This window comes from Manis pentadactyla, chromosome 1 (genome assembly GCF_030020395.1).
Source record: "Manis pentadactyla isolate mManPen7 chromosome 1, mManPen7.hap1, whole genome shotgun sequence".
In the NCBI taxonomy this organism is placed as follows: Eukaryota; Metazoa; Chordata; class Mammalia; order Pholidota; family Manidae; genus Manis; species Manis pentadactyla.
In genome coordinates this window covers 186,820,225-186,942,120 of record NC_080019.1, presented here as the reverse complement: position 1 = coordinate 186,942,120, position 121,896 = coordinate 186,820,225, and the positions used below count along the sequence as shown (strand labels likewise).

The 121,896-nt window shown below is 45.2% G+C and overlaps 3 protein-coding genes across 9 annotated transcripts; 1 reads left to right on the top strand and 2 right to left on the bottom strand.

Annotated features, from left to right (window-relative positions):
* The first annotated feature begins 2,112 nt into the window (after window positions 1-2,112).
* C1H21orf140 (chromosome 1 C21orf140 homolog) lies at window positions 2,113-4,443 on the top strand. Its single transcript, XM_036880250.2, has one exon. The coding sequence runs from the start codon at window positions 2,269-2,271 to the stop codon at window positions 3,049-3,051; it is 783 nt and encodes a 260-aa protein (XP_036736145.2). The 5' UTR covers window positions 2,113-2,268; the 3' UTR covers window positions 3,052-4,443.
* Window positions 4,444-9,904: 5,461 nt separating this feature from the next.
* Window positions 9,905-20,237, bottom strand: SMIM11 (small integral membrane protein 11). Of its 5 annotated transcripts, none has more exons than XM_036880271.2 (5): window positions 20,158-20,237; window positions 18,684-18,743; window positions 16,621-16,725; window positions 12,023-12,200; window positions 9,905-10,083 (listed from the first exon to the last, which is right to left on the bottom strand). In XM_036880271.2, the coding sequence occupies exons 3-4, from the start codon at window positions 16,630-16,632 to the stop codon at window positions 12,036-12,038; spliced, it is 177 nt and encodes a 58-aa protein (XP_036736166.2). In that variant the 5' UTR covers window positions 16,633-16,725; window positions 18,684-18,743; window positions 20,158-20,237; the 3' UTR covers window positions 9,905-10,083; window positions 12,023-12,035. The 5 variants fall into 5 exon arrangements, with proteins under 5 accessions (XP_036736166.2, XP_036736170.2, XP_036736173.2 ...); XM_036880275.2 differs by having other exon boundaries at window positions 16,621-16,728; window positions 20,158-20,230; XM_057504293.1 differs by lacking the exons at window positions 9,905-10,083; window positions 12,023-12,200; window positions 20,158-20,237 and adding exons at window positions 12,207-12,681; window positions 17,371-17,411; window positions 19,043-19,271 and having other exon boundaries at window positions 16,644-16,728.
* Window positions 20,238-21,967: 1,730 nt separating this feature from the next.
* Window positions 21,968-66,195, bottom strand: KCNE2 (potassium voltage-gated channel subfamily E regulatory subunit 2). 3 transcript variants are annotated; one of them, XM_057504284.1, is made up of 2 exons: window positions 66,067-66,195; window positions 21,968-23,057 (listed from the first exon to the last, which is right to left on the bottom strand). In XM_057504284.1, exons 1-2 carry the CDS (start codon window positions 66,094-66,096, stop codon window positions 22,671-22,673), a joined length of 417 nt encoding a protein of 138 aa, XP_057360267.1. In that variant the 5' UTR covers window positions 66,097-66,195; the 3' UTR covers window positions 21,968-22,670. The 3 variants fall into 3 exon arrangements, with proteins under 3 accessions (XP_057360267.1, XP_057360258.1, XP_036736142.1); XM_057504275.1 differs by lacking the exon at window positions 66,067-66,195 and adding an exon at window positions 47,515-47,618; XM_036880247.2 differs by lacking the exon at window positions 66,067-66,195 and adding an exon at window positions 28,569-28,631 and having other exon boundaries at window positions 21,973-23,057.
* Window positions 66,196-121,896: the final 55,701 nt, after the last annotated feature.

Here is a 121,896-nt window from a genome sequence, read left to right as displayed (position 1 = left end):
GCAAACAGGAAGTGTACAGTGTGTAAACAGGGGGCGCCCCGGTGACCTGGCTCTCAGAATCCCCCACATGGCCGCTGGTCCCTCCTCTCTTCCCCCGCTTTGCTGTCACACATTTGTGTCTCTGTTCCCCACTCATCCCCCTCAGCAGAGCAACCTCGGGAGCAGCCAGCCTCAGACCCCTCTGAAACCTCCTTTGGCTGCACATTCGCTGGGATCTGTGCAGCTCACCCCTTGCTCAGGGCTCATCTGTTGTTTTATTCCGCACACCAAGCCTTGAGTAGGGAGGCTGGGACCCCTTGAAATACAAGCTGCTCCCCTCTGCCACCCTACCCCCGGGTTTTCACACAGGGCCCACCCTGTGTCCCTCTCGGAGGGTCTTCCCTCCCTTGTGGCTGTGCTCCTAGAACCTCCCTGCCCCCTGGGCCTTCTTATCCTGAGACTGTTGACTCTGTGCTCTCATAAGATAATGCCTTCCTTGGCTGGAGGCATTCAAGATTTGTTGATGCAGTTGAAAGAAAAAAGAGAAACAGAGGAAGGAGGGAGGGAAGATGGGAGGGAATATTTTCCACTGTAACTGTGGGGAAATGGACGACATTCATTTCAACATTGTCCTAGGTCTTCTTTTTTCTCTCTTTTTCTCCTTTACTCCTTCTTTGCGCCTCCCTCCCATAGCCTTTTGCGTTCTCCCCAGTCACTGCCAAACTCTCTTAGGGTTGGTCTTCCCAGCCAGTCTCTCAACAGTAACAGCAGCCACTTATTAAGCTCCGTGCCAGTGGATTATGTACACTGCCTCATTAATCCCCATCTCAGTTCTTTGACATGAGTATTCTCCCCATTTCACAGAGAGAGAAGTTGAGTCTGGTGAGGGTGGAGCTAAGATTTGACCCTGAGTTGATCCATACCAGAGCCTCTGCCCAGCCCCCAGCGCTCAGATCACCTTTACTCCACTACACTGCCCGCTGGGCACATTCATACCTCCCACCTTGGCCTCACATCTGCTCAGACTCACCTTCCTGGCATTGAATTGGATGCACACAAGGAAAGCCAACATAGGCATTTGATTCTTTTATTTATTAACTGGCAAAATAATGCAATCATGCCCTCTAAGAGGTTCTCCAAAAGCAACTTGTGAGTTTTTCGAGTATTTCTTAATTGTGTGTGTGTTTTTTAGTATCATTCTGAACTCAAAGATTTTAAACATTCATTCGGCATAAATTCATTTACAGCATTATTAATTCATGTATCAGTAAAATATAAATGAAATTAAAGAGGATGTACAGTTTAAAGGAAACTGTTAGTTTGAGAATGTAAAATAGAAAGTGCTTTCCAGATGGAGTGAATTAGCTCAAGAATTGGCAGCCCCAGTGAAAGACAGATGTGCAGGCTGACTTTCTTTTGCTATTTGTCATATCCTCTTTGGCCACCCAGAAAAACCACTCTCGGTTGTGAAAGTGGGCAGGCACTTGGCACGACCTCCATGCATATAGACACAAACCACACACTGGCCTGGGCCTCACTGGGCATGCCATGGCTGTACCCCTGGGGCCTGGCACAATGCCTGGTGCTTAGCGGGTGCTCAATAAATATATTTGGAATGGATGAGTGAATGTAAATATTCCTTTCCAGCCTAATGAGCCAAATGGAAAGGGGTCAGAAACTTGGCTCATCACTGTTAAAATATTGTACGTATGGATGGGATTGTGTCCCCCCAAAATCATATGTTGAAGCCCTAGCCTCCAGTACCTTGGAATGTACTGTATTTGGAGAAAGGTTCTTCAAAGAGGTAATCAAAGTAAGGTGAAGTCTTACGAGTGGACCTTGGTCCAACAGCACTGGTGTCCTTAGAAGAGGAAATTAGGACAGACAGACATGCACAGAGGAACAGCCACGTGGGGATACAGGGAGAAGGCGGCTATCTGCCAGACGAGAGGGGCTTCAGAGAAACGCAGACCTGCCAATACCTTGGGCTTTCTGGCCCCCAGAACTGCAAGAAACATTAAGTTTCTGTTGTCTAAACCAGCCAGTCTGCAGTATCTTGTTATGACAGCCCTAGCAAACTAATACAATTGCCAGACCTACTGCAGAGCAATGTCAAAGAAACATTTTATATGGATAGCGTTTCCCATTCCCGTATCATAGAGGCCAGAGGTGACTGTTCTGAGCACGTTTCCCATGATGCTCTGAAATACAAGTGTGTCTATGGAACTGGCCTATCTGTAAGAAAGCCCTTTATGAGGTCATCATCTCACTCTCACCAGGTCTCCACAGATGGAGACATGCAAGCTCTTAAAAACACGAGCCATCATGCCTCGCTTTGCAAGCCCTCTTTTAAGAAACATCATTACCAGAAATCCATTTGATAATATCAAGAGGAAGCAATGCCTCCAATATTTGAAAACCCTGAGAAAACTGCAGTATGATGGATTTAAGACTGTATATTTTGGGGAAACCAATATCCCTGAAAGTCTGGTAACTGGGGAAGATTTTAGCAATGGATATTTTATGCAAACTCCAACTTGGTGTATTGTGCATGCTGGCGGTATTCAAGGATGGGTGCCCTGGGAGTACCGGATGTTCCTAAGAGATGAGTTATGCGTCAAACAAGATGGCCTCTTCTTTGAGTTCTGTGATGTGTTGAAGAAGGCCTATGGGAAGTGTGCCATTGTGGTCAAAGAGAGAAGGCTGCAGGAGATGAGGCCAAAGGAGTCCAAGGTTCAGGTCCAGACCCCATCAGTCCTTAACTTAACAAGCATCGTGTGTTGCCCGCAGGTGGCCAAGTCCTGTGGACATGAACTACTCTCTCTGCCTTCCCTTTACAATCACCTGAACCCTTTAGACATAGCCTGGTCATCTCTGAAGTGGTTCATCATCAATAACAGAAAGAAGGTTTGCTTGCAGTACATTGACAGTGTCTATTCTTACCAATATATACTTTTCAACGATTTAATTAGCAAAGGGGTTGAAAGGATAAACCCAAGCAAATGGAAAATACTAGTTAGCCAAGTGTGGCAATGGGAAAACTACTACCTCAGTAAATTTCCTGAAGGATGAGTCCTCGCACAAGTGGTGGGCCCATGCTACAGCATGATCTTTGCCCATGCTCCTGGGCCCAATTCTGGACCACTGCAGCCAAAGAGACTCCTACAGTGACCCCACAAGGACAGTGTGTGGACTGAGGAGCCTCGGGGTGTTGGTGAAGTGCTTCAAGTTTACTGGAGGTTTTATTAAATCTTGTTGTTAAATTAGCGCTCTTGACTCCCATCTTGTTTAGGCTGCTTTGAGGACTATGTTAATGGAGGATTAGAGCTAATCTGGCCCAAAGGAGCTTGGTTGTGAGCAAGGGTGAGCAGACCTAAAGGTGAGGTGGTCAAAATTTAGGTCTGAGAGATAAAAACCAAGTATGCAATCACAAAACTGTTGGAATTAAGTAGTGTGCCAACTGTTTCAGCCACCAAAACAACCCATGGGAAGCCAGCTTGCCATCAGCTGGAGATGGGATCCAAACGGTGGCTAACCAGACTCTTGCCTTCCCACTGCTTGAGGGCAAGCTGGCAGAGGGTGGACGAGACATCCCAGAAGTTGAAACCCCATCCAGATGCTCCCAGGCAGGTTGCGGGTCCCAGCGAGGAGCCTGGAAAGCTGTCGCTGTGATTGGATCAGGTGGGACTTGGCAGATATACAGGTGAACAGGGCAAGGGGTTTGGGACTCACTTACCCAACCCACATCCCAGCCCAACTCCAAGAATCCCAGCAGGTCGCAGGACTTGCCATGGCGTGACTTCTGGGGCCCTGCGAGCTGAGCCTCTTGCAGCTGATTCAACGGCACCCTGTTCAGGCTTAGGGGGGCTGCTGGTGTGGCTGCAAGGGCTTGTGGTGGTACTTCTCACTTTTATAGAAAGAGGCCTGCCTCCCATTAAATATACCATGAACTTCACTCCTCTTTATATATGTTCAGGCAGTAATCTTACAATAGAAGTAACTATTCCAGAGTGTATCGAAACAATTTGTGAGAGTTTCTAAACAAGTGCTAACAGACTTCCTCACCTGTATGATGATGAAGCTGGGTTCCTGACAGCCGACTCCAGAAAGCATCAGAGTCTCTGCTTGCCTTCCTGCCCTATCCCTCCCGAAGGTCCCTGGATTATTCATAAATACTTTGTCGGATGAAAACAGGGGTTCAGTGCTTTCAGCACCTAAGTGGCAGGCTGCTGAAGCATTTTGTTACTGTGCATTTTATCTGGGGATGAACTGCTCCCACAGCCTCCAGCCTCTGGGCATCAGGTAGTTTCGGTTGGTACATTTCCCACCTTACAGCCGTGGTGCCCCATTAGCTTCCTGTGGCTGCTGTTACAAAGCACCTCAGACTTGGCCTAAAACAACAGAAACTTACTCTCTCCCAGTTCTCTAAGCCAGATGTCCACAATCAGTTCTGCTGAGCCAAAATCAGGGTTGGCATGCACCCCGCTCTGGGAGGGCATTCCCAGCCTCTCCTAGCTCCCGCTGACTGTGGGCACTCCTCGACTTGGATGGCTCCAATCTCTGCTTCTGTGGCCACATTCTCCTCTTCTGGGTCAAATCTGGCCTCCCACTTGTAAGGACACTAGTGTTTGGCTTTAGAGCCTCCTGGGATAATCAAGGATCATCTCAAAATCCTTAACATGTTTACTCACATCTGCAAAGATTCTTTTTCCACATAAGGTGACAATCATAGGTTCCAGGGATTAGGAACTGGAAACCTTCGGGGACCACTATCTGGCCACAGGTGCTGAAGAAAGTCATCTTCTGACACCTGAAACACTGCCTGTCCCATCAGCAATATCCTTACTCTTATTGTGTGATACATTTGTGTGCCCATTTTCACTACCTGTTTCACGTATGTTTAGAATTTAAGTTCCTTGAGAGCAAGTAACAGGACTCAAACCACTTTGGCGACCTTAATGCATTGGCACTGTGCTGGCCCAAGTGTAGGTGGCCTGGGTTTGGGGATAGGAGTGCATTTTGTCCCTACATCACACTGATTACACACCGACCAGAGTTGTGTAGTAATAAGCACTAACAGCTACACATGCTTAATATATTTAATCCTCACAGCCGTCTGCAGTGGAGGAACTACTACTATTATCCCATTTCTAAGATGGGGTAAACTGATGCACAGAGTGATTATGTAACTTGCTCTAGTACACACAGAGGAGCTAAGTTTCAGATCCAGAGTTCACATGTAGAGCCATTGTTCACCCTGCATCTCTACTAATGAACAGTCCGTTCATCCTCAGGGCAACCTTAACAGGTAGGTTCTATTATTTCTCCCATATTACAGATAAGAAAACTGAGGCATTGAGTGGTCACTCAGGCCAGACTCTAAATCCCACGTGCCTAACCACCATGCCTGCCTAAGTCACACAGGCCCAGCTCTTTCTCTCCCTCTCCCACAGTTCGCTTGGTGTACGGCTCGCCTCTGACATCACAGCAGACGTCGGCTGGCAGAGTGTCCAACCCACTGGATACCACGGCAAAAATGTATTTCAATACAAAATTGAGCAAGAGGTAGAATCACTTTTAAAGACACATTATTTTGCAGTAAGAAAAATATGGTAGGTTTTTCAGATTATCAGATGAACAAAATAAACCAACAGGAGCTATTTTTATTTGAAAACAAAAACATTCTAATAAAAACAGTTTAGGTTTCTATTCCCTTGTTTAATCATTAGGAAAGCAAGTAGAGGAAAGAGAACGTCGTATGAACCCAGAGAGATCAAGAGGACCACCTTTACTGTGCAGTTTAGTTATGCAATATTCCATTCATAATTAAGCAACACTGCTTACACCAAGCACAGAAACTTCCAACAGAAAGTAACAAAGTGCATTGGACTTTGGGAATCTGAAGGGCCAGGCTGGAATCTTAAGTTTCCAGCTTACTAACCATGAGATCTTGGACAAGTTACTTCACTTGCGTGAGGCTCTAGGGTGGAGGGTGAGTTTAAACACACAGCACACGCCAAGTCACTGCACTGTGTCTGGCACCTTCTGAATAAACCGAAGCTCCTGTCATGATGGCCCAGGCCAAGCAGCCAGCAAGTGTGTCCTTCATTAGACCTGATGTCACTGACCTCATTTCCTTTTCCCTCTTTGAGGGAAATTCTTGCTTCTTTATCACCAGGCATAATACAAGTAGACGCATCTTAAGGTACTTTGATCAAAGCAAACTTTGTTCTCTGGCATTTGTTTCAAGACCGTCTGTGACAGGTTGGGAATTAATGATGGTAAGGACTTTGTTCCGGTAGGACGGACAGGGAGGATGGTGAGTACAGCCCAGCACCTCTGTGGGAGCAGCCGCGTGTTGCGCTTGTAGGAAATAAATAGTGGGTGACAATGCACAGCACCCCCATCCAAGGGCCGAGTCCTGTGGAGGGTCTGCACGATGGCGGCGGCGCCACCGTCCTGGTTAAAGCCTGCCTGCCACTTTTCAAGCCGGCCGCAGGCAGTCGCAAGGCTCTGCCCAGCGGGGCTCACAGACCCAATGCTGCCCTCCCTGTGCCAGACGGGAAGCAGGGCCCTGCAGCCTCTGGAGGGTCACTTCTGTCTCCTCCATCTGGGGCCCGGGGCGGAGACCTCTTGATGGTGGTGGGGAACCCCAAGGACACCTTTCCCCACTCGGACTCAGGGCCCAGGGCCTCTCTCCTCCTAGTCCTTCCTCCTCACTGCCCACCCCCACCCTGGGGTCCATACACTGCGGGAGCCTTTGGTTCAGTGAGATGGCCTGACCCCTGACCCCAGCAGGGGCCCATCCACAGGGAAAATGGAGCAGGGCTAGCGAGCACTTCCTCTGGCTTAGACTCTTGCCAGTGCCATCTTGTGCCCTCCTACAGGTGATTAGAGGCTTAACATTTTCATTCTGGCACCTGGCACCTGAGCTCTCTCCCAGCTCGGCTCAACTGCTGGTGCCCACACGGACCCAGAAGCAGGGAGACTCGGCAGAGGCCGCAGGGACAGGTGGGGGAGGGGACTGCAGCGCCCAGCTCCCCACGGCTCTGCCCACTGCACCCACACAGAAGCCACCGCCTCGAGCCAAGGGGAAACAGGGCCTTTGGGGCCCAGCCCCCACGTGCCCCCCACAGGCTCCCTCGCCCTCCCTACTGCTGTCAGAGCCCCTGCATTTACTTCCGCCTTTGGTTATTCAAGCTCCCTCCTCTGGGAAAGCCCTGCCTTCCCCTAGGGTTACTGATGTCTCCCCCTCCCGCGAGGTCAGCAGCAAGCCGCAGAGTAGGGAAACACAGGAAAACTAAGTTTTCAGATAGTCACTTTGCTGTTTTCAGGTGAAGTAGCTCCAAATTTAACTCAATGCGGCTGGGAATCTGAGAAAAGTACAATCAATACATTACTGAGTCCAAAACATCTGAAGGATAGAGTAGTGAGCCAATTATCTGGAAACTAACCAGTTATGTGTAACTTAAATGTTCATAAGTAAGTCTGGTTCCTGACTTTGCAGAACCACACTCGGGCGCACGCACGGACACAAGGAAAAACGCCGACAGCGCTGTCTCTGTTCCCTCACATCCGCACATGTGCGCACACTTGAGGGCCAATCCTTCAGTCTCTTCCCCTCGCCGGACTCCCCCGATCCTCCCCTGGCTTCACTCCGACACGGAGGCGAGCGGCAGGGAAGAGCCCGTCTCAGCAAGCATGTGTGTCACCACGCTGCGTGGGACCCAGTGCTGCAGGCCTGGCGTCTGGAAACAGTGAGGAACGGGTCGCTCAGACTCGGGGCCACCCCAAAGATGGGAACTCAGAGATGGACTACGGAGAGGCAACCCTTTTTAAAGCCCTTGAGATTTTTTGTTTGAACTATTCAGTTCCTGACATGCACATGTACATCTCTGCCTCATTAAGCAGAGTATTTGAACACAGTTGAACCTTTATAAGGTCTCATCACGAACGTAACATCATCATGTGTGGCGTCCCAGGTATGGGCTGCACGCCACTGATGTCTGGCAGAGTTCCCAGGCCTGGTCTGCTTTATTAAGACCATCTCTCTTGTTCTAAGGTGTTTGTGCTGCCAACAGCCTTCCTTCGCCCCTGCTTCTAATATGTGGTGAGCCTGAACACCAAAAAATGGTGTTAGGAACATGTCTCATAAGATAAAAAAGGATCTGCGTGAAGGACCCCGGGCCGCTCCTATGGCAGCTTGTGCTGACACCTCTTCAGCTCCGACGGGCAGTCCTCTCCTTGCGGATTCCTTATCCGCTGCAGTCCAGAGAGCGGCTGGAGGGCTGCAGCCCCGGCGGGGTCCTGGCTGTGGGCTTTACTGACCTCCACCTACATCCACGCATGCATGTATCCACCTAACTATTTAAAATCAAACTACAAGTCTGCTGACTTGAGGTCTATGAGTGGAATGGTATCAAGAACTCCAACTGGTGATCTGTCATCTACCTTAGTGGCAGAAGGGTGCATAGACAGGTAACCAAAAATCCCCAGTTTACACGGTCAGTGGTTCAGATGGATCCTTGTCATCTGCTACCCAGTTTTCCAAGATGGCCAGATGCTCCACAAATTCCAAAACTGTTAAGTCCCAAAGTCTATAAAAACACTTAAAATAAAGATGAACACCTACTAGTCAGGCATATTTAGATTCTCCATGAAAAGCCAACAGACCCCCGCTGATTCCTGAGGCACACAGTGGCAGCACATGTGGGAGGTGTCCTGAGGCGGTGGGTGTGGAGCCAGGTGCCTGGAGCCGGGGATGCCCTCGTGCTGCCATGGGAAGGAAGCAGAGGCAGGGTCACCAGCCAGGGTGGGTGGGCCATCTGCCGGGCTGTAGAGGGCACCCTGACAAAAGCAGGAGGGTAAGCCATGACCCAGGGTCAGTTCTGGGCCCCCCAAGTGGGTCAGGGGAGCATGGGGGCCAGATCACGGAAGTCCAACGGCTTCCCTCTGCTGGGCCATCTGTCCCTACTCCACGGGACCCAGGCCACAGCAGGGCTTGCAGACAAAAGCAAGAGCAGCCTCTGCAGGGACAGCCAGGTGCGAGCACGAGGCAAAGTCCCCTTTCGACCACTTTGGGTTGGTAGCTTACAGGGTCTATTTTGAGCTTAGAACTTTGATCCTATGCAAACTCTGCTTTCTAAATTGTGATTATGAGCACCCAGCAATTACAGTAAAATGTAGGAAAGGTAATTTCCTTTAATCCTCCCGTTTGAAAGTCTTGGAAGTCATGGTTCTGTGAATGTGGGGCGGGGTGGGTGGTCGCTAGTAACACACTCGTGCAAATTTTCCACGTGCCCACCAGCACTGACACCACACATTCCACCGCATGTACGGCTCTGGCTACCGCTTCCTTGCTCCGGCCACTCTCGTACGGAAACCCTTAGCAGAGATCTCGACGTGTTAGGTGCTGAGTAAAAAAATCTTACCCATCCCACTCTGAATTCTGGATGTCTCCTGGTACATCCCACCCTGCCTCTTTTATCAGCAAACTTGAGGGGAGGACAAAGCACACCCGGCTCTTGCCACCCCGTCCCAAGGGGTCTGGTGAAGTGAGCAGACAGGGCACCCACTGCGGCTGACAGGGCTCTCCTTGCAATCCTCCCGAGGACCCTCACAGCGCACCCCGGGTGTGCACACAGCCACCCTCCACCCGACGGGGGTAACTAAAACAAGAGGGAGGAGAAAAGGAATGCACCGTGCGGGGAAGGCAGTGAGGCAGAGGCACCCACCCCACCCTGAGCAGACACCACTTCTGCAGCCCCATTCTCTGTGCACCCATGATTTGGCACCCAAAGGGGGAAAATGCCAGCAGACATGGCGGTTTGCAAAGCTCTCTCCTCGCACAACACAGCGGGGTGGGAGTGGGGTGTCTGTGAGACAGACAGACTCTGGCTTATTCCAGAGACCAGGGGACACCCTCTTCACAAAGGTATTTTAGTAACAAAATAGTGATTCTTTTAAAGCATATAAAAAGTCACATAATTTTAAGTTACACCCATGGATTGCAAAGTTATCCTCTGCACAGCAATCAATGATTAAGTCTCTCTTCTCTTTCTTCTCAGTTGGAATCCACTCCAGCTGACATTTAAATTGCAAAACCTAGAAAAGAAGACCAAAGGGATAGGTGTGAAATGTCTGATTAATGGCTAACGTTGACGCACTCAGCATTAACCCTTATGTTCGCCATTAAACAGGAACCACTGGAGCTTACCCATTAATAGGTATATTTTCCTTCCACCTAAAGTCCCTTTTGTTTAAACAAAGCTTCAGTCTTGGATAAGCTGCCATCAGAGGGAGAACGAGCCCCGGTCAGTTCAAGCCCAGCTGCGTACCACCCACCCTACTGCACAGGCAGGTCTGTGCGGGGCGGGGGAGAAGCGTTGATGATCCCACACCTACTCTTTTGTTCCTCTTCTCAGCTTAACGCACGGAATGGTGACCCTGCCCAGAACAGAACAGAAAATCTGCAGTAGAACTGCCACCCTCACTCTTTTTACTTTCAAAGTGCTCCCTCTCGCCTCACCCTGGTCTCTACTCCTGAGTCATTAAAACATCTTTTATTTTTTTAAAGGTGGAGTTCCGAGACAGCAAAAGCATGCAGCTCACCAAGGATCGCTGACTGGTGGCCTGAGTGACAGAGACGCAGGGTGCCTCACACTCAGGAAGGCAATGCAGCTGGAGTTGAGGCCCTGTGAGTGAATGCCGGGCCCACGCCCATTTCTGATCTGTTCTTCACCATGTACAGTATGAGCCATTTTTCCTCTGAATGGACCTCACAGAGTTGTCATGATGAATAATAGCACCACCGTATAAGAAAAGCTTAGCAAAGTGCCAGCACGGAATAATCATTTAGTAAGTGGTGCTATTATTCCTACAAGGATGCCTTTAACCTTGACAAGGCTAGAACTACTAGGCAGGGAATTATAGAAGCATAGAATCTCAGGGTTTTGGAGATCACTGGCCCAGGGGTTCCTAGAGCGACCTGTCACCGAGAGGACTACGTAAGAGTCACTAACGGGTTGTCAGAAGAACAGATGTCCAGACCCAACAATAGACATAAATGACTCTCTGTGAGGCTGAAACCTGGGAATCCCCATTTTAAACAAGCAATCCAGACAATTCTGATCATTAGTCAAATATGGGAACCACTGATCTAGAATCCTCTGCCATTATTTGAATCCTCTTATTTTTAGAGATGCACAAAACTCAACCTGATGAAGAAACCAGATCAGTACCCCAGAACTAAGGCAACAAGGAACTGACACTGTCACGTGTTCACTTGGCAAAGGGGGTTTAATGACTTCCTGGTGCCTTAACCCACTGAACCCATTCTGGGCACCTCCCATGTGTGCTGAGACAGGCACAGGGCTACAATGATGAGTAAGACTTTGTGCCTGGAGAGGAGGTTGTCAAGGAAGGACCCTCTGTGCCAGGGGACTAAGAAGCAAAGGCCAAGGGGCATTAAAGTCTATCGTGGCCAAGGAATGCGCTGCTGGAGCATGGGCAGTAGAGGGGACCAGTGTGACCAGGGCTTAGGACACATTGGGAAAGGATTTATATGCCATTCCCAGGAGCCAGGCTTTATCCTGAAGATATAACAGGGCTTCTTAATCTTAGGTATAGGCAAGGGTTTCAAATGACTTGACCTCATCTCCTCCCCACGCCTGTCTGAAATTCATGTACAATCTTATGTGTTTCTAGTATGCACACTTCTCCAGAAGGGCCACAGCTTCCATGTAATTCTCAAGGGAGTCCTGTGCTGCCCATTCCTGTTAAGCACCACTGCTCCCAAGGAGGGAGAACAACCGCAGGCACAGAGCAGAGGTGTGGATGAATCCTGTGTGCACCCTGGCTCCGCAGCAGCCAGGATGCAAGTATCAGGACCTGAGCACCTCGCCTTACACAGAGCCACTCTGCATTACATGAGGCCTCCGCCCTCACACCCCTTCAGGGGCGCATGTAATTCTCTGAACCATCGCGTCTGTGGCCTGGCCCACCCTGACCCACTGCGTATTTCCCATTTGCAAAGTCCCAGTACCTTTGATTTCCCTTTAGTTATCTTTCTTCTCTGCTTGATCCTTCTTTTCAGCTTCTAGTCTTGGCTCTTTTGCTTCCAGTCTTTTCCTTTGGTATATTTTGACTCCAGCAAATGCCAGGCAAAGAATTAGTGTTTTTGCTGCCAAGATATACAGCAACAGGGGCACATGTTCAAGGACCTTAAAGAGAAAGCAACTATTCTATTTGTTCTATAATCAATAATGTTTCTTTTATGTTCTTTCATTTAACAAACATTTACTGTGCACCTGTATGTGTCATAGGCTAGGTGCTGGGACTACCCTGGGGACCAAGACAGCCACAGTCTAGTGTTGGCTCGGCCCCTCCAGCTCACTGCTGCTGGCTACCCGGCAGAGCCGCCAGTGGTCTGCAGATAGTACTCTGGCCTCCCACAGCCCGACCGTGCACTCTGCAGATCACCCAGATCCTCTGCTTCCGAGGCAGCGCCGTGGGCCAGTGAGAGGCGCCGGAGCCGGGGCTGGTTCACCGCTGTGCTCTGTCATGGACTGGGACCCAGGTCAGTCACTTAAATTTCTGAACTTCTGCCTCTTCAAGGGAAGCTGACCACAACTTCTTTCTGGATTTTACAACTTTAGGACACTGCAATTTCCTCTTGGTTCCGGCTACTCATTAGCCCTGGCACTTGAAAGTAGAATAAATATAAAAATAAAAATATAATAAAACTCAAAACATTAAAGCTGAGCTACTTATTAACTATTCTTGCAATTTCCTGTTGGAGGCAAGTTTTAACCCATTAGCTAAAATGAAGTCTAAGGAATAACTCTGAATTTGAATTACTCTTTGCACTAGCAAGTTTTATTAAGCTATTCTCTACAGCACAGTGGTGCTGTATACTATTTCAAGGAAAATACTATACTTTTTCATAAAGATGACTAGTATGACCTGAATGATAATTATGAGATTTTTGTATGATTAAAATCCCTTTCCAAATAAAGGCATGCTTCTGTTGAGTAATCACTGTTCTAGAGCACCAAGGATTTATTCCAAGGAAATCATTACGTTAAACTGCCCAAGGTAAATCCAGTGTAATGACATTTCACTGTGGGCGTACATTTGTCCCTCCGTCTAATAGTTTAACTAAAGTTGATCCAAAACTAGTGAAAACTTCAGCTGCGAACAATATGCTCACAGACCTGGAAGGCTGGGAAGGACTTTAAAGATGACTTAGACTATCACTTTGTTTTACAAATAAGGAAAGCAAAGCTCTAGGGGCCTGGGAGGCCCATCCGTGCCGCACAGCTCATTCATGATGAGGCCAGAGTTAGGATGGAACATTCTAACCCTGATGCCAGTCTTCTTTCCAAGGATTCCTGGTTCTCAATGAAACAGAATTAATGAAGTCACAAACTACATACTTACATGTTTTTTTTTTTAATTCAGATTCTTTATGGTTCACACCTAGATGTGGATTTCATGTTTAGAAGTCACAGCATCAGTTAGATCTCCTGGGAGCTCACTGAGTACCTCACACAGATTTTTCCCTTTAATTTTCACAGTATCTGCATCCTAATTTCATGGCTGAGAAAATGGACAGTCCAGAAAGGCTGGTGCCTGACCAAGCTCTGACTGCTCTGAAGCCAGACCTCTTCATCACCACACTGTCCTGTAATAAATAGGATGCCCTCCTGACCCTCACCAATTTTACAATTTAATTATGCAAAGAAACGATGGCTTGGCTCCTGAACTTACCAAAAGCAGCTGCAGTCACTACCTCTTACATTACTTAGTTTGAGGAAGGCTGCAGTGGTGATGCATAAAGAATATGATAGCAAAGGGAGGAATTCAAATGTTTAAGTTGTTTTAGCTAAAAGAGCAAAATACAAGTATACTCTGAGTAATCAGATAATAGTTTTCAACCACAAAATCACTTTGAAGTAAAGAATAAACACAACATAGACACGTCAAAAAGATCACTGTGGCAACAGGATAAAAAAGGCACAAAAGTGAGACTTTTTATCCTGACAAATCTAAGCAGCTTTACATACCGGTTGATTTCCAGGATCTTCCTCCCTCAGACCTATGGGTCTCCCCCATAATAATCCTCTAATTCATCTCCATGTTTATACACTAGCTACAAAAGAAAAGGATGCTAAATGTTATTTTGTTCTACCTCCTTAGAGGTAAAAATCAACAGTTTGGAGTGTTCACTAGATTGTTCTGGCTAACAAAACTCTAATTCACACTGGGAAAAGTTACCCTCCTCCCATTCTCTCAATCTCTATGGATGAGCCCCTGGAGTCCTGTTATGCTGGAGTCCACACCACGGTTCGTGGTTCCCTGTGATCTAAACACGACACTTGGCTTCAGCAGTTACAGGAACAATGTGTATCTCACCCAGAGGTTAGAAAACCCATTGGAATGAAGTACCTCAACAAATGGACACAGGTAAGTGGTTTCAGTACTTACTTTCTTTTTAAAGGTCAAGGAGAGGAGGGGGCAGGAGGAAGAAGTTTCAGGACTGAGGGGGCAGAGCGGCAGCAGAGGTCAAGGACATGACAAGGCTAAAGCTAAGGGTTTCAGGGTCCCTGTTCTGCCCCTCTCAGGTCCTAAGCTTCAGGTGTGTTTAATCACTTCCTTTGCTTTCTTTCTAACAAATCTCCCATATTAACTCTCAAAACATACAAATCTTCAAAGAGATAGATGACATATGGTTGGAGTGGACTGGATCTATACTAATTCTGAAAAATAAACCCCAATACCATATAATGAGAACGGCTGACTTTTCAAATAAGGCCACACCTTGCTAATGCCCAGATAGTGTTGACTACCACTGATGGCCACAGGCCCACCAAGCCAGAAAGGGAAGGCCACCAGATGTGCTGGAGGCTACATACTCCTTCAGCTTCTGGAGCTCTGTGTAGTCAGGGCATGCGGAGAGGCCACTCCTTTCTGACACTGGAGGGAAGGGCCCCCTTTGTAAACATGAGGTTGCTCCCTGGCAGCCATGGAACTGCATGTCTGCCTGAAATTGCGAAGATTTGGGCAGATTTTGTTCCCAACACAAGAAAGGACTCCTTTGCCATGGGCAGGATTGGCCTGGGTGGACACGTGGGCCTGAGGCCAGTGTGCACAGGCACTGCCTGGGAGCACATTAAACTGGGACCTAAACAAGCAGAAGCCCTGGGGAGGGGCCCACATCCATATCTTAACTAGTCCTCAGGGTAGTTCTGATGCCCGTGCAAGTGGGAGAGCCCCACCTCAGAGCACCAAGCATGACACTCTGACCCGTGTTGACTCGTACCTATCATCCTACTGAAGGATGAAGGTCAAAGCACTGCTCAAGGTCAAAGTCTTCCCTAAATGTCCCACACCGCTTTTGTTTCTTCCCCTTAAATCCTTTCACTGCCTCATCTTTCCTTCCCAGCCTGCCCACTGTGAGTTCTGGAATCCCAGGACATGCTAAACAAATGCTCCTTCTCCTTCAACTCCTTCTCAGAATCCTCACACTGCCCCCTTAACTTCAACCAGGCTCTTCCTGGAGAACAGGTCACAGGCCCCAGGGAGCTGGGGAGGAGGGGCTCCAAACTCTCCCAGCTCCCTGATCCAGCTCTCTGACCTTTCCAGTTCTCCTTGAGTCTGGAAAGCTAGTGGATGTTTTGAACAAGGAAATGCTTACAGTAATTGAAAAATTGCACACAATGAAATCCTAAGTTTGAAAATATACACACTACACTTACATATGTGGAAAAAAACACTAGAAGAAAATACACCAAAATTGTTCATGGATGCCATCTCTGGATGGTAAGACAATGCATAATTTCTATTAGATTTTATACTTTTCAAAAGATCTGTAATGAAATGTATTTTAGTGGCTGCTCCTCCTCACCCCACCCATTTCAGGGATATAACATGACTCTCCCCTCTGCCTCTGCAGGACCTGCTGACTGTGGCCCAAGGCCCACTGAATGCTTGCAGCTTGCAGGCTACTCTTTGATGGCTCTTGAACTTCTGCTTCTCCCAGCTGACTAATATTTTACACGGGTCAGTTGTGTTTATTCCCCAACCAGTTTAAGTTGTACTTGATGTTATAATAGATAATTTATATAAACACAACCTTATGAAATATGACTACATAAAGAAAAAGTTGTTTCCATGAAAACTAACTTGATTGCTTGAAAATACATTTCAAGTTAGAATTGGAACTTATTAGAATAGTGCTGTTGGCTTAATTAGAATTAGAATAGTGCTGTTGGCAACACAAATGTAAAAGTTTAGGGAAGGAAAGCATAAAAATCTGCAATGTTTTGTATGTAGATTGCTTCATAATATCTTAATCTACTTTAAAGAGAGCAAAATGTGAAACTGTAGATAAAACTTTAAAGGCATGGTTTTTGCAGGAAAACTGAGGGAGATCTGAAGTCACTGGAGGCCTCTCAAAGAAAATGGCTTGCCTTCCTCTAAGTCTAGTGAATAAATTTATACTTACATATTTTAACTTAAAATAAAATATTAAATATTATTAGGACCCTGATTTAACCTACTTTTTAATCAACCTACCCCTACTGAACTGTATTCAGTAGAAGAAAAACCCAAACCATAAATGTTCAGGACTATTCTCACCTTCCAGTTCATGTTAGACCCACCGTGAATTCGCTCCTGGTCAGTGTGGGGCCCACTCAGACAAGCACATGAGGAGAGGGGACAGGAGGATTGGGTCTCACTGGTCTGCTGGGGAAGAGAAGAAAGAGGTCACTCTGGGTTGTCTGCAGCAGACCACCTTACGAAGACTTCTCTTTGATGGAGAGAGGGCACATGAGCAAAGAGCGCGAGCTCTGCAGAGTGGAGGGCTAGGTGTCCCCAGCAAGGTGACCCAAGCCTGGTGGGAAGCAAATGGCCTGGATGAGGGCTGAGACAAGCCTGATGCGCTCAGCAGAAAGATCTCCTCAGCTGCTCTTTGCGGGAAGCAGTGCAAGCAGAGGTGGCAGTGCTGCCCCAAAGGGGACATGTGTCCCATGCCATTCATTGTGGACATAAGAGCTCAGCTTCAAAATCTGTCCCTCCACCCACCTCTTGTCCTGGACAAGAGCAGGTTTATGGATGAGCACCTGTTTCTCAGGTCCTCTGAGTGTTAATTAAACCAAGCTTGGTTTTTTAGAAGTATGTGGAGGGAAGGGAGTAAATAACAGGGAAAAGGAATTGTCCTAAGAAAGATATTCATGTCTAGAATTCTAAAATGTGAAGGAGGCCTAGAGGAAGGTGAGGCAGGAGTGACAAGGGACACAGTCAGAGCACAGGATTTGCTCTGAGGCCTTGCAGGTCACTCTTTTTAGAATACGACACATACCCCAGAGCCCTGGAGGAAGAACCTACACACTCTGGTAAGTGACTTCCTCTCAGGGCCTCGGTCCCACCTGTAAAGGAAGAAGGGGGTTGTCAACTAGATGGGCTCTAGGGACCCTATTTTTCTGAAATTCAGCTACTTAACAGCATGATCGTAGCTTCACCTTGCTGTGCCCGATCGTGCTAATGTGCACTAGATGCATTAACCCATTAATCTTTGCACCAGCTCTAGACAGTCTAGTTTGCAGTCTCCACTGCTGAGACGAGAAAACAAAGTTTACATAACACACCCAGGGTCACACAGTGGGAAGGGCAGCTTGAACCCCTCCAGTCTGGCTCCAGAATCTTATCCTGATGCGTGAAGAAAGCTTTGCATTCAAAAATCACAGGATGCTTTTCTTTAAATATACTTACAATTAGAATTTAAAAAATCAGCAGAAAAATGCACAGGCCTTTAGAATGGGAACAATAAGATGAACTTGAGGGAAGGTATTTTATAAAAACTTTTACTTACAAAAGCACTGAAATATAAAAAGTTCACATTCATCTATTCAAGGTCACAGTTTCCTGGAAACAAGCTGGCAGCTGGCACAGGATAGCCAAGTTTCCCCCATGACTTTCAAAAAGGCAGATAAGCTAATGATAGGAATGTACACCATCCATCTGTTTCACTGTGATTGCAAGTGTTCATTATTTTAATGCATCCATGGCCTGTTTATCTTTAGGTAGCAGCAGAGTCTATCCTGCCCTGCAGAAATATATTCCTAACATGTAATAACCTATTGCTAGCATTTTTACTTTGAATGATCCCTGATCATCTCCAGGATTAGCCATGTTGTAACTTAAAGTAAAATATTTAGCATTGTGTAAATGTTATTTTTGCAACTCCAGCTTTAACTGAATTGTGTACACACACAGTAGGCAATTTTGGCTGTTCCCCACTAATCTTCTAAGGCCATATTATATACCTAACAAGAAACTGATTCCCAGGGTCAAGGACAAGAAAGAGGTCCAAAAAGTTTACAGGAAATAAAAAGAGTACCCAGGGATCTGGCCCTCTGCAAACATGTACTACGTTTACTAGTAAAATGACCTTGGACAAGTCACTTGGCCTTTCTAAGCCTCAGCTCTGTCATCTGTAAATTCTCCATCACAGATTGGATTGTAAACATTAAGCACCATGCTCAGCATGCAGAAACCATTAAATAAATATCAACCATTGTTACCATAAATATCTTTCTTTCCACTAATGGACATGCCAAGCTGCAAAACCACAATGAAGTGGCATCCTGAGCAAAATGCATTCACTGCAAGACATTAGAGCACAAGATAAAGACACTAACCTGAAGACAAGGAGGACTGGAGATCTGGACTCTTCATGGCACAAGGGCGGGTCATATGACCTGGAGCAAACGGGGGACATTAACTTCTAAATCAAGTACTCATTTTGAAAATCAGAACCCAAAGAATAATTCTGCAACTCTGGAATTCAGTCCCCATTCCCTCTGATATCACAGAAACTGACTGCAAAAATATACTGGCAGCTGCCTCAACTTTATACCTAGAGTGATAAAATTCAAGCTTTTTAGGAAGGAAACATATTTCAAGCTAACCTTGCAAAGTAGTGGGAGAGGTGTGGTAAGGGTGGGAGATGGAAAGACAGATTCCCACCCACAGCCTCCAAATTATTACTTTTTCCCACCTGTCTTAAATTGCATGCTCCAGATTAGCCATTTCTGTAGCACCCTGCAGGACTTCAGCAAATGAGAGCAACTGAGAAAGCTAAAAATATCAGCAGGCTATTTGTTCTGTACACCTGACGCAATATGAGAAACAGAAGGCAGCAGGTGTCTGACAGCTGAACTGCAAAAGCCAACAAGATGGGGAAAATATTGAGAGGTATAAAATCATTGAAGGGCAAGAAGTTTCAAACTTACCCTGGAACTATCCCCAGTCTTAGCTTAAAACTCAAAAATAACAATGGCTTGCATAGAAATAGCTCTATTCCTTTTAATTCAAAAAATATCCTGACTTTTCCTTTGCCAGACTTCTCCTTAAAAAAAAAAAACAAAAAACAGCTATTCACTTATTTTGGTTAGGCCAATGAAAGCCATTTGAACGATGTACTGTCCACAATTTACATTTTCTTCTGGACACACCTAACAAACGCGAGTCGTTCTATCTCTTGGTGTGTCCAAGCTCATTGCTGCGTCCTTAGTCTGTTCGTGTTCCTAGTCTACTCTTTCCACCCCAACCATATAGGAGGAGGGCAGGGGGGGGAAGAGGTTCCAGGTGAGCCTTGGGCCCCACTCCCGGGTCAGCAGGATTCACAGGGCCACGGGGCTGGGCCTCAGCTCCTCCCTAACGGGGGCGCCGGGCTAGGGTCCTCTCCACCCCGACACCTGGGGAGCCACAAACACCAAACCCGCTCAGACCCGAGGATGAGGACCAAGGATGGCCACTGCTTCCCCCATCCCTCTACGGAGCAGGGCGTCCAGAATATTTGCTCGTTTACCAAAGCCCTCTGCCCATAACCAACTCTGGGCCCGGCCCGGCCCGCGTTTCGGCCTAAACACGCGGGCACCGCGGATTCCTGGACAACCTAGCCAGGCAGGGGCGCTCTAGGGGCGGGGGCCGTGGCGCCAGTCACCCTCTGGTCCCCGCCCGGGGAGCTGGAGCAGCGTGGCCGGAGGCCCGCTGGCGGGCATCCTGGAGACAAAAGTACAAGCTCGGGGTAGGCCGCCGGACTCCCCAGCTCCCCAAAGAACTGTCGGGCTTCGGGTGAGTATCCCGCTGACCCGGATGTCACCCACTTACAGCTCCAGGCCTCGGAGACTCTACCGCCCGGCCGGCGAAAACCACGATTCCCGCAGAGCAACAGGGAAACTACACGTCCCAAAAGGCACTGCTCCGCGCTGGCGCAGTGGGTCCGGGCAGCTCCTGGGTTACCACTCCGCGCGCCTGCGCAGTAGGCCTAGGACTGTGTCGGGCTGCGACCGGCATCACAGGTCGCTATTTGCCCGGCCAGGGGTGAGACGCCCGGGCGTAGGCTGGATCGGGTAGTCCAGCCCCGGGGCCTGTTCTCCTTCGGAACTTACCCGAGCTGGGGAGGGCGGCGGCCAGAAGGTGGGGCGTGGCGGCCCCCGCTGCCCTCAGTGTCCCGCGTTCCCTGATCCTCCTCGCAATTGTCTGCGCCAGAGGACTCTTGGATCGCCCAAAGTTTCCGACAGTAGCGTTCATCTCTCCTGACAAAATGCACGCACTTTCCTTTGGGAAAAACATAGGTTCTAGGTTCCAGATTCCTCCATTCAACAAGCGCTTAGTACACGCGTGCAGTTTGGGCACACTCAGTCCCAGCCCCACGGGAGAGCGCCAACTGGACTCGCAAAGACAAGGGTAACTAACGAGAGGGCATGACAGAGTTCTGACTACGTGCTCGGCTCACTCTGAGACCAGGAGCGATTAAGTGGCTGGCGCAAGAAGATGCGCGAATTGCTGGGGCAGAATCTAGATTTGAACCCAGACCCACTGCCTCAAAATCCCGTTATGACATTGTGTGGTGATAAAGTAACGCTCAAGAAGAGAATCCAGAGGAACATGACTGATTTTGTTACCCGGTAGAAATCACAAATCCCCGTCTAGTTCTAGACTCAAGGCTGGGATTTTTGTAGCCTGGATTTCTGGGCACACTGGATGAACATTCTGTGTAATAGCATCTTTGGGTTTCTCATCTGGGGAAGGAGGCCATTCCTGCTACATCTGCCCTTGGAATACTAATGGCTTTCCCTTACACTGTATTTATACTTCCGTTAGCATTCGTGCACATTTGTTATTAGAAAACAGACACCTTGAACGTATATCCCTCTGAAGAAATAAGCTGTGTGGTCTATGTAAGACATCCTACAAGCATGCCTTGCAGAAGGGCTCCTTTTTTAAATTTTGTCGTAATGCCCTGAGACTTTAGGCCCTGCTCACAATTGTTGTGCCCTTGACTGAGCATATGGGAAGATGGGAGCAGAGGAAGGGGTAAGCAAGGAGGTGTGAAGCTATAGCCCATACCTGTTTGCCTTTGACTTCCTTACTCTCACCTACTTTGAAAGAGTAGCCGTCACCCCAGATGGGCCTGCCCTCCTGTCTGCCCTGCACACTTCCCTTTGATCTTCATTATAATCTTGTACCACTCTTTCATCATGATGTCTACATATCAGACTCCCTGTCTACTGAGTGGGTCCCTCTGCTCCCAGAGTCTCATTCATGTCTATACTTCAGGGATCTAAGCCAGTGACCCAAGTAGATGTTGAATGTTGATTGAATGAATTAAGAATGAAGCCAACTAATCTGTGGACTGCAGATTCCTCATCTATACATGAAATGGTCTGACAAGAATATGGTGATTTCCACAGTGCCTTCCAACCCTGACAATTCTTCTACTGGCAATGCCAGGCACAGAATTTTAAGCAACTACTGTGTAGCTTTCCAAAAGGCACCAGCAATTCAGACACATTCTGTACCTTTAGTCTCTTGAAGCATAAGTGAAAATTAGGAATTATAAATAGAAGAAAATAAATTGAGTGAAAAGAATAAGTTGTTTATGAAGCAATGTGATGACTTATTTTTTCTACAACAGTAAGAAGTTTTAAAAGTTAGTTTTCTGTGAAACTTTAAATGTTCATTTATGAATGTTTCTTTTGCAGGATGGTTCTTAAAGATTCTACTTCTCTGGTTTTACAATTGCCCTTGTAAAACACTTGTTTTGTCTTCATACTTCCAAATAAGCAAAATGCCAGGAAAACAGTGCACATAAAGTAACCCCCTGATTATGTTCATTCATCCCTTCAGATACTACATTCATGAATTAAATAAGTACTCCTTTGTTAATCCAATGAGCAAGTGATAGATTTTTGAACCTCAAATTCTGGATACCACATCCAGGTTATTTATAAATTGAACGAGTCACATATAAAATAAGGTTTGATGAGAAAGAACATTCAATGACTTGTTAATCTCTCCTTTATTTCCTCACTGCCACTGCTCAGGCACTTGACTTCAAATCTGGCCTTTATTTTCACTATTGTCATCGATTAAAATGACATTTACATTGCATAGAAAGTAAAAGAAGACTTTAGCATGAATCGGCTCCAATGAGAAGCATGGATCACTGAGATTGAAACCTCATCTGTCTTAGTTGACCAAGCCCATGAACTCCATGAAAATTCTCAGCAGAAAGTGAGGAACTTATTGTCTTCATAGCAATGACAATTTGAGTTTGCTCCATGGCACTGGCATCTCTTTACATCTGGATGTCAGAGTTGGCATTACGCCTTCCTCACTTATGAGGGAGATATTTTGATCCCTGTTGCACCAGTGTTCTCGTGGATGGTGGCCCTTGGCTCTTCGAGATTCAAAATTTGGCTCTTGTACTTCAATTGCCAGTCGTCAACAATGTACTGGTGGTAAGGATCGTTGGAATGTTCTTGTCTCTTGGATTTCACCGTGCTCACCAGGATGGCTACAATAATGAAGGAGAACATTCCGATCATCACCAGAAGGTACAAGATGACATAGTAGAAATTCTCAGCATCAACTTTGGCTTGCAGGGCCTCTTCCTCAGCAGTAGTGTTCCTTCGCCAATTGTCCATATAAGTAATAAAAATCCTTTTGAAGACATCTTCCAGTGTCTGTGTCAGATTGGATAGAGTACGCATAGTTCCCTCCTCCTGCAATTTAAATGAAAACATAGGTGAACAAGTTTAAGAAAATGGATTCTTTCTGTACTTGGCTACTTTAAGATATGGCGAAGGGGCCATGCAAGGGTGGAAGTAGTGTTATTTCTTCTAAACCTGGCTGGTGATTGATTGTGTGCATATTTTGTTATTCTTTAAACTTTTTATATGCATTTTATATCTTTTTTACTTGCCTATATCTTATAATAAATTTAATGGAGGACATAAAACTATGTATGATATGATCCCGACTTACATATGTAAATAAATGTATACATGCAGGTGAAAATGGGAAAAAAGATGGAAATAAATAGCTCAAAATGTTAATAGTAGGTGGAAAACTTAAATAAAATTTTTTTCTTCTTTTTACTTTTCTTGTGTTTAGAATTTTCATCACCAATCTTGAATTATCTCTTTTTAAATAGATCAGTTGCCTCACAACAGCTAGCACAATGCCTTATCCATAAATAGGCATTCGACAAGCATCAGTTGAATGACTGAGACAGTGACTCACATATGTTCTGTGTTTTTAGAGAATTATGGGGCAGAAGATTACAAGGGGCACTGACAGATTTGTTCCATCTTCCATGTCTAGGCAGTGCTTTACCCAAGTATCCCAAAGAGATGAGCATGTACATCTGCATTTGGAAGACATATTTTAGTTAAGTGATGCAATGAAACAAGCTGAGAGATCATTCGTATTTCTCAAGTCCAGTTCTCCTCTCCATGCTCACTATCACTGTTCAGCACCAGCTCTCACTGGGTGACACAATGCACACTAATACAACCCCCCAAAACCACCTCCACGGGGTTGCATCTGTCCCTCTCTGCTCTGCACAGCGCTCAATGTGCTCTTTTTAAGAGGGAAATGGGATCATATCATTCCCTTGCTTTTAAAATGATGCAATACCTTTCTATTGTTCTTGAAATAAAATCCTAGTTCCTCAAAGGGGTTTGTTTGCCTGGTGTGGACTGAGCCGGCCCCTGACCACCTCTGCAATCACTCTAGTCTTACTGGTCTGCCTTCCTCCAAGTCAATCAACGTTCTTCTGCTTCAGGACATTTGCATGTTCTATTCTCTCCACCTGGAATACTTTTGCCTGCCTCTTCCCTCTCCTACCTCCTCTCCCTTTTGGTCCCAGCTCAACTGTCATTCCTGAGACAACTCCCTGGCCCTGCTCTCAATCAGCTCACCCAGTGCCACAACCACTTTTCTGCAATAGCATGTGATTTTTCTTAAAAGTGCTTTTCTTGATATGTGGTGATTATTTGTCTATATTGCTGGTGTGATTGTGTGTGTCTGGGTTTGTGTGTCTGTCGGTGTGTGCACATCACTGTGTGTGATGGTGTATGGTTGGTCCTGCCTTTCCCACAGCTGTCATCACTATGAGGGCACGGCTCTGTAGCCTTTGTCTTCCTTGGTACAGTCATTGTCGGCACAGAGCCTGACACTCTGCAGGCATGCAATGGAGGTTTGATGAATAAATTAATGTGCCAGGCACATGCTAGGCATGGAAATGCAGAGAGGATGAACACAAGAATTCTATCTGTGGATGCTCAGTGTAGTGAGAGAGATGCAAACAAGTGACAAAGTGACGTGCAAAAAATCTAACAGGTACAGACACAATGATAGGGAAGCTCAGAGAATGGAGCTGCACATGGTTCACAGATGGGGCGAGTTAGTGTGAGCAGGGCTGGAGGGAATGTAGGCAGGAAGTAAACCCCTGGTTAGCAGGGACCTGCGGGTCCACCCAGTCAGAAACAACCCAAACGACTGCCCAGTGGCTCTGCCTAATACCTTCTAAAAGCCACGTCCCCCTCTTTAATGTGTCTTTCCTTTCCTCCTATGAAAAGAGATTTCAGATCTCTCCACCTGGGAAGGGAGCACAAATAAACTTCCAGGTCCTTCTCCCATAGAACATGCCTTCCCAACATTTCGCTCACTGAGAATTATCGTAACTAAGATAGTAATTTTTTTCAATATGACATTTTAGATTCCATTATTCAAAGAGCTCTCAGGTCTTCCTCTCCCTCTTCCCTCCATGTAAAGCCTAGTGGGTCGGAAAGAGACTTAACAAATAGACAAGACTGCCCCAAAGTACTTGCCAAGCACGTTTTCCAAGCAATGTAACAGAAGTGTTTTTAAAAAAAATACAGGCCAATGTCAAAAAGAGTAGCTAAACTGGCTTTAATCCTACCCAAGACAGGACTTCACCACCGGCTCCTCAACCCTTGGAAAGACGAGATCTACTCCTCTGGGGGCAATTCATCAACCAAAGACCCTCTTCTCCCACCCCCACCCCAAGCTATACAGGGACTAGTCTTACACGTGAGGAGGCAGGGTGACTTCACCTGCGAGTGTTCTCACCCTCTGTTTCTGCCACCCCTTCAAATCTTTGTCTCATAAGAAAAACTGATTTTGCCATATTTATATTCCCCCTGCTGCACCCTCCAGAGAGAATTCAGTTTCCTTTTGTGAAGCCAAAGTGAAAAAGGTGGGACCTAGGGACAACTAAGAACGGACCAGGGGGGCTAAGTGTAACAAATAAAGGGCTGGTGGTGGGGTGCACAAAACTTACAGGGACGGATCGTGAGGTAGGTGTGGGGTGGTCAAGGGTCCTGAGCACTTGGGGAGTCAGAGAAAACTGGGATGAGGTGGAGGGGGAACCTCTTCTGAGCAGAGAGTTAGATCCCCATAGGGTTCTTCCTGAGCTGCTGTCAAGACTGGAATAATTCTAGTTATGCTTGCTTGTTGGACAGCACTTCTTTGAAGCACCTCCAGTAGACACTAGGCCCCGCGGGCCCTGCCTTGTACTTGGGTTCCCGCAGAGAGGCGTTGGCACTGTAGGTTCCTAAGGGCTTTGAGCGTCTCTGCCCACCCACCTCCTGTCTTATCTCCTCCAAGGGCTGTGCCACCGAGCTTGGGACTCTACCAGTCACCCCTCTGAGCAGAGGAAGTGAAGGTTCCCACATTACATGGGGAGGGCAGTCGAATAGGCTACGCTCACTGCCAACCTTGTTCTGCAAATGTTTTTGACAAAGCAACTCCACCCTCTGTGAAAAATCCAGGCTGGTGCCCAACACAGAAGCTGTGCTTGGTTGTTACCCTCCTGTCCTTTCAGGGCTCTGAGGGAATAGAGACATAGGAGAAGTATGTTTTGATCTTAGCAAGGCCACCCAGGGAAGCCTCAGGTTCCACAGCTGAAATAGGTTCCATAGCTGGCACCTTAAGTTAAGTGCTGAGCGAGAGGGGAAATGGAACCCAAAGCTGGGAGAAGAGACCCTCGTCTTCAAAATGGGCTTCCCCAAGTTGCCGTGCAGGAGGAGGAAGAAATACAGTTCCACATGACAGAGGAGCCTAGCATCCCCAGACTCACACGCAGACATGGTGGAGGGCTCTTGCTGCTCATGGTCCTGACCCCCATCTGGGTTGGCCATCTCTGTCTGTGCTTTTGCGTATTGCCAAGTTCGCTCGCTTGAATCACCCATTCACTGTGTGCTCATGCATGTGAGTCTCAAACCACCCTAGGCATCAAGATTATTACCTCTGTTTTACAAACAAGAAAACATGTTCAGAGAGTTTAAGTGACTGAATCATAATTACACGAGAGCCTGAGCTGCCGGAGGACAGGGTGGTTTCATTCATTCCTCTCTGAATCCCAGGGCCCCACGCTGTGGCGGGCGCAGAACAGGTCTTGGCTAAATGTTTGGTGAATGGACATTCCTCTTTGTTTTAACCTCTTCACTCTTTTACTTTCGTCTTTACTAAATGTTTGGTTAATAGACATTCCTGTCCTGTGTACTGTGGAATTTCACTGGAAACTACCAGAACTGTGACTCAGCTTATTTGCGGGGGAGAGTAGGGGATTTCACAGATCCCTTGAAAAAGGAAGTTAAAGAATTTGATTTGATTTTCCCCTTGAAAAAGGAAATTAAACAATTTGATTAGATTTTTCCCCGGAAACGTGTACATATGCACATACAGAGCTCTACATTCAATTTCGGGGGACTCCTGGGCCCCTACTGCCCAACCAAGAATCTCTGCAAGGAAGTATCTTGGAGATGAGGGGTTCCAGTGCCAGATTCCACTGGAGTTGGGGGGGTTTGTTTCCAGGTGTGGGCATGGCTGAGTTCACCAACCTGTTAGATCTAATACTGATTATTTGTTCAGCCCTTGTAACTTGGATAAGGGCCTGCAGCAAAGCAGATCAGGAAATGCTTTTTGATGAAACTTACTCATAAACTGAAAGGGGCCTATGGAGGTTAAGTACCTAAGTGCTGACCCTGGCCAGGCTGAAGAAGTCAAGTCTACAAGGGATTCACTTGTTGAACACTGCTGCATGAGACATGGCTGAGCAGTCCACTGTCTGTTCCATAACCACAGGAAAAAGCAAATCACAGTGTGTGAAAGCAATTTCACTGATGGACATTAGGCTAAAACATATTCATAGATTTCAATTTATGATTCCCAGGATAGTGGCTAACTGATAGAAATTGACCATATTTGGTACACATGCTTTTCCCTCCCCTAAGTAGAATATGATAATAGGTACTTACTTTAGTAATGAGGGCTATATTTTTATGTTCTCTTGATCCATATTTAATTGCCATTTATATAGGTTAAGATGGCCAAATAGTGGCAGTTTCATATGGTTCAACCCAATATATGTGGACCTACACTTTCTGGCATTTTCAATAAATAGTCCTTGCTCAAAAAACAGGATGGGCCCCTAGAGATTATTTAGGCTGGTTTTTCATGTGGCAGGTGGAGACCACAGAGCTTAAATCACCTGCCCAAGGTCACAGAACTTGTACGTTGGCCACGGTGCTGGGACTAGAAACCCAAGGGCCTCCGGCTGGCGCCCAACACCCCTCTGTCCTAGCAGAGGTCACACATGCCAATAACTCCCCGCTCCCATCACCTGTGGCTGGTCAGCTCAGGCAAAAGAAATAAGCAAGGAGGCTTGAGCTCCCACACATTGATCAGTTGTGCCCTATCTTCAGGACACAGAATGATCCCCTAATTCCAGCCGTGCCTGTCGCAGTGTGTGTAATTTACGACAAAGACAATCTGGACAAGATTAGGAAAGTAATGCCCTCTTGATCCCCAAGCCCAAAGTTCTCTTTTCTCGCACCACCTGGTCTTACAAAAGACAGCAAAGTGTTTCAGGTCTATATCAAGAATAGAAGAATGTATGATTATCTACTGTGAAGTTTCTATAAGAAATTTTCCAAATTTTCATCCAAAAGCAATTATGGAAGAAATGAGTAATCAAAACACTACACTACAGAAGGAAAAGAGGAAGGAGAAAGGGAGGAGAAGGAGAAGAAAGAGGGAGAGGAAAGGAAGGAGGGAAGAAAAAAGGAAGGAAGGAGGAAAAGAGGAAGGGAGGAAAGTCTGTTTTATACCAGGAAAATCATTCTTTCATCATTTTCTGGAAAAGGAAAATAGACGGTTTCTTACTTAATTCCTCAAAAAACAAACAATTTGCAATGGAAGCTTACCTAGGCAGTGTGTGAGCAGTATTAAATTCCTTGCTACAAAGCCAGGCTGTTTGGAAGCTTCTTGGGAGTTGACCGGCTCTTCAGGATTGTGCATAAATCTCAGCCCGCTGGGCACCCCAGCTTCCAGCCAGCCAAGCCCTTGCTAGCTGCAGTCTGCGATCTGAGGCTTTTATGAAGGCGCATGTATAATCTAATCTTCTGTGGGAAGTTAAATACTGACTGGCAGTTGGGAATTAACCTTGGTGCTGGTGGGGTGTGCCTGCTTGGAGTCTGGCACTGGGGAGAGGTGGTACAAATTCCCTCTTCAGGCCCCATGATGCCAACTCCAGCCAGAACAGTGCCTGGGCACAGTGAGCTCCCCTCCCTAGGAGGAGTCCCAGTGGGCAGCTCTGTTCCCCACAGAACTTGTGCAGCGGGAAAGCGTCCCAGAGGGATGAGATGAACATGGCCATCTGGTTGGTGCGGGTTGTGGAGGAGACCAATATGGTTCCAGGCAAGCGCCCCTGCTCTGACCACCTCCTCCTAAGTGTAATTCTGTTTAAATACCCCTCTCTGGGACAATTTCCAAACATCATCGTCTTGTAAAACACAAACTGGCCACAGAAATGGTACTACAGGCAGGAGTTGAAGCAAGTCCCGCAAAGTATGTAGAGACCTCAGAAGAGCTAAACAACCTCTTCACCAGAGATGCTTTTCTGCCAGAATGGAAGTCCTTAGACTCAGACAGAGTGGAGCTTAATAAAAGCTAACATCTAGGAGCATTTCCATGCGCCAGGTCCTTCTTAAATGCTTTTTTTGTATTAGCCTCACGCAATTGTTATCACAACCAAGTGAGGAGGTGTGAGCTTCACAGCTGAGGAGTTCAGGCACAGAGAGGGCAAGAGGTCAGGGTGACATAGAGGTAGAGGCAGGACTTGAATCCAGTCCTGAACAACAGCTAAAGTTACACTCCAACCGAATTGCCTGAGGGCATAGGGCTGGCCATTATTCTGTAATGTAGTTAACATAGTAGGGGGTGATCTAAAGAAATACAAGGATCTCTGTAACTCCACACCAGCTTCTTATGACACCATCTGTCCTCCTAGATTGTCTTCACAGACGGTGTAAGGCAGACCCCACCAGGAGAGAATTTCATGGCCAATTGGGCTGAAAGCACCTCCACAGAAACAGAATAAAGATGTTCAGAGGGCTACCTGGGAAATTCCACTGTGACGGCTGCACCACCTGCTGGTGGAAACAGGGAACAGAGACCTACTACGTTAACTGCTGTAATTTGAAATAATTTTATATCTTAGCCATCTTCCTCCTGCCGCCCGGTGTACTTCAAACCACATTGCTCAGGGCACCATTTAATGAGAAAAATCCAGTTGTAAAACAGTTTACCTTACGTTACACCACCACATTACAGAATCATTGCCTTCAAGGGGCTTGGGTGGGGTGTAACTTCTGCAGCTGCCATTCAGGATTGGATTCAAATCTTGACTCTACCTCTAAGTCATCCTAAAGCTACCCAGGCTCTTTAACTTCAAGTCTTGAATTCTGCTAGTGCAGAGGGGAGGAGAATCCAAACGGTGCACGTCTACGCTGTGGTAATTAGAGGCTGAATTGGAGGAAATACATCGCAGAGGCTAAGTGCTTAGCTCTGGAGGCTGACAAACCAGGTGAGCTGATCACTTAGTGGGATCTTTGGATTCTTCCTCTGTAGGATGGAGAGAATACGAGTTCTTACCTCATTGGGTCTCCATAAAAATTAACTGAGATAATGGATATAAAGCACTTATTACAAAACCCAACACACAGTCAGATAGTAAGTGCCCTATACATATTAGCTTCTGCTACTCTTTTTAAGAGAAATAAGCAAGAGGACCTGGAAGTGAGGAGCAGAGCTTGACCAGACCTCACCTGGGAAAAGAACGTGTCACCACTGCCTGAAGAGATAACGCAATTCAGAAAATCAGGATGAGAAGGACCTGAGGCAATGGGTGCAGAAGCAGAGCATAAAAATGACCCAAGTATCAGAGGCTGGAGAAGAAAATGGAAGGGGGCAGAGAGGTTTCACGTATCCCTCTGACAGGCGTCAGCCCCCTTGACCTTTGCAAAAGGCTCTCAATAGATTCACTCTGCATCATCTCAACAGGAGAGTGAGCAAAATGGTATTTTCCCAGAAAGCAAGGTAAGGAGAAGCAAATGTTCTCACGGAAAAATCAAACCACAGCCCACATCTTTACAGAGCTCCTCTGCCTACATATGGCATGTGTTTTTAAGACCCAGGGAATTGAGTCTGCTTTTGGATTTAAAATTGGATGTTATTCCGTCTGACATCCAGCTCTAAGAAAACCAAAATTCCTTCAAAAGAGAAAAGCAGTGGGGGACTGTTTAGAATTGGGTCTGCCCTTCAAGCTACCAGCACCATTCTCAGGCCCACTATGGATACAAACCAGCAGGCTAACAGCGCTCCTTAAGTAGAATGGAACTGCTAACAACCAATAATGGGGAACGCAGAAAGATGGTAATTATGTTTGGAGAATTTCAAATCAGTTAGTGCCTCTCTGCCTCAAGCCAATCCTGCTGAGAGATATCCTGCATAGGCTCTACCTACTGACCTCCTGTTACGGCCCAGAGCTCTTCTGCCACATCCTCTCCCCTGCCCCACACCCTCCCAGTATAGTTACATCACACTTTAGGGTTAAATTCAACCTCAGAGTTTGCATTTCTCTGATGATCAAAATATTGTCCTTTGATGACCCAAGGAGTGAGCGGTAGTTACATTTTTCCTATACAAGTTTCTGGCTCTCATGGAGTTAATAATCATTTCATTTTTTTCACTTTTGCTTAGCTATCTTTGAATCTCTTTCTTTACCCTTCATTGAATCAACATCATTAGTCTTTAGGGAAAAGAACTTACAGCCATAAATAAGATACCAGTGCATACCTACTAGAATGGCTAAATTTAAAAAACTGACAACACCAAGTGTGAGTGAGAATGTGGAGTAATTGCAACTTTCATACATTGCTGGTGGGAAGAAGGCAAAATGGTACAACCACTTGGAAACAGTTTGGCAGTTTCTTAGAAAGTTATGTTGCCCCCAAAATCCCACTTCTATGTATTTACCTAAGATAAAGAAAAAAGTATGTCCACACACAGACTTACACATGAATGTTCATGGCATCTTTATTCATAATAGCTAAATACTGGAAATAATCCAAACAACGTTCAAGGGATAAATGAATAAACAAATTGTGGTGTATCTATACAATGGAATGTTGCTCAAGAATAAAAAGGAGCAAACCAATGACACATGCAACAACATGGATGAATCTCAAAAGCATTATCTGAGCAAAAGAAGTCAGACACAAAAGAGGTTGTACCCTATGATCCATTTCTAGAAATTCCAGAAAAGGCTAAAGTAATCCTTAAATGAAAGAAAGAAGATCTGTTGTTTCCTGGGACCAGATAAGATTCTCGAGTGGCTGAATTGTTCTACATCTTGATTATTGTGGTGGTTGCCTGGGTGTATACACCTGTCAAGACTCATCAAACAGTGCACTTATAATGGGCACATGTAATTTATGCAACTTCATGTAAAATATACCACAATAAAGTTGCTTTATTAAAAATGCATGTTTATGCAGGTGACTTGTCAGCCTACATCTCCAGCCCAGTCCTCTCATGTACAGACTCAAATGTGCAAATGCTTATCTGACATTTCTACTTGGATGTCCAATGGGCAAATCAACTTCAAAGGTCCAAACAGAACTCTTAACTCTCCCACTAGATCTGCTCCTCCCTATGCTCCATCACAGCAAAGTAGCCCCCCTAGCCTCTCAGTTCCTCCAGCCAAAAGCCTAACAATTACCACTGATTCTTTCTTTTACTCACCTTCCACGTCTCATCCATTAGCAAATAATGTCAACTGCCTCCCATCAAAGAAAATCTGTCTGAACTTGAGCATGGGTATATGACTTTGGCGGACACTGAACCTACCAGAACATTAGCAACCATCCCAACTTCTTTCAAATCTGTGCCTGAGCTTTTGTGCTGTAAATTAGAATACAGCCAATTGCAAAGAAGAGTTACAATCCATCTCATGAGCCAACCAGACACCTGTCCTAAGTAGCATGCCTTTTTTTGTTGTTGTGCTTCTCACTGTTGTCCTAAACCTGGTTTTTTCCATTTCTGCACAGGCAGGCCCTTTGAACTTCTCTGCTTTGCCTGGAAAGCAGTACATTCAGCTTTATTTTTACAGCTCTAGTGGTTTTATGTTTTGATTTGACACCTCAAAACACATCCCAGCTCAGCCTATTGTCTTCAAACCACCCTCAACTCAAGGCTAGACTGTGACATGACTTGTTCACTGCCTTCAGCTTTACACTTTTGTCCCCATTCATCCACTTCTAAGAGCAACCAGTATGATCTTTTAGAACATAAACCAGAATGTGTTATTCCCCTGTATAAACTCTCCACTCGTTTCCCAACACCTTCAGAATTAAATCCAGAATCCTTGTGCAGCCTGTAGAGGAGGCCACAGACTGGGCCATAGACCAGGCCATAGACCAGGCCACAGACAGGGCCATAGACCAGGCCAGAGAGCGCCCCGCCACTGCTGCCCTCCCTGACCTCATCCTCCCCTTATAGCCTGATCCTGCCTTCTCATTTCTGCGAAGCATCTATATTCATTTCCTGTTGTTGTTGTAACAAAGTGCCACAAAACTGGGGGGTTAAAACAACATAAATTTATTAGCTTAGTCTTCTGGAGGTCAGAAGTCCATAGACAGGGCCAAGACGGGGTGTCTTAGACAAAGTGGGTGTCCCTGGGCTAATTTCAGATGTCAGCAGGCCTGGTTCCTTCAGAGATGGGCGAGAACCTGCTGCCTTACCTACCCCAGCCTCTAGAGGCCGACCCACTCCAGGGCTCACTGCCTCTTCCTCGCAGCCCCCGGCCTCTGCTCCCACCAGCACACCTCTTACTAACTCTGATCCTCCTGCCGTCCTCTTACAGGGACTTTTGTGATTGTACTTGGCCTGCCCAGAGAATCCAGGATAGCCTTCACGTATCCTGAATCTCGAGAATATTAATTTAATTGCAACTGCAAAATCTTTTTTACCACATAAGGTAGTATGGTCACAGGTTCCAGGGATAGGATAGGGACATCTTGGAGTGGCTGTAAGTCAGCCTGCCTCAGTATCTTTGCCCCAGCTATTCCCTCTGTATGGAATGCTCTTTCTGCAGATCTCAGAACAGGCCACTTCTTTATTTCAAATGACATCTCAGACAGGAATATTTCCTGCCCTTCCAATCTGTAATATTGACATGCACCCCAGTCACCAGCTACCCTGTTCTATTTCCCTCATAGCATATTTTATTGTTTAAATTGTCCAGGGCTGTCATATACTGTTGCATAGATGGGGCAATGCACAACCTGGGGATGCCATTCACTTAGACTAGCCTGTGAATGTAGTCTGGGCACAGCCTACCCCACTATACATGGCATGTTTGAATTCAGAGATTACCTTGTTTTATTGTTTGTTATTTTCTTTTCTGTCTCTAACTAGAACTTGAGCTCCATGACAGTATGAACTTTGCATTGCTCTAAGTCTGGTTGAACAAATGCTTTCAATTCTTACAAAACTCTAGGAAAAGTGACAAGTCTAGATTCCAGCTTTCATGAAATCAACAACCCTATGTATTTACAAGATAATTCTCCCAATCAAAAAGATGCTTGGAAAAGAAAACCTTCACCATTTCAAAACCATTAACAGTACATGGACTTTTGAAATGGGGCTCATAAAACAGGACATTTTCCTGGATGGTCTTAGCACATACATAATAGTTTTGTGCAAAGCTGGAGCTGGCCGTGCTGAGAAACACTGGTGGTTTCACACCCATGCACATTGAGCTTCTCATCTGTCCATGCCCACCTTCAGAATATTAGAAGACATGACAATGGTTCTGAAGGGGATGACGGCATTTGACTTAAGGGTTTACTCAATGTTTCTTCTTCTTAAATGACAAACTTGGCCATTTCCAATAAATACAGCCTCACCAAGGACTCTCCAAACATGGGGCTTCTTTTGTTTAGCAATGAAGAAAGCAACCTTGCAGAATGCTTTCGAGATGCCTTTTCTGAGGGAGCAAACAGAGCTTTGTTAACTTTCAGAGGGAGCATTCACCCAAGGTCTCCCCCAGCTTTGCTGGCGTCATGCTTCTGGAATGACAGTCATACCACCACGAAGCAGCAGGCCTGTGTTGTAAAGTCAGAAGACACCTTGGCTTCATTATTTTCTATTTTCCTTGATGTCACTCAACTTCAGTGAGGCCCAAAGTCCACAAAGACAGATATCATGGACATAATGGCAGGTCTTGTCTTTAGTTTCTCTTGGTGGAAAATGAAGCAGCATTTTGCTCATGAGGGTGGCATGTCCCCCGGAGTCTCCAGCAGCATTTTTCCCTGGGGCATTTTATCTGGAGTGAAATGATACCTTACCATTACACTAGGGTTATTTTACAAAGATGATTTTCAAAGGAGATAATCAACACAAACAAAAAAGAATCCCAGCACTCAGGCCATAGGTGTGTGGGGATTAAAACTGGATGGCAAAGATGGCACATTGAGTAGGGCAGCAGAATCTCCTCCCAAATTCATATATATTTGTGAAAATACAACAAATACAACTACGCCTAACAGAGAGACCAGAAGATACAGTAAAACAGCCAGGCTACACCTACATCTGTGAGAACTCAGCATCTCAGGAAGGGGGTAAGATACAAGCAGTGACCCAGCAGGACCCGAGCGCTCCCCCCATCCCACTGGTGGGAGGAAAGGAGTCAGAGCCAGGAGGGAGTGGAAGCTCAGGACAGCTAAATAGCCAGCCCTAGCCATCTGCACCGGAAGCTCAGACACACATTGCACGGTGTGCTGGATATTAGAGAAATAGAAAAGTAAAATTTGCAAGCTGGTCCCCACAGCTGGCTCCCCTGGGACAAAAGAAAAGTGGGTGCTTTTTGAAACTCTTAAAAGGACAGGGGCCTCACAGTTGGATGGAATCGTTCCAGCACACTCAGCCCAGCAGGCTGGGAATCCTGAGGAACTTCAGGCAACCCAGTCCCCTGGGTGGCAACGCAGCCCTGAAGCTCCTCACAGCAATAAGCAGCCTGCCAGTCATTCCCCCGGCTGGTGCAGCCCTGCCACAGCAGCAGAGCAGCCAGATAGTGGCCCTGCCCACAGCAACCACATAGAGTCTCCTCCCCATGTGCAGCTGCCTAGGCCGGACCCAGAGGCCACCGCCAATGTGCAGCTGCCTGGATCAGGCAAAGGAGCTGGGGCAAGGCGCAAAGAGGTGCTGTTCTCACAGGAGAGCACACGCAGCGCACCTGCCACTCCCCACAGGGCTCTGGGCTGCCCCAGGGGCTTCCCTGACCATGGCAGCTCAGGGAATTACCCAGAAGCTGCTCCTGGTGTGCGGGTAACTGACACAGGCAGTGGTGAAGTGCAAGGCCACCAGCAAGCAGGAAGGGACTTTGTTCTCTCAGCTGACACATGTGCCATCCACCTACGACTACCTCTATCACCACTAAAAGGCAAAAGAATTTGGTCCAGTCAAGAATCACCCAGACAACCCCTGAGAGAGGGCTGGGGGAGATAGATTTAACCAATCTACCTGAAAAATAATTCAAAATAAAGGTCATAACCATGCTGATGGAGCTGCAGAGAAATATGCAAGAGCTAAGGGATGAAGTAAGGAGGGAGATTATAGAAATGAAACAATCTCTGGAAGGATTGAAGAGCAGACTGGATGAGGTGCAAGAGACTGTTAATAGAATAGAAATCAGAGAGCAGGAATACAGAGAAGCTGAGGCAGAGAGATAAAAGGATCTCCAGGAAAGAAAGAATATTAAGAGAACTGTGTGACCAATCCAAACAGAACAATATTCGCATTATAGGGGTACCAGAAGAAGAAGAAGAGAGAAAAAGGGATAGAAAGTATCTTTGAAGAAATAATTGCTGAAAACTTCCCCAAACTGGGGGAGGAAATAGTCTCTCAGACCATGGAAGCCCACAGATCTCCCAACAAAAGGGATCCAATAAGGACAACACCAAGACATATAATAATTAAAATGGCAAAGATTAAAGACAAGGACAGAGTATTAAAGGCAGCCAGAGAGAGAAAAAAAGATCACCTACAAAGGAAAACCCATCAGGCCATCATCAGACTTCTCAACAGAAACCTTACAGGCCAGAAGAGAATGGCATGATATATTTAATGCAATGAAACAGAAGGGCCTTGAACCAAGAATACTGTATCCAGCATGATTATCATTTAAATATGAAGGAGGGATTAAACAATTCCCAGACAAGAAAAAGTTGAGGGAATTTGCCTCCCACAGACCACCTCTCCAGGGTATTTTAAAGGGACTGCTCTAGATGGAAGCATTCCTAAGGCTAAATAGATGTCACCAGAGAAAATAAAGTCACAGCAAAGAAAGCAGACCAACCAAATACTAACTAAAGGCAAAAAATAAAATAAACTATTCACAAAAGCAGTCAAAGGAAACACAAAAGAGTACAGAATAAAATACCTAACATGTAAAGAATGGAGGAGGAGGAATAAGAAGGAAGAGAAATAAAGAATCATTACACTGTGTTTATAATAGCTTAATAAATGAGTTAAGTTAGATGGTTAGATAGTAAAGAAGCTACCCTTGAACCTTTGGTAACCATGATTCTAAAGCCTGCAATGGCAATAAGTACATATCTCTCAATAGTCACCCTAAATGTAAATGGACTGAATGCACCAATCAAAAGACACAGAGTAATAGAATGGGTAAAAAAGCAAGACCCATCTATATGCTGTTTACAAGAGACTCACCTCAAACCCAAAGACATACACAGACTAAAAGTCAAGGGATGGAAAAAGATATTTCATGCAAACAATAGGGAGAAAAAAGCAGGTGTTGCAGTACTTGTATCAGACAACATAGACTTCAAAACAAAGAAAGTAGCAAGATATAAAGAAGGACATTACATAATGATAAAGGGGTTAGTCCAACAAGAGGATATAACCATTATAAATATATATGCACCCAGTACAGGAGCACCAACATATGTGAAACAAATACTAATGGAATTAAAGGAGGGAATAGAAAGCAATTCATTCATTCTAGGAGACTTCAACACACCACTCACTCCAAAGGACAGATCCACCAGACAGAAAATAAGTAAGGACACAGAGGCACTGAACAACACACTAGAACAGATGGACCTAACAGACATCTACAGAACTCTACACCCAAAAGCAGCAGGATACACATTCTTCTCAAGTGCGCATGGAACATTTTCCAGAATAGACCACATACTAGGCCACAAAAAGAACCTCAGTAAATTCAAAAGATTGAAATTCTACCAACCAGCTTCTCAGACCACAAAGGTATAAAACTAGAAATAAATTGTATAAAGAAAACAAGAAGGCTCACAAACACATAGAGGCTTAACAACATGCTCCTAAATAATCAATGGATCAATGACCAAATTAAAACAGAGATCAAGCAATATATGGAGACAAATGACAATAATAGCATAAAGCCCCAACTTCTGTGGGACGCAGTGAAGGCAGTTCTAAGAGGAAAGTATATAGCAATCCAGGCCTATTAACGGAAGGAAGAACAATCCCAAATAAATAGTCTAAAGTCACAATTATTGAAATTGGGAAAAGAATAACAAATGAGGCCCAAAGTCAGCAGAAGGAGGGACAAAATAAAGATCAGAGAAGAAATAAATAAAATTGAGAAGAATAAAACAATAGAAAAAATCAATGAAACCAAGAGCTGGTTCTTTGAGAAAATAAACAAAATAGATAAGCCCCAAGCCAGACTTATTAAGAAAAAAAGAGAATCTACATACATCAACTGAATCAGAAATGAGAAAGGAAAAATCATGACGGATGCCACAGAAATACAAAGAATTATTAGATAATTCTATGAGAACCTATATATGCTAACAAGCTGGAAAACCTAGAAGAAATGGACAACTACTAGAAAAATACAACCTTCCAAGACTGACTAAGGAAGAAACAGAAAATCTAAACAGACCAATTACCAGCAACGGAATCGAATTGGTAATCAAAAAACTACACAAGAACAAAACCCCTGATCCAGATGGATTCACTGCTGAATTTTATCAGACATGTAGAGAAGACATAATACCCATTCTCCTTAAAGTTTTCCAAAAAATAGAAGAGGAGGGAATACTCCCAAACTCATTCTATGAAGCCAGCATCACTCTAATACCAAAACCAGGCAAAGACACCACAAAAAAAGAAAATTACAGACCAATATCTCTGATGAACACAGATGCAAAAATACTCAACAAAATATTAGCAAACCAAAGTCAAAAATACATCAAGAAGATAATACATCATGATCAAGTGGGATTCATCTCAGGGATGCAAGGATGGTACAACATTAGAAAATCCATCAACATCATCCACCACATCAACAAAAAGAAAGACAAAAACCACACGATCATCTCCATAGATGCTGAAAAAGCATTTGACAAAATTCAACATCCATTCATGATAAAATCTCTCAACAACATGGGTATAGAGGGCAAGTACCTCAACATAATAAAGGCCATATATGACAAACCAACAGTCAACATCATACTTAACAGCGAGAAGTTGAAGGCTTTTCACCTAAGATCGGGAACAAGACAAGGATGCCCACTCTCCCCACTGTTATTCAACATAGTACTGGAGGTCCTAGCCATGGCAATCATACAAAACAAAGAAATACAAGGCATCCAGATTGGTAAAGAAGATGTCAAACTGTCACTATTTGCAGATGACATGATATTGTACATAAAAAACCCTAAAGACTCCACTCCAAAACTACTAGAACTAATATCTGAATTCAGCAAAGTTGCAGGATACAAAATTGATACACAGAAATATGTTGCTTTCCTATACACTAATGATGAACTAACAGAAAGAGAAATGAGGAAAACAATTCCATTCACAATAGCATCAAAAAGAATAAAATACCTAGGAATAAACCTAACCAAGGAAGTAAAAGACCTATACCCTGAAAACTACAAGACACTCTTAAGAGAAATTAAAGAGGACACTAACAAATGGAAACTCATCCCATGCTCTTGGCTAGGAAGAATTAATATTGTCAAAATGGCCATCCTGCCTAAAGCAATATACAGATTCAATGCAAACTCTATCAAAATACCAAAAGCATTCTTCAACGAACCAGAACAAATAGTTCAAAAATTCATATGGAACCACCAAAGACCCTGAATAGCCAAAGCAATCCTGAGAAGGAAGAATAAAACAGGGGGCATCTCACTTCCCAACTTCAAGCTCCACTACAAAGCCACAGTAATCAAGACAATTTAGTACTGGCACAAGAACAGCCCCACAGACCAGTGAAACAGAATAGAGAGTCCAGATATTAACCCAAACATACATGGTCAATTAATATATGATAAAGGAGCCATGGACATACAATGGGAAAATGACAGCCTCTTCAATAGCTGGTGTTGGCAAAACTGGACAGCTACAAGCAAGAGAATGAAACTGGATCATTGTCTAACCCCATACACAAAGGTAAATTCAAAATGGATCAAGACCTGAATGTAAGTCATGAAACCATAAAAGTTTTAGAAAAAAATGTAGGCAAAAGTCTCTTGGACATAAACATAAGCAACTTCTTCATGAACATATCTCCCCAGGTAAGGGAAACAAAAGCAAAAATGAACAAGTGGGACTATATCAAGCTGAAAAGCTTCTGTGCAGCAAAGGACACCATCAATAGAACAAAGAGGCATCCTACAGTATGGGAGAACATATTCATAAAAGACAGATCTGATAAAGGGTTGACATCCAAAATATATAAAGAGCTCACACACCTCAACACACAAAAAGCAAATAATCCAATTAATAAATGGGCACAGGATCTGAACACACACTTCTCCAAAGAAGAAATTCAGATGGCCAACAGACACATGAAAAGATGCTCCACATCCCTAATCATCAGAGAAATGCAAATTAAAACCACAATGAGATATCACCTCACACCAGTAAGGATGGCCACCATCCAAAAGGCAAACAACAACAAATCTTGGTGAAGTTGTGGAGAAAGGGGAACACTCCTACACTGCTGGTGGGAATGTAAATTAGTTCAACCATTGTGGAAAGCAGTATGAAGATTCCTCAAAAAACTCAAAATAGAAATACCATTTGACCCAGGAATTCCACTCCTAGGAATTTACCCTAAGAATGCAGCACTCCAATTTGAAAAAAACAGTTGCACCCCTATGTTTATCGCTGCACTATTTACAATAGCCAAGAAATGGAAGCAACCTAAGTGTCCATCAGTAGATGAATGGATAAAGAAGATGTGGTACATATACATAATGGAATATTATTCAGCCATAGAAGAAAACAAATCCTACCATTTGCAACAACATGGATGGAGCTAGAGGGTATTATGCTCAGTGAAATATGTCAAGCGGAGAAAGAGAAATGCCAAATGATTTCACTCATCTGTGGAGTATAAGAACAAAGGAAAAACGGAAGGAACAAAACAGCAGCAGAATCACAGAACCCAAGAATGGACTAACAGTTACCGAAGGGAAAGGGACTGGGAAGGATGGGTGGGAAGGGAGGGATAAGGGTGGGAAAAAAGAAAGGGGGCATTATGATTAGCATGTATAATGTGGGGGGCAGGGCATAGGGAGGGCTGTGCAACAAAGAGAAGACAAGTAGTGACTCTACAGCATCTTACTACGCTGATGGACAGTGACTGTAATGGGGTATGTGGGGGGGACTTGGTGATGGGGGAAGTCTAGTAAACAATGTTCCTCATGTAATTGTAGATTAATGATAACAAAAGAAAAAAAAATGGGATGGCAAGGTGAGAAGGGAAGCCTGGAGCCAGAGGGACAGCCATGGGGGCTTCATTTCCCCAAGGAGCTTGGGAGGCCTGTGCGCCCTTGTAGGGAAAAGTGGGTCAATGCAGACAAGGGGACAGAGGAGGAGCCTGTTTTTCAGTTTGTCAATAATCAGGCCTGTGCTTTGATCTCTGCTTAGAACCCAGGTTCCTGGTAGTGCATCCAAACTCTTTCCAGATGTGTCCTCGGTGACCTTTCTCCTCATTCACAAGCCTTTGGTTTGGCAGATTGTTGAGCGGGTTGTCCAGGGCAGGAAGAGACCCCCAGGCACTCCCTAGGAACACACACCCTGTTGCCATGGACTCCCAGGCCTCTGCCCTCCTGACACACTCAGGTTTGGCCTCAATAGCGGAGATTTGCCAAACCCAAGCACCTTCTCCCTTAAGGAATCTTTGCTAAGAGCTCTGTCTCCTTGGCTACTTAGAACAAACCCATGGCTCCTTGCTTGCCTTACAGAAGACGATTTCCAGGCCTCTCCTGGGTTCCAGAGTGTGGCAGTTTTAAGAGTTTGTGTCACTTCATACCTGTCAGGATGGTTGTTATCAAAAAAATCAGAAGACAGTGTTAGCAAGGATGTGGAGAAACTGGAACCCTTGCACACTGTTGGTGGAAATGAAAAATGATGCAGTTGCCGTGGGAAAAAAAATTAACACTAGAACTATTCTATGACCCAGCATCCAGGTGTGGGTGTTTATCCAAAAATACTGAAATCAGGATCTTGAAGAGATAAACAAGCATGCTTATGTTTATTGCAGTGCTATTTACGGTAGCCAAGATGTGGAAACCACCTAAGTATCCATCCGCAGATGAATGGATGAAGGAAATGTGGTGTACACATACAAAGGAAAACTTGTCAGCCTTTAATAACAAGGAAAATCTGTGACATGTGACATGTGACATTCACCAGCATGGGTGATCCGGGACATTATGCTAAGTGAGATAAGCCAGTCACAGAAAGACAAATATTGCATGCTTCCACTTATGTGAGGAATCTAAAATAGTCAAATTCAAAGAGTCAAAGGGAGGAATGGTGGTTGCCAGGCACTGGGGAGAGATGGAAATGGAGTTACTACTCAACAGACATAAAATTTCCATCCAGCAAGATGAAAAATCTCTTGCTGTCCAACATCGTATCTAGAGTCAGCTGTAATGGATTGTGCGCTTAAAAATTAAAAGAGTAGATCTCATGTAAAGCGTTCTTATCACAGTAAAATAAAATTGAACACTAAAGAATTGGCTTCACATTGGCAACCTCAAGGAGACAGCACAGCTTTACTGAGTATCCAGGAAAGGATGGCTTGGGGAGCCTGCTGTCCACCGTTGGAGAATTCCTGGCACCTGCTCTCCAGATTATGGTCTTTGAAACCTGACTAAGCAGGGTGTTAATATATATGGGTTCCCCTCTGCTAGGCTAGAGAAAGAAAATCTAAACCAGAGGCTGCAGTGTTCAAAATAGCCACTCTGTGTCCCCACTGCGCCGTCAAGTGTGCACGGCTTCTGCAGCAGTGCGGCCCAGAGGTGCTCAGTGCTGCCTGTACGATAGAACAGCTGGCGGCGCTCCAGGCGGGTGAGCTCTGCTCCCTGCCACTCTGTCAACAGCTCTTAGCAAGGCTTCAGGCTTATTTCTTCATTCCATTTTTATTTTAGAAAGCAATGGATTCAATCATTCTATACACCTCACTTATTTTTATTTTGAAATAAAATAAAATTTTATACCATAGTGTATCGCCTTTGAGTCTGACCTTTCCTCCACCCAGCATAATGCCCATGAGATCCGTCCAAGTTGTGTATATCAATTGCTGGTTTCTTTTTATTGCCAAACAGTATTCCGTTATACAGATGTTTAGTCACGCACCTGCTGAAGGACCCTTGAGCTGTTTTCAGTGTTTTGCTATTGCAATTGGAGCTGCTGTGAATATTCGCATACAGGTTTGGGTGTGCAGATAAGTTCTCATTGCATTCTTCATGCACACTGAAGAGTGCAGCTGATGGGCCATATGGCAGATGCACGTTTAGTTTTATAAGAAACTGCCTAATTGGTTTCCAGAGTTGCTGTACCAGTTTACATCCCAACCAGCAATGAGTGAAGATTCTGGTGCTCACCGGCAAAACTTGTGTTTGGTTACCCAAGGTTACAAACTCCTAAGACTCTAGAACATCAGAACTAAACAGTGCCCAAAGATTACATGGTCCAGCCCATGGATTCTGCCCAGGAAGGAACCAGGATGATGAAAAGGACTGACCATCATTTCTGCCTGCATCCAATTCTTCTATTGTTATTACCACCTCCCCTGCTTGCCCAGTCTCGGGCAGAGCTGTCTTCTCTTTATGACGTCCCTGGAGACCGTCAAAGGCTGGGCAGGACCTAGAAGGCTTGTTCAAGCCTCAGGGGACAGTCTTGCACAGGAAATTTGACCTTGTGCTTTGCTGCCATTGAAGAAACCAGGACCCACTGCACGGTCTTCTCTTGAGAAATTACTAACAGTACCAAAGTTCAAATTCATTCTGAAGTTAACAACCCGCAGTCAACTTTCCCTTCATCCTGCCTCCTGCCTGTCAATAATGTCAATAGCCATTGCTATTAAGCTCAGCGAGTCCCATTTATTGAGCACCTACTATGTTCCAGGCAATGTGAAAGGCGTTTTATGTACCATGCCTCTGGTTTTTAGGCCAGCCAGCAAGGTTGGTACAATAGGCCTTACCTGATGAATGAGAAAGAAAATGGCTATAGTAAATCATAATCCCGGACTCAAAAGCTTTAGAATAAAAGAACTTGGTCCAGGTCATTCTTTTGCACAACTTCTCACAGTTCAAAATGCATAAAATATTGCTTTTGGTGATCAAAGTGACCTTTCCTGTCATTTCTGAGCTTTAACATGCCAAGTGCTACTCTGGATTTTATACCTGAAACTTGGGTAGCTGACACCAGGTGGCGCCAAAGCTGAGTCTTTTCCTTGGGTGGACCAGCTAGACTTCCCAGAGGCAGATTCTCATACCATTTGCATGCTTCCAATTCACTAGCATTTCAAGCACATTAAGCTCTTTTTTAAAATAGCAGAGATCCCTGCTTTCTTAAAAATCAAATCACTAAATATTAACATCTTCATATCTTTCTAAAAGGGTTACACTTTACAGTAAAAAGTAAAGAAGTACAACATCTATATAAAATACAGAACCTTGTCACTAAACTTCAATTGTTTTACATGGTGCTTATTTTAATTTCAGCTTTTCCATATATGGATCCTTTTGAGAAATCCGTAACAGTTCCAGATCCTTACTGCATTTTGAACGATGAATAGCCACGAATTTCTTTGCATGGAGATGAAGTTAAAACATATCTGCAACTCTGTTTACTGTTGAGCCTGTTTGTGAATATTTTAAGAACTGAAGCTCTCTTGTTTAGCTTGTCAATGTCCAGCTCCTCAGAACCTACTAACTGCCCTGTTTCTTTCTATGTGCATAAGTTATTTTCCACTTCTTTTTTCTCCCAGACTAAAACAGACAAGGAGAAAGAAAATTGCTCATATAGGCTTGGTGTCCAATGACCACACATTTTCTTTTCTTTTCTTTTTTATTGAAGAATCATTGATAGACAATCTTGGTTTCAAGTATGCAACACAGTGGTTCAATAGTTACCCATATTATTAAATCTTCACCCCTTCTAGTGTGGTTACTATCTATCAACATAGAAAGATGTTACAAAATCATTGGCTATATTCTCCATGCCGTACTACCATCCCCATGACCAGCTTATATTATAATTGAGAATTTTTGTGTCCCTTTATCCCCATCACCCTTCCCACCCACCCACTCCAACCTCTCCCCCATAGTAACCAGTGGTCAGTGTCTAATAAGAGTCTACTCCTGTTTTGTTTGTTCTGTTTTGCTTTGTTTTTGTATTCCACAGGTAAGTGAAATCATGACCTCTCAGTGTCTAATTCAGATCACTTTCTATACAGGAATCTTTCTTCTTAGCTCTCTTTTCTTGGAAATTTCAGCTAGGGTACTCAACTTCAACTAGTGTACCTGGGAGCTCTTTTCCATCCTGCATCCTGACAATCCCCAGGCAACATGGGACTGTTCGTGATCCAAACTTAAGTTTGAGTAAAAGTTAATTTGCACTGATTTTAAGATTAAGATTCAACTTCACCACTGTAGCAGGCTTCATTCTCAATCACAGACCCAGCATTCATTTGTCCATTTAGCAAATATATATTAAGCAAAAAACTCAGCTCCCTCTGCTGTCCAAGTCCACCTAAGTGAGCCTTAAAGTCAACACCTTTCACTGTTTTTTGATGCTGACAATTTGCATCGGATATCTTCCAAGGCCCACAATGCAGAAAAGAGCATCTAATCTGAACTGACATTTCATTAATGGTCATTCAATGAAAAAAGAAAAATGATTGCCCCTCTCCCACTTTAGGCTACCACTTCTCTGTGGCTCTAAAGGTCTTGTCAGTCATGTCCATCTGGAACCTTACAAGGCCCTGTTTGGAGCTGAAGAAAGCTCTTAGGAGGGAGTAGGAAAGGGGACGTCATGATGTCACGCAGGGTCTTGGCTCCAAGAGGGACAGTAGTGTCCAGCAGTTTTTAGAACCTGCCTCAAACTTTGAAATTCCTTGTTATCCTTCTGGGAATAAAGGCTCCTCAAATTTGTTTTCCATGAGGTTTCTATTTATGAGAAGCTAGCATTTAGGAGGTACTCATAACTCAAGAGCAGTCTTAATTTTGCACCAGACCTCAAAATTTCAGAAGAGGAGGTAGTGACTGCAGGAGTGGGAGAGAGGAATTTCCCTGAGAGATTGTCCTCTATTCCCAAATAAGTTCTGTCTCTCTTTCCCAGCCAGACTCTCTATAAAAGGGAAAACTGGACAACAGGCAGTGGGAAGGAGCACGTCCTGGCAACTTTCTGTGAGACGCATACACCATGCTGTTTACAAATTCCTGCAGCCAGCCCCGGAATCCAAATGCAGACAACTCTGTTTATGTAACTAAAATAGATGCTTATTCTGTGTGATTAAGGTGGCTGCAGGGAACTGGGCCACAGGGAGGAGACATCTGCTGCTGCTGAGGCCGGAGGGGAGCACAGGGCAGAGGGACCTGGGACCCTGGCAGGTATGAAGTTTTTTAGATTAGTTTTCCTGGCCCAGACATCTCCCAGAGTGGGCATGTCTAGGATGCATGCGACAGCCAGAGAGGTCACCACCAGGCATCCTTTGTTTCTGTCTGTCACAGTGGATGGTTTTTCACTGTCCTCTCCCTGCCAACTCCCTACCTAGAAGTCTTTGCAATGAAGCCCCATCCTGCACCAGGAGACTTGTTCCAACACAAGGTTCCACTGCCTGGGTCAATAAGGAAGCTCGAATGTTCTAGGGTCAGGAGACATGCAGCCCAACAAATCATTGCCTCTCAAACCTGGTCGTGGACTCACTATGCCCTTCACACCTCTGGGGCCCCTGGCCTCGTGACACGGCCTTTCTCCTTGAGAGTCACTCTTCAAGACACAGTTCAACAAATTCTCCAAGCCCTCCCCACCTGGAAGTTAAAGCCCTCCCCCAGGCACGGAGGTCCCCATCTCTAGGTCCACCCACTACACTCAAAGGTGAGCATTGTGGCATAGGGTCTGAGTCTCATCATCTTTACACCAGCCTTGGCCTGGCTTACTGTTCAACATGGGTAGCCACATGGGCAAATGGTTTGACCTCTTGAGTCATGAGGAGACTGTTGTTCTAGAGGCCATAGGATAAGAGCAGGACTGTGCCACACCCTGCTTCAAATCACCCCATTGACCCCCAGTCTGCACTTAACTCTCAAGGAAGTTAGGGACAACCTCCCCTGATCTAGATTAAGTGCCCTGCTTATATGTCTATACCACGTAGCAGGTGCTGCTATAATGTCTAATGGGTCCTTCCTCCCCTACTGAGAGGCAGGACTGGGTTTTAACCCTGGGGACCTGGCCAAGGTTCCCTGAGCTTCCCCTCCCATCACTCACCATGACGGTACTTGACTTTTGTGTAATTATTTGTCTACTTTCCTGCTTGACTCCGGAGAGCAGGAAATCCAGCTTCATCTCCACTGTCTTCCCGATGGCCAGCCCAGCTGTCTGGCTGCTCGGAATGTCTAAACGAATGAATGGGTGAACTGATTCATCAGCAGGAGGAGGCCTTGAAGGACTTGGGAGGGGGAGCTTGAGGAAGCAGAATCGAGGTCCCCTTGAGGCAGGACCAAGCCGGAACCCAAGGTGGCACCACGAAAGGGTCCCAGGCCACAAAGGGTGACTGTTCTCTCGGAACCAGTGAGATCTTACAAGGAGAAAAGGCAGTGGAAAAACCCAGCCATTTTAAGCTAAATGTCGTTTTCTCTTTTTCTTTGGAAAAAACAAACACAAGGGTTCTTCACTGAGTTTTTAAGGGGGAAGCAGGCGGCTGTGGCATGTAGCAGGAGGAAGAAAAGTTCTTGACAGTCAAAATCCCTGATCTCAGATGCACAGTCAAGGAGAAGGAGGCCCCGCTGAAGTCACACTTGGACGCCAGACTTGTGGAGCAACGGAGGGCACGTGGCTGCCAAAGCAGCTAGGGTACACACAGGGGCATTCACAGCCCCACAGCCACAGTCCCTCCTGCCCGCCCTGTGCACCCCCAGCAGCAAACAGAACTCTCTGTCTTGGGTCCTGAGTCAAGCCTGCACAGAATTAACTGCAATAATTGGCAGGTGGGCCGCTGGCTTCTGGGTTTCAGCTCACCAGGGGCTCATGAAAAAATACGAGATGTTCTGCTACAGCCAGTATTTAGCTTGGGCTCCGAGAAGCTTCAGCTTTCCATGACAAGAAACGAACTGTGTGGCTGCAGCTGCCCTGGGCAAACAAGAGCTCCCGAACAGCCTTGGAGAAAGCGGCCCCTCTGGCCAACGATCAGTTTGCTTCTTGCGGAAAGAAGAGGAAACAGGCCTTGACCTGCTGCCCTTCTCAGGAACACAAGATAATGGAGAAGAAAGGGGCCTTTTGACAGTGGTTTCCCCCTGCCTGCCCCAAGATGGAAGGGAGTGATCGTCCCCTCCAGAGATTTCCCAAGGCATAAATGCCCTTGTGAACCTTTACATGACTGCCTATGATAATAGGAATGCCCGTCCCAACCCACAGCTCTACCACCATTTAACAGTGTCTGTGGCCCCCAGCAGAGCACCAGCCACCTCCACGGCTGCACTTCCGTTATCTGCCCACTGCAGACATCACTAATCAATCGTGGTTATCTTTTCTACTGAGCCTGACACATAGAATCCTTCTCAACACTACACTCCAGAAAGCCATTACAAATTAATAGGAGTTAGCATGAGAGCTGAAAAATATTTGCCATTTCTATTTTAGTAACGCAGAAGAGGCTAAAGTTACAATCTCATCAGAAAGTTTCTGCAAAGACAAATCAAGGGATGTCCTATGCCAGGACTGTGGCTTTGAAGTCAATCACTGCCCAGTAGAGAATCCTTCTCACTGTTCTCCAAGGAGCAGGCTCCAATGGCGAGCCTATGTGTATATGGTAAAATACGCATGACATAAAACTGACTATTTTACAGTGTACTATTCAGGGTCATTAAGTATCTTCACAATGTGCAGCCATCACCATGATCTAGCCTGAGAGAACACTGGAGGGGATCTCACTGGGCACCCGGGCATGGTGGCCCACGGCTGGGACTGCCAGTGCTGGGGGCACATCCTTTCTGTTCATCATACCTGTCCTCAAAGCTTGTCCTTTGACTGGAATTTTTGCCACCATATACTATAGCAGGGACAGAGATGGTCGCCATCCTTAAGTCCTTTTTGGGGAACAGCTGCCCCATTTACAGGGGATCCCTGTGATGTGTCTCCCCTTGCTCTTTCCCAGCAGGCCCTCTTGGGCCCATTTCCACTGCTGAACAAGTGGCTTCCCTTTGGGTGAAGCCCACATGCTCCATGGAGGAGAAGGCCCTTTGCTAACATTTCAGGCAACACCAACTATTTGTTCATGGTCAATTGTCCTTGTGACCTTGGGATTCCTTCAAACAGATTTTTGAGAGTGTCTCCTTCTAGATCCCCTTTCCCATCCCTGTGTTACCAAACATTAGAGACTCAAGTCTGAAGCAATTACATTAGAACCTCCTTCTGTTCAGCCCAACCAGGGAGGAGCTTCCTCCACTATCACACGTTGGGTGCTGTGTCCTGACTCTTACCTACAGCCCTAAAAGGGGGGAAGATCTTGGCAGGCCCTCCCTCTCCCTCACCTCACTGCTTGGCTTCTTGAGTCACACTTCTGGGATTTGGGCTGTCACTTTAGCTCTCCAAGTCTGCTTCCTCATCTGCAAAATGAGAATAATGACCCCGCCTCCTTGGATTCCTATGAAGACCAAATGAGATCGTCTACACAAAATGCCCCGCGTGCGATTACGTGCCCAGTGAACACAGGCTATTATTAATATGAGATAGATGTTTCAGCTCTGACACCTCTCCTATGGATTTTTTTCAAATTGTGGCAAACTACACATAAAACTATTTTAAAGTGTATGATTCAGTGGCATTAGGTATCTTCACAATGTACAACCACCACTGTGATCTAGTCTGAGGAACTGTCATCACCCTAAATGGAAACCCTGTTCCCACTAAGTAGTTCCTCCTCATTTCTCCCTCCCCACCAGCCTCTGGCAGCCACTAATCTCCTTTCTGTGTCTATAGATTTAACTACTTTGGGTATTTCAAACAAATAGAATCAAACACTAGGTGGTCTTCCGTGGTTTCTTTATTTAGCGTAATGTTTTCAAGGGTCATCTGTGTTGTAACATATATCAGTGCTTCATTCCTTTTTGTGACTAAATAACATTCCATTGTATGGAGAAACCACATTTTGGTGACCTATTCATCTGTTGATGGACATTTGGGTTCTTTCAACCTTTTGGCTATTGCAAAAAAAGAGGTTTTCTGAACATTTGTGAACAAGCTGTTGTTTGAACACCTGTTCTCAGTTTTGAGGAGGTAATACCTACAAGTGGAATGGTTGAGTCATATAGTAATTCTATGTTTAACCTATTGAGAAATCACCCAATTGTTATCTGCAGTTGCTCCATCACTTTACATTCCCATTAGCAATGTATGGAGGTTCCGATTTTTCCACAGCTTCACCAACACTTGTTATTTCTCCTTTATTAAATTCTGGCCATCCTAGTGGCTTTGGAGTGGAATTTCACTGAGATTTTGATTTGCATTTCCCTGATGACTAATGACACTGAGCATCTTTCTGTATATTTGTTGGTCATTTGTATATCTTCTTTGGAGAAATATCTGTGAGAGTCCTTTACTTATTTTTAAATTGGGTTGTTTGTCTTTTTGTGGTTTTGCCTGTGAATTTTAGGTCACTTTCTAACCAATGGGATCAGGAAAGAGAATCAAAAGACACGAAGTCTGTGTGTGTGTGTGTGTGTGTGCAAACTCCCTCTACAACCTGTATATGCAAGGCATAAAACTAGTTCCTTAATTTTGTCTAAAACTTATTTATCTTCTGGGTTTTCATTGCTAATAGGGAAAAGATTAATTTCTCATTGATCTGTTTTATGACTTAGATACTAACATTTACACAGCCCACCCAGCTATACTCAGTCTTTCTAGGAAAAACAAAATGAAACAAACCTAAATCCTAAGCCTTCGAAATGTCTCTTTCCTGGCCCCAAGGTGGTCATGGCCTCTGGGAGTGTGGGTGGTAGTGGTAGTTTCATAACCTCAGGGCAGAGGGGACACCTCAGCACCCTTGGTGTGGTGACTTCTGCCTCCTCTGGACTCCTGGACGTGTCCCTTGCCCACTGGTTGAGCCTCACCATGCTGGAAATGGTGGCCAAAGGCTGCGGCCATGTGGCCAGCTTCTGTTCTTGGCTCCTTCAGAAGCCACCCACTCCCAGTGACTCGGCCTCCCCTTTGAGGTCAGGCTATGACTCTCCCTGCGCCTTCCTCACTGAGTACCATCCCCTCCCCACCAGACTTTTGGCTCCTCCTGAGTCTTACCTTCACCACAGGTAAAGCAAAGATTGCTCAGGGAAACTGGAGCCACGGAGCTTCCCTGCCGGCCCAGGCCGCACCTCTGTGTTTGCGTAGATGTGCTGCCGCCAGAGACCCAAAGAGGGACCAGGTGGAGCGAGAGTGTCCTGGTGGCTCAGGGACGGGAGATTTCAGGAGGTGGCAGCCCAGTGGGTCCTTGGAGGACAGGGAAGCATCTTGGAGTGGGAGCTAGCCTTCTGAATCTCTTTTGCCCCAAAACACCACCTGAAATAGCGTTAGACAAAGAGAAGGGTGCTCAAAGCCAACCATTGCTTGAGTTGACCATGAGAGATGAAAGACTTGGGAGACTGAAGGCAACAGCTCACTGCTTCTTTTTGAACTAGACAAAATATTCAAATAGCCACCCCCAAGCTCATCTCTATCATTGACCATGAATTCCCCCAACTATTGCCCACAAACCAACAAATGCACAAGCTCTATATTTATAACCCCTCCCTGCCAGTCTTGCAGGGCAAAGGAAGGTATATTTCCCTCTTGCTTGAAACTAATTTTCCTACCTGTGCTCATAATTCCCATTCTCCCACTTCTTTAATATCTAGACCTTGATCCCAGGGGCTCAAAGAGAGGGTGCTCTGCTCAGAGCTGCAGAGAAGTGGTTGACCAGTCGGTTTATTGCTGGCTCCTAAGAGCAGAAACTTCTGAACTGTCTGCTAGTTTTGCTGCTACTTGATAAAAGCTCTCATCCTGATCTGCCTGTCAATGGACTACAAAATCAGGAGCATGTAAAGATCTCTGTGATGTGGGAGAGAAAGACCATGCCTCTAGCCCAAGAGGGTCCCATTGGAGCAGAACCAATGAAAGGCTTGAACAAACAAGTAATAGGAATGCTTAGGGGGACACGAGTAGAGTCTGAGAAAAGGGCTTCCTGCAACTAAAAGAGAACTATTTTTGTATTTTGAAAACTTTGGAAATAAACTGAAAAGAGGATGGTCACTGCTGAGCGATGAACTAGAGGTCTAGAAGAGCAAGTGAAAGAAATAGTTTATAATGTGAAACCACAAGGAGACGGAAATCAGGATGTAGAGGACAAAACAGGACACATGACATTCAAATAAGAGAAGTTCCAGAGTGAGAGAGTCGGGGGAGGAAAAAGAACAGATGGAGGAGAAGTAATATTTAAACAAAGAACAGAAGAAAATTTCCATGACCTGATGCAAGATTAAAGACTGCAGATTGAAAGGCCTAAATCCCAGATGGGATTATATTTTTAAAGACGCACACCTAGATATAACGTGGTGAAATCTTGGAATTCTAAGGGTAAGGAAAATTGCTTACCAAGATGAGAGAGAATGAAGCAGTCTCAAGGGAGACACATTTTTCTTGCATATATCTTTGCATTGTTGCACTAGTAAAAATGGGTACACATTACTTTAAAATTGACAAAGAAAAATATTTTAATGCTTTTCTAATGATTCCCATTTGTCTCTGGGCCCCCTTAGCCCTGAAGCCAATGCCTAATTGTGTTAGTTTTTGGCTGTGCCTCTCACACATGGGGCTGGCAGCCTGAGCTCCTTCAGACCCACATGCCCTTCTTGTGTCTTCCTTTTGAGCCTGAGGTTGACACTGAAATGAACAGATGCATAGGCGCAGTTTCCACACTCAAGGAGTGTTGAGTTGAAGTAGGTTGAATTCAGTTGATTGGGTCAAGCCTCTGGGCTTTTGCTCTTTGATTCTCAGGGGCAGTGGTGAGATCATAAAAGATTTCCTCCATCAGCCCGTCTAGGGCCCCCCTCAAAGGAAGGAGGCCTGACACTATATCCCTGTGGTTTCCCTGGCAACCTCTGGATGGCATTTCCTGTGACCCAGCTGAGGTTCTTCTGAGACAAAATGGGTGACTCGGCCTCCTCGGGCCCATCCCAGCTGTATTCCCCTCTCCTTGTACCCATGGTCCATTGTATGTCCCCCATATTGTCCAGTCACAATGTATGTGAGGATTCCCTTATTCTCAGGAGCATTTTCCATATTTGGATGTCAACTCACCACCTGGGCTTGCTTTCCAAAGACAGTGGAAAATGGTCTCCAAATGCAGGCCACCTTGAAGCCACATCACCAGGTGGGACCAGGGACTGCTTGAGGTTCAAAATCAAAGAGAGAATTAAAAGAGGGAATCCCTGAACAGGAAGGTTTCCCTGCTTCTTCCCTGGTATATTTCTGGTAAGTGAGGGAGCAATGGGGACATAGAAAACTTTCAGCAGGAGAAGGAAGACAAGTAGCAGGAAGAACCGTGGGAGGCCACCACCCTGCAGTGCAGGAGCTGCTGGGGGGACAGCTCAGGAGGGTTGAGGGAGCCACTCGGTGTGGCTGGAACATCTCCACATTGGACCAAGTAGGGTTTTCCAGTCACCATACATGGCTGCAGAGCTAATGCATTTGCACATCTAGGGGTACTTGGTTGGGTAAAAGTGTACAATTTTCTGGGTACCCAATGACTCTGAGTGACACCAGATGCACCATCAGCACAAAGCAATAAACACATACTCCTTGCTCGTTTGCCATCTGTGCTCCCCTCCTTGACATTCCAAAGCTCACCTCTCTGATACCCCCTCCACCTGTCTGGTTGGAAACTGGCCAAGGCCTGGGACTCAGGACTCTTCCGAACCCCAAAGCCTCTTCACAATTCCAGAGGCCAAGAAACAAGACCATGGGCTACCCGTCCTTCCAGCTCCCTGTTATACACAGCTGAGTTGGAGCAAAGACCCCAGAGATCCAAATGAGGAAATGTCCAGGCACCCAGGGCTGTTGCCTGGCCAATACTGGCCAAGGTCCAAGCCAAAGGATATAAAGAAGCAGGCTTTCCATGGAGATGCACTCCATGCATTCCAAGGATTTGCACTCCTGCCCAGTTGACAAAAGCCCCAGGGTGTTAGCCTGGGGTGGGAGTACCAACTTTCTGTTTAGTCTGGCACTGATCTAACTGGCCTATGAGGACCAGCAAGCCTGCAAGTGTGGATTTCAAGGCCCCTGAGTACCCATGTTTATCTTCAGGCTCACATCCAGGAGCTCAGCAATGTGTCCATTTCAAAATAATAATTACAACAATAGTCTGTCTTCAGTAAGATGCAGGCTTTGGAATCCATGTCAAAGTACAGTAAAACAAAACACCCTAAGAGAAAACGATTTTGCCTAATGATTCTGGTGCATGAAGAATGGAATTTATCACAAGAATTCTCAGAAGCCATGTGGACCCCAAACACCTCAGTAAGAAGAGGATGTGAAGCCATTATAATGGGAAGAGATAATAGGAAACTGACTGGAGACTAATGTTTTGCAAAATTGGGTGTTTCAGCTGGTTCTGGTCATCAGACAATGGAAGGACCGGCATTTGGATTTTCAATTACCTCCAAAAGTTGAGGACTAGTTGAATAGATTTGGTTCCGGAAATGTCCCAATGAAGAAAGAAAAATGGAACAAAAGGCTTTGGCAGAGGCCAAGCATTCTCGCAGCTGCAGAAATGAAAGATGGATCCCAGAGCATCCCAGTCCACCCCCAGCCCAAACCCCAGGTGGAAGATGCACCAAGCAGAGCTGAACAACATAAGGCTCATAGCATAAGGCAATCACAAGCCCCCCCAGAGACTCCTTCTGTGGGCCACCCTATGCCCCGAGCATACCACCTCTGTCTCACTGAGAATGAGAAATACTGGAAATAGCCTTTCTGACTGGTGCCACTAGGCACCCAGCACCCAGGCACCTACTCATCAGCTTCCCTGCCTCCTTCTAGAAAAATGCCAACTTCTCAACCACATACTGACATTCCTGGCCAGAAAAGCCTTATTATTCCACCTGAACCAACGGGAAACAAAGCCAGTCAAGAAATTTGCCTATTGGGACTACAAAGCTTTGAATGTCATCAGTCATGTGGAAAATGTTGAGCCCAGCCTGGCAGAGTGCTCCAAGGCCTTCAAGCAAACAACAAAAGACTGCTGAGAGCTTTCAAGCCCACATGGAGGAGGACTTGCTAATCACAAAACCAGGCCCTGGCCTCCGCCGATGGCCCTAATGAGCACCAGGTGACCACGGACAAATGTGACCACACTGCCTTCGCGTTCGTCAAATCTGAGATTACTGCAAAGCCTGGAATGAATGAGTCTACAAACAAGAAAACCTATCTGTCCAGGAGCTGGAGAGAATAGGATGTGGAAAAGGCGGGGTGTAGTGCGGGTATCATCAATTACTTGTGGTTCTCAAAGAGCCAAGAATTATGCTTGGAAGTACAACTTCTGAGCATCTGGAGAAGTCTTTGGTCAGCATCCTCAGTCTTCTGGATAATATTAAAATCATCCAGACCATCCAAGCCAGGCCAGATGGAGGCAATACTGTGTAGTGTGGAAACTGGCCTCCTCTCTGCCCTCCGCCTGCTTCTTGCCCCTCTACCTAGGGGTCCAACCCTCACCCCACCACCACCACCAACCACCACCAAGAACAGCTTGGGGGTGTTCCCTTCTAGTCTTCTGAAATCTGTTCCTCAGAAAGGATTTGCTACAACTATCCTTGTACCAATTACAGGTCAAGTATTAACATATTTACATTGTAATGGGAATGAATGCCTTCAGATAAGGGGTTAAAATTCTCATGTGGAAACTGAGGAATTAGCTAAGAACAGAAGGAGGCAAGAGTCACAATGACATGGTGAATAATGATTTGGAGGAGGGAGGAGGGTGGAGGGACACCTGCCTGGCTCTGCCCTTCACTTCTGGTAGGGCCTTGGACAATGGCCTCCTCCATGTAAGGAAGGGCATGACTTAAGTGACTGGAATGGTCCTTTGATCTTGACCGGTCCACAGGTGATGGGCCAGCGGGAGCTCCTCATGAGCCCGAGAAGTAATCGGACATGTCCACGGAGATGTAGAGATGTGAGAGCTAGCCTGCTTCTCTAATCCCAAGAGCTGTGGCACTGCATCTGTGGAATAGCCTGTCACAATCTCCAGGAAAGCCAGCTGTGTGAATCCGCTGGGTCCTGGGTGATGGGGCACAAGGGTTCACCATCAGGGTACCCATGGGAGCATTTTGGGGTCATAGTGATGGCTTCATAGGACCTGGGCTGGGGCTTCTCTTGTGTCCCTAGAATGGCCCCTGGTACAGACGTGCCTTGGTTTTAACCCCCTGCAGGGGTAGCACTCACACTGCAGTTTAGACTTTGCCAGGATGCCCCTGGAGTTGTACAAGGTAGTGGTTCTGCCTTCTCCCTCCCCGGCAGTACTGTACGCATCAAAGTCCCGCAGTCCCCTGCAGACCTTCTCCTTGTCATGGGTCTTATTCCTTCTCCTCACCGCAGGAAGCTCATCAGCCCGGTCCCCATCTCTCTCTCTCTGAGCCTCTCCTCAAACGGGCCCAGGCACCCAGAAGTGTCCCATAACCCCGCTGGCCTGACCAGATGAGAAGTCAGACCACAAACCATTCCTTGTTATTCACTAATTTTGTGGGTCGATTTTTTTTTTTTCTTTTTTCATATGAGAGGTATTTGGGTGTCTGGGAAATAGTTTTTAAAATAACTTTTTATGGCTAATGAAGAATTTTAAAATGTCTTTTAGAACAAAATGCCTTTTTGAAGCCCAGTCCACAGAACATCCACACAATGGATACCCTGTTTATTTGCTACAAATTGTTTACTTTGCTACAGCTTGAATGAGAGAGAGGACTTTTTGTGCCTAGGGTTGCAGAGATGTCAGCCTCGAAAAGAATTCAAGTAACCTCAGCCATGTTCCATATACTCCACCTCAACTATGTGCTGTGGAATGATGTGTTTGGAGCAGCCTTCCATGGGCCCTGATTTGGCCCTGGGTCAGGTGTGGGTGGGAGGGTCTCTCATTACCTCTCTGTGTTTTAGACCCCAGCATGAAGGAAATGAATGCAGCAACTTGGGACTTCTGACCTGTAGAAAACACTTGGGTTTCACATGGGGATGGAAGGGCGGGGGTGTGGGAGGTAGAGAGGGGTGCTCCCTCCTCTCACAGCTTATTGTGGGAGTCCTCACCTTTAACCTCCCACACTCCCCACCCCCTGGGGTCTGGCATCATGAAAATACAGCCTTCCTGCCTCTGAAACGGGTGATCTACCTAGACTCCATCACCAGGCTAGTCCCATTTTTGCCTGATTCTCCCTACTCGCTGCCTGCTTTGGACTAAATTGTCACCTCTCAAAATCTGTATTTTGAAGCCCTACCCCCCTAGTGCCTCAGAATGTGACTGTATTTGACGACAGGGCCTTCCAAAGGTGTTTAAGTTAGAAGAGGCCTTTGGGGTGGCCCTAATACAATCAGACTGGTATCCTTATAAGAAAAGGAAATTTGAACACACAGAGAGACACCAGAGACACTCTCCAGCAGAGGAAGGATCACATGAGGTCAGGCATGATTTTTCCTTCATATAATCTGTTTTCTTTCCCCAAAGAAATCTTCCCTTTTTCAGGACTGGGGTTCTGTCTTTTCTCATCCCCGTGCCCTGTGAGCTGCTAGGCAAGCAGAGCTCACGCACTGAGCCTCTTTCATGCAGTAGGGTTTCCGGGGACACTGTGACCACATGTAATGATGGGTTACATTCTTCACCAACATCCTGGCCACTGATGTACATTCAATTTATTTGTCCTTGAAAACACTGGACGGTGACCACCTCTGAATTTAAACCTCCAATCTGATGCATTAGCATCTGCCCAAAATTTCTCCCAACCAACACGGGCTCAGATCCTGGCCACATACCATTTCTCTACCTTAGAAGCTCTACATGAAAGGTCCCTCCCACGGCTACAGATTCCTTGCCTGAGTTTCTCCTTTTGGACACATCTTTCAGTAAACACGTAAGGCCTGCAAAGTTAGCTCCCCACAGGAGCTATTTCGGATTCCTCTTCTGTATTAATGAGCTGGGGCAGTAAACACACAGCAAACGGCAATGCTAGAGATAAACCTACGGCATTATGTTTAATCGATGTTTTTCAACTTCTAATATATTCTCTCATGCCTGGCTGGTAATGTCATCACTAGGATTGTAGGGAAGGCTGTGGTCCTGAAAAGTGAGTTGTCTCCATTTAACACCATCTATGACTTCCATCTTTGATAACCACTTCCCTCCATGCCTGATGTTCTTCTTGCCACCAGCCTCAGGAAAGCAGCGTGCCCGCCCTCCCCGGAGCAGCCTCTCTGCCTGAAATCCTGGCAGTGTCTGTTCTCACCTCCAAGGACCTTCCTTTCAGACACTTCTTGGCCTCTCTGACCCACACAGGCTCCTTTCCAACATTACAAAATTGTCTTCTCCTGAGCCCACTGCCTTTCTCACAGCCAAGATTTTTCTTTTCATTTTTAATTTAATTTGATTTTTAAATTTTTATTGAGATATAATTGACATTACCTTGTGTACACTTAGGGTGTTGATTGGATACCTTTATATATTGCACCAAGATTACCCCTGTAGAGTAAGCTAGCACCTCTGTCACACATCACTATTTCTTGTTTCATGGTGGCAACAATGAAGACCTAGTCTCTTAGCAACCTAGGATGTTGAGAGGCAGCCCAGTGGACTCTCTATGCTGCGCATTAGGGGCCCAGGATCCACTTATTTACTTACTGCAAGTTGGTAGCCTTCAATAACATCTCTCCTGTTCCCCCTCCCACCCAGCACCATTCTACTCTCTGTTTTTATGAATTTATTTCTTTTAGATTCCACATATAAGTGAGATCATACTGTATTTGTCTTTCTGTCTGACTTATCTCACCACAATGCCCTCAAGGTCCATCCATGTTGTTGCAAATGGCAGGATGTTCTTCTTTCTCATGGCTGGATATTATTCCATTGTGTGTGTGTGTGTGTGTGTGTGTGTATCTCTCTCTCTCTCTCTCTCTCTCTATATATATATATATATATATATATATATGTATACACACACACACACACACACACACACACACACACACATACACACACACACACATTTCTTCACAGCTAGGATTCTTGACCACAGGTCTTCACCCACCACCACATCTTAGAGCCACCTGTTTGCTCCTGAACATCTGAGGTCTGACCGCCATCCCACCACTCCACCAAGGGAAACTCTCAGTCCTGAGGCCACAGAGAAGAGTCCCACCCTGGGGAGGGTGGTGAAGGAGCTCCACTCTGAGCTGGTGGGTTAGAGGCCAGGCTGGGCCAAGAGACCCGGCCTCGTGGGAGAATCACTGAGCTGCACGCAGTGGGTGTCTGGATGGTCCACACGGTGTCTGGGGGTTGGCCAACACAGGCAAGGCCTGCTGGCTACGGGAAATCCCTTCCTTCCTCTGTGCTCCTTACCTCTGCCACCCCATATCCACCCCCCTCGCTTTCCATCCCCTCCCAGTCTTCCCCACCCTCCTCCCAGACCCCTTCCCATGCCCAGTGGAACACCCACAGCCAGGCTGCACTGCCCTCAGACACTGATGGGTACCTCTAGATACGTAACTCAGTGGCCACTTTGCTATTCTGTCCTCACAGCTCCTCCCGGGGTTGGCGTTGTGACTGTCCTCAGTCCCATTTCATAGCTAAGGAAACTGAGTCCCTGTGAGCATAGACTCTACTGGTCCGGGTCTCCCTTTAAAAAGAAGCAGAGCCAGAACTCTCCTGCAAGGAGTCGGGCTCCACCGAGCATGTCCTGCCTCACTGCTATTGTCTGTTCCCCTCCTACATCCCCTCAACTGCATAGCCCTTGGGCAAACCAAGACTCCCCTACCCAAGCGAGCCCTGGACCAGAGGGGGCTTCCTCTTCCAGAGAGCCCCGAGCAGTCTGGAGAAGACCTTGACATTCATGGCTGAGGTCCCTGATCCAGGGGGCTAACTGCCTGGCCAGCCAAAGGCAGGGAAAGGAAGGGTGTCCCAGAGGATGTGTGTTGTGCTCTCTCCTGGATCCTACTCCATCCCTACTTTCTCCACACCCCCTAAGCCAGCTGTGCTCCAACCACCTCTCCTGCTGAGCTGTCACCATGGGAGAGGGACCCAGTGCTGGCTGGCAGAAGAAAGGAGAAGGAGCGGTTATGTGACAGACTCCGGGTGGATTGCCCAGGTTCAGTCCCAGCCCCTCTTACTCACTGTGTGGCTTAGGGCAAGTTACTGAACCTCTCTGTACCTCAGACTCCACATTCGTAAAATGGGGATGATAACAACACTTCCCTCTCGAGAAGGTTGTGAAGATGAGGCAGCACAGTATTAACACTGAATCAGCATTTGTTCTCATTATTTGCCTGATGATCCTAAGGAAATACCCTTTCTCTTGGAGGTAACATTTCAGTCAGAGGCTCTTAAAAGTGGGAGACACCCAAAAAGCTTAAGAAATACTCTCTAACTGTAGAATTTCAGTTATCCTGGGAGGCCATGGGTCTTTCCTTGCACCCTCCGAATAATACCACCAACACAGCTGCCTCTGTGTCCTGACCACCCCCATGGCCCAAGTCACAGCCACCAAGCTGGCTTGCACAAAGTGGGCAGTCAGCTCTCACCAACACTGACTTGAGGTTTTCATTTGTCAGATGTGTGTACAGGAAGTTCCTGTGCTGCTTAAATGAGCTCAGTGGAAGATATACCTGTGGAATAGTGACCATCACCCCAGAAAAGCAGTGAGGGAGGGACAGTTGCCCACAGTCTGGCTTGCTAGGCCTTGCATGACTTCTGGCCCCAGTGTGCGAGCAGAGCAGAGGGGAGCTGTGCAGAGTGAGAAGGAACAGCTCTGGAGCCCACCTCCCCTTTTTTGTGTGTGTGCTGTGCACAGTTGGACCTGTTACTAGTCCTAATCACTATGCTTTGTCTATTGATTCCACAGGTCCCAGCACCAAAGCATGAGGAATATCACTTTTCTGCTGGTGCTAAAGTCACACGGCCAAAAGAGTGAAGCAATCATCTGGAAAACAAAATTGTTTTTGTCTGAATGTGCCACTGGAGGCACTCTGAAAAACACAGTCTTCAGGTGATTATGGGACCTGGGCAAAGCCAGGCTCTCGCTTGAATTATCTGCATAATCACCTTAGTTCTCCAACTTGTCCATGCAGATGCGACCTATTGCCAGCTCACCTAAGTGAGCACATTCCGAGTCAGGCAAACATAGTAATGATGCCAATTTAATACAGGAAGAACTAGGCTCTACTGAGCATCTGGCTGCGCCAGTGGCCTGGGGTTTAGGGATTTGTGTTTAAGGACTTCCTTTGGCAATGGTTTTGATGAATGTTTTTATTGCTAGTTGTCCACAATAATCCTGGAAGGTTTAATTCTCACCTTGAGGATCATGGTCCCCAAACCAAGCTTGTCATCTTCAATGTCCTTCCCCTTGCTGAGAGATCCCCTGTCCCCTCACTGCTGGGGGTGTCCACAGCAGGCCTGTCCTGAGGTCAACCATCTGGGCTGGACTGACCAGACTGGACACCACCTTGCAAAGTCAGCGCATGTCCTCTGGGACACCCTTCCTTTCCCTGCCTTTGGCTGGACAGGCAGTTAGCCCCCTGGGGCATCCAGAGCATCAGAGCACATCTCCACCCCTAGCAAAGCCACAGTCAGGACCCCAGCAGGAAACAAGTGGCATGGCAAGATGGGGTCATTCAAAGAGGGGATAGTTACAGAGCTGTGGGCTGGCTGAGCAGAACCCCAGGGCTGGAGCAGGGACCAGGGGCCAGCAGCACTGGGGCCATCGTGGTCCCTCCATTCACTGGTCAGATCAGGGAAGGAGAAGCCCCAGAACATGGAACGTGAGGGTCACGCGGAGCAGGCCACCTGCAAGTAGCTGTGCAAAGTCACTTCACAGCAAGAGGCCAAGGTAGTCAGACCATGGTGCCATGCTACTGCCTCTGCTCTCGTGTTGGGCACCCAGTTAGCTGAACCCAAACAGAAGGCAGTGTGTCCACAACCCCATCCATGAACCCACACAGGTCAGGCCATCCGGCAGAGCAGGGGAGAGCAGGGGAGAGAGAAGGCATAGGGTGGACATGGCAGGATAAAGAGAAGATAGTCCATAAACATAGACGTCAAAGCTCAATTACAAAAAGGAAGTTCAGAACAGAATTTCGTTGGCTGTTGTAACCATGTCCTATATCCCAACACGAGTCAGTTGGTATAGAACCTAGAATCTGCTGCCTGACTAGGCTGAAATGATAACTTTGACTTTAGGTCTAATGAATTATCATGACCCTATGAAGACATATACTGTCTTGTATAACCACAGTAATTATAGAAATGAATAAAAATAAAAATAAGTGGAAAGGTACCAAAGAAAACAAATAAGTCCAGTATACAAATACTTTTATCATTGTTTTAAATGCACTTGTAACAAAGTATCATTATCATTGTGATAATATTCAAACAATTTTATGTAAAAGCAACCTTCATAGTAGGCTTGTGATTTTAATCAGATGACTAGGAAAATTTGATTAAAGAAGTTAATAATCAATGTTTAAATAGCAGAGAAATTTTTAAATTGGTAAGTTCCTAAGTTTTATGTTATTGGCTGGGTAAGTGGTATTCAAATTTTTTAGAAGAACAGTATTTAATAGGCTTATGAGATTAATAAATTGTGCATTGGACTAAGCACACGTACTACTGAGTGTTGTTCTTTAGGCTCAAAGCCCTTGGACATTCACAAAGTCATTCTCATGTTACTCTGGACCTAGTAACACAAGGCCCAACACAAGCCCCATCATGTCTGTGAACCTTTCATTTTTTCCTCTGCGGACTTCTCCTCTCCTAATCCTTTAGCTGCCAGACCCTCTTTTGGGTCTCGCTGTATAATGTAGTTCCGGCCCTCTTGAAATTTGGGGCATGCACGCCTCGACTCCCCAACCACACTGCCAACTCTTCGGGAGACGAGCCTTCTCCTGAACCAGTGATTGTTTTTCCCATTCTCCATTTCTCCAAGCCCAGTGCTAGACACATATTAGGTACTCAATACATGCTTGTTATCTGGTTGTTTTTATCATGCATGGAATGATTATATTACACCAGATATTCTGAGAAACAAAATCAGAGTTTTTGTCAAGGAAGGAGGAATAGAGAACCTAGATATGGCCAGCTTGAGTATTTAGCAATGGGAATGTTTTAAGTTACAGAATAACTTAAAAATACTTTCTCAATTCTAGAATGACCTCTGTACCCTGTCCCCCCTTCACCATCAGTTCATACACAAACACCCTTCCAGCACTGTGGATTTTCTAGGTTCTGCAGTTCTCTAGGGGCGGAGGACACAACCTCTTCTTTTGAGGAGGCTCAACCCTTGTTAACAGAATTCACCTATGAAGAAATTGTCTGACGAGTACCTGCCGTGTGCCCAGCACTCTGCTCAGTCCTGGGAGTGCAGCAGTGGGCGGGGCCAAACCTCTGTGCCCTCAGAAGGTCTTGGTCTGCTGGATGGCTCGCAAAACAACAGACCAAGCTGTACGTGCTCAGTAAGATGGGAGTGACAGTAGGAGCTCTAGGACCTGGGAAGGAGACTGAGGGACAAAGTGGTCAGGCAGGGTGGCAGCATAGACCTCAAGCGAGTCAAGGGGGTGGAGGTGGGGGATGGACTTGTTCTGCTGGGTGACCGATAATGAGAGAGGTAGAAATTGATTTCTGTTTTGGCCCTGTTCCATGTGAGGCACCGTCACATCGTGGGTACCCGAGAGCAGAACTACACAGAGGTGGCTCCAGCAGGCCAGCACTGAAGGAGGACAGCCTCAGGAAGTCCGGGGGGTCAGTGGCCTGTGAAGGGTGGAGAGGAGATCCATGGGGAGCACCATAACAGTGTGGCATGTTGTAAGTCGTGTTTTCCATTCCAGACATTCCTTTCTGCTCACCAGCTACTTCTATTCTATAAATTGGGCCATTCCAAAGTTCGGATTTTTAAATCTGATTTGGCCAAAGGGTTTGGAGGTATGTGATGGTAGGGGTGGGGCAGGGAGTGGGAACAGGAATGACAGAAATGCCCAAGAGGCACTGGGACTCCATGAGCAAGGTTCTGCTCCTCTTGAGGAAGAACTACTTCGCACGAGGATTCCTGGAAGTGGACAAGCCTAATAGAGCGCCTCCACACCAAGCATGAGCCCTGGGGAAGCAAAACTGGGGCCATATCACCAGGCAGATGGCCCAGTCACATGTCACCGTTTCCCTGCACGCACCTCAGTGCTGAGAGTAGCTGGGTGTTTCCCACATGCAGCACAGGAGTAAAGAGAGAACCAGCTCTGACAAGAGCTGAGGGGTCCCCAGGAGGACACTGTGGTGACACACACTGCTGAGGATGGGGACCTGAATAACAGAAGCCTGGGGGTGTGCCAGTGAGCATACAAGGTAACGAGTGGCAACCAGCTGCCAGCCCCCACCCACACCCACACTGACTCCCAGAATCCCAGGGGAACAGGAGATCAGGGCGGGGGCAGGGCTGGCGATGACCCTGAGTTCGTGGACATTTCAGTGTCAGTTTCTACTGTCTCGCACAATAAGAGCTTGAAACAGAATATAAAATCAGTTATTTTAAAAGCTAAAATAAATGAACATCTCTGAGTTCATGGTCTGAGATTTTTGCCACACATTTAAGACCAAAAGGAAAAGTACAGACCATGAAATGGACATACGAAGGCAGGACAAAAACCAAGAGCAAGAGGGACGAGAGTCACCGATGTCGGGGGGAAGGAGACCCACAGACTAGGGGCGTGCGGGGCGGGGCGCAGCACCAAAGCCTGAAGAGCCAGGCCGAGCCACGGTTTCCATAGGTACAAGAAATGAGGCGCTGGGCTTTGAAGGGGCAGAGGCCGCATGTACAGTGCGTCTCCTAATTTTACCAGCTGTCCCTGTCTGCAGCACCTAGTGCAACTTGAACTTGAGGAGACACCGGCGCATGCACTCTTCGGGGAGGCCCCCACTCTCCAGTGGGAAGACAGCCGCTCCTGCTCACAGGCCACTCCGCCCCTCTTTGGGCCTGATACAAGGCTCATTGTCAGCAAGTTTGACCAGACTCAGAATATATAGTGAAAATCAAACATGAAGAGGATTTGGCCCAGTTTTAAGGCCCCAGAGAACTTCCAGTCAACAGGACCCACCCCCCACAACCAGGAGGGGGCGCTGCCCAAACACAGGGCTCTAAAACGGAAGGTGCCAGGGGAGTCAGGCAAGCTTGGGGAAATCGTGGATCCCCCACTCTGGCCGGAACGGGTCATTGTGCTGCAGGCCAGTGACTACACTCAAGACCAGTGTCAGTAAGACACCCACTGATTATCTGTATAACTTGGGCAAATCACTTTTCTGGGTCTCCCTTTCCTCCTCTGTAAAGGAGGCAGTCGCCTTCTTGGAGGCTTCTGCTCCTCCAGCCCTTTTCAGGGCTTCATCATTGCCTATTGGTGTATTATTGTTAAACCCAAAGTATCACAAGTGTTGATCTGCCAAACCATAAGGACACGTTTCCTAGCTGGTGTGTGCTGGTGAAGTGAGCACCCCTGCACACTGTTGATGAGAATGTAATTCTAGAGGACAGTTTGGCAGGAAGTATTAAAGCCTTGACAAAACTGTACCTTTGACTCGGTGATCCCATTTCTAGACATTTCTCCAGGTAACAATCATGGACACGTGAAAAGATACATAGGCAAGGATGGGTGTTCGTTGCTATGTCATAGATAATAGCAGAAAACTGGAAACAACCTAAATGTCAAACAATAAGAGATGATCACCAAAATTATGATATATTCATACAACAGAATACCATATATAAAATTATACTGTAGATGAATATTAGTGACACAGGGAAAGGTGTATATTAGGATGCAGGACAGCGATTCCAATTAGATTTGATCTTTGGGACATTATTTGTTCCATTTATAAGAATAAGGAGTAAAGGAGAAGGATATTTCAAAAGACTTACAATGTTATTTTCTAGATGTGAGAATAGAGGTCATTTTTATTTTCTTCTTTGTGCTTCTTTGTGTTTTCTGAGTTTTCTGCAGTGACTATGAACTGTGTTTATAATGATGTTTTTAAATTTATATATTTATTTTTTTAAGTTATGTATTTTTATAGAGGGCATTTTGCACCCAGCTGCTGTTCATATTCTGATACTAATTAATCTCTCAGAAATATGTCACTAAATACTTTAACGACAAAGAGTCTTTGTCCCTGCCCAGCTCTGAACCTTTTGGAGTGTGGTTTTAATGGATGTTGGGGAAATTTAGGTGGGTTTTTGGTCAGTGGTTGGAATGTTTTTGTGTGGAAAGGTGAGAGTAGCTGGAGGTAGGTGCTTGAAGAACGGGGTGGAAAGAGTCCAGTGGTAACTTGCTCTCTTTTTCTTCCCCCTCTGTAAGGTAAACAGCCCACAGACAAGTTCAGCTTAAATATTTGCCAGCTCCACCAACAAAGACCAGAGTGGATGTCTGTCCACAGGGATCATGTAGCCACAGATGCCTTTGCAGGCAAAATAAAAAAGCACTGCTTCTACCTGCCAACCACGGAAGGAGCTCCCCTCTCCAGCAGCTTGTCAGCTTTCCTAGCTTCTGAGGACATGCGGTGTTTACTCCACTGCTTTCTGTTGGTTACTGGCAAATCAGCAAGGCCAGTCCTGACTCAAGGGGAGAGGAGTTAGACCCCGTCCCTGTGGCAGCGTGGCAGGCGTATGCAGGATGTACCATGTTTTACATCTGTCCCGGGCAAGGCCTTCTGGCAGGAAAGAGTTGATATCTGTCGAGATGTGGCTATGTTGGCCTGGCATTACCAGATCTTCTCATTTTTTCAGGCATGGCCTGCAAAAATCTTAATTTTATCTGAAATCTCTTGCATTTTTTAATGTTGGCAACAAATTCCAAGCATATTAAGAACAGTTCAAAGCCACTGCCCAGTGTCACTTCTTCCATAACGTTTCCCCCACCTCCTTATGAGAGTGCCTGCCCCTTCAGTAAATGGTAGCATTCTTATTTATTTACCCTGAGAAAAAACAAGTTTCCAAGCTTTGGTATGGAATGGGGGAAAACGTGAGACACAGAGCCTTAGAAAGGGACAATGCCAATGGGGAGAGGAAGATGAAGATGGTCCTGGAAAGGAAACCAGGGCAAGACCGGGGTTCTAGAGGGGGAACCATGACAAGACGGGTGGAGGTCATCCTGGCGAGAGAGAAGCCAGTCCTCTCTTCTGAAGGGAAGGAGGAGAGGAGGGGGAGAGAACATGGGCTGGTTCGTCCGTGTGAGACAGCACTGCTGAGTGCGGGTTATGCACTGGGCTGGCTCGGGCACTCTTCTAGGACTAGGGGCATCGGCGAGCTCAGCCAGCATCCTCTGGGGCCCTTTCCTCCCAGTGGGCTGCCCTGTCTTCTTTGTGGGGCCCAGGCATGTGCTGAGAGTGAGATGGGAGGTGGTGAGGGCCCCAAAGCCCAGGGGAGCCCCAGGGCAGGATGCACACCGTGGGCAGCATGCTGGGAGGTTTCTGGAACTGGCCCACAGCTCTGCAGGGATTTCCAGGCATGGCCTTGCAGGCAGGCACCCAGAAGCAGGGTCCTTCTGACACTTAAGAGCAGGGACAGAGGAACACTCAACTGATCCTGGGTTGCAGATGGGGCAGAGGAAAGCCAATGGAGTGAGTTTGAGTGGCCTTTAAACAGTGTCGCTCCTGGAGAGGCCAGTGGAGCCCAGGGTGGGAAAAGAGGCTTGGGGGGGCACAGTCTGGGGGAACAGCTATGTCTGAACACAGAGGCCATGCCCAGCCACCAGTCCTGCCATGGGCTAGCATCCTGCCTATACCGCTGGCTGGCTGAATGACAGGTCCCCTACTAGTGAGATGATGTGGACCTGGACTGCTAAGAAAAGAACTCCACAAATAGCCAAATTGCACCTTAAGAAAATGGTACAGAATTGATGATGCCAACCAACTCTTCCTTAAACAGAGTAATAAAAGATGTGACTTTTGTAGTTACTCCAGTTATTAAGGATCTGAAGGGAAATTAACAGCTGCAACTCAACTGGGCAGCATATATTCCTGAATATTCCATAGCCATATAACAACCAAGGGCTTTATTGAAACTCCTGTTGTTTTTTTAAGATCTGAGCTGTAAGAACTAGGATGTAACAGAACAAGCAAAGATTCACAGGGAAGATTCTGGAATCCATCAGTGAGTAAAAAAAGGCTCAACATATACTAAAACCCAAAAGCAAAAGAACAATGTTTCTGAGCTTACAGATAATGGATGATCAAATCAGCTCTCTATTGGCTTCTTTATGTAAGAGTCGTCAGGGAACTTGAAGTTTTCTGTGAAATGAGGCATACCTTCCCAAATTTCATTTCCAAACTTAAGTTTGAACCTGGAATATAATTAAATTCCTCACTTACCATGCTATGCATCTGTTGGAAGAAAATTTGAAACAAATTTTCTATTGTACAGCAAAATCAATGCCAATTCATCCCGATGTTTCTAATCAACATGTCTTATTTTCTTGTCTGTTCCCATAACTTACAATTATTTGTGTTACTTTCCAAACAAACCCCTCTGTCCTTCTCCTTAGTGTCTCCTTCTGGCTTGCAATTTATATACATGGAAGTCGTTTGAGGCAGGAGATCGTTCATCTATTACTAAGCAATTCTTCGGGTCTTCAAGACCCCTTGCTATTTTAAAACACAGAGCTCTGTCTCTTGGGCTCTAATAGGTCATAAAATATTTTAAAGAAAAGGTTACATTCTTAATTAGGAAGTAAACAGAGCCATACAGTTTCCTAATTCGGACTTTGAGAAAACAAACCATCCTCTTAGGGCCACCACTGTTCCCTGCTAAAATAATTTCCACAAATGCTGGAAGACTAAAATATTTGATTCCTGCTCAGAAACACCATCCAATAATTTGACATTGGCACACTCCCACCTGGGCCTTTAGCACGAGGCTGCCTCTTACCCAGCCCTGACATTACCCCACTCTTGATCCCTTTGGGGCTGTTTAAAATATATGGGCATATTTTCAGCTTGAAAATATTAAAAACACTTCCAATACGTTTTTACAATTATTGAGGTTAGAGTCTTGGAGCTAACTTCTCAAGTGGGCGTCAGACCAGGAGATTCTTGAGAAACCAGCCAGTCCTCATGCACCTGAAATGCTGGGGGCAGAGTTGGAGCTGATACTAAAGTTTAGGTCCATAGCAGTCCCACGCCAAAACCGACCTGTTTGCCTTCATCTCTCCCTTGGTCGGAACGGTGTAAGTTCAAGGGGTAGCAGTGCAAGGGCTAAGGAGCCAGGAAGTGTCCACTGCTCTGAGCAATTATGTAGCTGGATGAAAAGACAGCAGAAAGACTCAGAAAATCATTCACGTGGAGTTAATATATTGCATACTAGTGAACGGGGTCAGCATCTGTTTTCCTCTGGCGATAGGGGACTCAGGGGGTAAGAACTGGTAATATACCTTCCTGATACCATTTTCCCAGGGCTGAGTGGAGAAATGTAATTTTGTGGTTTTGCAGGCCATTCCACACCACTGCTTCGTGGCAAACAGAGAAGTGCTCCCCTGCAGCACTCGTGTTCATATCCCACTGGACTGAGTTTCCGCAACCACACGGGAAAGCCCCGCAAACTCGTGAGATGCTCACGGCCCTTAGGTTTTCATGTCATCTGCGGTGGTTCTCCGCTGTATCTCCAAAAACGGTAAGGGGTGTTGTGAAGTCCCTCGACCGAAACTGGGTTTAATTCACGCTAGTCAAAAACAAATAAGCAGACAGCCATTGGGTGGTCGGTGAGGAGAGGTTGTGAATGAACTGTTTGCCCTTGTAGGTGGTCAACCCAAATTTGGGTTGATTTAGGAAATGTAGGGAACTACCATCTGAAGATTGACTGTGGGGACGTTAGGATTTACTTGGGAAGTGTCAGGATTGGAAAATGGATTGACAACAGAAAGACGGCAGATGGGATCTGGGAAGGAGGACTGGGATCTGGGAGGAAGGCTGTGTGCTGGAAGCCGCAGCACGAATGGCTCTGCAGTTACACTGCAACAGGTGGAGACAGGCAGTGGGCTTTAGGAAGAGAATACCCCCCAAAGATGAGGCCGTGGGGAGGGGGAGCTGCGAGGAGAGTGTTAAAGGACACTGACACCACCCTCTCCTGATTCAGGCCACCCAAAGACCTTGGAAAAAGAGCAAAGCTTGGTCAGTTCCCCCAAAACGTGGAACAATTAAGCCATCTCTTCCCCCTTCCTTTCCACTTTATTTTCTTCTGCATTCAAAGATTGTTGGAAGTGATTTCTAAAGGGAAGTTTTAAGAAGCTCTTTAATGCATTAAATGTAATTTCAGTAAAATCTAATGTGAAATAAAGCCATTTTATCAAAGAAGACAAAGACAACACAATTACCGACACTTGGCTTGGTTTGGAGTCTGATGGGTGAGGCTGTGGGCAAGTGGATGTCCCACCAGGACATACCCATAAGGCAGGGCAGTTGCTGCCTATTCTGATTGGTTGATACAGTCATTAAATATTTTTGTTCTTGCTATTGATGTCTTCACAATCTCTTTGACAGTGATGAGGCTGAAAACAAACAAAATAAACTGAAGGACATTTCAGTTCCAGACGTTGAGTTGGAATCCCTATTCCACTATTAACAGGGGGAACTTGAGCTTCACTTTCCTCTCGTTCCCTTCCTCTTATCCACAGTGACACATAACATCTCAGGTAACTCCAACAACGTCGGCTAATAACCCCTCAGCTGGAGTGCCAGTACCCTCTCTTGTCCAGTGGTCACTTTCTAAGCGCTGAATAAGTAACCAACCAATAAACATCAATCTCATGGGGGCGTCTCCAGAGGCCTTTACCCTTAAGATAAACTTTCCTGCATCAGCATTTGGGTCCCTTTGTCATTCTACATTGGCACTGACATTGCCAAGGCATTGCTACTCTCATGAAATATACAATGACCTTAACAAGGAGATAATGTGTCTTCCTCTTGTGGCTGTTGTGGTATCAGTTCTAAACCAGGCATCCAGTTCCCCTTTGTGTCCTTTCAAGTCTAATAAGGATTGCTTATCAATTATTACTACCCCCTGGAATCAGGGGGCTCCTTGGTCTCCAAGCCCAGAGAAACAGTCCCTTCCTGAGATGGGCCAAGCTCTGTGTTGTCAGGTGAGTTTCTTCCATAAAAGCAAAGACAATTTTTAAAGTTCAATCCCCTAGCCCACTAGTATTTTAAGTTGATTTCCCCATGTGATACTCACATGTTTACATTTGTGTAAAAAGCCCTTTATATTTAGATATAAACACTTACAACTTCAAGATAGCTGTTTTCACATCTTGAAGAATATTCCTGTGAAAGAGGCACTTGATTTAACCTTTGTTGCTCCAGAAACTAAAAATAGGACTAACTGGTGGAGTCTGTAAGAACAGATTTCTTCTAAAAGATGAGGAATTTCCCTTAGTAGTTGGAGCTGCTGCAAATGGAACCACTTGCTGTAGGGTAGTGCAGCTGGTGACTGGCACTTAAGAAGACACCCTTAACACTGGACTTCCAGGGACTGGAGGCCATTCATGGGGGAAGTGAAGAGGGGGCTTGGCACCCAATAATCACTACAGTTCCTTCCAACTCAGAAGCCAGTGGTGCTCCCAACCTTGAGGAGTCCATTTATGCTAGCAGGAAGTTTGGCCCACTCTCTATAACACAGCAAAATTCAATACAATACTCTCCTTCATCTCTCCTTCATTGGCTCAAGTCTGCTTTTATTTCTCTTACAGAGTTTTATAGTTTCTGATTTTATTTGTATACATACTAGGTTTTATGTCTGATTTGGTGTCTGCTTTCTGACATTGAAAGTTACAGGAAAATAAAGGAATAACTTAAACTTCCATATTCCCACAATTTAGAATTAACGAATGTTAACATTTTTTGTCATATCTGCTTCTTGTCAACTTTTAGGAAGAAAAGAAGAAAGGATGGGATGGAGGGAAGAGAGGGAAGAAGGGATGAGTCAAGGAGAGATATTAGTTCTTGTCCCCTAAACTACCAACCCCTCACCCATTCCTCTCCACCTCCTCCAGAAACCATGTATCATTCCATTTCTGTAAAACATTTTTTTCTAGCTACATATGCATCTATTAAAACACACATACACATACATGGTTTTCCTTTAAAAATATGTAAGTATACTATGTGTATGTATCCCATCCATCTGCATCTGGCTTTTTCACACTTTACCTTATGTTTTTAACATCTATTGATGCTCATAAGTATCAATTATTTTTAATTGCTGTATGATATTTCATCATGGGAGAATACCAAATTTTATTTATTTATTCTTGTATTGAGGGATGTTTCAGCCATTTCCTTTTTTTCCGATCACAACCAATGCTGTGACAGACACCACTGTGTATAGGATGCTTATGAAACTATGCAGAGGTGGTCTACTGTATATTCCAAAGCATCATTTTAGGACATGGGGTAAGCACATTTTCCTAGACGCCACCAAATTCTGTCCAAGATGCCTTTAACCAATTCATATTTCCAGCAACAATTCACCATTTCCCCTACAAACTTGCCAACAATTGAAATAGCCTGACTACTTAATTTGATGAATACAATGAGTGGCAAATGGTCTCTGTTCTTTTTATTTGCCCTTTCTGAGTTTGAACATTTTTTTGGTTTTTGCTTATTAATTGGCCATTCATAATTCTTCTTTGGACCATAAATTTTTTGTGTACTTTTATTTTTCTTATTATATGTTTTGTATACTAATTCCTAATCTATTAAATACATCTCCCCGTCTGTTTTTTAATCTTTTGCCAACAGAATTTTATACGTTTTTCTGTACAGAATTTTAAAATTTGAAGTGGTTGACTATATCTATCTTTTTCTTTGTTTAGGTTTTATAAATATTCTTTTTGAAGGTTTTCTTTATTCAAAGGTCATGTAGATATTGTCTTTTGTTCAATAGTTTTTTCAATCTGATGTATGTATGAAGTATATGGTGTGAGGTAGGGATCCAGTTGTACTTACACTGCCCTCTCCTGACACTTGGTGATTTTTCAAGGGTTATTCCTGCCTCTCCAGAGCTGGTCTGTCCTTATCTTAGTTTAATAGTTCCTGCAAAACATTTCCTTATGGGCCAGAAGGTGACAAAATGATACAGTTATAGTTGATTCACACTATGGTGTACTTCAAGTTATAGAGAATAATCTTGGCATGTCACTACCATAGCATGTACAATATTACCTGCTTGGCTGGCACAGACCCACTCTCCCATGTACCTACTATAGATGTTACAGGCTGCAATATATCTCTCCCAAATTCATATACTGAAGCCCTTACCCCCAGAATCTGGAGATATGACTAGAAATGTGGCCTTTAAAAAGGCAATTAAGTTAAAATTAACTTTTAGGTAATTTTAGAGTGGGTTCTAATCCAATCTGACTGATGTCCTTATAAGAAGAGGAAATTTGGACACAAGGAGACACCAGGGACGTGCATGCACGGAGAAAAGACCATGTGAGGACACCGCAGGAAGACAGCCAGCTGCAAGCCAAGGAGAGGGACCTCAGGAGAAGCCAGACCCACTGACAGCCTGCTCTTGGACTTCCAGCCTCTAGAACTATGAGAAATAAGTTCCTGTTGTTTAAGCCACCCAGTCTGTGGTATTTGGTTTTGGCAGTCCTAGAAATCTAACAGAGTGGGATAATCTCCAACAAATATGGATGAAGATGCTTATAGTCAGATACAGATAAACCTCTCAATGTGGATGTTTCACTTAGCGTAGTGAGAAATATGTGTACAATTCATACTCTAGGCTCATTCACCCACACAAAGGAAGGAAGCCAGGGAAACTGTGGAGGGCCTTATGGAGCCATTAATTTATTTGTCATAAGTCAGTCCTTTTTCAACCTGGTAGGCTGATCTGACCCATCACAATAGGTTGTATTAGTTTTGTACTGCTACTGAAACAAATGAACACAAACATAGTGGCTTAAAAATATATTATCCTTACAGTTCTGGGGGGTCAGGAATCCTAAAATAGGGGTGTTGGCAAGGCTGTACTCCTTCGGAAGGCTACAGAAGAGAACTCTTTCCTTACCTTTTCTAGCTTCTAGAGGGCACCTGGGCTCCCTGGTTTGTAGCCCCCTCCTCCCTCCCAAAGTGCAGCACTCCAGTATTTGCTTCTGTCCTCACATCTTTTCAGACACTGACCTTCCTGCATCCTTTGTAATATACTGGGCTGGATAATCCAGGATAATCTCCTCATCTCAAAATCCTACATTTAATCACATCTGCACAGACTGTTTTGCCATGTAAGGTAACAGACCCACAGGTTCAAGGGATTAGGACGTGAACATCTTTGGGGGCCATCATTCTGCCTACCACAGTTGCAAAACAGTGCAGTAAAATAACTTTAAAAGGAAATAATTCTATTAGGTTCCAAAGTAGAGGATTTTAAAAGACGGAAAGTAATGAAAGCCACCCTGCTTCTTAACTTAACAGAAGAGCCTTTAAATTAATTTTTTTAACAGTTCTATTAATACCAGAAGTTTCTCAAAAGAGTTTTTAAGTCCTCGTTAAACTTAAAGGTGTTGTTTTGGTTAATTTTTTGTTTGGTTTGAGCCCTCTGCCGAACTTTTTTTCCACAGTAAATTGGATTCCATCTGCCAACGTGCAAAGGGGCCTGTTTCCACTTAGGAGACCTCTCCCATGTGCAGCCTAGAGGCAGGAGTGTCCTGGACTACTGAAAACGCCATCCTACTGCTGAGTTCTCCAGGCAGCTTATGCAACACAGGGAATCAGGCTCCAAGTCAGAAGGGCAAAGAGAAACAGGCGCTCCTCCGGCCCAACGTGATTCACTTCCTTCACTGCTGCTGTCTTTGACCCTCTCAGGCAGCTGCAGGCAGCACGTTCTTGCCCCCCAAGACCTCCAGTGCCACATGGGGGAAGTAAGTGTCATCCACTGACAGCGCTAAATTACAACTTGCCTAGAGCAAGGAAGACACGCGGGTATGAACGCTGCCTGCAGGCAGATGGAGAGGAACACACGTGTGCACTTGCCAGAACCCATCCTGGGAGTTTCAGATACAGACAGAGCCCCACCACTCGCAGCTGAGTGATGGAGGAGGGAGGGCTGATTGTTCTGGAAGGCTGTTGCGTTCCCAAGGGAACATGTGTTGGAACAATGACCTCCGGAGGCTATCGACTGAACATGTTTATTGGCAGTTTCTGCTCATATTCCAGAATGGAAAGCTGCCTTCATCATCTATCTGCGTGTATCTATGAGACATGAACTCCAAATGTGCACACATATGCAACTGTGCATGTGTGAGCCTGGCATGTGTGCATCACTGATGCCTGTCGGTCTGTCTGCACCTGTGTTTGCTCTTGTATATGCTATTGCATGTCTGTGCAAGTACTGCTTTTACTATGAATCAACAGAGGCCAGAGGTGGGATCTTGCAACTGCCCTTCTAGCCTCTCCTGGCTCACTTTGTGCTCCCAGGGGCGCAGGCTTCTGCCCAACACATCAGCCAACCAGAAAGCCACCCCTGAAATTCTTGGGAAGGCAGAAGATGCCAGACAGCCTGAAGTCCTCTCTAATTCCCCTGCCATCCATCTACAGAGGCTTGCGGGGGAAGCTCCTCATCTCACTGCACATTCCTCAAGCCTAAGATGCCATTGCCCAGGCCTCCCTTCCATGGCCTAAGATCACTTCCCCAGCCAGGGAGGGACATGCAGAGGAGCAGGCACTTAGGCCTAGGCTCTGTGTGTGACATCAGATGGTTGTTTTCTTGGAGGGTAACAGCTGTTCTGAAGAACAACTGAAGTATGAACTCATGACATCCTGCAGTCTCTTTTTAATTTTTTTGAGTTAATAAATTTTAGTTTTTAGAGCAGTTTTAGGTTCACAGTACAATTGAGCAGAAAGTTCAGAGAATTCCCATATACCCGCTGTCCCTACTCCTTCCCCAACTCATAGCATCCCCCACTATCAACATCTTGCCCCAGACTGGCACATGTACGATGATGAACTGCCATCAATACATCGTTATCATCCAGACTTCATAGTTCACATTACCAGTCACTCCTGGTCTTGCAACTTCTATGGGTTTTGACAAATGTATAATGAGATGTACCCACCATGTGTCACTGCCCTTAAAACCCTGTATCCCACCTATTTATCACCATGACAGCCTCTTACCCCAAGCCCTGGTATCCCCTGACCATTTACTATCTCCATAGTTTCACCTTTTCCAGAATGTCACATAGTTGGAAACACACAGTATGTAGCCTTTTCAGATTGGTGTCTTCCACTTAATAATATGCATTTAAGGTTCCTACATGTCTTTTCATAGCGTGATAGCTCACTTATTTTTATTGCTGAATAATATTCCATTGTCTGGATGTACCGCAGTTTATTTATCCACTCACCTACTGAAGGACACCTTGATTGTTTCCAGGTTCTGGCAATTATGAATAAAGCCACTATAAACATTTGGGTGCAGGCTTTTGTGTGGACATCAGTTTTCAGATCCTTTGGGTAAACACCAAGGAGCTTGACTGCTCATTTGTAAGGTAAGAATATGTTTATTTTTATAAGAAACTTCCAAAGTGTGCAGATTCTTTAAATTCAGCATTCCTGCTTAACTTTATTTTTCACAAAGCCCTTTATTAATGTGCAGTAGGCACTTGAAATCCTCATGGGATGGCACTCTTGATTCTTCCAGAATTCCCCAACTCAAGAATGTGGAAAATTTGTACAGGCTCCTGGCATCTTCCCGAATCACATCTCCACTGGGAGTTCAGTGTTTCCTGTGCATCTAGGCACACCACAATCTAACTGCCCCTTCAGCTTTCACAAAACTTCTAGCTTTACTTGGTGATCATTTTCACACACAAAAAAATTCCTTGTTGTTTTATAATTTCAAAATACTTGGCAGTGTAAGTCAGGAAGAGGAGACCAACACACTGCCCTGGGATGGGGATGCTGGTGGTAGGCTAGGCACACTCATCTCATGCAGCCAAATGGCTTGTTACCAATACAGACCTCATGGCATAAGCGGTTCCTATTTGTGCCTTAGCAAATGGCAGATTGCAACTTGATGTGGCCTTCTGAGTCACACAGGGAAACACAAAACTTCAAATGATAGGCCCACAAATTCCATACAGTACCTTTTTTAAAAAGTCCTATAAAAAAGCTTCATATTATCTAGTCGAATCTGAGAAACATTTCATTAGCCTGTCTCAAATTGCACAGTAGCATAATGACACTATAGCACTAAGAATGCTGAGAACAATGTAAAATCACCAATCCATTCATTTAAAAAAAATTTATTGAGTCCTGGTTCTGTTGGCTTCTCCATTTGGAAATGAGGAAGTGGAAATAGGAAGTAGTTACCTGCTGGAGTCCCTGGCGCCACTTAAAATTGCTGGAGATGATACTAATTAAAATAGTTACTTTAAAGCACAATTGAATTGGCTTCAGAACAAGGGATTTCTAAGAGGTCAGAAACCTTGAGAAAGTGTGAATCCAGAAAGGAGAGCTAATTCTGGAGGCAGCAGTTGTCTGTGGGGCCTGGGCCGGTTCTTGGTGGTCCAACCCAGGTTTTAATGGGTCACGCAGGCATCAGGGACACAGGATGAAGACATGACTGGGGAACCCTGCCCATAAAGCCAAGACTACTGAAGGGCAACACCCCAAAGACCTGAACCAGAGAAAAAAGAACTGCTCCTTAAAGGGCCCAAAAAAGGACTTTCCTGGCTCTGGGAAGAGCAAGAAAGAAAAACATCCCCTGAGAATTTCTAATAGGAAGCCAAAATTCATACTACTTGAGTAGCTCTAAAGCCAGCAATTTAAAGTGATACCAGGTTGGGACTATTCCCAGGCATCTGACAGAAACAAATGCAATACCTCTAAGAATTATCACAGATAAACTTTTAAGGATTCTGAGCTCAGGATCCAAATTTACCAAAACTCATTTAAAAATGAGCCACAGGAATGAAAAATTAAGGGACATCATAAACCACAGAATCAGACCTGCAAAGATTACAGGTATTGGAAATAGCAGTACAGAATATGAAGTCAGTTTTTGTAAAGATACTTAAAGAAATAAATGAGGGGATTGAATATATGATAAAGATATAAGAGCTATTAAAATACATCAGGCAGATTTGGTAAGGAGCCAAAAAGTACTGCTACAAACCAAAAACAGAGAAACAGAAGTAGGAAATATAAAAGTTACTAAGAGGCATGGAGGATAAAGGGAGGAGGATAAAGGGGAGAGATCTAACATATTATCAGATCAGAGTTTCATGAATAGGTAATAGAAACAATATGGAAGGGGCAATATTTGAAAAGATAATAACCATGAATTTTACAGAACCAATAAAAGATATCAATTACCAGATTCAGAAAACCCAAAGAACACCAAATCAGATCAATAAAAAAAAATCCTCACTTAGATACACTGGTAGTGAAACTGCAACAAGGGTCAGCAAACGATGGCCATGGGCCAAATCCTACCTGCTACCTAAATAACATTTTATGGGAACATGGCCGCCCTATTTATTTACACATTGTTATGGCTGCTTTTGTGCAACAATGGCAGAGTTGAGTAGTTGCAAGAGAGACTGCATGGCCCACAAAAGTAGGAATATTTAGTATATGACCCTTCCCTCAAAACAACGGCCTACCCCTGTGGCAGAACATCAAAGCAAAGAGAAGCTATTAAGTGATTATTCACATTTATGGTGAATTAGCAGCACAGCTAGGACTTTATCTCGGATCTCTTACCCAGTTGTTCTCCAAGCTGGTCCCAGGACAAAAGACCAGCAGCACTTACATCACCTGGGAACTTGTTAAAAATGTAACTTCTGGAGACCCACAGGTCTTCCGAAAGGTCCAGATGCATGCCAAAGCTTAAGAACCACGGCTCTTGACTAAGGTAGTAAACCAGGGGTTCTCAACCCTGGCTGTACATTAGAATCGCCATGGGAGTTTGTAAAAAAAAAAAAAAAAAACCACTGCCTGGCCACACCCCCAAGGACTCCCACATAACAGGTCTGCAATGGGGCCTGGGCATTGGCAGTGTTTTAAGCTCCCCCAGTGAGTCCAGTCTTCCTCCAGGTGAGATCCATTGGGTTCCACATTGCTGCCTTTCTTGCTTTATCACTGGTGAAGTGAACATAAGAGAAAATCTGACAAACTCCAGAACTTTGCCAGTGTTGTATACGGTATTCTTGATGATCAGACCACATAAGAACAAGAGGTCCTTGGGGCTTGGGGGAGACTGTTTTGCTGACTTACTTGAACGACCCAAATGAGCCAACACGAAGTGTTCCTTACCCTTCCTTTCACCCCCTCCATCTCTCTCCTGAAAGAGGAGCTACCCAGGTATCCACGAATGGAATGGCCAAATGTCAATTAAATGGATGGTGAGGCAAGCTCTGGGAACAATTCAAAACGATTCTGGGATAAGGAGGCTCTGGGTGATGACCAACTGAGCTGACAAGGGAAGAAGGAACCGAGACTTGATGAGTTAAGAATCCTCGGTTCAGAAACACTCCTTCGGTGTAGGTACAAGGGATGGAGGTAAGTGGGCGACAGGTGCTCATGCGGAAGTTCTTCCAGGTGTTGGGGCTAGAAGAGGAAGGCTGAATCTTCTCTACTCACCCTGGTGACACTGGCCTCTGCTGAGAATCATGAACCCTGGGCGTGGTGTCTCCTGAAAACCTGCCCCACCTGCACCCATTCCTTTTAGTGTCTCAGCAAGGGTAGCCCTCCTGGCAGGCAAGGCCACGGCCTGAGGCCCAGGTGACATCAAATCACCATCGTCTTCTTAGTTTTAGGTGAAAGGGGCTATTTGCATCAAGTGCTTCTTTGACTGAGGATAGTAAAATTTAGGTAAGGGCTGAGCACACTGCCTCTCAAACTGAAAATGTGTACATGAACCACCAGGGAATCTTGTTAACCTGCTGATTCTGCTTCAGTAGATCTGGGTGGAGCCTGAGATTCTGCATTTCTGATAATGTCCCAGGTTAAGCTAATGCTGCTGGTCCTCAGACCATATTTTGAGTAGCAAGAGTCTAAAGTATGTCCCAGGGCCAGGACCTCCTGGAAAGTCCTTCTCCACGCAGTCTATAGACTTCTGCAGCCTCTAGCTGCTGGCAACAAGAACACAACAGTGGACAACAAGATGAACTCAAGATCAGCTCTCTGTAGTTTTCCCAAGTATATAGATTGACTGATGCTCTCAAGCCTGGCAAAATTCCAGTTGCATAAAAAGGAATGCTGGTTTATCAAGTTTTTCACCAGAAATTTCAAAATAGCAAACGTTGAACACCATGAAAACAAGGGGTTTTTATAATAAGCCACAATATGGCCACAGCAATTTACATCTTCATGGTTTATAGGCAAGATGTCTTCAACTTGAGTTGAGGGAGAAGTAAAATCAACATCTGGGGTTGTTTCACCACTCACCACGATACTTATGCACTTAAAAAACTGATGCTGGAAACCACATTCTCATCTACTCTGAGTTTCCACCCATTCCCTTGGACTGTATCTGGTGGACATTATTGTAATGCTACTGTGAGTATTTGTTTAAAGCTCACCACACATTTATGGGGACCAGATTTGGTTCCCCATGGAAATCTTGCATGAGGCAATTGAGAAAAATAATAGTCGTGAGCAAGGCTTGGGCAGAAACGGGAATAAATAATAGGGTTGGAGAAAACCAGACCTGGAAGATAGGCAGCCCCTCAGGGTCAGAGGATGCCACAACAGGAGTCAAATTCAGGTCCAGGAGGCCAGGGAAACTGAGTCCAGAAAGCTGAACTGAAACTGAATCTTTCTGACCAAGGCAGAGCTCTGGACAGCTGCAAGAGGTACTGGGCCATGTAGGGTGACCACTCACTAGGTCAGGGTTGGGAAATGATCAGTGTGGGGAAGAGAATGAAGAGAGGGTGTTAGGTAGGAAAGGAGCTTCCTTGCATCAGCGCTATGCCCCCACCCATGACCAGAGGTTCTGACTTAATTGGTCTGGGGAGGGTCCTTGGCACTGGTATTTTTTAAACATTTTCTGGGTAATAACAGGGTCAATCAGGGCAGAATAAGAGGAATGTGGGAGGGGAACTAGATGGCCATTTCTGTACTTGTTACCCTCTCTCTGTTTCTTTGCTTTCTATAGAATGGCCATCCTATGAATGTGTAGTGTTTGACAGTCATTGATTTTATTCATACTATCTCTTTAAAGAATAATAACTGTTGGGTTTATTTATTATTTTTCCACTAAATTACTTTAAATGCTCATTTTTAAAGAAGCCTTTTACTTACTTAACAGTGCCTAATCATTATATACAAAGCACTGTTCTCCAAGCAAGAGGCACAAAGTGACAGGAGATGACAGGAGTGGGGAGGAGAAATGTTCAGAGCCCACTCAGGGATGTGTGTTCTCACTTGCCTACGGCTGGTCACACCCCATCCACAATGTCACCCTCTCTTTTGAAGGTGGATGTCTCCCCTGAGAAATGAGCTCCTTGGTAATAAGCCACAGGAAACGGGCACCATCAGAAATGTTGTCAATCCAGAGCAGAACTGGAGTGAAAAAGCAAGGATCAACAATGACCATCACCCCAGATTAAGATCTTCAACAAGACATCACTTTGGAAGACCTCCAGGCTGCAAACCACTGGCCTTTCCCTGGCAACAACTCTCGCATGATATATTTGTTTTTTCTGAGACCACCAAACCCAGGTGGAAATATTCACAAATTTCCTCTTCTACCAGGTGCTTCATAACCTTAGTCAAACTATGGCAGCAGATCCACGACAACCTCGCAGGCACCACACCTGTGCACACCATTCTGGGGACCGTGGGTCCACCTGAGTTTTCTCTACTGACCAGGGATACCCAAGTTAACTCCTAAATCATGCAAAGTGAACTAAGTCAGCCAAAGACAAATGAGTACCATATAATATCATTATATGTGGAATCTAAAAGAGCTGAATTTGCAGAAACAGATTGTAGAATGGTGGTCACCAGGGTTGGTGGGTGGGGAAATGGGGGTATGTCGGTCAAAGTGTACAAACTTACATTTAAAAGATAACTAAGTTCTGGAGATCTAACATACACCATGGTGAGTGCAGTTAATAGTGCTGTTTTATATACTTGAAAGTAGTTAAGAGAGTAAATCTTAAATGTTCTCACCACAAAAAATGCAATGGTACCTATGTGACTTGATGGAAGGTTAACGCTAGTAAACATTTGCAATATACAAGTGTATCAAACCAACCCACTGTACACCTTAAACTTACACAATGTTGTATGTCAGTTATATCTCAATAAAGCCAGAAATAAATGTTTCAGTTATAAAAATTTAAGGTGTGTATTTAAAATATCAGGAAATGCTCTTGAGAGTTCTCCTACTGCTATGTTCAATCTCACTGAGTATTATTTGCTATAATTCTGTCCCAGTGGTGCATCTGGCTCGCCCCTTAACATTTTTGTGTGCATCTTCTGACTTTTGAGTCAAATGGATAAAAATTTTTATGTTTTTTAATTAGTGTAATTAAAATATATTAGGGTTAAACATGGAATTTTTAATGCTTTGTATGGTTTGCTTAAAATTTTTCATTTTCAACAGTTGGGGAAGTAAGTATCAGTATTCCTGTTTTGATTGACAACCTAAGATCAGGGAATTAAATAGCTCACCAAGGTCACAGATCTAGTCCATGGAAGAGTTGCAGTTCAACCAAAGTTAATTTGGCTATTTATACATTAAGTGAGTTTTTCTCCACTTTGTTCAGAATGAAGCCTTTTTTTTTTTTTACAAAATATTCATTAATCTATTTTCTTTTATATTGAGGTTCGATTTGTTTTGTTAGCAACTGTTCTTCCTTTATCCTTTACAAAAAGAAAAAAGCTTCCTTGGGGAGCTGGAACAAAGACTCCTGAATCTACCTCTTTACCCATGGTTGGCGGAATGATGGTTGTCTGAAGTTGTTCACATCCTGATACCAAAATTTATAAAAATGTGACCTATGTGGTCAAAGGGACTTTGCAATGTGATTATGTTAAGGATCTTGAGATGGGAAGGTTCTCCAGGATAATGTGGGTGGACCCAACTCAGATACATGGGCCCTTCTAGGAGGGAGGCAGAGGGATCTGGATGAGAGAGAGACGTAAGGACAGAAGTGGGGCAGGAGTGCTGCGCTGTGAAGGTGGAGGAGGGGGCCACAAGCCAAGGAACGCAGGTGGCCTCGAGGATCTTGGAAAGGGAAGGGAGCAGGTTCACCCCTAGAGCCTCTGGAAGGAGCCCAGCCTTCCCAATACCTTGGCTTTAGCTCTTTGAAAATGATTTCAGATTTCTGAACTCCAGAACAGTCAGGCAATACATTTGTGTTGTTTTAAGCTATTAAATTCATGATAATATGTTACAGCAGCAATTGTAAACTACTATGCCCCCCCCCCGACACACACACATGCACACCTTGCCTCTATTTCTTACCCACTATGACATTTTGCTCTGTGAGCTAGCCAGCTTCCATTCCACCCCAGGAAAGTGTTGCTTTTAGGTGCGTAATCAGCTTACTTTTCCCCTGTATTTTTTTCCCGGTGTCCTAGATTCTAAAAGCAACAGTCTTGTTGCTTTGGGTTGAAGCCACACAGAGGGGATAAGATATTTTCTGGAATTCCTGGCTTTGGGTTGTACTTGGTGGATCAGGCCAAGTTGTGGGGGGTCCCAACACTAACACATACTTTGGGGAGATCTCGCGCCTCTACTTTCACTGCTCCAAGACACACCACCCACACTGGCTGGCTGAATTGTACTTTAGTGTTTGTGCAAAGTTCTGGAATGCATAACTGTTCCAGCCACAGAGGTAGCCAGGAAACTTCCACATCTTTCCATTCCCTGCCCCTATTCCACATTTCCTTTTCATTCATTCATTCACTCATTCATTCAACTGATACTAATTTAATAATTCTCAGGACCAGATGCTGTGCTAGGCTGTGGGGATAAAACACTGAACAGACACAGTTTCTGTCTCTGTAGAGCAGGCAGTGGACAATAAAAATGTGGTCTGTGCATCCTACTAGAGACATGGGGTCACAGAGGAGGACAATCGACTCTGCTGAGAGCTGCTTGGAGTTGGTGTCAGGGACAGCTTCAGAGAGGGCAGGGCCCTTTAGCTAGGTCTTGAGGGTCAATAAGATTCAACATACAGGAGGGAAGGACCTGCACTGTTGGAGGCAGGGAATAAATGTGGCTGCAGAGGCTGGATATCACGGAGTGGTGTTCCGGCTCCGTGGAAAGGAGTGCAGTGTGGCCCCAGGGAAGGGGATAAGGGCAGTGGAAAAGAGAAGGTGGGGGTGAGGTGGGGGCACAGCCCCTCAGAATCTAACAGGAATGTCAGGGCAGAGTTGGTGAAGCTTACTTCCCTGCACATCTGAATTGCAAAACCATGACCCACTGATTGGATGGTGAAGGGGTCTAGGGGCACCTCATCACTGAGACTATCTGTTGGCTGATTTAGTTAATTTAAGTATTATATGTGGGATAGTTTTAGGATTGTTGTACAGTTAAAGAGGAAAGATGGGGTAGCATAGTGTTTAGACCATGGGCTTTGGAGTTGCACAAATGTGGGCTATGACTTCCCAGCCACATGACTTTAGGCCATTTAGACAACTCAGCATGAATTTCCCTCAGTGACATTCAAAGGCTGAAGTGATGGTTACATTAAATAATGTACATAAAGTGCTCAGCCCATTAACTACAACACAATCAATGCTCATAAATCACAGTTGTTTATTATCAGGGCCCTTTATGTCAATTTAGTGTGTCACTTATTTTCTAGCAGATGAAGATAAGAGGAAGCTGTCAACACCTTCAAGATGGGATTTTAATAAGCTTGAGGAAAATGACAAAAGAGCCAGGAAAACAAATCTTTAGATAAGATTCAGGTTGAAAGCAGATGGGATTAACTGAACTGTTAGAAGCTCCTTAATTAATTACGGCAAAGTCTCAAGATTCTAGAATGACAGACCTGTCTCCAGTTCCTGTCAGGGACACCAAGAACACATGGCAGAGTTAAGTCATTTTCTGAAAGAACCTTAACTGAGGAAAGTGTGGGAAAAGAAGAGGGAAGACTGTTGTTCAGCATTTCGGCCTGTCCTGCTCAGTCATTGGTGGAGCCCGGGCGCTACGTTCTTTGAGGGCAGGACAGAGTCTCTGGTGTCTTTGTACCTATGGCGTGCCTGCCACATGTGGGGAACCAATAGATGTTGAATAAATGAAGGAGACATAACTACTTCTTACCAACTTAGCTATCAATTCAAGCATTACTCAAATTTTAATTAAGCACATAAGCCAGTGAGGGGCTTTTTAAAAAATGACAATTGCCTGTCTCTGGTTTAAGCCCATCTCTAATTCAAATTCCTCAAATTGCTCAGAAGCTTTGTTATGACTCATGACGCTACCGTCACCTGGTGACTGACGCTGAGAAGACCTGTGGTCACGTGCTTGGAGGAGTTTTATTAACTGAATTAAGCATCGTCTTTCATCTCCCATAGAACACGGACAGATAATGAAAGACATCTTCAATTAATTTAAAGGTATCTTTACTGAGAGAGAAGTGATTTTCTTGCAACCTAGTCAGACGGCATTGACTTTTTAATATTTTTAAAGAATAGGTTAAAAACTCACTACAATCCTTCCTCTGAAAGATTTTTTTGAAGAGGTTTAAAAAAAGGTTCCCATTTTTTAAAAATGTGCAGATACGAGTTTTTATACGTAACACATTACTTTCAACAGAATAATACATTGTAGTGGAATATTTCCAAACATCTGTTTTCAAAATGCTTTCTCCATAACATGATTTACTCTTGAGAGTCAGTAACTTTCTTACTCCATGTTAAAAGATCATCTATCGCTTTACAGATTATGTTTATTTATTACTTCAAAACTATCTGCCAGCTAGCAGACCACTGACAGTCACATGCTGCAGACGCTGTCTTTGAATTTGCAACACTAATCTTACAGGAAAAGCAACTGAATGCCTCCTTTCAAAGGTGGATGTATACTTTTCAATATCTTATAAAAGATAACCAGTAAACCTCTGTGTGATACAAAATACATTCACGATGACTTGCCTTTCCATTACAAAAGGAATAGTCATATATTTTGGAGTTTTTTTGTGTTTGTTTTATGACTATATTTTGTTTTGAAAGTTAGCCTCGTCAATGTCATTCTCAAAAACTATGTTCCCTCCAGTGACAATTTCTTCCTAAAGAGCTTGCCTGTGAAGGGAATAGTAAGTGAAAAGCACCTTTGGATCTAATCTCTGTAGGGTATCCAGGGCTTCCTTTTAAATTCTGGTCAAGTTGGCTGCCACATCAAGAGTTACATTAATACTGCTTTCTCATAAAATGTTGCTCTTATTACAGATGTCACTTAGCATTAAAAAGAGCTTCTCCAGTCCACTTTTCTTTTAGAGGTTCACAGAGAAAGTAGTCCTGGACGTACTCCATTACGGAGGACAATTAGCGAATTCCATAGGCTGAGACATGTTAGAAAAATCTGTATTTCAATCCAACTGTACAGTAAACCTCCCACACTAACCAATTTCTCCTAGTACTTATTTCTCCAAATGCTCAGTGATGTTTTCAAGGCATCCTCCAACAGTATTTGCTGACATAGGAGTGCATTTTAGTTTAGTCACCACTTTGTGTTCCATGCATTATTTTCCAGCTGTTGTCACCAAAACAGGAATGACAAGTGTTTCCTCTACAGCCTGTAACTTTTTCCCATTTACTATTAAATAAGAAACTTAAACAAGCTCTTACAGGGCTCCCAAACATTTAACATCAAATTGATTGTGATTTTGGTAAAGCACTGGACTGCGTGGTGAATAGCTGTAAACATTCAAAAAGTTGTAGGAATTCACCTTTATATTCTAGATAATAAGTTTTTGAATGTTTTGCACATAGTGTTGGCTTCATATCAGCTTTAGCTGATAACCCAGGTTTCAATATACATTTAGCTTGAGTCTCATTGCTAATGGCAGGTGACATAAATCATATTTCAAGCACTTTTTGTGGTCATTTCAATTTCTTTTTGGCAACTCATTGCCAGAACTGATTAGATGATCATTGTTTTGCCCCCTGATGTGGCCAACAACAGGCTTGCATCAGAGGCTCGGCCCTGACTCCTTTCTAAGGGCTCACCGCTGCTTTCATTATTAGTATTACCTGCAACCAGCAGTTTTTCCATAGGTTCATTTAAAGGCACTTGCTCACTTTGTGGATGTTGGTTTTGTTAAAACAGAAAATATAACCCCTACACCCACTTCACTAAGCCCCCATAGTTTGCATTTGTTGCATACCCTGACCAAAAATGAATGGATGCAGGGACTGCTGTCAACCCCTGTGTATTGGGGAGGCCTGTTCTTCCCTCACAATAATTCATGGGTTAGATAAGACATCAGGCTATCTGACATAAGGACCAAATGTAGGTACCCGTGTCATTTCATATTCTGAATGTCAGCAACACTGAAGTTCTTTCTAATTTTAGATTTGAAAAAAAGATGTTCTAATATACTTTCCTTGTGCCAACAGAGCATGTCGTGCACTCTGGAGTGTGTGTGCTCTGCTTTGGAGACCGCTATCCTTGACCACTTCCCCAATAAATAAAGAGCAGTATAGTAATTATTCATTCCCCAAATGTAGGCTGGTTAGTTATTCACCAAGCGCACTTCCTCTCCTTCCCAGCACACAGTGACTATATTTCCTAGGTCTCCTTATGGCTTATATGGCCATTACACTGAGTTCTAGCCAATGGAATGTCATCTCCAGGCCTGGACCATGTAACTTCCCAGGCCCTCTTTCTGCCCTTTCTCTCTGTTACTGCATCTACTGCCTGGATGTCAGGGCCCAAAGCAAAGTCGGAAGCCATATGTTGAAGATGGCAGAGTGTCTGTCTCTTTGGGCCCCAGATGACCACGTGGAGCAGACCCCACTCTCAGCCCTCCGTCATCAACTGAACCTTATGTGGGTGAGAAATAAACTCCCATTGTGTCAAGCCACCAATATTTGGGGAGTATCTGTCACAGCAGCCAGTGTTACCTTAATTAATATACTTTCTTTGTGTCAGATGTTTTGACAGATGTTGTAAGAGCTGCAAAAATAAATGGACATATCCCTAAGCTCAAGAACATAACTATGACATGTATGTAAATAATCATATTATGAATCAGTCCAGAGCACAAGCATCATGAAAATGGACCAAATTAAGCACAGTGAGAGTTTAAGCAAAGAGAACAACCATTTCAGTTATTGTGGCTGGAAAATGTTCCATAGAGGAGATCACATCTTTACTGGAGGAGAGAGAAGATTTCATTAGACAGAGCTAAGAAGGAAAGAAGAGAGGTGTGAGCTTTCTGGTGGGAAGGGGAATTATGCCATAAGCTACGGTGCCTGGACTTCATCCTACAGGCAATGAAGAGTCAGTGAGAATTTCTGCAGGGTGGTGGGGGGAGATGCGGTCCCAGTGATACATTATGGAGGTCACTCCAGTGGCAGTGGAGAAGGTAGACTAGAGGAAGCACAGGAAGACCTGTGTATTCATGAGACTGACAAAGAAGCAGCCACAATGGTGAGCCTAGGGTCACAGCTCAAAGCTCAGGCTGTGGGTGTCAGCAGACCTGTGTGTGAATCCTGACTCTACCGTTTGTCAACTACACTGACCTTGGGTAAGTTACTTCATTAACTAAGCTTCAGTTTCCCTGTTTCAGAAAAGTGGATAATACAGAAGATGCCTCATAAGACTGATACGAACGCGAGATACCGCATATAAAACATGTAGCATGGTACCTGGCAAACAGAGTTATAATAAACAGTCCTTTTTTTCTGTGTTTCCAGCATGAGGTAGTAAGGACCTGAATCTGGTTTGTTGTAGCGCTAAACGGAAATGCAGCAGAATATGCAAGGAGGCTGAAGCCAAAAGGACTTCAGATCTGGTCCAACGGTTCGGCAGCATATTCTCCCGTTGCAGGAATGGATTGGTTTTACCAAGTAAAAAGTCACCACATTTTTAGACAAGCCAAGATTGAGGCATGAAAGAAAAGCTGGAGACATTTGTAGATAAAGAAGGCAGCAAAGAGTAGAAATTTCAGAAGAAGAATAAATTGTTGGAGAAAGTCCAAATGAGAAAGGAGTAGATGTGAGCAAGACAGAGGTTAGGGTCTTCTCTGTAGCGACATAAAGACACACACCCTTCTCGCCTTCTCACATAAAAGATAATGAGGGGGAAAAAAGAGAAGGAAATCGCTAGAAAAACATGATTTACAGAACAAACAAGTTGAGGCTGTTAGTGGTCCATGACCTTGGCTTTTTCTGAAAAGCTAGCAGTGTGGTCCTCTGCTCGGGGTGGCAGTAGAGACAGAGATCTCAGCACAGAAAGCAACTGCCAGTTAACATCCACCCTCTACAAATCCTGTTTACTGAAGATCCATTCACGAAGGCCCTGGGCTCAGTGCTCTGCAGAGGTTTTAAAGGACATAGTTTTTATGGGGATTGTTGCATGAGAAACCTCTCTGAGCCTGCCAGAGGTGTCCAAGGTTAGCTGAAGGCTAACATAAGCAGACACTCTCCCTATTTTAAAGAAAAATTAAATGTCAAGTTAAAGGTTGAAAAATCAAAGGTTCAAATGGACTCTCTTTGCTCTGATTTTGTTGGGCAGAATCCACCACAAGGGCATTATGTATCAAGGTGCTTGCCGACTGAGCCACGCTGTAATTTGCTCTCAATGACTCCAGGGAAGCCACTGGGGTACTGGAAACTGGACAGCACTGCTGGGGCTAAAAATGACAGACGGCTGGTACGGACACTCATGGAGTATGCCTCTGCCTGCCTGCACCAACATACTTCTCAGGCCAGGGCCTTTACTGACTCCTCATCTCCCAGGCTGCCCAGTGCTCCCTTTAACCTCCTTTTATCTTTGGACAATGTGACTGAGGAGAGAGGGAGATGCCCAGTGGGATGACGACTCTAGAGGTGGCCCTGCCTGGCTTCTGGAGCCACGTTGCAGCCTGAATTGAGCTTGAGCAAGCCAACTTGGATGCTCATAAGGTTGAAGACCTCCAGACGGGAGAGGCACCCACCAGAAGGGACCAGTCACATGAGGAACTTCCTAATCAAGTGAAGTCTTGTTTATTTTTCCCTGCTGGAGGTAATTGCGTGTGATATTTCTCTGAATCATTTATTTATGCTTTTTCTCATTTTTATATCATAAGAAACTAAACAGATGGAGAAAACTCACTTAAAGGGCTTTCTTATTACTCCTGGCAGTCTTTGGCTCCAGACAACTGCTTAGCCTCTTTCTCTAGCCAGAAATAATGCCTGGAAGTGTTTACACTGCCTTCAGATTCACAGAGGGTGACCAGAGACCACGTTTTTCCCATTTGTTCCCTTCATCAAAGTCTTTTCCGAGCTCCAGTACAAAGATGTTTTATTGAGGCTCTGGACCCCACTCAGATGCTTTTTTGTTTAATTCAATTCTTCTTGTTGACATTAGGAGTGAATTTAAGCATGTCTCTGTCCCCATATTCTAGCCGGAATCTAGAGCTCCCTGTTGGAAGGTTGGACTTGGATGAAAACATCCGTGATGGTGAACACAGCTGGGAGAATGAGCAAATGAGGATAGGACAGATGGGGGTGGGGTAGGCCTGCAGAGGGCCAGCTCCCCACCCACTCCTCAGAGGAGACATTGGAGGGCACAGCACACCATGCCAGCACCTCTATTGGTCGGGGCTCTGGGGGTCAGGAGCCTGTAGGTACTCCCAGGAGGATCTGATTCTTCAGAGCTTAAGCCAGATTGGGCCCCTAGAATTCCCAATCCTTGAATATTTGTTCTCCACTGCTCAGGGCAGAGCTTACACCCAGAAGACAGAGCTAAGAAGTGTGACAAAAGAAGAGGCAAAGGAGCGTAACTGTGTAGGGAGACAAAGCTGCAGGTGTGGGCTAAAGTTTGGGTGGGACCAGGACCTATAATGGGGCACAAGTACACCCTCAGCCCCTTTTCCCATAACCTATCTTCTATCTGCAAAACTGGGTTCCCCTTCTATTTCCTCATCATCTTTTGTCCCCATTGAGAAGGGTGCCCTCCATGGAGCACCCTCTCTGTCACCCCAGTATTTGCCAGAATTCTCTTATCAAGCCTCTCATCCCAGCCTGGGTGGGTGCCCTCTTTCCACCCAGTACCCAGTACTTAACTCACACTGCCCAGAGAAGTACCTGCTAACAGTCTCTCCCCCATTAGACTGTACACTCTTTGAAATCAGGGTTGTCTCTTGCTGGTGGGTTTTTTCAGGAATTAGCACAATGTCAACTCTTAGTTCAATAACTGCTCAAATTGGTATGTGAATGAACAAACATAAAACAGGTAAATGAACTTCTCCACTTCCACATACCCAATTCCACCTTAAGGCTGCCATTCAACAATACCCAACAAACACTGATGCCTGCTATGGGCAAAAGCACTCTGCTGGGCCCTGGAAATAACCACCACAGGAAAGAAGAGTTGGGACTTCCAAGATGCCCTCGGGCATGAGAGATCAGGAGATGCTGAGTGTCTGGCTGGTAGGCAGACCTAGTCCCTTCAGGATGGTGTACCCCGTTGCTTCTCATCCCAGTCTCGTTTCTGCGGTTGCTCCCCTTGGGCTGTTGGAAGCCCCCTCCTCCCACAGTTCTCAGTAGGTCAGAACCACTGTAGAGATTTGGATGATATTTCTGTCTCAGTGGCTGAGGGTGTCATACTGATACATATTTGGTAGGAGCCAAGAACACTCAATATCCTGCTGTGCCTGGGACAGTCTCTTGCAGTAAAGAGCTAACCCACACCCGGCCTGATTTTCAAATGTTCCACCAGAGCTTTGTGCAGGCAAAAACTCTGTTCTACATACAAATTACTTCTTGGAAGGTTTAAAATACATTGAATTTTCCAGGAATGAGACTCCCTTGCCAACTGGGGAAAGACCACACTATGTTTATCGTGAGTCACTCATTATTTGGGACACCATGTCACCAACAGCAGTACCCCACGGTCATTGAGACACCAATTCAGCTTACCTGGGGCAGGCTGCATCCCTGGGTGCTGCTTATGGAGAGGCTGCCCTCTGGCCCAATATCTGCATTGTATTTCGGATCCCCAGCATTGTATTTCCTAGATTACTCCCACCTGAGCATTTACCTGCAGAAGCACATACTATTTTGTTATAAATTACTTGCCACTTATTTTTAAGTTGAAGTGTTATGTTGATCTTTTAAAAATACGATGGATGTAGGAAAACTAGATGCTTTATTTCTGATATGGGTTGGATTATGTTCTCCACCCCCGACACCAACCATGTCCAACTTCGCATGTGGGAGTCCTAACCTCCAGTACCTGAGAATGTGACCTTATTGGAAATGAGGTCTTTACAGAAATATCCAAGTTATAATTAGGTCATTAGGGTGGACTCTAATCCAACATGACTGGTGTCCTTATTGAAAAGGGAAATCTGGACATTGAGACCCACACAGAGGGAGGACAATATAAAAAGACACTGGGAGAAACCAGCCATCCACAAGCCAAGGAGAGCAACCTGGGGTACAACCCCTACAAGAAACCAGTGCTGCTGACACCTTGCTTTTTGACTTCTAGCCTCCAGAGCTGTGTGCAATGATTTCTGATTTTTGAGCCACCCAGTCGATAGTCCTTTGTTATGGCAGCTCTAGCAAACATACAATTCCATGTCAGAAAAGTACAGGGTGTATGATATATATTATAAAGAGAGAGCATTGAGTATGACGGGGTTAAAATAACTGCTCAATGCAGACTTTCAAACACTGCAGCTGAATATGGCCCCAAAGAGCAATAATAGAAAAATTGGGCTTGGTTTGGCAAAGGCAAATGGTGGGTAATTTTACTGTCAGAAATAATCAAAGTATTCAATATCTAGCAAAAGAAAAGAAAAGTAAACCTCTAACTACGGACGTTTCCTGCACTTGAGAGGAATTGACCATAAAGCAATTAAAGTTAAAAAAAAAACAGAAAGAAAACCTATTTTATATTTGGAGAGAGTTCTTAAAACTCTTCTTCCTATAGACAAATAGTCCCACTTACATTTGTACGGTTTTCACATTTTTTAAGCACTTCATGTGCTTTATTCCACTTAACAGTCCTGAGAGACAAGCAAGGCAGATAAAATTATTCTCAGTTTTATAAATGAAAAATCTGTGGCTCTTAGAGTGATTTGTCCAAGGTCAGATAAACATTAAATTTCTTTATTGATTAAAATTATTTTGGTAGGCAAGAAATAGTCACCAATTTTATAAAGGGCATATAAAAGTGTAGGCAAAGGGTCTGTTTGTGTTTATACAGAGGATCAAAGCCTAATTTGGCTACCCCGAAAATGAACTAAGATACGATATGAAAAAGAACTTCCAACATCAGCACTCTCTGGAAGACTCATGCCAGAAGATGATCATCAAAAAACCCCAACAAAGATCCACACACTGCTACAGCTGTAGATGCACTCATCCCACCAGTTCCTGGACTTGCCATGGGAATGAGGAAGGAGATATCTAAGCTGGCCTGTGCATACAGTAAAACAACAAATTTGACTGGATCTATACTGTCGGAACTCAACCAAGAATTTGGAGAAGTGCAAATTGTAGCGCTCCAAACTCTTACAACTACAGACTATTTATTGTTAAAAGAACATATGGCATGTGAACAGTCCCCAGGAATGGGTTGTTTTAATTTGTCTGATTTCTCTCAGACTGTTCAAGTTCAGTTGGACAATATCCACCATATCCTAGATAAGTTTTCACAAATGCCTAAGGTGCCTAACTGGTTTTCTTGGTTTCACTGGAGATGGCTGGTAATCACAGGTATGCTTTGGTTATGTAACTATACTCCTATTATGTTAACGTGTGTGCGCAATTTAAGTAGTAGTTTAAAACCTATACATGCTGAAGTTACTCTACAAGAAGATATGTCAAAGAAATAATCAATCTTCCCTTGTTTTCTTCCACCTGCTACTTCTATAGCTTTTCTTCTTCCTTCCTAATTACAACCCTTAAATAGAATTCATGCCTCATATCGAATTTACCAAGTATCATAATTCTTCCAAGTGATAAAGATACCTCAAGACAAATGCTGGGCATAGAAGCCACGGGGCATAAATATGCAAAGGAGTAAAAAGCTAACCTTTTCAAACAATAAGGCTTCTCTCTCACTTACCAACTTTACATTTCCCTGTATGGCCCCGGAAGATGACTGGTTAGCCAGAGACGGGTAAGATTCCTCAAGGGAGGAACAACCTAAGACAGGCACAGTCGCAGGGGGGCCATCAGGTGAGAAATTGGGGATCAACAGAGGTGAGGCTTAGAACCTCACCACCCCTGTTCTGAGAGAAATCTTCTGCATCCGTGGATGTTTTATTGCCCTTGTCTAGCTTGGATTAACACATAGTCTACAGGCACACACCTGATTATCTACGTTTGCTCTCTTACAACACTAAACTATGTTTTCTACCTTTATCTTGTATCTACCTACCACTTCAGCATTTTATTAAAAACAATAATAATAAAGAGAGAAATGTGGTATCCACATATAAATCAAGTATAAAAATCAAATGTGTATTCATATTTGAACTGACTGTTTATAGTTCATAATGCATGAGCAAACCCGAAAGTTTCTGTGATGACTGCCCTTGTACTGTTCACCATGTAACTTACTCACTATGTAAGAATTTGTTCTCCATGTAAGAACTTGTTCGTTATGCTTCAGAAGATTGGAGACTGACGAAAATTAGGCTTGGGGTGGATTAATGATTGTGCATTGAGCATTGACTCCCCTATACAGAATTTTATTGTTGTTAACAACCATTTGATCAATAAATATGAGAGATGCCCTCACACACACACAAAAAAAAAGTACACACTTCCAACTGTAAAATAAATAAGTAATCGGGATGTAATGTATAACATAAGGAATATAGTCAAAATATTGTAACAACTTGGTATGGTGATAGCTGGTACCTAGAATTATCATGTATATAAATGTTGAATCACTGTGCTGTACACCTGAAACTAATGTAATACTGTGTGTCAACTACCCTTCAATAAAAAATTATTATCTACAAAAAAAAAAAAAAAGAAATAGTCACCAATTTGAGTCACGTAGAAATAAAATAATTCAATAGCAGAGACTCCCCCCAGCCAAGGAAGTCACAGTGGGCAGGCCAGGGTCGCCACTCCTCCAGGGCTTTCCCCTGCAGGGGCTTGAGGATCTTTGTCCACAAGGCTGCCAAGAAGATGACTGACTCCACAGCCAACATCCAAGATCGAGCCTTCAATCACATTTCAAATTCTTAGATGAGAGGATCTGATTGGCTGGCTAGGTGTCTACCTGTGCCAACCAGCTGTGGTCAGGGTCACCTGGTCATGTCATATCAGCAAGGCATATGGGGACCCTATCTTAGATTAGAGGGACAGTTTCTAGAGAGAGGGAAATAGTCATGTAGCTGAACAAGACTCCAGAAGTCCTGCCCTTTGGCTGCCCAGCACCCATACACACTGACCTTCCTGTGCATCCAGATATGCAGAACATACAGGCACAAGCACACGTTCACCCACTCCCAGGCAGCAACAATCACAAAGTCATGTCCAGCTAAAAGCAGATGGGTTCCTTTTTTTCCTGGGCTCACAGATTCACTCCATTTCCTAACTGCCCTTGGAATTAGATGTGGCATGTGACTGAGTTCTATCCAGTGGAATGTGAGAAAAAGTGTTGGGCGTCCCTTCCAGGTCTGATCCTCCATGCTCTTCCTCTTCACTGACTTATGTTGATACACAGTGAGCTTGGCAGCTTCTGTAACCTGAATATGGAAAAACCACAGCATGGAAGGAGCTGGGTCCCTGAGTCACTTCTTGGAGGAGAGGCACCAGTGGATCAGGAGCACATTTGAGACTTCAGGAGAGCAAGAAAGAGAAGTGTATGTGTTTGAGCCCTAATACATTCTTGCTATTGGTTTTGCAGGAGCTAGTGTCATCTTAAGCAATGTAGAGGGCAATGCTAAAGGGACACTGCTCAGAGTGTTTCCAGACCCCAACTGGTGTTCATTTCTCCCCTTCATTCCATCACAGTCATTTCTCCTGACTCCATACCATATGGACTCCACAACCACCAATACACATTATTAAAAAGGAGTAGGGAGAAGGAAAGAAGAAACAATATTAGATATGAACCAGGAGACCAAGTTGCACACCTGATGTAGTAACTCTATGTCTTTTCTCATGGTGACTCCCTTTTTTCTGGGAACCACAGGCATGGGCTCCTGGAAATCATGTTTGTATTGCATGAATTACCTCCTCAGGGCTGACTGGGGCAGGGACACATTCCTCACTTAAATAAGCCAATCACTTTCTCTCTTCTGGGAATTTGGAATTTGAATAAGGGCAACAGAGACTAGGAGATACAATTAACAGAAGCATTAATTGGAAAATTTTAGAGGAAAGGTCTATTAACTCCTGGAGATGACATTAGTACAGAAACCTAGTTCCCATCTTCCTTGAGTTGATTTTTAACTATTCCCTAAATTATATGACAGGCCAAGTAAGCTTCCCATAATTCCCCTTTATGCCTTAACTTTAAAAAAAAGGTAGTTCCAGAAGAAAGGATTTGCTGATCTCCTTGGTACCCAAAGGAGGAGTTGTTCAACCATTCATTCATTCACTCATTCATCCATTTAAAGATTATTTATTGAACTACTACTATGTGCCAGGCATACTGTGCTAGAAATGGAAGATTCAATGACAAATCTGATCTCTGACCTCAGGATGCTTACATTCAAGAGCAGAGAGGGTCAGCAGTTGGGTAATCTCACTCATGAACATGTAATTACAAACTGAGATAAGGACTCAGCAGGAAAGATTCAAGTTTATTAAAGAACACAGCAAAGGATCAGACCTTAGACTTGGAGATTTGAAGAAATGACATTTGGGCTGAATCCTGAATGCCGAGTAGGTGTTAACCCATGGGAGAAAACAATCTTTATGTAAATATTTACAGAACCCTGTGATGGGAACTTAAATAGAAATACACAGGGAGTCCCATAGGAGCTCCCCAAAAGCATTTAATTTCCCTGAAGAAAATGGAAAGGGCTTCTCATAGTGGGTGACATCTCAGTTGAGCACTAAGGGGTAAAAAGAGGTTTGCAAAGAAGAAAAAGGAAGAAGGAAAAAACATGCAGAGGCGTGAAGACATCAAAAGGTAAGAACAATTAGCTCTGCGCTGCCGTAGGGAAATGGTCAGAGAGGAAGCTAGAGGGCGAAGTCATAAAGGACCTCCTGTAGGTCGTGCTAAAGTGGATGGATTTCATGCTGCTAGCAGTGGGGCATCAAAGGAAGATGATCTCAGGGCAGTGTTCCAATAAGATTTTTGCTTCAGAACGTGCATTCTAGGTTTTATGAAGAACAGATTGGACCTGGGAGAGAATGGAACCTGAGAGGATAATTCGGAGCCATGAACCACCTCTGTGTTAACAGTTACCATGTTCGAAATGATGCATTATAGGCCTCAGGTCTACCATAACCTGAACGTTCCTGGGAGAAGCAATGGGTTGAATTGTTCTTCTGAAGCCCTCCCTTCCCATCTGGCTCAGTGCAGCCATCTTGTTTGGCCCCAGCCGCATCAGGTGTGGCTTGTTGCCATAGCAACAACGGCTCTCTATCTGTCCTCTCTGTCTCTCTCTCTCTCTCTCTTCCTGTATCCCACCTGCTTCCTGAATCCCTCCCTTCTCTATGGTGCCAGCGGGTCATTCTCCCTGGGGCGCGTGCCCCTCGCATTCCCCAACTCAGAGAGCCACTCAGTGACAACAGGGTCAGGCCACAGTCCTCTCTTCACCGTCTCTAGCTTCCTCTCTCTTCACTAACACTGACTGCACTCCTCTTCACATACATTGCTTTTAATTCCCTCCACACCCCAAGGTGAGCATTAATGTCCTTATTTTACAGCCTGAGAGAGGTCAAGTCACAGACGAAAGGTCACAGGCTAGCAAACTGAGGAATCACATTTTAATCCAGGACTGACTCCAAAGCTCCTACCTTTTCTGTTCAGGCACATTAACACTCAGCCAAGGAGCCTGGGTTGGTTAGGTCATGGTCCCCAAACTCTATACCCACAAATCACAGTACCCCAAGAACTGGGCCCAAATATTATTCACAGAATATTGAAAAATGCCAATACCATTTTCCTGAAGCACAGTTAATAATAGAATTTTCTCAATTTTACAAATATGCCCTCTAAAATATTTTTAGTATCTTCAGCCCCTGCTACCACTTTTGTAAATTAGAATTTAGTATAGATTACTGACTGCACTAATTATATAGTTATTTTAATTGACTCTGTCTCTTAAGTAAGTTTGAAATCCACTGAGCTAAACCGCACAGGAGTTGGGACAGTTAGTCTGGAAAGTGGGAAATGAGGCTAAAATCGTGTTTGGGATTGACACGTGGAGGGCTCTGCAGGCTGGACCAGTAGCTGCGTAGCTGGCTTTGAGCTGAGGAGGGCCCCGTTACAGCCGCGCCAGGGCGAGCCTTCTCTGACCACAGGGCCAAGAAGATAAGAGCAGAGCTTCTCAAAATGTGGTTCCCTACCCCCTGGGGCAGAGGTCCCCAGGAGTGTGTTAACATGCAGATTCCCAGGCCACATTCCACACCCACAATGAGAACCCTTGGGCGCGGGACTCAGGAGTCTACATTTTAACAACCTCCCAGCTTTTATGGACACTGAATTTGAGACTCAGCAGATTAGGAAACCAGCTAGGTGGCTGCAGGGATTCTCCAGAAGAGAGGCAATAAGGGAAGGAGCTAGAAGGGAGGAGAGGAAATTCGAGGCCTGAGAGGGACAGGAATGGGCAGGATTAGATGAGAAGGGAAAGGGGGAGATGAGGAGCAGCCCAGGGTTTCTGGCCAGGGTGGCCGGGAGGATGGTGGGGTCATTGACAGAAATAAGGAAAAGCATTCTGGGGAAGGATAATACACATTTGTGTTTGGACACTTTGCAGCTGAGGGGCAGGCAGGACACACTGGCCAGCAGGTGGAACACTGTACCATTTGCACACTTTTATGTGGCATTGAAAATCTATGGCTGACTTGCACATTTGGAAACCACGAGACCCTCAGGAGGTGCAAGCCAAGGTACAGGTTTTCTGGAAGTCTATTAGCTTCTCTGCTTATGGCCTCAGATGATGACACCTCTCGCCCAACAGCCATCTGCAGGTGCAGGCCATGAGTCGCACAGAGGTGGGGAGAGCTGCAGGGGCAGGAGGCACAAAGCCCCGCAGATCCGGCCTTGCTACGTGAAAACCAGCTCTAGGCTCCAGTCCTGCCCGGGCTATTTTATGAGAGCATCTTCCAAACGCACCCTCTCGGGCTCTGGAGGGCATCGTTCTGCATGGCACTGCTGAGATCACTAACCAGCAGTGAACTCCTCGGAGGCAGCTTCAAAACCTGCCCAGCTGTGCCCTAAACCCGGCCAATTACACTTGACTGGAAAGTCAGTGGCAGCCAAACCTGGGAGTAATTTCAAGGATACCTTTTAAGATGAAAAGAAGGCCTTTTTAGAATTGACAGTTTCTGTAGACCCACGTCACACGGGGCCTTTCCTCTGCACATTAACACATGCAGGACCCAGGGAAGGGGCTTGTCTGAAGCTCAAATCACCAGGTTTTCTAAAACACACACATTTTCTTGTTTAGCTTCCAGTCTGCCAAGGGGGTCAGCTGGGGAGTATCACTGCTGGAAATGCTTCTAAAGGGTTTCAATTAAAATAAATTGCCTCAATCCTTACAGATTATACAAGAAACTGTCTGTGTCATACGAGGGCCACAAACTGTTCACTCTCAGGCGAGCTCTAGGCTGAACTCCTTCAGCAGCTATGGATGAGGAAAGAGATATGAGCAGGACTCACAGCCTCCCTCTCCTCCCCTGGCCCCCGGCCCCACCTGACCTCATGAGCGGAGCTGCACTGCCCTGCTCTCAGCCCCAGGAAGCTCTCAGCAGAAATCTCAGAAAAATCCATCCTGCTGCTTAATCTCCAAGCCTACTGTACTCTCAGGCTGCCCAAGGTTTTCCTGTTGGTCTCAGAGACTCAGAGAGCCTCCCAAACATCCTTTCTCTGCCATCAGCTGAGCGCATCTCACATCAAGGGCAGTAAGCAGCAAAAAGTCCCCAGCACCTCCGAGGTCCAAGATCCCCCTGTCTCTGATCTTTGTCCCCATCAGGGTCTCATGGGCACAGAGAAGAACAAGTTGCGTTTCCCTTGCTTCCCACACAGGTCACAAAAGCTCTTGGGTTGTATGTTTCCCCTCCTGGCACCCCATTCCCCACGAGGCTGGCAAGAGTGCAGAGTTTATGTGAATGGCACCTGTGTTGTTTACAGACCTTTCAGGATGTGATTGTTTGAGACAATTCAGGACTATTCATGTTGCCACACGTGTATGTCATTGTCTTAGTCTTCAAGGGCCACCATCACAAAATACTGCAACTGCGGGACTTCACTTTTCTCACTGTTCTGGAGGCTGGAAGGCCAAGGTCAAGGTATCAGCAAGGTTGGTTCCTTCAGAGGCCTCTCTCCTTTGCTGGTAGGTGGCTATTTTCTTCTGGTGTCCTCGCATGGTCTCCCTGCGTGTCTGTGTCCTCTTTGTATTAGGACACCAGTCAGAGTGGATTAGGGCCCCCCTTATGACCTCATTATCTAAATGACCTCTTTAAAGACCCATTCTCGGGTCAGCCACATTCTGAGGTCCTGATGGTTAGGACTTTAATGTATGATTTTGGAGGGGACACAGTTTAGTCTATTACTGTCCTATAACACAGTAGGTACCCCCAAAAGTCTGACCTCTGCTGTTCCTTGCCTATTAGCCAGCTGCTCCACCACTGCATTCCTTGCAAGACTCGGTGAGTTGGAGAAGGGGCAAAGTCCAATAGTGACAGTTGCTTCTGGTTTGCAGTTCTGGGAAAAGCTCACTGGGAGGCAATGTCTGAAATTAGTAACTGTGGGTACCTGTCCTCACCTACTTCAACACCCATCTCCATCATACATGGGAGAGGCCTTTAACTGTGAGTGAAGATCAGCTACTCTGGCCTGTAGCCATGGCCCCCCAGCCTTCAGAGAAGATTCTTTCCCAAAGGATTCACACACACCCCAGGCAGCAGACAACGCCGTGGTGTCTGTGCTGCATTAGTTACTGTCAGGAACACAGTGTTTCCCCTCCTGGAACAGAGGAGGATGAAGAAGGCCCAGTGGAGGGACACACGTGGAGACGGGCCACCATGCCAGCCAGGGCCTACAAGGGCTTCACACAGCTGTTTGAAGAGAACTGTTTTGATCCTCACAGATGAGCCGCAACATTTTTGGAAATCTACTCTAAAGGGAAAGAACACCCAACATCCACCCCAAACAGAAGCACTGCTGTTGGTGAATAAGTACTGCAACATGGAGTCATGTGTGGTACAGTTTGGAGGAGGGTAAGGCCAGAGGCCTGGATGAGACAGCCTTGGGCAGAAGGAGGTACCGCATCGAGCCTGGATGGGGAGAGATGCCCAGGCTGAGAGCAGGCAGGACGGAGGCCCCAGAAAGGAGGCCCACAGGTACAAAGGCTGGATTCAGGTGGGAGGCAGCAACGCTCAGGGCTCAGAGAGAGGCAGGGCCCTGTTCTGACCAAAGCAGAGGCAAGTTTTCCAAGACAGGTATGGGGATGCTGCCTGAATGGCATCATTTCCAGAAAGAACAGGGAGCTGATAGCAGCATCTGTGGCCAAAACAGGCCTGCACCCAGCGGGAGAGACCAGCCTGCTCTCAGACTCAGCACCTCTCCAGCATCTAAACCAAAGCTCTGCTCCACTTTTTGGCAGGCCCTGAACTTGCTCTCCGCTGTCAGCATTATTGCTTTCCAGGAATCTCCTGTTTTTCAAAGTATTTTTGCCAAGATGTGATGTTTTGCAAGCCCAGCAGCCCATCTCCCTCCTCCCCTGTCAAACTGATGAAACCATTCATCTTCCAGGCCCAAGCAGGCCCGCCCCACCCTACCCTCCCTCCCCAACCCACCCCAGGATCTGGCTGGGACCCAGGAATCCCAGAGGCAGGAGAGGCCCGTCTGTCTCCCCAGAGCTGGCGACACCGAGGGGCTGCGGTATGCTCACTACCCAGCAGACAACTGCGTGCTGGCAGATACTCCCAGGGGCATAAACATCTCCAAGGCAGCCCCTGAGTTTTGGCAAGAGACAGGGTAGGACTGTTTCTGAGTATATCTTGACATTGACATGAGTTAAAGGCAAGGAATCCTTTCTAAAGTATTGGTTTGAGGAATGGGTTTTAAGCTTATTTCACTGCTCAGTGACTCCTGCCCCACATAAACTAATCAATATAGTAAAATATTTATTCAGTTTCCCATTTATTAGGCCAAGGGAAGCATAAGTTGTCTATGGAGAAAGTAGACTGTTGATTCCTAATACCTGGAAATCATTTTAACCCAGCCTTGCAAATAAGCACTGAGTTTTACGAGCCCACTACTACACTTTGTCAACCCAGGCAAATACATCGTAAGGGTGGAGAATATGTTATTAACATTTTTGAATTATGGAACAAGCATTGTTCTGAAAGTTTCATTATGTGCAAACAGACATAATCCAAAAGAGACTTCCATTTTACCAGAAAAGAAATCAAAATCCTACATGAAAACCACCTGTGACTCTTAATGCTTGGCATCCATAGTGATACCCCATGGTCGTACTGCTCCACCAGAAAGAGTGGTGGTAACAAACTAATTTAATTCCAGGCCTAAGGACTAAATCCAAATTGCTCTACCCCAGCACTCCTGGGAGGCCTGTGTAAGCTTTCAACTATGTCAGGACTCACTTTTTCCTCACCTATATACTGCAGAGTATTCCCAGCGGCTGGCACAACGCTTGGTGAGCAGCCAGCCCAAGAAATGACCTCGGACTTTTCTGGAAGCCCACTCAGGGCCTAGGCGGGGGAGCAGGTGGGCAGGCTGTTTGACTCCTTACTTTAGCAAGCCCTGGGGCCATGGCCTCCCCAGCACCAAGCATGCAACTTTGGAGAAAATAGAAAAGTCATTCAGTAAGAAAACTCTCTAGGAGTTTAGAGGGTAAAATGGTTGTCACAAGCCCAATATCCCATTAGAGTGCTTTTCTGAAAGGTTACCCCGTCCCTGACCACTGATGCCATGGAGAAGTATAAGATTATAAAGCTATGCCATGTCAAAGATGGAAAGGACTTTTAGAGGTTGTGTAAGTCTGTTATTTGAAAACTTTAAAATTTTTTTCTCTATGGAAGCTTTCTTTGAATAGAATCCTACATGGAAACCCAGCGCACCAAGCAGGCGAGCAGGAAGCCCTCCCACTCCTCACCGCCCTCAGACACCTCTCGGCATAGCGGGCAAGCTGGGCCCCACGGCCCTGCAGCTCATCTCCCTGCTGTCAGCCAAGTGCCAGCACTGGAATGGAGAGGAGTCACACAGCTTTCTAACACAGCAGCTCTACTGAAGAAAGATGCCATGTTGGCTCCTTGAGATGAGTCTCCAGACACCAGGCAGTGGGACTTGATGCCCACGTGCCTGTGGCTGGGACTCATGTCTGGGTAAAGGGACCCTTCACGGTCCCTCCCCCCAGTCCCTGATCAACCCGTTGGCAGCACTCCTTAGCAGGGTAGCCTGCCCCAAATGGTTGACACAAATAGTGCAAAAAGAAATCATACCTGTTGCCAGTGGAAGGTCATCAGTTGTAAAAAATGTACCACCAATATTAAATACCAAATATTTATATACATTTTTATATCTATTATATGTTATAAAAGACAGACTATAATAGAACTGTTCTCTTTTTGCTGGGGCTTGAAGAGGGAGCTTGCCTAAAGCAGATAAGGTTTCTAGTCAGTAGCAAAGTCCAGTTACAAATCAGGGTGCTGCCTCAGCCTTTTCCCCTCCCTCTGTCTTATGTCTTTACCACTGCCATGTCCCCCATCCCACTTCCTAATACCTGTATAGGGCACACAAGAACCCTCCCTCATAGAGTTTACATGGGGAATGAGTAAACAAGTCAATAATAAAGTTATCGTGCATAATAACTGCAATGAAGGAAATAAACAGGATGCTTGGATGGTGAATAACTGACTTCCCTCATATAAGTTTAGGACCATACCCCAAACCCAGAGACCATCAAACCACTGATATGCCCCTGACAGATGAAGAATTTGGCCAACCCCTGAAAAGAGGTGCCCATGCCCAAGAGCAGAACCTGGTCCAGCCACCCACCCGGCAGTATGGAATGGAAGAGAAGAGAACATTGGACTTGCCCAGAGGAAGTGCTGAGGGCAAACAGGAAGTGCTGTGGGAAACAGGAAGTAAGGGAAACACAGGTCCCAGGGATCCTTAAGGCAAAGGAATGTCTTCAGGTAGAGAAGGTCAACTCTTAAATCTTCTGGGTCCTCACAAACAAAGCAGGGAGATGTTGGTAAAGGGGTGGGCAGAGGGCATGCCTTGCCTGAGAGCTAAGGGGGGAATGATGGTGAAGGGGTGTCAAATGGTCCCTTTGGCTTCTACCTGAGGGAATATGTGTCTCTAACAGTGAGCAATTCAGGTACCCTAGTTAACCTTTGCCAGCGAGGAGAAAATGGACACCTCAAATAGAAAACAGTAATCAGCCAATTTCTTCACCTCAACCAGGGCAGTACTAACCATGAGTAGAAACGCTGATCAGGCAATTGCTATTTTTCAGAGAAGGTTGCTGGAGGGTGGGATCTCTGTTGGAAATATTGCTGGAGGAGAGGGGACAATAAATGCAAATAGAGCAAGGCCACAAACATACATTATAACTCAGAAGCTCAAATAAATGATTATTTTCTCTATAACTTCATTTGATATTCCTCATGAGCCCCCACCCTGCTGGGCAGTGGGAGCTGCTAAAACTGGTTAATTAACAGTAGTTCAGTCTTTTCCAATTTAAACTGTCTCCTTAAAATGTAAACATTCAGTCAGTGTATTCAAAGTTCAATTCTCTGTAAGTCTGGTCTTAACAATCTCTTCAGCACAGCTCCTATTTCCTCTCCTGTTGCTCTGCTTCTTTCCAATATGGCAGCTAAGTGTTTGGAAGGAAGGTGGGGTTTTCATGACTTTGAAGAAACAAGGAGAGGCATCTTGGAGGCTCCTAGGAAGCTCCCATAGCCAGATTTTTCAGTCTAGCTTCAGTCTAGCCAGCCACTTTTGCCGGTGCATTCCACACTGGAGTTGAAGAAGCCGGGGAGGCTAATCTCCTGTTCTCCGTCTAACCCCTGAGTTGGTGTCTTCCCCTGCTGGAGGAGGGGCAGCCTGCAGAACAGCCTCCTCCCGAGTCCTAAACTGCATCTCCCTCCCTTTACCCAACAGTCCTCCCACTCCTCCACCCTCACTTCCCCGACCCCACCGTCAACTGTGGGCTTGACTGGGAGGGGATATTAGGACTGACATTTAGTCTTTTGCCTCCCTGCTTACTTCTGCCAGTCCTTCCATGCCATTTTGAAAGTGGCCACCCAGGGTATCTCCCAGGGAACCAAAGGCCTCCCTTTAATACACACAGGGAAACCTACCACAAGCCTTGAGGTTTGGAGCTGCACATGCCTATCTGGATGTTTCTGGCAGCCCCGTGGAACAGAATTGCGTGAGCAAGACCCTCGATACCTGACCCTGTCTTTCCCCGTGTTACTTTTCTGCACCAACATTTCCAGGTTCAGGTAAGGAGGCTCCAAGCTCTTCCTTCCTGTATACCATATCTCTCCTCTACTCTGGAAATCAAGCCTCAAGTCCTAATTGTCACTGGCTGAAGCCTTTCTCTTCCCTAATTAATGGAAAATTTTCAGTGTATGAGTCCAGCAGACTTGGTTCCTGATATGTCAAAGAATTTTGAAAGTCCTCTCCATCTCTACAAAGTCTGGTTTTCAAGAATGTTGTCGTGTTGCAAAATCCTATTTTGGATGTCAGAAACTTCCTTCTCTTTGCATGCTGACATAATAATTCTGATTCTTTCCCAACCTCCCCCTGAGGGGAACTAGATGGCTCTGACTGTAGCAGAACTAGCAGGAGAATCTGGCCACAGAAATGCATGAAGTAAAAGAATATTAGTAGTTTAAAAACAAGACACAAACAATTCCCCCTCCCCCCCCAAAAAAGAAACAACCTACCCCCATTTCATAAACCTAGTACTGAGAATCAAATGCTCAGCCTCAGGCTGGTTTTCTCCTTTTCTCAGAAGAATAACACAGATACTTGAGTGGCTTAGAATGCGCCCAGCACAGCCCTGAAGCTTGCTTGGCCTTGTATCTCCACAGAGCGCTTACTCGCCTCTTGTCTTCTCTTCAAAGTATCTAGTGAGGGACTGCAACAGTCATGCAACTCCACAACACGAGAACTGGGCACTTCTGACAGGAACTTGAGGGACAATTTGATGTCTTTTGAAGAAAGAGGCCGATTAGGATAGATGGGGCTGGGCTTCATTGTTTTGCAAAGATTCGACGTCTGGCTGATCTCTTTTGCCAAGTGATGGAAAGTTTTCCAGACTAATTAATTACCCCAACTCTCAGAGACTCTGCAAAGGAGAGAAAACAATTGTATGGGTTCCCCGATGCCCTCTGTATGGGGGATGCTGTCAGGAAAGTCAGGGAAAACCAAAGGGAAACAGCACAAATGCCAGACAAGCATAGCTGTCAGTCACCAGCTTCTCCAGGAACCACTTCAAAGAGACAGAACCATTGTTATTTTTGATGATGTCCTGCATTCATGTGGCAACTTAATTTTCAAAGAACTGTCACATCTATGCTCTCCTTTTATCCTCTCAAAGCCCCGAGAGTTGGGTTTGTTGAGCAGTCATGGCTTTTGACAGATGCGGCAGCCTCTGGGGGACAAAGAGGTTGATGCTCAAGGTGATCTGCTTCAAATAAGCCCATTGACTCCCAGGGCAGGTTTTTCCCTTGTGTCACAAAGAGAAGTTGGGCACAAATCTTCATAAAAAGGCGGAAAGTTGAGTGGTGCTGCTGAACGGTTTAGAGACTGTGGGTGCTCACAGATTTGTGCTGGACATAGGAAACCTGGGTTATCATCCTGGCTCAGCCACTGAGCGGCCATGTGACTTACAGAAAGCCACTGAACCTCTCTCAGCCTTAGTTTCCCTGCCCATAAAATAGGAATAATAATAATAACAATAACAAATAATAATAACAACACCATTCTATTAACCTCACAGGATGGTTGTATCAATGGTGTGGGTGTGTTCCATGTGCTGTATTTATGGAGGGAGATTTTATGACCCAACCAGCCTCCAGAGACCATGATATGACTCCTCGGTGCTGATAACTACAATGTGCCCATGCCCCTGCTTTCTCTAATCACATTTTGGATAGCAATCTTGGCATCTCTGCCTCCTTATCTTAGGAAAGACAGGGGAAAATTTTGAGTGTGATCAGGAAGATATAGATTAGTCCTTTGATTCATGCTTGCAGGTGACTGGAGGGAGGAACACGGCCTGACTACGGTACCTGGGGCGGGGGGGCTATGAGGGTCCTTGGTCTCTACATTCCTGTACAAAGCATTTTTCCATCCTCTTCTCTTTCGATCTTTGTGACAACCATGTACATACATAAGCAGGAAAAATAATTCACCTGGGTACGGAGACTGAAGAGGGGAGCCGACGAGGGGTGTGACAGTAGCTATGTGGTACTGGACCCAAGTCTCCTGAGCACCCTCAGCCTCTCTCCCTCTCCTGAATTGGGGCTGAAACTTTCAGCACTTGAAAGAAAAGATTGGAACAACCTGAACCAAAGCATTTTTTTTCTGAAATTCAGCAATAGTCACCATTAATAATCTTTGAGCATCAAATGCATACAGAGTGTTCTATCAATGTATGGATCTATGTTGGGCCCTGCTAGGGGCTCAGTTTTGTGCTGGCATCCAAAAGGAATGTTGAAGTATGGTGGTTGATGACTTCTAAGGTGTATAAAACTATTAGAGGAGATAAGACAAATACATGAAATAGCAGAGAACAATTCTGGCCAGAACTAAAATTAGCACAGGGCATGGCACACACTAGTCTCTAAAGGAACATGACGAAATAAAGAATTATTGAATAAATTAGTTCATACTGATTAATGGAAAACATACTATTACGTGTTAGGTTGAATGGTTCAGGATGTAAAGGATGCAGAGCTTGAGTGGAAAACAAATCAATGAAAGTGAGCACTATTAGGGGAAGTGTGATGAAAAGGAGAGATTTAACTAAGTGTTTATAGATGAGTAACAATTTTGTATTGTAGCAAACAGTGAAGACACACTAGGTAAGAGGAAAAAAGAACAAAGTCCCAAGCAGAGGAATATACAAGGTATGCATGCAGTGGTATGAGGTTCAACATCCTCTCTCAGGAAAAGAAAACAAACACTTATTTGTAGCATCTTCCAATTTCCATAGTATAAATACTCCAAACATGACCAATTTCAAGCTACCAGCATGACATTACTGAATGTGGAATTGGGAAGAGATGTGCATTAGTTCATCCACCATAAAATGGACACAAGTAATCTCAAGAGCATAGCTAATAGTAAAATAATTAGGAACTTATGAGTTTTAAGTATTAACTTAGTAAATATAATTTACTTAAGTTTATACAATTTACTTTTCACTAATGACTGTGTTTAACAACCGGCTCACAGACTTCCTGAAAATTTCACATCAGTTCTTGTGAGTCAGTACAAGACAGTACCCACACACAATTGCAGGTACATAAAACAAAGAAATCATGGAATGACTCGTGTTGGAGGTTAGGGGGAAATAAAATTTACTTCCTGAAGCCAGATTATAAAGAATAAGAAAGACACGGAACCTGGTCTCGACTAAATGTCGTAGGACATAAGACATAGGGAGGCACTGAAGAGACTCAGGCAAGGAGGCAGATGCCATGATGTTTGAGGAGGCCTGAGGGGGGCAAGTGGGACAGAGGGGTGGGGGGAAGAGATGGGTGTGGGGTCCTCAGCTCAAAGGCCGTGCGGTACAGGAGCTGAAAGTCAGGTGGAAAACGGGACAAAGATGAAGAAACTAATGTGAGGGACATTTTGAAGCAGAACTTGGTGCCTGGGTATAGGGAGGAGAAGGGCAGTCAAAGACGCATGAGGGAGGTCTGGGTGACTGAGGAGAGTCCAAGCCGAGAGAACGGGCTGACCAGAGCGAGCATACTGGGAAGGGAGAGGGTTTCCTGAACCTGCTGGGTGGGAGGCAACAGACATAACAGTGGGAATGTCCTGTGGACAACTGTAAAAGGAGAAATGAAACTGGAGATTGGAAAAGGGGAATGTGCTGGACAATGTGGACTTAGGAGGCTCAGTGCAGAGGTGGCAGAAGGTGCCTTGAGGTGGATGAGCTCTCGGAGGAGCATGCACAGAAAAGGAGGCCTGAGCATTAGTGCATGTCATTTGGAAGGAGAGGGGAGGAAGAAAAGCTGCAGAAGATTCCAGATAAGCAGTCACTGGGGAGTAGGAGAACCAAAGAAAAGGTCAAAGATACCAAGACAGGGCAGTTTCCAAAAGGAAAGAGGGTATCAAATGCATTAGAGGTGTTGAGTAAGCTAAAGCAGAAAAACAAGTTCTTTGAAAGAAAGAGAAACCATAGTGGAATTTAATTCCATTCCATGAAGAGAAATAAACTCTGTCTCAGGCAGAAGCTGTTCTCCTGGCTTAGGTCGCCTGGAACGGGCCCCAGGATTGCATTTCAATTTCACCTTGCTTTTGTGGAAAGGGCTCTTTGTTTCAGAGATGGAGGTTCCTAGTCAGCCAATATAAATGTGTATTAGGAATCTCACCATGCTAAACACATTCTAAAAATAATGGATAGCTTCTTGGCTGTCAACCCTGATGAAAGAGGAGAGATTATAGAAGTTAAAACTTTAATAAGCAACTAGAGGTAAAGCACTACATTATGCAGCCTTTGCTAAGGCATTTTTCTCTCCTAGGCATATGAAATTGCAATTTGTGAAATAACTGGTGGCTACCTTGATTCCAGTTGCTTCCTTTGAGAAGATTCTCCATGAAACCTAAAACACAAGTCTTGTCCCTGTAGAGGAAATTGGTCTTAAATGTCCAAAAATAATAAAGTAAAAATACAGCCGTCTTCTTAAAGGAATGTGCTGTATATGTCCATTGTTTGTTATGAATGCCAGAGATATCCACAGGCAGCCTTTAGGGACAATTATACAAATAATGAGCACTCTTAAAAATGCAAAAGCCAATTCAATAGCGTTTTCATTGTACTTATTTTGGATGATGGGTATTGAGAGAGAAAACAGATCTCAAGCCAAGTAGAAAGAAAGATAATATCCACATATTGTGTTTAATTTAACATACTTAACAGCAATAACAAAAACAAAGCCAACTCTACAGGTTTATTTCCCAAATTCAGTGATTCCAGCAATTCTTTTGCTTCATAGGGTGCTGCAAGCAACGGAAGAAGATTCACAGTCTCATTTCATTTTACAACACAGCTCATCATTTTCTCTTTGGTGTCATCTTCTTTATTTGTTCTTTCTTCTCTCCAACCCTTCTAAAGGGTAACCCGTGTCCCTACATCTTTTTTTTTCATTTTTGTACCTGAAGGATAAAGTCTTTCATGACTCACAATGGTATATATTGAAACCTCCCACGTATTCCTGCACCAGGCTTTCATTAGGGAAGATTATTTTCCGATTCCGTCTCGTTAGCTCCACGGAATTGTGAAACAAGCAGGACAGCAACAGGAGAAATGAATACAAATGACAGAACTGTTTGCTGGCAGGGCTTTCGGGAAGCAGGCGCACCAAACTTTGCTGGTGGCACCATAAACTGAAGGAAAAAAAATCCTCTTCAAGAGCCATTTTGCAATATGTGACAAGTCATAAAAATTATTCTACTCTTTGACCTGGTAGGGCCTCCTGGGGAAAAATGTCCCAAGGAATAAGTCCAAGGAAACAAACATTTGCAGAAAGATATTTCAAGGCCTGCCGTTTATTAAAAGGAATCAACGGAAACAGTCCAAGTACCCAAGTGCGAGGAAATGGTTTAGGCAGACTGTGCTCTATTAATATGATGGAATATTCAATGGTCACTAGGAAGGACAGTTAGAGAGATGATTACAAAATCTGGGAAGTATCATGCAAAAGCATTCAAGTGGGAAGAACAGAACAGAGACCAGTGCCCAGAGTGAAAAGTAAAATCGCAGGCTGCCGTAGGAGGGTGGGACTAGCGTGGAGCAGGCCAGCGATTGTGGTTCCTTAGCTTGTGTCCCACCTTGCCTTGTCCGGGGGCCCGTCTGACCTCACTGCTCCGTTTACTAAGTCCTACAACTCTCAGCCAGTAGACAGCACACTCCCCTCAGAGGGGAGAGGCTGGAACAGAAGAGGGAAGAAAGGGGGCGACGCACATATTAAACAACAGTGTCGTGTTTTGTCCCATTGTTCTCGTGTGTGTGTGTGTGTGTGTGTGTGTGTGTGTGTGTGTGTAGAGAGAGAGAGAGATTATATTTATTTGAATCTCAAATGATATTTTTAAAGAATATGAGCTTTGTATGTTTATCAAAAATCAAATGTAAGGCTTAAAAAAGTCAAGAAATACAAAGCTCCCTCTTGCAATTTGTTCTAGTATTTACTTAGCCTGTTTAATGATGGCATTTGAATTGGATCTCCAGATAGTCTGTTGAAATGATCCATATCGAAGCAGTATAGTCACCTACAACTATCCTGAGGGGCAACAACCACACAAAACAATTGTTTGTTCAGCAATTTACCAAGAAAGAGAGTTTTTAGGAGATACATAGGCTGCTGGTCTGTTGCACTGACATGGCAGTATGGCAGCACTTTTGAGATAAATTTTACATGCTAACTGCTTGTATTTAGGTGAATTCTCTAAAGGGAATTAGACTAAATGGAGGGCCAAATTGTCTCTTTGAGCAATCTGTCTGAAAAGGTCCCATTATTTTGTTATATATTAAATGGAACTTCTGCCATGTCAGTGGACAGTAGGCTCTCCCTATACCTGAGCTCTGGAACCCAATCTACCTGCTCAGAGTCTTGCTTCCACCCAGTTCCATCTGTCTCCAGGGCCTACACTGCCATCTCCAGTGGCTTCTTACTCCCACTGTCCCAAATCCAAATGAAAGTCACACTGGAACATCCTTCTCTCTTCAAGTGGTGGTGTGCCAGGAAATATTGGGTGACCAGCAATCTGGGAAGAAGAGCCCTGAGGGCCTCTGCCAACTGCTATGGTGTAGCCACGCCTTCCGTGGCTGGTCTCAAGCTCCCAACATGAGGTCCCCGAATGCAGAGCTGAGAAAGGTGCACAGCAGTCCACCCACCATGACGTAGCATCTAAACCATGCAGATGCAACAGACGTAAGTGCAAGAGCTCAGGTAACACAAAAATGTCATAAAATAGTTAGGAAGGCAAGAGTTTTGCGATCTCTTTCAACACCAACACATTCAGGACTCCATAACATTCACAATGTTTGCATCCCAAATCCTGACGTTCCTCCTAGGTCAAGCTAGCCCACTGATATCTCCACCTGGGTCTTTACCTTTGTGCCTTCTTTCCTACTTCAACAGAGCTTGGTGTTTTTCCTGCCTTCTGTATTGAGGGCAAAGAGCATTCTCAATCATTGACTAATTCATTTGCTATACTGATTATATACAATGGGCCAGGCATGGTTTTAGGCTTTGGAAATGCAAGAAAGAACCAAACTGGCAGAGTCCTCAAGAAGCGCCCTTGTAGTGGATGATGCAGACAGTCCGCAAAACAAACCGGCAAGCGAAGTCCGGGTATCATGTCAGAGAGCACTACACACGGGAAGGACAAGGCATCTTAAAGTTACCCTCGGTTCCTTCTCCTTTACTCCCCACGTGAAACTGAACACTAGGACCTATCCCTTTGCTACCTAATAGCCCTTAAACGGAAAGCTTTCCCTCTCTCCAAGCTGACACGCCTTAATTTGGTCATATCACCTATGACTTGCACAGTGTCTGACCGGGCACGGTTTCCATTAGGGTTCTTGTCTGATTCATCCTCCACATTTTCGCTGGAGATTTCCAAAACACCCATCTCATCACGCTGCTCCCTTTGTTAAACACCTCCTGTGGCCCTTTAATAACTACAGAATAAATTCTTTGGCATGCTCTATAAGGAAACTGATTTTCTTAGTTATTTACCATGTAAAGTGCTAGTGAACATACACACACACACACACACACACACACACACACACACACACACACACACAGAGTTTATTTAGGTATCCCAGAGGGTTACAGAAAGGATGTCATTACCCTTCCAACAACTTGGTGACTTCGCATTATTTTGCACTTTGCACGAGACCCTTTCCAGCCCATATCTGGCCCAACTTCCTTGCTGAAGTTTCTTCTCCTGCTCCTCACCCACCACCCCTGAAACCCACCTTACTGCCATATATTCCCATTTGAAGAGCTTTTACTTTTTTACACATATGAGCCTTTGCCCAGCTTGTTTCCTCTTCCAGGGATGTGTTGCTTCCCTTGCTCTGCCTGGTGAGACACTGTGGTGCGTGCTTCCTTCTCAGGCAAGGTTTCCTCCCTCTGACGCTCACCTCTGTCCTTTGCCCCAGGAACTCTCTCCCTTCCCAGCACTTCCACAGCCTTGTGCTCATAACACACTTCTGTTGAGCACCTACTATGTACCAGGCTCTGTTCCAGACACTGGGGACAGAGTGATGAATAGAACTAAGTACCTGCCCTCCTAGGTTGATATTTGAGTGGGAAGAAATGGAACATAAACGCATGTATAAATTCAAGTAGTAATGCATTCTGTGAGACAAGACAGTGGGTGAGGAGCTGAGGGAAGGGGCTCCAGGTTGCTCAGGGAGCCTCCCTCTCCTCCCTGGGACATAGCATCAGGGACAATCACAGTACATACCATCACGTATTAATCAGGGTTAGTACCTGGGTCCACATTCATCTCCCCCATTAGTCAATGAGGGCAGGAATCATGTCTTATTTCCCTTTGTCCCATATCATCTAGCTCACATGCAGTATTTATTGACTAAATAAATAATATCCCATATCATCTAGCACATATGCACTAAATATTTACTGAATAAATAAATAAACAAATGGCATTTCAGAGACAATTTGGGCAGAGAATCCAATCAATTATCAATGTTTCAAATTCTAAAAAAACTTCTGATAGCACAGTAGAAAATCCTGGTGACACAGTTACTGTGACTCACTTTCAAGCTATTCATATCAAGCCCCCTGAGTGGTGCACACTTTTCCATTTATTCCCCCATGACCGTTGCACCACATCCAGGCATTTGTCAGGGATTGTAAAATTGCACCAGACTCCCCAGTTTGAAAGTGCAAGGAATATTTCTGTCTTGGAAGCAGTTCAGTCTCAGGAATATCAATGCCAGCATCCGTTCTAAAATGAATCCATTTCTCCATCTGTACCATTCATGAAACTATCCACTTGAATTCACGGGAAGGGGAGGCAGCAGGATGAACCCCACAGCTACGGGACACAGTAAGAGGGTGGCTCCCTTTTAGGGAAATGCACAGAACAAAATCAGGAGAGAGAATTGTGAGACAGCAAATGTGTTCTTCACACTTTCACAGAATACACACTGTGGAGGGGTGGAGGGAGAAAGCCCTGGGAACTCCATCCTTCTACCTTACAGATCACAGGCGGGATCACATTTCACACCCCTGGGGGCTAATTAAAAATGCATTTGTTTGGGTGAAAAAACAGCACATTTTCTCTTATTGCTAGTACAAGTACAAGAAGTTCAAGAGGAAATACTAGTTCAGGCCCTAGTTCTGTGGTTTGAATCCCAGTACCTTACATCTTACATGCTGGCTCCCAGTATGAATTCAGATTTGCAATGTGTGCATATACATATTACTATTTATACACCTGCCATGCTGCTGAAGGAACTTCAGACAATTTATTAAATCACATAAAATATAAGATTGTGTAACTTAAAAATGGAATAAAATTTTTGCTTATGATCTTTACTTGAAATGAGATCAACTTACTGTACTAGATCTTTCTCACTGAGACTTGCTGAAACATAATTAAATCCTTCTGTACAGGTGCTTAAGGCTCCAAAGAAAATAATGGTGCTAATAGAAGCCCAGGGTAATATCTGGGCACGGGGAAGACTGTGTTCCATACTGCGAGCATATTTTTGCACAATAAGAGAAAATCATTTTCTGTGAGGTGAGCAGCTGTAAAGCTCTAAATTGCTTCAGTGTCTCTGGTGTCAATACGTCCCAACTCATGGACATGCAGGGTACAGAAGAGCACAGAAGGTCTCCAAGTGTTGCTGCGATGGGCAAGGGGGACAGGGCAGAAGACCAAGAGGATAGAATTCTCTGGAAAGAAAGTTACCTCATTTTTATTTCTTATTGGCCTAAAGGAGGAGGTGGGGAGCAGTTAAAAAGGAAGAGAAACAGCATGGGAAATCACAACCCTGAAACATGAAACTGCCGAACAGCAAACCATGGAGAACAAGGGATGTATGTAGATGCGGATGAAGAACGGAGGTGGGCCAGGGCCAGGGTAGGTGCTGGGCAGCAGGAGCCCGGCCCAGACTGGCCTGGGTTCCAGCACTGGCTCTGCTGTTCACTAGCTGGGGGACCTGGGGCAGGGCCACTTGGCTTCTTTGGATGCCAGTGTTCAAGGTGTTCATCATTCTTAGCTCCCATTTTGAAGTCAGGAAACCAAAGTAGAAGACCTGTTGAGAAAATTCCCTTTTGGTTTTCAGAAACACAATGTAATGAAAAGGTGCCCAAAGAGCTGTGGGCAGGGTACTGCCCTGCTGCTGAGGCAGACCTGGGAGACATTCACTTCCATTTGCGTAGGTGGGTCTTGGGTGGATTAAGGCTAGAGTTTGGCCTCCAGGGGTCTACCTAGATTCTTCATAAGCATGTCAAGTCTTTGCCCCAAATAGCCCACTACAGAAGGTTAGTGATAAAATACTTCGTACATCTCCGGAATACCTGCATTTCTCTCCTTAGTGGTTGAAAAACCCACCATCTTAAATTCATAGTATTATATTGTACTTGTTCTTGAGAAAAACAAAGGAATATGGCCTTAAAATGTGACCTATTTTACTCCCTTCAGAATGTGGCAGCTGCATTGGAGCAAAGATCCCTCACCAATCTGTGCCCCCTTTTTTCTAATTTTCTATAAGTTACTATCCTCAAACTTACAGTAAATTTCCTTCACAAACTCTCTAGGCACACATGAAAACTTGGAAACAAGTAAATTAAGTATATTACAGCTAGGGACAATTAAAACCTTTTCAAAAAATCTCCTGGGAAAAGAGCCCAAAATATCTTAATTCCAACAGCCTGCTTAGGGCGATGGGCTTGGTGCCCAGAGGCGCTGAGGGCCCGCGGAGGGAGCCCATCACCACACCCGCTCTGGGGTCTGCAGAAGACCAGGAAGAGCCAGAGGCAGGAGCAGACCAGGATCTCCTTGGGGAGTGTGGCTGGGGGTTCCCTGGAAGAATGTCTGGAACCCATAGGCCTTGACGGATTAACAGGAGGACTTAGAACAGTACCCAGCAAGAAGACCTAGCTCGGTGGCCACCACACCTATTTTCTGTGGCTTTTCTCTCTCGAGGCCCTGTGCTCAGCTCTCTGAGAGCCCTGGTCATGGGTCACTCCTCTCCCATCTCTCTCCAGTTCATGACCTCTATGTGGTTACTCACCAAATTCTACTCCAAAATCTTTTGGGACTTCTGGACTCAGTAAATACCGACTTCTGCTTTATTTAACAATTCTCTGAATGGTTCTTAAGTTTTTTCAAGTATTTATGTTTCTCCCTATCTGTAGTGAACAGAGCAGAGGCTCAGTATATTTTTCCTGATGAAGGTGACAATCAACTCCTTGAAGGCAGTATTTATAGACTTAGCCTATATTTTTGAGCATGTACTACATCTCAGGCACTGGTTTGGTCACTGGATTTATAGTGGTGAGCAAAACAGACCTGAACTCCAAAGGTATTTATTTCAGTGTAGTGGAGGAACAGGACCTAATCCACAATACAACAATAAACATAAAAGTACGCACTGTGTAATGTCTTGAAATAGTACCAGGTGCTAGGAGAGAGTATATAGGGGTTTTAACTAGATTAGGAGGGGTCAGAAAAGGCGTCTTAAGGGATGTTACCCAATGATGAGGGGCCCAAGCCAGGGGGAAGTGAGGCCAGAGCCCAGTGAGAGGTGGAGATGAGGGAATGAGAGGAGGCGGGGCGGTAAACAGGAGTTTGGTCACCCAGGGTCTTGAGGACAGCAAAAAACTTAAATTCTAAGTTAGGTGCAGTGGGAAACCATTGAAGGGTTTGGGGCAGAAAAGTCATGGGGAGCTGGTAGGAGGCTGACAGGCACTCCAGCTGAGACCTACCGGGGCTGGATTGGGAATGGGATGGTGGGGAAGGACAGCTGTGCACGGAGATGGAGGTGGAGAGATGCAGACATACCGTATAAGGTAGAGTCCACAGACTGCTGGGATGGAGGAGACAGAGTTGAAGGGGTGACTCCATGGGTGGCGGCTCCACTTCCAGGAGAACAGGAGCAGGTTTTAGGGGGAGGGCAGGTGGTCCGCTTGGGAGGCACTAAGGCTGCAGACCCACGAGAGCAGCAAGCAGAACTGGCGAGGAGGCGAGTAGATGTGAGGGTCCTGGAGCTCCAGGGGAGGCTGAGCTGCTTTTCCCCTGTTCTGTCTGGGAGGGCTCCACGTCCCCTGGACAGCCTAACCAATGAGAACCCCGGGACCCGGACTGCTCCACTGAGTCTGCCGTTTACCCAGAGGCCCCATAAGCCCCAATCTCAGGATGGCTTAACACTCACTGTTGCAGCATTTTGAAAACGTTAAAATCCAACCACAAACGCCCCAGCTAATTGCCAAGAGCACACCAAAAGAGCTAAATGCATAGTAAGTATCAAAATTACTCTATTTATCCTCAAGCTTCCTCCCATATTGGAGTTCATATACTCAAACCCCAGTACAATAAAATCTGGATTAAGCTGTTGTAGAGCTTAATGGAGCCAAGTCACAATGCCAAGTTTCAGTTAATACATTTTAAATGAAAACACACCAGCAAGATTTAGAACAAGGGTCAGGAATCATAAAATAAATACCGCAAAATAATTCTCCATTGTGAAATGACGGGCGCCGTGCCCCTGGGAGTCTAAAATCTCTTCTGAATTAAACAATCTTTTCACTTGGAGACAACTAGCAAACCACTGGCAGGCTCTGCCCTTACCTTTAGAGGAGGGAAAAGAAGAAAACTCAAAAGGGAAGCCAGAACCTTGTCCACCTCTGTTTTGAAGCTTGGCTCTAGGTATTGTCAAAATAGTATTGCTCTGGTTCAAGGGGAGATAGTGATCAATGAACAGCTGGTCAGGAGTAGAGGGTTAGTGTCTGGGAAAGAAGATCCTGGTTGTGCAGACTTCTAGAACCTTCTAAAAGTGGGATGAACTCATATCTCTGGGGATACCTTTGTTCTCCGAGAGCTACAGGTGGTAAAGTAAATTAAAACTGCTTCTCAACCATCCTTCTAAAACCATTCTCACTATGAATCCTGCCAAAACACTTGGTGCTCCTCTCCAAGAAGACAATCTCTACTGCAGACACTCTTTGCTTTGGTAACAAGGAACACTGGGTCTCACTGTCAGCTGCGGGGGCTCCCAGTCTCCATGGGCACTTTGTGTTCTTGGCAATGCTGGGCAGTGCCAGCCCCTGAAATGGCCAAACTGGGCCTTCTCTTCAGTGACTCAGAGCTGTGTGCTCACAAAGGCAGTGCCCATCAGACAAACAAAGGCAGGGAATGAGCGCCACATTTAATCTCCAAAATTCAGAGTCTATCCAGACGTGTCAGAAGCCTTTTGGGAAGGCCTTGCCTTCTGTGTGTGCCTCATGGGGAGATACTCCAGTTCTGTTTTGGGTGCCACTGTCCTGAGCCTTGCTGAGTTTTTGTCTTCCTCCTCAGCCTCATGCCAGTGCCCACAGCATGGTGACTAACTAAAATGCCCATCTGTATTTCCAAACCCCCCTACAGGAGGTTTTCACTATCCCTCTTGGTGAAAACCACTGCTGGGGAAACCTGAGGACAGTAGTAGAGACCCAGATCTGTGTCTTCTGTTTACCTGAGTCCCAGCTAGCCTTGGAGAGTCAATGGGAAGCTGTTCCCAGCCTCTCTGCCCCTCACATTAATCTCAGCTGTGTCCCCCAGGGTCATCTGGAGCTGTGGCTTTCCCTGGTAGCCCTCTAAGCTGCTCTGCATGCTGCGTCCCCAGCCAGCTCTCCCTGCCCAGTCTCTGGGGTTAGCCAGCATTTCTTAGCAGCCTGAGCAGAAGGCCATGTTGCCACCTCCCCTCAGTTCTCATGGGCCCCAGTGACAGCACTTGCCACTCAGCTCCTATGCCATGGCTCTCTCCCCTCCTCACATAATGGTTGGGAGCTGACCTTTTCACTAGGACCTCTCTACACCAGAGCTCAGGAGGGTTATCAATAAATGCTCAGATGGGTTTTTATGTCTCTTGCATGTAAGGGCATGAGGGTGCACAAATAGTTTAATTCTGTGAGCAGAGAGGCTGGGAATACATGTTGGCTGACGTGCCTGGTAGTTCAACCATTTTTGATAGACACTCTGCTGCCACTGGGCCAAGGCTGGAATAAATGTGGCCATATGTCTGAAATGAATTTTGACAAGACCCTGTTTCCAGACTCTTCTGGGTCATAAGCAGCAATGTCTACCACAAAATGGAAGTTTTGTCCTTGAAAAAGGTGATGTCAAAGAGAGAAGTGGTGGCCAGCTTGTGAGCTGTATTTATAGTGCTATTAATACATGGTCCCCAAACCTCAGGTGATCCCAGGTAGTCAAGATGAATGAAGAAAGAGGGTACTTTACTGAGGACTTACATGTCCAAGCAGTTATGAAATTCGAAGTGAACTGATGGGGACACAAGAGTGGGGTCATGGCCAAGCACAGATGATTCCCAGCCTCACCATCAGACAAATGGACTAACATTAGAATCATTTACCCTAATTAAATCTACTTCAAAGGAGGCCTGTGCAGGGCTAATAGGCCTTGTAAGACCTTTGTAAAGCCAAGCAGCTTACAGCCACCATGTTTGGCTCGGAGCAAATAAACAGCAATTGACATCTTGGCCCAGAATATAAACCTAAACTTTCAGGGGAGTTATTTTCCAAGGTTGGATTGGTGTTTTTCTTCATTATATATATATATATATATATATATATATATATATGTTCTTCATTTTCAGGCACATTGCTACCACTGGCCTCCAGCCAGATCTACTCTGTCTGCCAAGAGCAGGGAAACTATGAGAATAACATTTTTTTTTTGACATTTCTGAATTGACTAGAAACAGAAGGTATAAGGAATCTAGAGAGCGGTTGGTACGAGAAAAAAGAAAAAATGAGCATGAGTACAGAGACATTGCAGAAGAAGAATATCTACTACTCAAAAAGGAATCCCAGTGGGGTGGGGACGAAGGAACAATCAAGGGGCAGTCCACAGTGTAAGGCTGCGGTCTGGAGGAGTGCTGAGTCCATCAACCTATTGACCTGGAGAGTCTATGTCAGGTTGCTGCTTTTAAGGCTCCCTCTATGTGCATGGGCCAGTTTGAAGAACACTATGGAGAGAGCTTGTACCCAGCATTTCACCATCTCAGGATGGGCTTCCCACCCTCCAAACCCACCGGTCTCCTCTCATCTAGCATAATTTCATCTTGCCGTCTTTCCATCTAGATTCTCCCTCGTCCTATCTCTGTGAACTGGTGACAGTTTGGAGAAGCCTGCTGGCTTTGATTTGTCATCATTTCAAAATGCTTATTTTAAATCCATGACCCACCCCACATCCCACACATGGCCAGGTCACTCCATGTCCTGCAAATTTGGACAAGTGAAGTCCAACTTCTCACCTGAGCTAAGGTTAGGGTAGGCTGTACACCAGACTGACTCGAGGTTCCAGTTGCCTGGGCCAAGAGGGGACAAAGGGAAGACAGGGGAGACAGGAAGGAAATTTCTCAGGAAGAATACAAGTTTGTTTCACACATATAAGTGCAAAGTCCACTTAGATATATCACATTTTTCACTTACATGTATGAAAGGGAAGAGAAGGGGACGCTTAGAAACTGGGACTGGAGCTCAAGAGTTAGGGTTAAGGATAAAGTTTAGAGGCTTCGGCATAAAGGTAAAAGTTGGATCAATGGTGGTGCTTTGTGTAACCATTTCCAGCCCCACCTACATACTTATCTACATTTATACTTGTC

What these genes read in the sequence shown, in the direction of transcription:
- C1H21orf140 (XM_036880250.2), top strand. Translation starts at nt 2,269, where the DNA reads ATGGAGACATGCAAGCTCTTAAAAACACGAGCCATCATGCCTCGCTTT.
- SMIM11 (XM_057504293.1), bottom strand. An exon ending in CCAGTCCTCCTTGTCTTCAG is followed by an intron (nt 17,412 to 18,683) that starts GTTAGTGTCTTT and finishes CTTCCTTTACAG; the next exon opens with GTGGGACCGAGGCCCTGAGA. An exon ending in TGACCAGGAGCGAATTCACG is followed by an intron (nt 12,682 to 16,643) that starts GTGGGTCTAACA and finishes TCTACTTTCAAG; the next exon opens with TGCCAGGGCTAATGAGTAGC.
- KCNE2 (XM_057504275.1), bottom strand. Translation starts at nt 47,592, where the DNA reads ATGAAGCTGGATTTCCTGCTCTCCGGAGTCAAGCAGGAAAGTAGACAA. An exon ending in AAAAGTCAAGTACCGTCATG is followed by an intron (nt 23,058 to 47,514) that starts GTGAGTGATGGG and finishes TTTAAATTGCAG; the next exon opens with GAGGAGGGAACTATGCGTAC.